General features: G+C 51.9%; 1 protein-coding gene across 2 annotated transcripts; it reads right to left on the bottom strand.

Annotated features, from left to right (window-relative positions):
* Nucleotides 1-26,215: 26,215 nt before the first annotated feature.
* LOC140197901 (polyamine-transporting ATPase 13A3-like) lies at nt 26,216-93,592 on the bottom strand. Of its 2 annotated transcripts, XM_072258487.1 has the most exons (22): nt 93,465-93,592; nt 92,971-93,144; nt 91,660-91,817; nt 86,416-86,604; nt 73,569-73,630; nt 72,960-73,119; nt 71,870-71,971; nt 71,202-71,364; nt 69,573-69,693; nt 65,218-65,342; nt 61,570-61,721; nt 59,185-59,298; nt 58,537-58,620; nt 50,458-50,505; nt 48,252-48,361; nt 46,926-47,022; nt 39,838-39,910; nt 39,265-39,442; nt 36,902-37,101; nt 34,782-34,870; nt 34,021-34,101; nt 26,216-27,653 (listed from the first exon to the last, which is right to left on the bottom strand). In XM_072258487.1, exons 1-22 carry the CDS (start codon nt 93,586-93,588, stop codon nt 27,513-27,515), a joined length of 2,745 nt encoding a protein of 914 aa, XP_072114588.1. In that variant the 5' UTR covers nt 93,589-93,592; the 3' UTR covers nt 26,216-27,512. The 2 variants fall into 2 exon arrangements, with proteins under 2 accessions (XP_072114588.1, XP_072114589.1); XM_072258488.1 differs by lacking the exons at nt 91,660-91,817; nt 92,971-93,144 and having other exon boundaries at nt 26,217-27,653; nt 93,465-93,516.
* Nucleotides 93,593-116,575: the final 22,983 nt, after the last annotated feature.

Raw genomic sequence — 116,575 nt, 5'->3', positions numbered from 1 at the left:
TATTATAGGTAATTTGTTACATGGGTTGGGGCACGGTAGAAGTGAAGAGAATAGTTACGTATTCATTCTTTGTCTTGTGTTCAGTTTTCAGTCTTGCTACAGTTACAAGCAGCTGGGAATGATATTGTTTCGGTGACCACTACTTTGTTTATTGTTTAAATACGTTTAAGAATGCTTGGTTTAAGTACGTTTACATGTGCTCAGACTCTTTATTTTGTTATATCACTAGTTCAGTTTCATTAGGTTTGTCATTACAAGTTCCTTTTTTGTTGGTTTCTCAATAAAGGATTGACTTCTGGAACTTGGTTATTGTAGGAAGTTGACTGTTCCCAGCATTTTCTGTTTTTGTTTTGGTTGTGTTGATGTGGATATTTTTACCTGCATCAAATACTTTTTAGGATTTTAGACAAAATAAATTGCAAAGTTTTGATTGCTGTGGATACAGCTGGCGGCCATTTTGTGCTCAGAAATGTCCCCAAGCAGCAACGTCAATGTAGTACAAGGAAAAAGCAACAACAGAATGTAAAATAAGGTTCAAAGTTCAAATGTTCAAAGTAAATTTATTATCCAAGTACATGTATGTCACCATATACAACCCTGAGATTCATTTTCTTGCAGACATACTCAATAGATCTATAGAATAATAACCACTATATGCCCTACTATAGGAAGGATGGCGAGGCTCTGGAGAGGGCGCAGAAGAGGTTTACCAGGATGCTGCCTGGTTTAGAGGGCATGTGTTATCATGAAAGGCTGGATAAACTTGGGTTTGTTTTCCTGGAGCAACAGAGGCGTAGGTGAGATCTGATAGAGGTTTACAAGATTATGAGAGGCAGAGATAGAGCAGGCAGAGAGTATCTGTTCCCCAGGGTTGAAATGTCTAATACCAGAGGCCATGCATTGAAGGTGAGAGGGAGGGGTAGGTTAAGGAGGATAAGAGGGGTAAGTTCTTTACTTAGAGAGTGGTGGATGTCTGGAATGGGTTGCCTGGTGTGGTGGCAGAGGCAAATATATTAGAAACTTTTAAGGGATGTTTGGATAGACACATTTTATTTTAACTGGGTTCTTTGTGTTTCTTTAAAAACGCAAACATGAGGAAATCTGCAGATGCTGGAAATTCGGGCAACACACATCGAAGTTGCTGGTGGACGCAGCAGGCCAGGCAGCATCTCTAGGAGAGAGAGAAAAAAGATGGCATGAACATTGACTTCTCAAACTTCCGCTAATGCCCCACTCCCCCGTACCCCATCCGTTATTTATTTATATACACACATTCTTTCTCTCTCTCTCTTTTTTCTCCCTCTGTCCCTCTGACTATACCCCTTGCCCATCCTCTGGGGTTCCCCCCCCCCTTTTCCTTCTCCCTGGGCCTCCTGGGCCTCCTGTCCCATGATCCTCTCATACCCCTTTTGCCAATCACCTGTCCAGCTCTTGGCTCCATCCCTCCCCCTCCTGTCTTCTCCTATCATTTTGGATCTCCCCCTCCCCCTCCAACTTTCAAATCCCTTACTCACTCTTCCTTCAGTTAGTCCTGACGAAGGGTCTCGGCCTGAAACGTTGACTGAACCTCTTCCTACAGATGCTGCCTGGCCTGCTGCGTTCACCAGCAACTTTGATGTGTGTTCTTTGTGTTTCTTGCTTTGTGGCTATCTGTAAGCAAACAAATCTTAAAGTTGTATAATTTATTCATTCTTTGATAATAAATGTACTTTAATACCTTGATGCTTTGGATGTAAGGAAGATGGAGGAATAGTTCCATTTTCCTTACATTTTGGTTTTGATTTGCTTTTTATCTGGCTCAGCAGGACATTGTGGGCCGAATGTCCTGTTCCTGTGCTGTACTACATTCTACGTTCTATTTCCCCGTGCTTGGCTCTAAGCTGTTTTGCTTTGTTTGAAAGTAACCACTACATGTACAATTTGTCTTCATTTGCACATTGGTTGTTTGTCAGTGTTTTAGTATCGTTTTTCATAAATTCAGCTGAATTTGTTTATTTCCCTGTAAATGCCTGCAAGGAAATGAATCTGGAGGCAGTAAGTGGTAACATATACATATTTTGAACTTTCAGAAAGGCCCTAGACTCTCACACAGGAAACTTGGACATAGCAGGATTACAACACCAGAGGGAACCACATACCAGTGCTCCAGGTCGCTGAGAATCGAGGGCAGACTCAGAGCCTCTGCAGTAGGCACTGAGTGCTCCTAGATCAAAGTGTGAACGTGGTACTGCAGCAAACAGGTGATGGGGCAAAGCTGTTCCACCAGCACGAATGATTGGAAAAAGGCTTGTGTTTCTATGACAGGAGATTCTGCAGATGCTGAAAATCCTGAGCAAGACACACAATGCCGGAGGAACTCCGGTAGCATCTATGCAGAAAATAAACAGTTGATGTTTGGGGCCGAGACCCTTCATCAGGACTGGGAAGGAGGGGGAAGAAGCCAGAATAAGAAGGTGGGGTGGGGAGGAGCACAAGCTGGCAGGTGCCTCACCTCCCTCTGGTTGCCCTCCTTCTGCCAAGGTCCACTCCCCTATCGAATTCCTCCCTGTTCCATGCTTTACCTCTTCCACCTATCACCTCCCAGCTTCTGACTTCATTCCCACCCCCCGACCCTGGCCTCATCTATCACCTATCAGCTTGTACACTTTCCCCTCCCCCCACATTCCAGCTTCTGCCCCCTTCCTTTCCAGTCCCGATGAAGGGTCTCAGTCTGAAACAGTTATTCCTCTTCATAGATGCTGAGTTCCTCCAGCATGTTGTTTTATATATTGATTGGGATGCAGTGCAGAATAGGCCGTCCTGGCCCTTTCAGCTACGCTGCCCAGCGATCCCTGTTATCCTAATCATGGGACAATTCACAATGACCAATTAACCCACCGGCCAGTACAGCTTTGGACTGTAGGAGGAAACCGTAGCACCCGGAGGGGTGACAGGAGAGAATTTCGGAGTGAGGGAATTTTTGGTTGTGTTTGCCGCTTCACTGAGGCAGCAGGAAATCTAGAGAGCCCCATGAAAGGAAGACTGGTTTCTGCCATGTGCTGAGCTGCCATTTCCATGCCAAGCTGCGAAACATCCATAAAACTGGTGAAGAGCAGCTGCCCCAGAGGGTGCAATAGGAGCCCTGTGGCAGGAGGCAGGAGGTGAGCGGGGATTGCTGGTGGGGATAATTATTAAAAATGTAGAAGGGTACAGCATGGGAACAGAGCCTTTGGCCCACAATGTGCCGAACCAGCTAAGAGTAAATCAAAACTGCCCCCCCCCCCCAGAACTAATCCCTCCTACTTATACTATGTCTATATCTCTCCATCTTCCTCACATCCATGTGTCTATCTAAATGTCTCTTAACAGCCTCTAATGTATTTGCCTCTATCACCATACCAGGCATCCATCACTGTCTGAGTAAAAAAAAAACTTACCCCTCACATCCCCTTTGAACCTACCCTCTCTCACCTTCAATGCATGCCCTCTGGTATTAGACATTTCAACCCTGGGAAACAGATACTCCCTGTCTACTCTATCTATACCTCTCATAAGGTATAGTGTGGACATGGTGGAGGGTTACAAATACCTGGGGATACGAATTGACAATAAACTGGACTTGTCAAAGAACACTGAGGCTGTCTACAAGAAGGGTCAGAGCCATCTCTACTTCCTGAGGAGACTGAGGTCCTTTAACATCTGCCGGACGATGCTGAGGATGTTCTACGAGTCTGTGGTGGCCAGTGCTATCATGTTTGCTGTTGTGTGCTGGGGCAGCAGGCTGAGGGTAGCAGACACCAACAGAATCAATAACTTATTCGTAAGGCCAGTGATGTTGTGGGGATGGAACTGGACTCTCTCACGGTGGTGTCTGAAAAGAGGATGCTGTGTAAGTTGCATGCCATCTTGGACAATGTCTCCCATCCACCACATAATGTACTGGGTGGGCACAGGAGTACATTCAGCCAGAGACTCATTCCACCGAGATGCAGCACAGAGCATCATAGGAAGTCATTCCTGCCTGTGGCTATCAAACTTCACAACTCCTCCCTTGGAGGGTCAGACACCCTGTGCCAATAGCCTGGTCCTGGACTTATTTCATAATTTACTGGCATAATTTACATATTACTATTTAACTATTTATGGTTCTATGACTACTTATTATTTATGGTGCAACTGTAACGAAAACCAATTTCCCCCGGGATCAATAAAGTATGACTATGACTATGACTGTAATCTTATAAACCTCTATCAGATCTCCTCAGCCTCTGCCACTCTAGTTTATCCAGCCTCTCGTGATCGCACGTTCCCTCTAAACCAGGCAGCATCCTGGTGAACCTCTTCTGCTCCCTCTCCAAAGCCTCAGCATCCTTCCTGTAGTAGGGAATTGTTACTGATTGACATTGCTACAAAATATCCCAGCAGCAAAGTAAAAACAGAGCGAGGCTCTGCTCCTTTCTCACAGTTCAAGGATCAAAAATCACTGACGTCGATTCCAGTTCTCTCAACAGCAGGCGGAAAGATGATCTCATTCTTGATCTCTCTACAGTGTGGGGAAATCGGTCATCAAGTAGAATGGATTACTGCTGCTGATGATGCAGAAAAGTTGGGGGGTGGCAGCACTGTAATGTAGGGGTTAGCGTAATGCCAGCAACATGGGTTTATTTCCCACTGCTTTTTTTAACCCCATAACTGTGCGGGTTTCCCTTCCGTATCCCAACTGAGTAGGTTGCTTGTTCAGATGGGTGTAATTGGACGGCGTGACGACAGGCCTAGGCGAGGATGGTAAGATCCCAAGTGCTGGGGTATCCGAGACCAGAATCAGGACACGATTTAAGAGACTGAGATGAGAACAGGGTGAGAATCCAAGCGAAACAGAAATCCTAAACACAGTCACAGACCGAACTAAGGGTGAGCCGACAATTGAGCCCTGAGCCTGTGTTCAGATGCTCTTTAAATGTCCAAATCTTGGAGCCAAAGCATGGCCGCCAATTACGAAGCGGGCCAGGATCTCTAAAGGCACCACACCAGTTATCCATACTCCAGAGAATCTAGAAGCGGGTGTGGTCAATTGTGTACCTTACAAGGTGACACAGGCTTGTTGGTCCAAGTGGACCTGTTACTGTACTGTATCTCTAAATAAAATAAGTGAAAAGAACAATAATGTAATCAGGACACTGCCCAAAGCCTCCTCTGTTTGACAGAATGGGTGGTTACCCACAACTAGAACTGATGTTGAGGAACGACTGCACAGGCACATGGATGTCAGCGAGTTAGACTGGCGGGAAGAGTTTAAAAAGAAGACAGCTTTATAGAGCAGGTGTCAGAAAAGAGGGAGACAGAATAGGAGGGCTGTGGCTCAATGGGACTTCGGCGATAACAGGTTGAGGCGAGGTAAGTTACTTGTGAAGAATAGGAAGTATGTCTGTGAGGCCAGAATTCTGTACTGGGTGTCAGATGTGGGATGTCTGGGAGAAGGTTCAGGAGCTTGAAGACTCGTACGGCCAAATTTGGGAACAGCTTCTTTCCAACTGTGATAAGACTGCTGAACAGATCCTGACCTGGATCTGGGCCGTACCCTCCAAATATCCGGACCTGCCTCTCGATTTTTTTGCACTACCTTACTTCCCGTTTTTCTATTTTCTATTTATGATTTATAATTTAAATTTTTAATATTTACTAATTTTAACTATTTTAAATATTTATAATATTTAATATTTGTAATCCAGGGAGTGTGAAGTGCAGAATCAAATATCTCTGTGATGATTGTATGTTCTAGTACCAATTGTTTGGCAACAATAAAGTATAAAGACTCCGAGTCTCCCGGACAGCCACCTCTGTGTCAGGTGTATCCAGCTGCAGCTCCTTAGGGACTGGGTTAGGGAACTGGAGATGCAGCACGATGACCTTCATCTGGTCAAGGAAAGTGTGGAGGTGAGAGAGAGGAGCTATAAGCAGGTAGTCACACTGGGGCCTCGGAGACAGATAAGTGGGTAACCGTCAGGAGAGGGAAGGGCAGGAGTCAGATACTAGAGAGCACCCCTGTGGCTGTACCCTTTAACAATAAGTACTCTTGCTTGAGTATTGTTGGGGGGAGGGAGCGACCTACCTGGGGGAAGCAACAGTGGCTCAGAAGGATAGGGAAAGGAAGAGGATGGCAGCAGTGATAGGGGACTCTATAGTTAGGGGGTGAGACAGGCGATTCTGTGGACGCAGGAAAGAAGCAAAGATGGTAGTTTGCCTCCCAGGTGCCAGGGTCTGGAATGTTTCTGTTCACATCCACGATAATCTGAAGAGGGAAGGAGAACAGCCAGAGGTTGTGGGACATATTGGTACCAATGACATAGATAGGAAAAGAGAGGAGGTCCTGAAAGCAGACTACAGGGAATTATGATGGAAGTTGGGAAGCAGGACCTCAAAGGTAGTAATCTCGGAATTACTGCCTGTGCCGCACAACAGTGAGTTTAAGAATAGAATGAGGTGGAGGATAAATGCGTGGCTGAGGGATTGGAGCAGGGGGCAGGGATTCAGATTTCTGGATCATTGGGATCTCTTTTGGGGCAGGTGTGACCTGTACAAAAAGGACGGGTGGCACTTGAATCCAAGGGAGACCAATATCCTGGCGGGGAGGTTTGCTACAGCTATTGGGGAGAGTTTAAACTAGAATTGCTAGGGGGTGGGAACCGAACTGAAGAGACAAAGGAAGAGGCAGTTAGCTCACAAATAGAGAAAGCTTGTAGACAGTGCGAGAGGGAGGATAGGCAGGTGATAGAGAAGGGATGCGCTCAGACTGATGGTTTGAGATGCAAAGAGTATCAACAAAGTGGATGAGCTTAGAGCGTGGATCAATACTTGGAGCTATGATGTTGTGGCCATTACAGAGACTTGGATGGCTCAGGGGCAGGAATAGCTACTTATAGAGTGCCAGGCTTCAGATGTTTCAGAAAGGTCAGGGAGGGAGGCAAAAGAGGTGGGGGTGTGGCACTGTTGATCAGAGATAGTGTCACGACTGCAGAAAAGGAGGAAGTCATGGAGGGATTGTCTACTGAGTCTCTGTGGGTGGAAGTTAGGAACAGGAAGGGGTCAATAACTCTACTGAGTGTTTTTTATAGACCACCCAATGGTAACAGGGCCATCGAGGAGCAGATAGGGAAACAGATTCTGGAAAGATGCAGTAATAACAGGATTGTCGTGGTGGGAGATTTTAATTTCCCTAATATTGATTGGCATCTCCCTGGACCGAGGGGTTTAGATGGGGTGGAGTTTGTTAGGTGTGTTCAGGAAGGTTTCCTGACACAATATGTAGATAAGCTTACAAGAGAAGAGGCTGTACTTGATCTGGTATTGGGAAATGAACCTGGTCAGGTGTCAGGTCTCTCAGTGGCAGAACATTTTGGAGATAGTGACCACAATTCTATCTCCTTTACCATAGCATTGGAGAGGGATAGGAACAGGCAAGTTAGGAAAGTGTTTAATTGGAGTAAGGGGAAATATGAAGCTATCAGGCAGGAACTTGGAAGTATAAATTGGGAATAGGTGTTCTCAGGAAATATATGGCAAATGTTCAGGGGTATTTGCATGGGATTCTGCATAGGTACATTCCAATCAGACAGGGAAAGGATGGTACGGTACAGGAACCATGATGTACAAAGGCTGTTGGAAATTTAGTCAAGAAGAAAAGAAAAGCTTACGAAAGGTTCAAAAAACTAGGTCATAATAGAGTTCTAGAAAATTATAAGGCTAGCACGAAGGAGCTTTAGAATAAAATTAGGAAAGCCAGAAGGGGCCATGAGAAAGCCTTGGTGGACAGGATTAAGGAAAACTCCAGGGCATTCTACAAGTATGTGAAGAGCAAGAGGATAAGATATGAGAGAATAGGACCAATCAAGTGTGACAGTGGGAAGGTGTGTATGGAACTGGAGAAAATAGCAAAGATATTTAATGAATACTTTGCTTCAGTATTCACTATGGAAAAGGATCTTGGCGATAGTAGGGATGACTTACAGCGGACTGAAAAGCTTGAGCATATAGACATTAAGAGGATGTTCTGGAGCTTTTGGAAAGCATTAAGTTGAGTAAGTCATCGGGACCGGACGAGATACACCCCAGGCTACTGTGGGAGGCGAGGGAGGAGATTGCTAAGCATCTTGCAATGATCTTTGCATGATCAATGGGGACGGTAGATGTTCCGGAGGATTGGAGGGTTGCAGATGTTGTTCCATTATTCAAGAAAGGGAGTAGAGATAGCTCAAGAAATTATAGACCAGTGAGTCTTACTTCAGTGGTTGGTAAGTTGTTGGAGAAGATCCTGAGAGGCAGGATTTATGAACATTTGGAGAGGCATAATATGATTAAGAATAGTCAGCATGGCTTTGTCAAAGGCAGGTTGTGCCTTACTACCCTGATTGAATTTTTTGAGGATGTGACTAAACATGTTGATGAAGGTAGAGCAGTAGATGTATATAGATTTCAGCAAGGCAGTTGATAAGGTACCCCATGCAAGGGTTATTGAGAAAGTAAGGAGGCATGGGATCCAAGGAGACCTTGCTTTGTTGATCCAGAATTGGCTTGCCCACAGAAGGCAAAGAGTGGTTGTATATGGGTCATATTCTGCATGGAGGCTGGTGACCAGTTAGTGTGCCTCAGGGATCTGTTCTGGGACATCTTCTCTTCATGGTTTTTATAAACGACCTGGATGAGGAAATGGAAGGATGGGTTAGTAAATTTGCTGATGACACAAAGTTTGGGGGTTTTGTGGATAGTGTGGAGGGCTATCAGAGGTTACAGCTGGACATTGATAGGATGCAAAACTGGGCTGAGAAGTGGCAGATGGAGTTCAACCCAGATAAATGTGAGGTGGTTCAGTTTGGTAGGTCAAATATGATGGCAGAAAATAGAATTAATGGTAAGACTCTTGACAGTGTGGAGGATCATGGGGTCCGTGTCCATAGGACACTCAAAGCTGCTGCATGGGTTGTCTGGTTAAGAGCGCATTGGCCTTCATCAACTGTGGGACTGAGTTCAAGAACCGAGAAGTGTTGTTACAGCTGTATAGAACCCTGGTCAGACCCCACTTGTAGTACTGTGCTCAGTTCTGGTCACCTCACTACAGGAAGAATGTGGAAACCATAGAAAGGGTGCAGAGGAGATTTACAAAGAGGTTGCCTGGATTGGGGAGCATGCCTTATGAGAATAGGCTGAGTGAACTTGGCCTTTTCTCCTTGGAGTGACAGAGGATGAGAGGTGATCTGATAGAGGTGTATAAGATGATGAGAGGCATTGATTGTGTGGATAGTCAGAGGCTTTTTTTCCCGGGCTGAAATGGCTAGCACGAGAGGGTACAGTTTTAAGGTAAACACAAAATACTCTGCAGACGCTGGGGTCAAAGCAACACCCACAACATGCTGGAAGAACTCAGCAGGTCGGGCAGCATCTGTGGAAACGATCAGTCGATGTTTCGGGCCGGAACCCTTCGTCAGGACTGAAGAGGGAAGGGGCAGAGGCCCTATAAAGAAGGTGGGTGGAGGGTGGGAAGGAGAAGGCTGGTGGGTTCCAGGTGAAAAACCAGTAAGGGGAAAGATCAAGGGGTGGGGAAGGGGAAGCAGGGAGATGATAGGCAGGAAAGGTGAAGAAGGAATAGGGGAAAACACAATGAGTAGTAGAAGGAGGCAGAACCATGAGGGAGGTGATAGGCAGCTGGGGGAGGGGGCAGAGTGAAATAGGGATAGGGGAAGGGAGGGGAAGGGAATTACTGGAAGTTGGAGAATTCTGTGTTCATACCAAGGGGCTGGAGACTACCTAGACAGTATATGAGGTGATGCTCCTCCAACCTGAGTTTAGCCTCATCATGGCAGTAGAGGAGGCCATGTATGGACATATCTGAATGGGAGTGGGAAGCAGAGTTGAAGTGGGTGGCAACCGGGAGATCCTGTCTGTTGTAGCGGACGGAGCAGAGGTGCTTGATGAAGCAGTCCCCCAATCTGTGTCGGGTTTCACCGATGTAGAGGAGGCCGCACCAGGAGCACCGGATGCAATAGATGACTCCAACAGACTCATAAGTGAAGTGTTGCCTCACCTGGAAGGACTGTTTGGGGCCCTGAATGGTGGCAAGAGAGGAGGTGTAGGGACAGGTGTAGCACTTATGCTTACAGGGATAAGTGCCGGGTGGGAGATCCGTGGGGAGGGACATGTGGATCAGGGAGTCACGGAGGGACCGATCCTTGCGGAAAGCCGGGAGGGGTGGAGAGGGAAAGATGTGCTTAGTGGTGGGGGTCCTGTTGAAGGTGGCAGAAGTTGCGGAGGATAATGTGCTGGATCCAGAGGCTGGTGGGGTGGTAGGTGAGGACAAGGGGAACTCTGTCCCTGTTGTGGTGACGGGAGAATGGGGTGAGGACTGAAGTGTGGGAAATGGAGGAAATGCGGGTGAGGGCACCACTGATGACGGCAGAAGGGAAACCACGATCCTGAAAGAAAGAGGGCATTTGAGGTGTCCTGGAATGGAAAGCCTCATCCCGGGAGCAGATGTGGCGGAGACGAAGGAATTGGGAATAGGGAATGGCATTTTTGCACGTGGCAGGGTGGGAAGAGGTATAGTCGAGGTAGTTATGAGAGTCAGTGGGCTTGTAGAAGATGTCAGTGGACAGTCTGTCTCCAAAGATGGAGACCGAGAAAGGGGAGAGAAGTGTCCGAGATAGACCAAGTGTTGAGCACCTCCGCAAGATCTCTGCAAACTCCTCAGGAAGTAGAGGTACTGCCGTGCTTTCTTTGTAATTGTATTTGTGTGCTGGGCCCAGGATGGGTCCTCTGAAATAATACCACCTCGCAATTTAAAGTTGCTAACACTTTCCACCTCTGATCCTCCGATGATTACCGGCTCATGGACCTCTGCTTTCCTTCTCCTGAAGTCTATAATCAGCTTCTTGGTCTTGCTGACATTGGGAGGTTGTTGTTATGACACTACTCGGTCAGATTTCCAATCTCCCTGCTGTATGCTGATTCATCAGCATCTTTGATTTGGACTACAACAGTGGTGTCATCAGCAAACTTGAAGATGCCATTGGAGCTGTGCTTAGCCACATATTCATAGGTATCAAGTGAGTGGAGCAGGGGCCAAGCACACAGCCTTGTGGTGCTCCTGTGCTGATGGAGATCGTGGAGGAGATGTTATTGCCAATCCAAACTGACTGGGGTTTACAAGTGAGGAAACCTTACATCATTCTCACTCTCGTCCCTCCCTCAACTGGATCCACTGCCCAACTCTTGCTCCATGATGTTCCCACCTTTTCATATTAGCTATCTCCCCTTCTTTTCAGTCCCAAGCAAGAGCCTTGACTCAAAACATTTCCCTCCCTATATGGTATCTGACCCACTTAGTTCCTCCAGCTTTATGTCTGAGTTGCTCCAAATCTCCAGCATCTTGTGTCTCTGAGTTACTGAGGAATAGTATTGTTTCAAAAACCATATTCCCTTGTGGAGTACGTAGTAATGTCACTGAGAAGTGTATGGGGTAGATCTGGCTATTTCAGGCAATTTCTGTTGTGAGATACGTGTCATATATTTACACAATGTTAGGATATTAGGTTTCCTGTCCACAGATCCCTCAAAGTTGCACAAGTTGATCGGGTGGGAAGAAGGTGGATGGTGTGTTGGCCCTCATTAGTTGGTGGATTGAGTTCAAGAGCCGTGAGATAATGTTGCAGCTCTATAAAACTTTGATAAGACCACACTTGGAATATTGTGTTCAGTTCTGGTCGCCTCATTATAGGAAGGATATGGAAGTTTCAGAGAGGGCGCAGAGGAGATTTACCAGGATGCTGCCTGGATTAGAGAGCGTGTCTTGTGAGGGAACGTTGAGCGAGCTAGGTCTTTTCTCTTTGATGCGAAGGAGGATGAGAGGTGTACACGATAGGCATAGACAGAGTGAACAGCAAGCGTTTTGTTTTTCCAGTGCAGTAATGGCCAATATAAGGGGGCATAATTTCAAGGTGATTGGAGGAAAATATAGGGGGATGTCAGAAGTAGTGTTGTTTTACACAGAGTGATAGGTGCGTGGAACACGCTGCCAGGGATAGTGGTAGAGGCAAATACATTACAACCATTAAAGGAGCTCTTAAATAGGCACATGGATGAAAGAAAAATGGAGGGCTGTGTGGAAGGGAAGAGTTGGATTGATCTTAGAGCAGGGTAAAAGGTGGGTATACACTATGGGCCCAAGGGTCTGTACTGTGCTGTGCTTTTCAAAGTTCTATGATATAACTTTGGCATGGGTGTATTAGGAGATTATTATCATGACAAATATGGGATATTTCATGATAATGTCACTAATTGGGTATGGTAAGAATGATTGCGCACAGTAGCATAAAGGTTAGCATTATGCATCTCAGTGTATGATCGGGGTTCAATTCTTGCCACTTTCTGCACGTTCTCCCTGTGACCACGTGGGTTTCCTCCCACATTCCAAAGATGAATGGGTTAGCATTGGTAAATTGTGGCCATGTTACATTGGTGTTGGAAGCATTGCAACACTTGCAATCTGCCCCAGTGTATCAGTGATGCAAACGATGCATTTCATTGTACGTACGACATCGAGTTCAAAAGTCAGGAGGTTATATTGCAACTTTATAAAACTGGAAGCTGTGGTTGTCCCACTATAGGAAGGATAGTGAGACTTTGGAGAGGGTGCAGAAGAGGTTTATCAGGATGTTGCCTAGTTTAGGGGGCATTCTCTATCCCAAGAGGCTGGATAAACTTGGGTTGTTTTCTCTGGAGCATCGGAGGATGAGGGGCAGTGCCGGACTTTAGGCAGGGCTAGGCTGGGCTGCAGCCCAGGAGCCTGAGCTGCAGAGGGGCCCAAAATAGGTAGCTATCATCATGGCGGACAAAAAAAAAATAGGAGAGTGGAGCACAGAAAAGAAAATAGGAACAAGAAAAAGAGGACCGTGAGAAAGAAGCATTAAAAAAGACATTGAAATGGACAGAATTTTTTAAACCTGTTCTCGATGATGCAGCAGTACCATTGCTCTTGTCACAGTCTGAGACCGGTGGACAAATGGAAACTTGTTCAGCAGCCAGCGCTAGCACCAGCGTTAGCACAGGACCACCGTCCTTGCCACAGTCAGCAGCTAACGTTGAAGAGGCAGAGAGCATGACTTTGGGATTCCCGACCACAGAGACCTCCGAACAACCAAGTCGGGTCGCCATTAACGTCAACGTTACCGCTACTGAGGATCCTTACAGCTCTGATCCTGCTCGCTGGGGAAAGGAAACGTTAGATGATTCAGTCCGAGTGTACTAGGCTAAGAAAGGGCCAGAGTCCTGCCAGAATAAGGATGTAGTTATCAAAGCTTCAGAACGAGTATACAAACAGCAGAGACGTTTTTTCACTTCAGACTCAAGCTGGTAAATGGTGAGTACAATATCAAGGCAATGGCTCTTTATTCCCCTTCCACTGGCTGTGTGTTTTGTTTTCCATGCTGCATCTTCAGTAACTGTCAGTCCATCTTCGAAACTGGCTTTAGCGACTGGAAACATGCCGCTGAGCGCTTAGGAGAGCAAAGCGAACACCACAGGAAAATGATACTGACCTACGTTGCACTAGCGTCTGACAGTGGAAGAATAGATACAGAACTGTAAAAACAGTTCGAGTCAGAGTGTGTCTACTGGACCGACGTATTGAGAAGGGTGCTGTGAAGTTTTGGTCGAGAGGGGACTGGCTATCCGAGGCTCCAGTGACATATTTGGCAGGCCTGATAACAACAAATACACAGGCTTAGATCCACAATGGGACAGGACAGGCTGAATCATCTCACCCTGATGTCACTTGAAAGTGATCTTGTTCGGAAACTGTATTTTAGTGATCTGATCAAGGACTTTGCTGTGAAGAAATCCAGAAGAACTAAGCTTTAATTTTGAAAAACAGGCATCTGACTTTGTAAATATCTAGGCGTGTGTGTCAGTGCTGCTCCTGTTTTTGTGGCAATAGGCTAACAGTTGACTATTTACAAAATCAGTAAGTAATAAGTGGTCTTTACTCTGCAAGCCACACAGTACAGCATTAGGTTAGTATGTAATAGATCTCATTTTTCAAAAAGATTGTTGGAGTATTGTCAAGTTTCCTAGTTTACCATAGTGATTGAGGTTTATAAGGTTATGGGAGATGTGTAGATAGGGTAGATGGGGAGTATTTTTTCCCGGGGTAGAAATGTCTAATACCAGAGGGTATGCATTGAAGGTGAGAGGAGGATGTGAGGGGTAAGGCTTTACTCAGAGAGCAGTGGATTCTTGGAATGCGCTGCCTGGTGTGGTGCTGGAGGCAAATACATTTGAGGCTTTTAAGAGGTATTTGGATAGGCACATGAATGTAAGGAAGGTGGAGGGATATGGACATAGTGTAGGTTGGAAGTATTAGTGTTTGGGTGTTTTTGCTTTGCTTTTTAGCTGGTTTGGCACAGCACTGTGGACCAGAGGGACTATTCCTGTTTGAGGTTTTGATGTCCATGTGACAAATAAAGCTAATCTTTATCTTTATCACTGAGGTATGCTGTATACCAAGGTAAGGTTACTGTGAGGTAAAGGAATTACATCGAGGTATATTTCTGTGAGGAACCAGAAATGTTCAGGCTGTGTAACAAAGCAGGGAAGAGAAGTGAGTGCAATTACTATTACAAGGGAGAAGGTGCTCAAAAGGCTGAAAGATCTCAAGGTGCTTAAGTCATCTGAACCAGGTGAACTGCACCCTAGGTTTCTGAAAGGGGTAGCGGTAGATTGTGGAGGCATTAGTAATGATGAGGGGGGAATCTCACTGAAACCTTTCAAATGTTGAAAGGCCTAGACAGAGTAGATGTGGTAAGGATGTTTCCCATGGTGGGGGAGTCTAGGACAAGAGGGCACAGCCTCAGGATAGAGGGGCGTCCATTTAAAACAGAGATGCAGAGAAATTTCTTTCGCGAGAGGGTGGTGAATTTGTGGGATTTGTTAGCACAGCAGCAGTGGAGGGCAGGTCGTTGGGTGTATTTAAGGCATAGCTTGATAGGTTCTTGATTGGACACGGCATCAAAGGTTATGGGGAAGAGGCCAGGGAGTGGGGCTGAAAAGGGTAAAAAAGGGTCAGCCATGATTAAATGGCAGGGCAGACTCAATGGGCCAGATGGCCTAATTCTGCTCCTATGGTCTTGTGGTCTAAACCAGTTCTGTTTTTACAGGAGTCCATATCTCAAAATATAAAAAACGTTTGATATAGTAGCAATATCTCCACAGTGTAATAATGACTGGCATCAAAGAAATAGGAAACAGATGAGTAGAACAATTACTTAAAGTGCAGGGAAAGGGTGTGGGGGAGAGTGAATAGCTGGTTCTGCCGTTTGTAGAAACAAACACACACACTCTATGTACCTGAGGCTTGTGAGTTGAATAATATTACAGGAGCTCGTTCATATGTAGGTGGGAGTCCATAAGTCAATTGTTCCTAACATGGGGATGGCAGCTTTTTACTGAGCGCAGTTGGGTGAAAAGCAAGGTGTGGGAAGAGCAGTATAACACTGAGAGGAATTTTACAATGAGGAGTGCAAGGGTACAGTGCTGCTACTGTGAGGAGTGTGGGTGTAATGTACGGTAGTAAGGCAGGGGTTTCCAACCTGGGGTCCGCAGATCCCTTGTTTAATGGTATTGGTTCATGGCATAAAAAGATTGAGAACCCCTGCTGTGTGGGGGTATTGTTACCCCTCTGATTCCCGGGATGGAGGGACGGGTGTACAAAGGCAGACTGGCTTAATCAGGCTTATATTCACAAAAGTTCTGAAGACTGAGAAACTGCACAATTGTAGTCGGACTGGATGCAGGAAACATGTTCCTTTCTCATGGGAAGTCGAGGACCAAGGCCACACTCGGTACAAGAGAAAAGCCATTCAAGTATGGGAGAGGGAGACGCTACCGTTCTAAAACAACATCATTAATTATATTCAAGAAGTCCATCTAGAGCAGAGGAGAGGAGGGATTTCTTCAGCCAGAGTAAATGTGTGGAATTCGTTGCCACAGGTGGCTGTGGAGACCAGGTCATTGGTGTATTTAAGGCGAAGGTTGATAGGTTCTTGATTAGTCAGGGCCTGAAAGCTTATAGGGAGATGGCAGGGTAATGGAGGGGTAAGAGGGAAATGGATCAGCCATGATGAAATGGCAGAGCAGACTGGATGGGCTGAATGGCTCAATTCTCTCCTATGTCTTATTGTTAAGTACCAGTAGCGTATTTTTCCAGAGGCTAAATGCGTCACGGGATATGGGAAGAAAGGTGGACCACGGTATGAATCTGAATGCAATCATGTTGAATGGCCCACTGCTATTGTCTGACAGTTTCTATATATACCAGAGTAATGTTAAAGGTGAAAGGTGCAGATAACAGTGGTGTATAACTGGGTAAAGTTACTATGAGGAGTATTGGGTTTATCAGGGTGATATTACTATGAGAAATGTGAGGACAAGAGTATCACTATGTAGCCTATCAGAATGATGTTACCATGAGGTACGTGGTGTATATCAAGTTACTGTGAGGGGGTATATGTGGGGTATATTAGGGTAAAGTTACTGCCAGATGAGTGGTGTATAGAGGTGATACCATTGTGAGGTCTATCAGGATGATGATACAATGAGGTATTTGGGAGTATATCAGAGTAAAGTTAGTGAGGGGGTGTATCAGAATGACGTTTCTATCAGGAGTGTGGTGAAAAGGGGTAACATCACCGTGAGGTCTATCAGGGTGATGTTGCAGGGAGGAGTATGGCGTACAAGAGTGTCATAGAGATAGATTGAAAAGCACAGAAAATGGCCCTTTGTCCCGTCCGTGTCTGTGCCTACCAAGGTTTATATTCAACTAATCCACTTCCCCAGAAATCTCTTTGTCTTCTATATACTGTAGTTTGTTTTACATTCTTAGACTGGCCACAATCATCTTATATGGAGCTTGTAAACTCAGTGGCCACTTTATTCGGTACAGCTGCTCATTTATGCAAGTATCTAATCAGCCAATCATGTGGTGGCAACTGAGTGCCTTAGCGCATGCAGACATGGTCAGGAGGTTCAGTTGTTGTTCAGACCAAACATCAAAATGGGGAAGAAATGTGATCTCGGTGACTCGACCATGGAATAATTGCTGTTGCCAGACAGGGTGGTTTATCTCAAAAACTGCTGATCTCCTTGGATTTTCATGCACAAGTCTCTAGAACCCCTACCATTAATCAAGGGATCCATGGACCCCACATTGGGAACCACTGCTCTAGAGTTTTCAGAGAACGGTCCAAAGAACAAAAAAAACATCCAGTGAGTGGCAGTTCTGTGGGTGAAAATGCCTTGTTAATGAGAGAGGTCAGGGGAGAATGGTCAAACTAATTCAAGCTGACAGGAAGGTGGCAGTAACGCAAATAACTGCACGTTACAACGGTGGTGTGCAGCATCTCTGAATGCACAGCATGTTGAACCTTGAAGTGGATGGGCTACAGCAGAAGACCATGAACATACCTAATGAAGTACCTCCTTACCCAATAATGAAGTGTGGCGCGTGGCCAAGTGGTTAAGGCGTCGGTCTAGTGATCTGAAGGTCGCTAGTTTGAGCCTCAGCTGAAGCAGCATGTTGTGTCCTTGAGCAAGGCACTTAACAACACATTGCCCTGCGACGACACCGGTGCCAAGCTATATTGGCCCTAGTGCCCTTCCATTGGACAACATTGGTAGCGTGGAGAGGGGAGACTTGCAGCATGGGCAACTGCCGGTCTTCCATACAATCTTGCCCAGGCCTCAGTCGACATCGAAAATCGATGGACAGCCAAAGAAGAAGAAGACCTAATGAGCGTTTATCTGCTTACTGCATGCCCCAGTCAATACATCCCAAAGAAGAAGTATGCTAAAGGCAGGATGGTGCAACAGTGGCTGACAAGGGAAGTCAAAAACAACATAAAAGCAAAAGAGAAGCAAAAAGTAGTGGGAAGTTAGAGGATTAGGAAGCTTTTATATAAAGAATGGTGAGAGTAGATATTGGACCACTGGAAAAAGATTTGGAGTGTCAGTAATGGGGGACAAGGAAAGGGCAGAAGAGCTAAATAAGTACATTGCATCAGTCTTCACTGTGGAAAACACATCCAGTATGCCAAAAATTTGAGTATGACGGGGGGCAGAAGTGAATGTGGTTACTGCATGGCTGAGGGATTGGAGCAGGGGGCAGGGATTCAAGTTTTTGGATCACTGGGACCTCTTTTGGCGCAGGCGTGACCTGTACAAAAAGGACGGGTTACACTTGAATCCTAGGGGGACCAATATCCTGGCAGGAAGATTGGCGAGGGCTACTGAGGTGACTTTAAACTAGAATGGTTGGGGGGTGGGAATCAAATTAAAGAGGCTAGGCGTGAGGAGGTTAGTTCACAACAGGGGGATGGGAACCAGTGCAGAGAAACAGAGGGGTGTAAAGTGAGGGTAGAAGCAAAAAGTACTAAGGAGAAAAGTAAGAGTGGCAGGCCGACAAATTCAGGGCAAGAATTAAAAAGGGCCACTTTTCAACATAGTTGTATAAGGGCTAAGAGAGTTGTAAAAGAGCGCCTGAAGGCTTTGTGTGTCAATGCAAGGAGCATTCGTAATAAGGTGGATGAATTGAAAGTGCAGATTGTTATTAATGATTATGATATAGTTGGGATCACAGAGACATGGCTCCAGGGTGACCAAGGATGGGAGCTCAACGTTCAGGGATATTCAATATTCAGGAGGGATAGACATGAAGGAAGGGGAGGTGGGGTGGCGTTGCTGGTTAAAGAAGAGATTAACGCAATAGAAAGGAAGGACATAAGCCGGGAAGATGTGGAATCGATATGGGTAGAGCTGCGTAACACTAAGGGGCAGAGGACGCTGGTGGGAGTTGTGTACAGGCCACCTAACAGTAGTAGTGAGGTCGGAGATGGTATTAAACAGGAAATTAGAAATGTGTGCAATAAAGGAACAGCAGTTATAATGGGTGACTTCAATCTACATGTAGATTGGGTGAACCAAATTGGTAAAGGTGCTGAGGAAGAGGATTTCTTGGAATGTATGCGGGATGGTTTTTTGAACCAACATGTCGAGGAACCAACTAGAGAGCAGGCTATTCTGGACTGGGTTTTGAGCAATGAGGAAGGGTTAATTAGCAATCTTGTTGTGAGAGGCCCCTTGGGTAAGAGTGACCATAATATGGTGGAATTCTTCATTAAGATGGAGAGTGACATAGTTAATTCAGAAACAAAGGTTCTGAACTTAAAGAGGGGTAACTTTGAAGGTATGAGACGTGAATTAGCTAAGATAGACTGGCAAATGACACTTAAAGGATTGACGGTGGATATGCAATGGCAAGCATTTAAAGATTGCATGGATGAACTACAACAATTGTTCATCCCAGTTTGGCAAAAGAATAAATCAAGGAAGGTAGTGCACCCGTGGCTGACAAGAGAAATTAGGGATAGTATCAATTCCAAAGAAGAAGCATACAAATTAGCCAGAGAAAGTGGCTTACCTGAGGACTGGGAGAAATTCAGAGTTCAGCAGAGGAGGACAAAGGGCTTAATTAGGAAGGGGAAAAAAGATTATGAGAGAAAACTGGCAGGGAACATAAAAACTGACTGTAAAAGCTTTTATAGATATGTAAAAAGGAAAAGACTGGTAAAGACAAATGTAGGTCCCCTACAGACAGAAACAGGTGAATTGATTATGGGGAGCAAGGACGTGGCAGACCAATTGAATAATTACTTTGGTTCTGTCTTCACTAAGGAGGACATAAATAATCTTCCAGAAATAGTAGGGGACAGAGGGTCCAGTGAGATGGAGGAACTGAGCGAAATACATGTTAGTAGGGAAGTGGTGTTAGGTAAATTGAAGGGATTAAAGGCAGATAAATCCCCAGGGCCAGATGGTCTGCATCCTAGAGTGTTTAAGGAAGTAGCCCAAGAAATAGTGGATGCATTAGTGATAATTTTTCAAAACTCGTTAGATTTTGTATTAGTTCCTGAGGATTGGAGGGTGGCTAATGTAACCCCACTTTTTAAAAAAGGAGGGAGAGAAAAACCGGGGAATTATAGACCGGTTAGCCTAACGTCAGTGGTGGGGAAACTACTGGAGTCAGTTATCAAAGATGTGATAACAGCACATTTGGAAAGCGGTGAAATCATCGGACAAAGTCAGCATGGATTTGTGAAAGGAAAGTCATGTCTGACGAATCTCATAGAATTTTTTGAGGATGTAACTAGTTGAGTGGATAGGGGAGAACCAGAGGATGTGGTATATTTGGATTTTCAAAAGGCTTTTGACAAGGTCCCACACAGGAGATTAGTGTGCAAACTTAAAGCACACGGTATTGGGGGTAAGGTATTGATGTGGATGGAGAATTGGTTAGCAGACAGGAAGCAAAGAGTGGGAATAAATGGGACCTTTTCAGAATGGCAGGCAGTGACTAGTGGGGTACCGCAAGGCTCAGTGCTGGGACCCCAGTTGTTTACAATATATATTAATGACTTGGATGAGGGAATTAAATGCAGCATCTCCAAGTTTGCGGATGACACGAAGCTGGGTGGCAGTGTTAGCTGTGAGGAGGATGCTAAGAGGATGCAGAGTGACTTGGATAGGTTGGGTGAGTGGGCAAATTCATGGCAGATGCAATTTAATGTGGATAAATGTGAAGTTATCTACTTTGGTGGCAAAAATAGGAAAACAGATTATTATCTGAATGGTGGCCGATTAGGAAAAGGGGAGGTGCAACGAGACCTGGGTGTCATTATACACCAGTCATTGAAAGTGGGCATGCAGGTACAGCAGGCGGTGAAAAAGGCGAATGGTATGCTGGCATTTATAGCGAGAGGATTCGAGTACAGGAGCAGGGAGGTACTACTGCAGTTGTACAAGGCCTTGGTGAGACCACACCTGGAGTATTGTGTGCAGTTTTGGTCCCCTAATCTGAGGAAAGACATCCTTGCCATAGAAGGAGTACAAAGAAGGTTCACCAGGTTGATTCCTGGGATGGCAGGACTTTCATATGAAGAAAGACTGGATGAACTGGGCTTGTACTCGTTGGAATTTAGAAGATTGAGGGGGGATCTGATTGAAACGTATAAAATCCTAAAGGGATTGGACAGGCTAGATGCAGGAAGATTGTTCCCGATGTTGGGGAAGTCCAGAACAGAGGGTCACAGTTTGAGGATAAAGGGGAAGCCTTTTAGGACCGAGATTAGGAAAAACTTCTTCACACAGAGAGTGGTGAATCTGTGGAATTCTCTGCCACAGGAAGCAGTTGAGGCCAGTTCATTGGCTATATTTAAGAGGGAGTTAGATATGGCCCTTGTGGCTACGGGGATCAGGGGGTATGGAGGGAAGGCTGGGGCGGGGTTCTGAGTTGGATGATCAGCCATGATCATAATAAATGGCGGTGCAGGCTCGAAGGGCCGAATGGCCTACTCCTGCACCTATTTTCTATGTTTCTATGTTTCTATTACTAAGGAGAAGGTGCTTAGGAAGCTGTAACGTCTGAAGGTAGATAAGTCACCTAGCCCAGATGGTGTACACCCAAGGGTTCTGAAAGAAATGGCTGAAGAGATTGTGAAGGCATTAATAATGATCTTTCAATAATCACTAGATTGTGTTATGGTTCCGGAGGGCTGAAAAATTGCAAATGTCACTCCACTCTTTAAGAAGGGAGAGAGACAGAAGAAAGGATATTATTGGCTAGTTACCCTGACCTCAGTGGTTGGGAAGATGTTGGTGTTAATCATTAAGGAGGTGGTTTGGGGTACTTGGAGGCACATGATAAAACAGGCCATAGTCAGCATGGTTTCCTCAAGAGAAAATTTTGCCTGATAAATCTGTTGGAATTCTTTGAACAAATAGCAAGCAGGATAGACAAAGGAGAACCGGTGGATGTTGTGTACAAGGATTTTCAGAAGGTCTTTGACCAGGTGCCACATGTGAGACTGCTAAACAAGCTACGAGCCCATGATATTACAGGAAAGATACTAACATTGATAGAGGATTGGCTGATTGGCAGGAGATAAAGGGAACCTTTTCTGGTTGGCTGCCAGTAACTTGTGGTGTTCTACAGGGATCTGTGTTGGGATCGCTTCTTTTTACATTATATTTTAATGACCTGGATGACAGAATTGATGGCTTTTGGCCACATTTGCAGAGGATACAAGATAGGTGGAGGGGCAGGTAGTGTTGAGGAAGCAAGGAGACTGCAGAAGGACTTAGATAGGTTCTGAAGAGTGGGCATATGGAATACAGTGTCATGAAATATATGCCTTGCACTTTGGTAGAAGGAATAAAACCATAGGCTATGTTCTAAATGGGCAGAGCATTCAAAAATATGAGGTGCAAATGGACTTGGGAGTCCTTGTGCAGGATTCCTTGAAGGTTAACTTGCAGGTTGAGTCGGTGGTAAGGGTGGCAAATGAAATGTTAACATTCATTTTGAGAGGACTAGAATAGGAAAGCAAGGATGTAATGTTGAGGCTGTATAAAGCACCGGTGAGGCCTCACGGAGCAGTTTTGGGTCCCTTGTCTAAGATGTTGGAGAGGGTTCAAAGGGAGTTCGGAATGATTCAAGAATTAAAGGCTTGTCATAGGAGGAGCATTTGATGGCTCTGGGCCTCTACTACAGGAATTTAGAAGAATCGGGGTGGGGGTGGGAGGGGGGAGATCCCATTGAAACCTATCGAATGTTGAAAGGGCCAGATAGAGTGGCTGTGGATGGGATGTTTCCATTGGTGGGTGTGCCTAGGACCAGAGAACACAGCCTCAGAATGGAGATGCGGAATTTCTTTAGCCAGGGGGTGTGAATCTCTGGAATTTGTTGCCACAGGTGGCTGTGGAGATCAGGTCATTGAGTGTATTGAAGGCAGAGGTTGATAGGTTCAGGGTGTAAAAGGTTACAGGGGGAAGGCAGGAGAATGGTGATGAGAAGGAAATGCATCAACTATGATCCGACTCAATGGGCCAAGTGGCCTAATTCTCCTATCTCTTAATGTCTCTTGATCTATACGGTCTTTTGCAGATTGCAGTGATGTTGGTGTTATCTTGAAGATTATCGACTGTTAAAACGTTAGTCTCTGGAGTTATGCAGAAAGATGCAGCGTAAAAATGTTCTGATCTGTACTATGATGTTAGGCGCCTCCTTCCCAGAAAGATGTCAGGGCCAGATGAAGCAACACTCTGCCCCCTCTAAACATGCGTGTTCACACAACTGTATGCCTCAACATTGCGTGTATGTGATCAATTGTGGTGATGGGTACGACAGAGGGGCAGATTTACCTGTGAATTTCATGCTCCCACCTCGGAGCAGGATGTCTATGGTAGTGAGTGATGTAGGGGCTGTCTCACCAACCCCACCAACAACCAGAGTAACAGGGCAAGCCTTTTTCTGTGAGGTGACCCCCTGCCAGGAGTTACCCTCTTCCTCCCTCAATACAACTGTGTTCGCCTACTTTGACCTCAGGATAAGTGTATCTTCCTTTAAGATTACATGGTATAATTCCAATTCTTAAGCACCATTTTCTGACCGATTTTAAAAACTGGCCTATGACCTAATTTTTGACATCTGCCGCAAAGTTTGACTGGAATGTTAGTTGTGTGATATGAGTGGCGCTGTTGTGAAATTCACATTGAACAATGTGGCAAAGTTCAAAACGTTATGAAGGGCCTCGGCCCTAAACATCTGCTGTTTATTCCTCTATAGATGCTGCCCGACCTGTCGAGTTCCGCCATAATCTTGTGTATACTGCTGAAGATTTCCAGAATCTCGTGTTTATAGATTTCAAAACGTCACACTCAGTTTCAGTGTGTTTGTAGTTTTGGACCATTTGTAGACCAGTGGTATCGATAGGAGTGGCCAGAGCTTGTCAGCCATTGTTCAAGGAACATAGAAACATAGAAAATAGGTGCAGGAGTAGGCCTAAGCTCTGTTTACCTCATCAATCACATACGTTTAATCTGTTTGTAACATGGATGAAGGTGAGTTCATGCCCTCCTCAAGATCAATTCTCATTCAACTGCACGTGTATATAGAATCAGAATCAGGTTTATTATCACTGGCATGTGTTGTGAAATTTGTTAACTTAGCCACAGCAGTACAAAGCAATACATGATAATATAGAACGGAAAAATAATTAAGTAAATAAATTACAGTAAGTATATATATTTATATTGAATAGATTAAAAATAGTGCAAAAACAAAAATAATATATATATGAAAATGTGAGGTAGTTTTCATGGGTTAAATGTCCACACAGAAATCAGATGGCAGAGGGGAAGAAGCTGTTCCTGAATCACTGAGTGTGTGCCTTCAGGCTCCTGTACCTCCTTCCTGATGGTAACAGAGAGAAAAGGGCATGTCCTGGGTGATGGGGGTCCTTAATGATGGACACCACCCTTTTGAGGCACTGCTCCTTGGAGATATTTTGGGTACTATGGGGGCTAGTACCCAAGATGGAGCTGACTAAGTTTACAACTTTCCGTAGCTTCTTTCAGCCCTGCGCAGTAGCACCAACCCATAACCAGACATTGATGCAGCCTGTCAGAATGCACTCCACAGAATATCGCCAAATGAAACAGCGTTACTCCATGGCCAAGGTGTAAAGCACATTATCAGCAGGGCATAGCACATATAGTTATGATTTTAGAAAAACATACAGAAACAAAGAACAAATTAATGTCGTCCAAGTCCCTGATCAGAAGTTGCCCTGGTCTAGCTTGTTCTTCTGCTGAGCAAACACTAGAGGGCAGCAAACGCTAATGCTTCCTGAGTTGCTGAGATCCAATAGAATGCCCCCTCCCACTTTCAAATCTCTTACTAGCTCTTCTTTCAGTTAGTCCTGACAAAGGGTCTCGGCCCGAAACATCGACTGTACCTTTTCCTGGAGATGCTGCCTGGCCTGCTGCGTTCACCAGCAACTTTGATGTGTGTTGCTTGAAATTCCAGCATCTGCAGATTTCCTCGTGCTCCAGAATTTTGTGCATGTGGAAGATCAGCCCGGTCTCGAAGTTTGTGTGTTTCTTCTAGGCACTCCTGTCTCTTCCATGTGCTCCAGTATCCTCCCACTATCCTAAGGCATACGGGTTAGTTGTGGGCATGCCATGTTGGCATCAGGTGTGGTGACACGTGCAGGCTGCCCCCAGCACATCCTCAGGCTGTCTAAGTCTTTGGAGGGGGGAAAGGGGTAGGGGGAAGGAGAAGGGCAAAATGGGTGGGGGAAGGCTTTAGAGGGTGGGATGGTGGGAGAAGGGAGGGGGGCTGGGGGAAGGGGTTAGTGGTGAGAGGGAGGGGGAGGGTGAAAGGGGTCAAGGGGGGAAGGGATTTCTAGACTCCTCCACTATATGATGTGTTTCTGGTTACTCTTTTTTTAATTGCTATTTTGGAGTGATTTTGATTGGGGTGGACTGGCTCTGCGACCTGTAATCAACAAATGACCCTGCATGAAATTGAACTGAGCTACACTATGGTTTGATGTTTTATATTATGCGTTTTTCACTCGTTTTTTGCCCTTCGCAAGATTTGGTTTGTTTTTGCGTGTTGTGTGTTTGAAGTTTCTCTGTTTCGTGGCTGTTTGTGGGGAAGACGACTCTCAGGGTTGTATACTATCTACACTGATAATAAACATACTTTGAATCTTTGGATCTTCAGAGGAAATATCCACTCTGTCTAGGCTTTCAGTACGTTTCAATGTGATCTCCTCCCATTTTTCTAAACTCCAGCGAACACAGGTTCAGAGCCAAACACTCCAATGTTAACCCTTACATTCCCAGAATCATTCTTGTGAACCTCCTGTGGACCCTCTCCAATGCCAGCACATCTTTTCTTAGAAACAAGGTCCAAAACTGTTCACAATAAACCATATAACAATTACAGCATGGAAACAGGCCATCTCGACCCTTCTAGTCCGTGCTGAACTCTTACTCTCATCTAGTCCCACTGACCTGCACTCAGCCCATAACCCTCCATTCCTTTCCTGTCCATATAGCTGTCCGATTTAACTTTAAATGACAACATCGAACCTGCCTCAACCACTTCTGCTGGAAGCTCTTTCAATACTCCAAATGTGGTCTGACCAATGCTTTAAACATCCTGAGCATCACATCTTCAGCACACAGGTTCTCCAGTTCTGACTTTAGTTATTCATCAGCGAACAAAACTGCAGGTGCCAGATGCTGAAAATACTTAGCAGGTGTGGAGACTGACACAGGCGCCATTTTAGTTTGATGACCTTTCATCAGGACCTGGTGAAACATTAACCCTGTTTCTCTCTCCACAGGCACTGTCTGACCTGCTGAGTACTTTGTGAACTTTTTTCTTAATTTTAATCTTGCTCAGATCCAAAATGTAACAGGTCTTCAATAAGAACACTTCACATTGCTCTAGGCTGGTTACGTCAGGACCAAAGCTGAATTAGTTGTAGGGCTGTGATGTAACACAGCCCATCAGAGAGTACTGGTTGCAGGCAGAAGCAAGACAAGAAACTTGACACGTGGAGAAGATGCTTGAGAAAGGACTTCAATCTGGAAAGGTACAAGGTGATTCACTTTGGAAGGGCAAACTTGAAGGCAGAGTACAAGGTTAACAGCAGAGTTCTTACAAAGTGGAGGAACAGAAGGATTTTGGGGTTCACATGTGTAGACCCCTCAAGATTGCCGTGCGTTGAGAGGGTGGTTTAGATGATGTATGGTGTGTTGGGGTTCATTAGTCAGACTGAATTCAGGAGCCATGAGGTAGTGTTGCAGCTCTTTAAAACTGTAGTCAGACCACACTTGGAGTATCGTGTTCAGTTCTGCTCACTTCATTACAGGAAGGATGTGGAAGCTTTAGAGAGGGTGCAGAGGAGATTTACCAGAATGCTGCCTGGATTAGAGAGTGTGTCTTGTGAGGGTAGGTTGAGTGAGCTAGGGCTTTTCTCTTTGGAGCAAAGGAGGACGAGACGTGACCCGATAGAGGTGTACAAGATGATAAGATGCATAGATAGAGTGGACAACTAGAAACTTTCTCCAAGGGCAGAAATGCCTAATATCAGGGGGTGTAATTTTAAAGTGATTGGAGGAGAGGTAGGAGGGATATCAGAGGAAGTTGTTCTTTAAACAGAGAGCAGTGGGTGTGTGGAATGCCCTGCCAGGAGTGGTGGTACAGGCAGATACATTGGGAGCAGTTAAGTAGACACATGGGTAATAGAAAAGTAGAGGCTATGTGGGAGGCAAGGGTTAGATTGATCTCAGAATAGATTAAATGCTCGGCACAACATTGTGGGTTAAGGGGCCTGTACTGTACAGTACAGTATTGCTCTATGTTCTAAAAATCGGGACCAGTTGAGAACGGGGATCCAGAGAGAGAGAACAGCCCTGGTAACGCATAGATCACTCACCACACGCAGCTGAAGTATCTGTAATTTATTTACAACAATACTTGCATCCCTAAAGGAACCTCAGACACTGAGCGGGAATCTGTATAACCATTTAATTGTGAATCAATAATGTCAGCGACCGTTGCCGTTCGTTGCCCCTGCGTGTCATTCAGAGACGGAGAACGGAGGCCAGGAAGGGTCATTCTGCAGCTCCAGGTGCAGTTTCCTGTGCTTCAGCAGCGAGGCAGACGAACAGTACACATGGCTCAGCCAGTCCCACAGGCGGTGGTTGTTGGTCACCATCTCCTACAACAGACCAGACCATCCTCAGCGGGAAGCACGCCCTTCGAGAGGGGTCATCCCCAGTCCCCCGTCCAGAGCAGGGACAGGTCTTACACTCAGAGAGTGAGGCTGGATTGGGGAAAGTGGATGGTGGGAGGGGGGGGAGAGGGGCAGACTGGGGAACAGGAATAGAGAGAATGGAGGAGGGACAGTGGGAGAGGGGGACAGAGTACAGACTATGGAAGAGGGATTAGAGCAGGGGTTGCCAACCTTGAGTCCATAGACCCCTTGTTAAATGTTATAGGTCCATGGGATAAAAAAAGGTTGGGAACCCCTGGGTAGAGAAAGGGGAATTCACTCAAGAGGAGGGGATAGAGAAAGGGGGACACAGACTGGAGAACTGGTGGATGGACTGGGGAGTAGGGGCATGGGCTGTGGAGTAGTGGGAAGGAGAGGAGATTGACAAGGGAACAAGGAATATAGGGAGAGGGGGACAAACTTGGGATTGGAATAGGGAAAGGGGGTCAAACTTGGGATTGGAATAGAGAGGGATTGGAGGGAGTCATCCTGGGGGGGGGAGGGAATGGACTGAAGAGTGGAATAGAATAGAGAGGGATTGGAGGGAGTCATACTGGGGAAGGGGGGAGGGAATGGACTGAGGAATGGAATAGAATAGAGAGGGATTGGAGGGAGTCATCCTGGGGAAGGGGGGAGGGAATGGACTGAGGAATGGAATAGAATAGAGAGGGATTGGAGGGAGTCATACTGGGCAAGGGGGGAGGGAATGGACTGAGGAATGGAATAGAATAGAGAGGGATTGGAGGGAGTCATCCTGGGGAAGGGGGGAGGGAATGGACTGAGGAATGGAATAGAATAGAGAAGGATTGGAGGGAGTCATACTGGGCAAGGGGGGGAGAGAATGGACTGAGGAATGGAATAGAGAGAGAGAGAATGGTAAGGACCAAACTGGTGAACAGAATGGAGAAGGGAGACAGACAAGAGAACAAGGTGCGTCAAGAGGGACTATTGATTGGGGGATGGCAGAGAGAGGGGGGGATGGAAGATAGGGAAGGGGTGGATGGACTGGAAAATAGTAGGGGAGGGGGGAGGGGATGGACTGGGCAATGGTAGGGTAGGGGAGGGGACGGACTGGGCAATGGGAGGGGAGGGGACGGACTGGGCAATGGGAGGGTAGGGGAGGGGAGGGGACGGACTGAGCAATGGCAGGGTAGGGTAGGGAGGGACTGTGGAATGGTAGGGTAGGGGAGGGTAGAGACAGACTGGGCAATGGGAGGGTAGGGTGGAGAGGGGATGGACTGGGCAATGGTAGGGGAGGGGAGGGGACGGACTGGGCAATGGTAGGGTAGGGTGGAGAGGGGACGGACTGGGCAATGGTAGGGGATGGGAGGAGAGGGGACAGACTGGGCAATGGGAGGGGAGGGGACGGAGGGTAGAGACGGACTGGGCAATGGGATGGGAGGGGAGGGGACAGACTGGGCAATGGTAGGGTAGGGTGGAGAGGGGATGGACTGGGCAATGGTAGGGGATGGGAGGGGAGGGGACAGACTGGGCAATGGGAGGGGAGGGGACGGAGGGTAGAGACGGACTGGGCAATGGGATGGGAGGGGAGGGGACAGACTGGGCAATGGTAGGGTAGGGTGGAGAGGGGATGGACTGGGCAATGGGAGGGGAGGGGAGGGGACGGACTGGGCAATGGGATGGGAGGGGAGGGGACAGACTGGGCAATGGGAGGGTAGGGGAGGGTAGAGACGGACTGGGCAATGGTAGGGGATGGGAGGGGAGGGGACAGACTGGGCAATGGTAGGAGATGGGAGGGGACAGACTGGGCAATGGTAGGGTAGGGGAGGGTAGAGACGGACTGGGCAATGGTAGGGGATGGGAGGGGAGGGGACAGACTGGGCAATGGGATGGGAGGGGAGGGGACAGACTGGGCAATGGTAGGGTAGGGGAGGGGACGGACTGGGCAATGGTAGGGTAGGGTGGAGAGGGGATGGACTGGGCAATGGTAGGGGATGGGAGGGGAGGGGACAGACTGGGCAATGGGAGGGGAGGGGACGGAGGGTAGAGACGGACTGGGCAATGGGATGGAGGGGAGGGGACAGACTGGGCAATGGTAGGGTAGGGTGGAGAGGGGATGGACTGGGCAATGGGAGGGGAGGGGAGGGGACGGACTGGGCAATGGGATGGGAGGGGAGGGGATAGACTGGGCAATGGTAGGGGATGGGAGGGGACAGACTGGGCAATGGTAGGGTAGGGGAGGGTAGAGACGGACTGGGCAATGGTAGGGGAGGGGAGGGGACAGACTGGGCAATGGTAGGGTAGGGGAGGGTAGAGACGGACTGGGCAATGGTAGGGGATGGGAGGGGAGGGGACAGACTGGGCAATGGGATGGGAGGGGAGGGGACAGACTGGGCAATGGGAGGGGAGGGGACGGAGGGTAGAGACGGACTGGGCAATAGGATGGGAGGGGAGGGGACAGACTGGGCAATGGTAGGGAAGGGTGGAGAGGGGATGGACTGGGCAATGGTAGGGGATGGGAGGGGAGGGGACAGACTGGGCAATGGGAGGGGAGGGGACGGAGGGTAGAGACAGACTGGGCAATGGGATGGGAGGGGAGGGGACGGACTGGGCAATGGGATGGGAGGGGAGGGGAGGGGACAGACTGGGCAATGGGAGGGTAGGGGAGGGTAGAGACGGACTGGGCAATGGTAGGGGATGGGAGGGGAGGGGACAGACTGGGCAATAGTAGGGGATGGGAGGGGACAGACTGGGCAATGGTAGGGTAGGGGAGGGTAGAGACGGACTGGGCAATGGTAGGGGAGGGGAGGGGACAGACTGGGCAATGGTAGGGTAGGGGAGGGGACGGACTGGGCAATGGGAGGGGAGGGGACGGACTGGGCAATGGGAGGGGAGGGGAGGGGAGGGGACGGACTGAGCAATGGCAGGGTAGGGTAGGGAGGGACTGTGGAATGGTAGGGTAGGGGAGGGTAGAGACGGACTGGGCAATGGGAGGGTAAGGGAGGGGAGGGGACAGACTGGGCAATGGGATGGGAGGGGAGGGGACAGACTGGGCAATGGTAGGGTAGGGTGGAGAGGGGATGGACTGGGCAATGGTAGGGGAGGGGAGGGGACAGACTGGGCAATGGTAGGGTAGGGTGGAGAGGGGACGGACTGGGCAATGGTAGGGGATGGGAGGGGAGGGGACAGACTGGGCAATGGGAGGGGAGGGGACGGAGGGTAGAGACGGACTGGGCAATGGGATGGGAGGGGAGGGGACAGACTGGGCAATGGTAGGGTAGGGTGGAGAGGGGATGGACTGGGCAATGGTAGGGGATGGGAGGGGAGAGGACAGACTGGGCAATGGGAGGGGAGGGGACGGAGGGTAGAGACGGACTGGGCAATGGGATGGGAGGGGAGGGGACAGACTGGGCAATGGTAGGGTAGGGTGGAGAGGGGATGGACTGGGCAATGGGAGGGGAGGGGAGGGGACGGACTGGGCAATGGGATGGGAGGGGAGGGGACAGACTGGGCAATGGGAGGGTAGGGGAGGGTAGAGACGGACTGGGCAATGGTAGGGGATGGGAGGGGAGGGGACAGACTGGGCAATGGTAGGGGATGGGAGGGGACAGACTGGGCAATGGTAGGGTAGGGGAGGGTAGAGACGGACTGGGCAATGGTAGGGGAGGGGAGGGGACAGACTGGGCAATGGGATGGGAGGGGAGGGGACAGACTGGGCAATGGTAGGGTAGGGGAGGGGACGGACTGGGCAATGGGAGGGGAGGGGACGGACTGGGCAATGGGAGGGTAGGGGAGGGGAGGGGACGGACTGAGCAATGGTAGGGTAGGGTAGGGAGGGACTGTGGAATGGTAGGGTAGGGGAGGGTAGAGACGGACTGGGCAATGGGAGGGTAAGGGAGGGGAGGGGACAGACTGGGCAATGGTAGGGTAGGGTGGAGAGGGGATGGACTGGGCAATGGTAGGGGAGGGGAGGGGACGGACTGGGCAATGGTAGGGGATGGGAGGGGAGGGGACAGACTGGGCAATGGGAGGGGAGGGGACGGAGGGTAGAGACGGACTGGGCAATGGGATGGGAGGGGAGGGGACAGACTGGGCAATGGTAGGGTAGGGTGGAGAGGGGACGGACTGGGCAATGGTAGGGGATGGGAGGGGAGGGGACAGACTGGGCAATGGGAGGGGAGGGGACGGAGGGTAGAGACGGACTGGGCAATGGGATGGGAGGGGAGGGGACAGACTGGGTAATGGTAGGGTAGGGTGGAGAGGGGATGGACTGGGCAATGGTAGGGGATGGGAGGGGAGGGGACAGACTGGGCAATGGGAGGGGAGGGGACGGAGGGTAGAGACGGACTGGGCAATGGGATGGGAGGGGAGGGGACAGACTGGGCAATGGTAGGGTAGGGTGGAGAGGGGATGGACTGGGCAATGGGAGGGGAGGGGAGGGAACGGACTGGGCAATGGGATGGGAGGGGAGGGGACAGACTGGGCAATGGGAGGGTAGGGGAGGGTAGAGACGGACTGGGCAATGGGATGGGAGGGGAGGGGACAGACTGGGCAATGGTAGGGTAGGGTGGAGAGGGGATGGACTGGGCAATGGGAGGGGAGGGGAGGGGACGGACTGGGCAATGGGATGGGAGGGGAGGGGACAGACTGGGCAATGGGAGGGTAGGGGAGGGTAGAGACGGACTGGGCAATGGTAGGGGATGGGAGGGGAGGGGACAGACTGGGCAATGGTAGGGGAGGGGAGGGGACAGACTGGGCAATGGTAGGGTAGGGGAGGGTAGCGACGGACTGGGCAATGGGAGGGTAGGGGAGGGGACGGACTGGGCAATGGTAGGGGATGGGAGGGGAGGGGACAGACTGGGCAATGGTAGGGGAGGGGAGGGGACAGACTGGGCAATGGTAGGGTAGGGGAGGGTAGAGACGGACTGGGCAATGGTAGGGGAGGGGAGGGGACAGACTGGGCAATGGTAGGGTAGGGGAGGGTAGCGACGGACTGGGCAATGGGAGGGTAGCGGAGGGGACGGACTGGGCAATGGTAGGGTAGGGGAGGGTAGAGACGGACTGGGCAATGGGAGGGTAGGGGAGGGGAGGGGACGGACTGGGCAATGGGAGGGTAGGGGAGGGGAGGGGACGGACTGGGCAATGGGAGGGTAGGGGAGGGGAGGGGACGGACTGGGCAATGGTAGGGGATGGGAGGGGAGGGGACAGACTGGGCAATGGTAGGGTAGGGTAGGGAGGGTAGAGATGGACTGGGCAATGGGAGGGGAGGGTACGGACTGGGCAATGGTAGGGGAGGGGAGGGGACGGACTGGGCAATGGGAGGGTAGGGGAGGGGAGGGGACGGACTGGGCAATGGGAGGGTAAGGGAGGGGAGGGGACAGACTGAGCAATGGGATGGGAGGGGAGGGGACGGACTGGGCAATGGGAGGGTAGGGGAGGGGACGGACTGGGCAATGGGAGGGTAGAGGAGGGGAGGGGACGGACTGGGCAATGGGAGGGTAAGGGAGGGGAGGGGACAGACTGGGCAATGGGATGGGAGGGGAGGGGACAGACTGGGCAATGGGAGGGTAGGGGAGGGGACGGACTGGGTAATGGGAGGGTAGGGTAGGGGAGGGGAGGGGACGGACTGGGCAATGGGAGGGTAGGGGAGGGGAGGGGACGGACTGGGCAATGGGAAGGTAAGGGAGGGGAGGGGACAGACTGGGCAATGGGATGGGAGGGGAGGGGACAGACTGGGCAATGGGAGGGTAGGGTAGGGGAGGGGACGGACTGGGCAATGGGAGGGTAGGGGAGGGGACGGACTGGGCAATGGGAGGGTAGGGTAGGGGAGGGGACGGACTGGGCAATGGGAGGGTAGGGGAGGGGAGGGGACAGACTGGGCAATGGGAGGGGAGGGGAGGGGAGGGGACGGACTGGGCAATGGTAGGGGAGGGGAGGGGAGGGGACGGACTGGGCAATGGTAGGGTAGGGAGGGACTGTGGAATGGTAGGGTAGGGGAGGGTAGAGACGGACTGGGCAATGGGAGGGTAGGGGAGGGTAGAGACGGACTGGGCAATGGGAGGGTAGGGGAGGGGAGGGGACGGACTGGGCAATGGGACGGGAGGGGACGGACTGGGCAATGGTAGGGGAGGGGAGGGGGCGGAGTGGGCAATGAGAGGGTAGGGGAGGGTCAGAGCAATGGTGGGGTAGGGTAGGGTAGGGGGCAGATTGTGGAATGGGAGGATTGTGGAGCAGATAACGTAACTTGTGGAGAACACAGCAGAGATCTCTGTGGAGTCGGAGGAGGGGTGTTGCACCACAATTTCGGAATGTACAGCCCCACCCTTACGTGTAAATAGCAATTCTGCGTTACCTCCAGCAGGACGGACAATGCAAAATGAGCGATGACCATGAGCAAGATGTAGATTCTCCAGATGTAGGGTATGCACACAAACTGGGAGAGAGAGAGGGAGAACAATTAGCAATGGCCTCAGACCAGGACCTGACTGTGGGTCACAGCACCACCCTTCACACAGCGACACCACCCACATGGCATCTCACATCCAGGTCTGTGCAGAGACCACAGTCCCTCCTGTACCTGACTCCCACCGACCCCCACATCTCTGCGATTCCTACTCCATGAATACGGACACTGGATCACTGGGCCAAAAGAAGCAATTAGTCACAGACAGAAATTAGCTGTCTGTTCTGACCAACAAATCTCCTTTTCTAACTCGTGGGCCATGTCCCTCTGAAGCCCTGTCATACAGATACTTGTCCGCCCGTAACTGCCTCAACCACTCCCTCTGGGAGCTGGTTCCTCACATCCACTGCCTGCTGCGTTAAAAAAATGTTGTCCCTCAGGTTTTTATTAAAGCTTTCACTTCTAAGCTTAGAATTATCCCCTCATATACTCCCTCAGTACCGGCCGTCCTTCAGTACCACCCCTCCCACAGTGTGGCCCTCCCTCAGTACCACCCCTCCCAGTGTGACCCTCCCTCAGTACCACCCCTCCCAGTGTGACCCTCCCTCAGTACCACCCCTCACTGCTCCGTATTTTACGGTGATTATAACCTTGACCTTTGTTTCAGTAGTATCTATTTCCTCCAAGGAACCTGAAATTTGGGAGATTACCTCAAAAAAACTGTCGAGGCTCCTGCTCGGAAAGAGCATCAGGAAGAGGGTAAAAAGGTAAAGGGTGGCAAGAGCAGCCAGGAACAAATCTGTGGAGGAAATCACAGCAGAGTCACCCTGTGCTTCTTCCAAATCTCAGCACAATCAGTTGAAGGCAGCACACTCCGGACAATTACTCTTTGGAGTGAAGAAGGTTGAGAGGTGTCTCAATAGAGGTGTGTAAATGGCACGGCGGGGGGGGGGGGGCAGCCAGTGCCTTCTTTCGTGGGGTGGAAATGGCTAATACTGGGGGGGGCATAATTTCAAGGTAATTGGAGGAAATTACACGGGGGATGTCAGAAGTATGTGTTTTCACACACACAGTGTGGGGTGCATGGAACGCACTGCCTGTGGTGGTGGTAGAGGAAGATAACAGTGGGGCATTTAAGAGACTGTCAGATAGACATATAGTTGGGAAAACATGGAGGAGAGAAGGTATATTGACTTTGGAGTAGGTTCAAATGTTAGCACAACATTGAGGGCTGGAGGGCCTGTGCAGTTCTATGTTCTATAATCAGGGGTGACCTGACAGAGAGATTGACAGTAAAGTCAGATGGTTAAACTGGGATGGTTCCCTGGACCAAAGCAATGAAGACAATCATCTTCCCAGACTGGGTATTGTGTAACAAAATGGTTAATTTGCCAATTCACTGTGTGGAGGCGTCCTCAGGTAGAGTGAGGAAGAGAGGAGGGAAGGAAGGAAGGTGGGAGGAGAAAGAGAATGGTGAGAAAAGGGAGTTTTCCCCAGTGTGGAAGTGGGAAAGTGGGGTTCGTTAATCCAGAGTGCTTGGAAATCTGACAAACCAATGGATCTAGACAAGGAATAGCTTGTTTGGTAACTCTACTGGAACCAGTGGGGGGTGGGATCTCATTGAAACCTCCTGAATATTGAAAGGCCTAGAGAGAGTGGCCATGGAGAGGATGTGTCCAATTGTGGGAAAGCTTAGGACCAGAGGGCACAGTCTCAGAATAGAAGTCCCTTTAGAAAAGGGATGAGAAGGGATTTCTTTAGCCAGAGGGTGGTGAATCTTTGAAACTCATTGCCACTGATATAACCACATAACAATTACAACACAGAAGCAGACCATCTCGGCCCTTCTGGTCCGTGCCGAACTCTTACTCTCACGTAGTCCCACCGACCTGCACTCAGCCCATAACCCTCCATTCCTTTCCTGTCCATATAGTTGTCCAATTTAATTTTAAATGATGACTTCGAACCTGCCTCAACCACTCCTGCTGGAAGCTCGTTCCACACAGATACCACTCTCTGAGTAAAGAAGTTCCCCCTCATGTTACCCCTAAACTTTTGCCCTTTAACTCTCAACTCATGCCCTCTTGTTTGAATCTCCCCTACTCTCAATGGAAAAAGCCTATCCACGTCAACTCTATCTATCCCCCCCATAATTTTAAATACCTCTATCAAGTCCCCCCTCAACCTTCTATGCTCCAAAGAATAAAGACCCAACTTGTTCAACCTTTCTCTGTAACTTAGGAGATGAAACCCAGGTAACATTCTAGTAAATCTACTCTGTACTCTCTCAATTTTGTTGACATCTTTCCTATAATTCGGTGACCAGAACTGTACACAATACTCCAAATTTGGCCTTACCAATGCCTCATACAATTTCAACATTACATCCCAACTCCTATACTCAATTCTCTGATTAATAAAGGCCAGCATACCAAAAGCTTTCTTCACCACCCCATCCACATGAGATTCCACCTTCGGTGAACTATGCACAATTATTCCTAGATCCCTCTGTTCTACTGCATTCTTCAATGCCCTACCATTTACCATGTATGTCCTATTTTGATTAGTCCTACCAAAATGTAGCACCTCACACTTATCAGATGGCTACAGAAGCCAAGTCATTGGGTATACTTAAACCGGAAGTTGATAAGTTCTTGACTAGTGAGGGCATCAATGGTTATAGAGAGAAGGCAGGGGAATGGGATTGAGAGGGAAAATAAATCAGCCATAATGAATGGCAGAGCAGACTTGATGTGCTGAATGACCTAATTCTGCTCCAATGTCTGATGGAGAAGCAGTGGACTGCCTGTGATGGATGTGAGGCACTCACAGTTGGTGGAAATGGGTTGGCGAAAGGGTTTGCCGATGGAGAAGACGAAGGCGATGGTGATGTACTGGAAAACAGACACGAAGAAAATGGTGGTGTTAATGTAGTTGCTGATTTTCCACTGAATGTTGAAGAAAACTCCACTGCTGTTTTGTCTCTGTAGGGCCGGAGCTCCATAAAACGTATCATTGGACATGCAGGCCCTGTCGGAACAAACAACTTCATTATAGATTAGCTTTATTTGTCACATATGAATCAAAACATACAGTGATAAACATGAGAAATTCTATAGATGATGGAAGTCCAAAGCAAGAAACACAAAATGCTAGAGGAACTCAGCAGGTCAGGCAGCACCAATGGAAAAAAGCGAACGGTCGATGTTTGGGACTGATAAGGAAGCGGGAAGATGCCAGAATTAAAAGGTGGAGGAGGGGAAGAGGCTATTTGGAAGATGATTGGTGAAACCAGGTGGGTGGGAAAGTTCAAGGGCTGGAGAAGAAAGAAACTGACAGGAGAAAGGGAAGGAGGAGGGGACCCGGGGGGCAGTAATAGGCAGGTGAGAAGATGTGAAAGGTCAGAGTGGGAAATAATGGAAGGGAGGGGGGGGGTAATTTTTTTACCGGAAGGAGAAATCAATATTCATTGCCATCAGGTTTGGAGGGTACCCACATGGAATACAAGGTGTTGATCCTCCACCCTGAGGGTAGCCTCACCTTGGCACAAGAAGAGGCCATGGATCGACACTTTGGAATGGGAATGGGAAATAAGATGTTTGGCTAGAGTGAAGTCCTGCTTGTGGCAGATGGAGCAGAGGTGTTCGATGAAGTGGCCCCCCAAATTACATTGGGTCTCACCAATGTAGAGGAGGCCACATCAGGAGCACCAGACACAATAGATAACCCCGGCAGATTCACAGGTGAAGTGTTGCCTCACCTGGAAGGACTGTTTGGAGCCTGAATGGAGGTGAGTGAGGAGGTGTAGGGGCAGGTTTAGCATTTAGGCTGCTTGTAGGGAAAAGTGCCTGGAGGGAGAGATGAATGGGCAAGGGAAAATGGAGAGGGAGTAATCCTTGTACAAAGTGAAGGGGGAGGACGTAAAGATATGTTTAGAGATGTTCAGAGATGGCAGAAGTTACAGAGATAATGTGTTGGATGTGGGGGCTGATGGGGTGGTAGGTAAGGACAAGAGGAACTCCATCGGTATTACGATGGCGAGGAGATGGAGTGAGCATGGATGTACAGGATATGGAGGCGATGCGGGTGAGGGCAGCTTCAATAGTAGTGGGAGGGAAACCACGATCTTTAAAGGAGGATCTTTAAAGATCTTTAAACCACGATCTTTCCCCTCCTTCTTCCATCTCTCCCATGCTCCACTCCCCTCTCCTATCAGGTTCCTTCTTCAGCCCTTTACCTCTTCCACCCATTCTCTCCCAGCTTCTTACTTCATCGCCCCATCCCACCCACCCACCTTCCCCCCTCAGCTGGTCTCACCCGCCAGCTGGTGCTCCTCCCCTTTCCCTCACCTTCTTACTCTGGCTTCTGCCCTCTTCCTTTCCCCCTGTCTGTTGCTCTGGATTTCCACCATCTGCAGAATTTCCTGTCTGTCTCCTCCTCTCTCCCTCTCTGTTTCTCACACACAGACACACAAACAAGAGAAAGTCTCCAGATGCCGGAAATCCAGAGCACACAAACTGCTGGAGGAACTCAGCAGGTCAGGCAGCATCTATGGAAAAAAGTACAGTCGAGGTTTCGAGGACTGGAAAATAAAAGCTGAGGGGAAGATTTGAAAGGTGAGGGAAGGACAGAGAGAAACGGCAGGTGATAAGTGAAACAAGAATGATGCAAAGAGCGAGGAAGTTGATTGGTGAAAGAGACAGAAAGCCACGAGAAAGAAGAAAGTTGGTGGGGGGGAGGAGCACCAGAGGGAGGCGATGGGCAGGCAAGGCGATAACATGAGAGAGGGAAAGGGGATGGGAAACAGATCCATCCATGGCCTCCTCCACTGTTGGGATTAGGACCACACTTAGGCTGGAGGAACAACACCTTATATTCTGCTTGGGTAGCCTCTGACCTGATGGTATGAACATTGATTTCTCAAACTTCCAGTAATGCCTCCCCTCCCCCCCTTCACCATTTCCCATCCCCTTTCCCTCTCTCATGTTATCTCCTTGCCCACCTCAGATTTCTTTCTCCAGTCCTGCAGAAGGGTCTCAGCCCGAAATGTTGACCGTTCACTCTTTTCCACAGATGCTACCTGGCCTGCTGAGTTCCTCCAGTATTTTGTGTGTGTCTTACACACACACACACACACACACACACACACACACACACACAGATACACACTCTCACACTCTCTCAGCCACGTACTGTGCTCCCTGGTCCCAGGAGTTATACCAAGGCTGGACCTGGACGAGATGGAAGCCCGTCAGCTGGAAGGCAGCGCAGACTCCGATGTGCATCAGGACGGACACGAGGATCTGTGGTGATACAAGCCTGGCGTTGGGACGCTGTGGAACCAGGTGCTCGTAAGCCTGGTTCCTGCTCACTGAGGGCAGAAGGGAAGACCAAGTGAGAGCGTGTCCAGGCCCAAGGCCAATTGTCCCATCACATCTGTGCTTGAGCTAGTCCACCTCAGGACCAGCAGCCCCTTTCTTTCGTTACCCTCCTCTCCCCACCCCACCCTCACTGTGTCCTTTATCTTTCTACCACTAATTTTGCCTTTGAATATGGCATTTGACACATTTTAATGTAAAAAGATGCTCAGAAAGGGGAAGTACATGAGGAACAAATAGAACATTTCTTTTTTGTGGTGGCACGGTAGCCTAGCGGTAGTGTAACCCTTTACAGTGCCAGCATCCCGTGTTCAATTCCCACCACTGTCTGTAAGGAGGCAGTACCTTCTCCCTGTGATCGTCTGCAATTCCCCTGGGTGGGACTTACTAGAGATGGCAATGGCACTTGTGATGAAGAGGTCCTCGTACAAGAATTCCCAGTTACCCAGGTTACTGGAGATCTGAAAATGAGGAACGGGGAGAGAGTGAGAAGTAGGAGCAACTGATCCACCCCCCATCAGAAAAACAGACTGATCCCTCCCACTGATCAGCAGACAACATGCAACAGGCAGAGAGCTCTGACCTCCCACTTCAGTAAGGCCTCAGCTGGGCTCAGGACCACTGTGGGAGGGGCCTTTCTGAGGGACAGTCACACTGTGGGAGGGGTCACACTGTGGGAGGGTCACACTGTGGGAGGGGTCACACTGTGGGAGGGGCCTTTCTGAGGGACAGTCACACTGTGGGAGGGTCACACTGTGGAAGGGACCTTTCTGAGGGACAGTCACACACTGTGGGAGGGGCCTTTCTGAGGGACAGTCACACTATGAGAGGGGTGGTACTGAGGGAGGGTCACACTGTGGGAGGGGTGGTACTGAGGGAGGGTCACACTGTGGGAGGGGTGGTACTGAGGGAGGGTCACACTGTGGGAGGGGTGATACTGAGGGAGGGTCACACTGTGGGAGGGGTGGTACTGAGGGAGGGTCACACTGTGGGAGGGGTGGTACTGAGGGAGGGTCACACTGTGGGAAGAGTGGAACTGAGGAAGGGTCACGCTGTGGGAGGGGTGGTACTGAGGGAGGGTCGCACTGTGGGAGGGGTGGTACTGAGGGAGGGTCGCACTGTGGAGGGGCGGTACTGAGGGAGGGTCGCACTGTGGGAGGGGTGGTACTGAGCGAGGGTCACACTGTGGGAAGAGTGGAACTGAGGAAGGGTCACGCTGTGGGAGGGGTGGTACCGAGGGAGGGTCACTCTGTGGGAGGGGTGGTACCGAGGGAGGGTCACTCTGTGGGAGGGGTGGTACCGAGGGAGGGTCGCACTGTGGGAGGGGTGGTACCGAGGGAGGGTCGCACTGTGGGAGGGGTGGTACCGAGGGAGGGTCACACTGGGAGGGGTGATACTGAGGGAGGGTCACACTGTGGGAGGGGTGGTACCGAGGGAGGGTCACACTGTGGGAGGGGTGGTACTGAGGGAGGGTCACACTGTGGGAGGGGTGGTACTGAGGGAGGGTCACATTGTGGGAGGGGTGGTACTGAGGGAAGGTCACACTGTGGAGGGGTGGTACTGAGGGAGGGTCACACTGTGGGAGGTGTGGTACTGAGGGAGGGTCACACTGTGGGTGAGATGAATCGGAGGGAGGGTCACACTGTGGGAGGGGTGGTACTGGAGGGTCACACTGTGGGAGGGGTGGTACTGAGGGAGGGTCACACTGTGGGTGACATGAATCGGAGGGAGGGTCACACTGTGGGAAGGGTGGTACTGAGGGAGGGTCACACTGTGGGAGGGGTGGTGCTGAGGGAGGGTCACACTGTGGGAGGGGTGGTACTGAGGGAGGGTCACACTGTGGGAGGGGTGGTACTGGAGGGTCACACTGTGGGAGGGGTGGTACTGAGGGAGGGTCACACTGTGGGAGGGGTGGTACTGAGGGAGGGTCACACTGTGGGTGAGATGAATCGGAGGGAGGGTCACACTGTGGGAGGGGTGGTACTGGAGGGTCACACTGTGGGAGGGGTGGTACTGAGGGAGGGTCACACTGTGGGTGAGATGAATCGGAGGGAGGGTCACACTGTGGGAGGGGTGGTACTGGAGGGTCACACTGTGGGTGAGATGAATCGGAGGGAGGGTCACACTGTGGGAGGGGTGGTACTGGAGGGTCACACTGTGGGTGAGATGAATCGGAGGGAGGGTCACACTGTGGGAGGGGTGGTACTGGAGGGTCACACTGTGGGTGAGATGAATTGGAGGGAGGGTCACACTGTGGGAGGGGTGGTACTGGAGGGTCACACTGTGGGAGGAGTGGTACTGGAGGGTCACACTGTGGGTGAGATGAATCGGAGGGAGGGTCACACTGTGGGAGGGGTGGTACTGGAGGGTCACACTGTGGGTGAGATGAATCGGAGGGAGTGTCACACTGTGGGAGGGGTGGTACTGAGGGAGGGTCATACTGTGGGAGGGGTGGTACTGAGGGAGGGTCACACTGGGAGGGGTGATACTGAGGGAGGGTCACACTGTGGGAGGGGTGGTACTGAGGGAGGGTCACACTGTGGGAGGGGTGGTACCGAGGGAGGGTCACACTGTGGGAGGGGTGGTACTGAGGGAGGGTCACACTGTGGGAGGGGTGGTACTGGAGGGTCACACTGTGGGAGGGGTGGTACTGAGGGAGGGTCACACTGTGGGAGGGGTGGTACTGAGGGAGGGTCACACTGTGGGAGGGATGGTACTGAGGGAGGGTCACACACTGGGAGGTGTGGTACTGAGGGAGGGTCACACTGTGGGAGGGGTGGTACTGAGGGAGGGTCACACACTGGGAGGTGTGGTACTGAGGGAGGGTCACACTGTGGGAGGGGTGGTACTGAGGGAGGGTCACACTGTGGGAGGGGTGGTACTGGAGGGTCACACTGGGAGGGGTGGTACTGAGGGAGGGTCACACTGTGGGAGGGGTGGTACTGGAGGGTCACACTGTGGGAGGGGTGGTACCGAGGGAGGGTCACACTGTGGGAGGGGTGGTACTGAGCGAGGGTCACACTGTGGGAGGGGTGGTACTGAGGGAGGGTCACACTGTGGGAGGGGTGGTACTGAGGGAGGGTCACACTGGGAGGGGTGATACTGAGGGAGGGTCACACTGTGGGTGAGATGAATCGGAGGGAGGGTCACACTGTGGGAGGGGTGGTACTGGAGGGTCACACTGTGGGAGGGGTGGTACTGAGGGAGGGTCACACTGTGGGAGGGGTTGGACTGGAGGGTCACACTGTGGGAGCGGTGGTACCGAGGGAGGGTCACACTGTGGGAGGGGTGGTACTGAGCAAGGGTCACACTGTGGGAGGGGTGGTACTGAGGGAGGGTCACACTGTGGGAGGGGTGGTACTGAGGGAGGGTCACACTGGGAGGGGTGATACTGAGGGAGGGTCACACTGTGGGTGAGATGAATCAGAGGGAGGGTCACACTGTGGGAGGGGTGGTACTGGAGGGTCACACTGTGGGTGAGATGAATCGGAGGGAGTGTCACACTGTGGGAGGGGTGGTACCGAGGGAGGGTCACACTGTGGGAGGGGTGGAACTGAGGGAGAGTCACACTGTGGGAGGGGTGGTACTGAGGGAGGGTCACACTGTGGGAGGGGTGGTGCTGAGGGAGGGTCACACTGTGGGAGGTGTGGTACTGTGGGAGGGTCACACTGTGGGAGGGGTGGTACCGAGGGAGGGTCACACTCTGGGAGGGGTGGTACCGAGGGAGGGTCACACTGTGGGAGGGGTGGTATTGGAGGGTCACACTGTGGGAGGGGTGGTACTGAGGGAGGGTCACACTGTGGGAGGTGTGGTACCGAGGGAGGGTCATACTCTGGGAGGGGTGGTACCGAGGGAGGGTCACACTGTGGGAGGGGTGGTACTGAGGGAGGGTCACACTGTGGGAGGGGTGGTACTGAGGGAGGGTCACACTGTGGGAGGGGTGGTACTGGAGGGTCACACTGTGGGAGGGGTGGTACTGAGGGAGGGTCACACTGTGGGAGGGGTGGTACTGAGGGAGGGTCACACTGTGGGAGGGGTGGTACTGGAGGGTCACACTGTGGGAGGGGTGGTACTGAGGGAGGGTCACACTGTGGGAGGGGTGGTACTGGAGGGTCACACTGTGGGAGGGGTGGTACTGAGGGAGGGTCACACTGTGGGAGGGGTGGTACTGAGGGAGGGTCACACTGTGGGAGGGATGGTACTGAGGGAGGGTCACACACTGAGAGGTGTGGTACTGAGGGAGGGTCACACTGTGGGAGGGGTGGTACTGAGGGAGGGTCACACTGTGGGAGGTGTGGTACTGAGGGAGGGTCACACTGTGGGAGGGGTGGTACTGAGGGAGGGTCACACTGTGGGAGGGGTGGTACTGAGGGAGGGTCACACTGGGAGGGGTGATACTGAGGGAGGGTCACACTGTGGGTGAGATGAATCGGAGGGAGGGTCACACTGTGGGAGGGGTGGTACTGGAGGGTCACACTGTGGGTGAGATGAATCGGAGGGAGTGTCACACTGTGGGAGGGGTGGTACCGAGGGAGGGTCACACTGTGGGAGGGGTGGAACTGAGGGAGAGTCACACTGTGGGAGGGGTGGTACTGAGGGAGGGTCACACTGTGGGAGGGGTGGTGCTGAGGGAGGGTCACACTGTGGGAGGTGTGGTACTGTGGGAGGGTCACACTGTGGGAGGGGTGGTACCGAGGGAGGGTCACACTCTGGGAGGGGTGGTACCGAGGGAGGGTCACACTGTGGGAGGGGTGGTACTGGAGGGTCACACTGTGGGAGGGGTGGTACTGAGGGAGGGTCACACTGTGGGAGGTGTGGTACCGAGGGAGGGTCACACTCTGGGAGGGGTGGTACCGAGGGAGGGTCACACTGTGGGAGGGGTGGTACTGAGGGAGGGTCACACTGTGGGAGGGGTGGTACTGGAGGGTCACACTGTGGGAGGGGTGGTACTGAGGGAGGGTCACACTGTGGGAGGTGTGGTACTGAGGGAGGGTCACACTGTGGGAGGGGTGGTACTGGAGGGTCACACTGTGGGAGGGGTGGTACTGAGGGAGGGTCACACTGTGGGAGGGGTGGTACTGGAGGGTCACACTGTGGGAGGGGTGGTACTGAGGGAGGGTCACGCTGTGGGAGGGGTGGTACTGGAGGGTCACACTGTGGGAGGGGTGGTACTGAGGGAGGGTCACGCTGTGGGAGGGGTGGTACTGGAGGGTCACACTGTGGGAGGGGTGGTACTGAGGGAGGGTCACACTGTGGGAGGGGTGGTACTGAGGGAGGGTCACACTGTGGGAGGGGTGGTACTGAGGGAAGGTCACACTGTGGGAGGGGTGGTACTGAGGGAAGGTCACGCTGTGGGAGGGGTGGTACTGGAGGGTCACACTGTGGGAGGGGTGGTACTGAGGGAGGGTCACGCTGTGGGAGGGGTGGTACTGGAGGGTCACACTGTGGGAGGGGTGGTACTGAGGGAGGGTCACACTGTGGGAGGGGTGGTACTGGAGGGTCACACTGTGGGAGGGGTGGTACTGAGGGAGGGTCACACTGTGGGAGGGGTGGTACTGAGGGAGGGTCACACTGTGGGAGGGGTGGTACTGAGGGAAGGTCACACTGTGGGAGGGGTGGTACTGAGGGAAGGTCACACTGTGGGAGGGGTGGTACTGGAGGGTCACACTGTGGGGGCGGTGGTGCTGAGGGTCACACTGTGGGAGGGGTGGTACTGAGGGAGGGTCACACTGTGGGAGGGGTGGTACTGGAGGGTCACACTGTGGGGGCGGTGGTGCTGAGGGTCACACTGTGGGAGGGGTGGTACTGAGGGAGGGTCACACTGTGGGAGGGGTGGTACTGGAGGGTCAGACTGTGGGAGGGGTGGTACCGAGGGAGGGTCGCACTGTGGGAGGGGTGGTACCGAGGGAGAGTCACACTGTGGGAGGGGTGGTACTGAGGGTCACACTGTGGGAGGGGTGGTACTGAGGGAGGGTCACACTGTGGGAGGGGTGGTACTGGAGGGTCACACTGTGGGAGGGGTGGTACTGAGGGTCACATTGTGGGAGGGGTGGTACCGAGGGAGGGTCACACTGTGGGAGGGTCACACTGTGGGAGGGGTGGTACCGAGGGAGGGTCACACTGTGGGAGGGGTGGTACTGGAGGGTCACACTGTGGGAGGGGTGGTACTGAGGGAGGGTCACACTGTGGGAGGGGTGGTACTGGAGGGTCACACTGGGAGGGGTGGTACTGGAGGGTCACACTGTGGGAGGGGTGGTACTGAGGGAGGGTCACGCTGTGGGAGGGGTGGTACTGGAGGGTCACACTGTGGGAGGGGTGGTACTGGAGGGTCACACTGTGGGAGGGGTGGTACTGAGGGAGGGTCACACTGTGGGAGGGGTGGTACTGGAGGGTCACACTGGGAGGGGTGGTACTGGAGGGTCACACTGTGGGAGGGGTGGTACTGAGGGAAGGTCACACTGTGGGAGGGGTGGTACTGGAGGGTCACACTGTGGGAGGGGTGGTACTGAGGGAGGGTCACACTGTGGGAGGGGTGGTACTGGAGGGTCACACTGTGGGAGGGGTGGTACTGGAGGGTCACACTGTGGGAGGGTCACACTGTGGGAAGGGTGGTACTGGAGGGTCACACTGTGGGAGGGGTGGTACTGAGGGAGGGTCACACTGTGGGAGGGGTGGTACTGGAGGGTCACACTGGGAGGGGTGGTACTGGAAGGTCACACTGTGGGAGGGGTGGTACTGAGGGAGGGTCACGCTGTGGGAGGGGTGGTACTGGAGGGTCACACTGTGGGAGGGGTGGTACTGGAGGGTCACACTGTGGGAGGGGTGGTACTGAGGGAGGGTCACGCTGTGGGAGGGGTGGTACTGGAGGGTCACACTGTGGGAGGGGTGGTACTGGAGGGTCACACTGTGGGAGGGGTGGTACTGAGGGAGGGTCACACTGTGGGAGGGGTGGTACTGGAGGGTCACACTGGGAGGGGTGGTACTGGAGGGTCACACTGTGGGAGGGGTGGTACTGAGGGAAGGTCACACTGTGGGAGGGGTGGTACTGAGGGAGGGTCACACTGTGGGAGGGGTGGTACTGAGGGAGGGGTGGTACTGAGGGAGGGTCACACTGTGGGAGGGGTGGTACCGAGGGAGGGTCACACTGTGGGAGGGGTGGTACTGGAGGGTCACACTGTGGGAGGCAATGGGATCTACCTGTACCTTCCTGCAGTCCTGCGCTCACCTGACTGGGGGAGACACCCTTAGACTGAGCAGACAGCTGGGGCTCCCCCGTCTCACTCCGCCTGGTCACTTGGGCTGTTGGGAGCCACAGGTTAACTGAGAGGGTGTGGCCACCCGATGGTGACTGCAACTCCCTGACACTCACACCTCAACCTCGAACAAGGGGAGAGCAGATGGTCAGCGCAGGCAGTTCTTCCCCAATACACACACTCACCCAGGCACCATCCGGATGCGCGGACCCCGGTTACTTACATAGTACAGGATGAGCACACTGACGTACTGGATCATACTGTACAGGGCCATGTACTTGAAGGCACAGAAAGAGGTCACGAGAGCTGCACGGCCTTCCCTGTAATAAGAGCAATCACTGGCTGGTGGCTCACTCACACACCCCCCATCACGTACCCCTGGGGTCAGGCACAGAGTGACCCTCCCTCCACACAGTCCCATCACACACTCCCGGAGTCAGACACAGAGTGACCCTCTCCACACTGTCCCATCACACACTCCCAGGGTCAGACACACAGTGAATCTCCCTCCACACTGTCCCATCACACACTCCCGGGGTCAAACACAGAGTGACCCTCCCTCCACACTGTCCCATCACACACTCCCGGGGTCAGAAACAGAGTGAAACTCCCTCCACACTGTCCCATCACACACTCCCGGGGTCAGACACAGAGTGAAACTCCCTCCACACCGTCCCATCACACACTCCCGGGGTCAGACACAGAGTGACCCTCCCTCCACACTGTCCCATCACACACTCCCGGGGTCAGAAACTCCCTCCACACCGTCCCATCACACACTCCCGGGGTCAGACACAGAGTGACCCTCCCTCCACACTGTCCCATCACACACCCCTGGGGTCAGGCACAGAGTGACCCTCCCTCCACACAGTCCCATCACAGACTCCCGGGGTCAGACACAGAGTGACCCTCCCTCCACACTGTCCCATCACACACTCCCGGGGTCAGAAACTCCCTCCACACCGTCCCATCACACACTCCCGGGGTCAGACACAGAGTGACCCTCCCTCCACACTGTCCCATCACACACCCCTGGGGTCAGGCACAGAGTGACCCTCCCTCCACACTGTCCCATCACACACTCCCGGGGTCAGACACAGAGTGACTCTCCCTCCACACTGTCCCATCACACACTCCCGGGGTCAGACACAGAGTGAAGCTCCCTCCACACCGTCCCATCACACACTCCCAGGGTCAGACAGAGTGAAACTCCCTCACTGCCCCTGGGTAACTGTGGCCTGTCAGTGAGGACCATCCTCTGTCATCCCCCTCCTGGACTGCAAAAACAGGAATCCAACCCCAAGTCCGGGGTGTCTGGTCCTTCCTTTGTATCCAAAGGGGAATCGAGTCCTGCCCCACCCTGATCACTCCCAGCACCTCAGAGGCTGCGGGTGTTGAAGAACAAGAATCCAACCCCAAGTCCGGAGCATTTGGTCCCTCCTTGGTGGGATATCTGATGGATTGAGTATCCAGGGGAATCAAGCCCTACCCCACCCAGATCCCTCGCAACACCTCAGAGGCTGCGGGTGTTGAAGTTTCCTCCACTTACTTTATCAGGATGGGCACACATTCGATCGTGGGCAGCTTGGAGGTGAACGGAGAGGCCACAGATGCTTCCAGCTGGGACAGCGATATTCCAACGTGGGCTGTCTTCAGCGCCTGTGGAGAACAAGAAGGTTCAACATAGAGAGAAAGATCTGGACTCCGACAAGTCCCCATCCCCAAATTCCACATGGCTGGTGATGCTGTGTCCCATGGACTTGCATCAAAGTTCAAAGTAAATTTATTGTCAAAGTACCTATAAGTCACCACATACAACCCTGAGATTCATTATCTTGTGGGCATTTACAGCAATGAAAGCAGTACAATAGAATTTTCGATAAACTTCACATAAAGACTGATAAATAACCAACGCACTAAAACAAAAATAACCAGGTACAGAGGAACGCACACAAAATGCAGGAGGAACAACTTGGTGCGAAACATGGGCTGTTCATTCCCCTCTGTAGATGCTGAGTTCCTCAGGCATTTTGTGTGTGTTGCTCTGGATGTCCAGCATCTGCAGAATCCCTTGTGTTACTGAGAACACGAGTTGTAAAGAGTCCTCGAAAGTGACCCTGTCGGTCAGAGAATCCTACAGTGGTGGTGAGTGAAGTTATCCACTCCACCTCAGGAGCCTGATGTTTGTGGGGTAGGATATCAGGAGCAGCTTTCGACCCCCATACCTAAGAAAGGATGTGCTGGCATTGAGAGAGGGTTCAGAGGAGGTTTTTGAGAATGATCCCAGGAATGAAAGGGTTAACATAAGAAGTGGTTATATGGCTCTGGCCCTATACTCACTGGAGTTTAGAAGCATACAAATATTGTAAGGCCTCAACAGAATGGACATGGAGAGGATGTTTACTATTGTGGAGGAGAGTCTAGTTCAGAGGACACAGCCTCAGAATAGAGGGCGTCACTGTAGAATAGAGATGAGGAGGAATTCCTTTACCCAGAGGCTGGTGAATCTGTGGAATTCACAGTGGAGGCCTGGAACAGACTCAATGGGCCAAATAGCCTAATTGTGCTCTATATCTTGTGGTCTAATAGACTTAAAAATAGTGCCCTCTTTTTGTACTACTGATATATTCTGAATATATATTTCTTATTGTAATCTATAGTATATTTTATGTTTTACACTGTCCTGTTGTTGTAAACAACAAATTTCACAACGATAATAAACCGGATTCTGATTCTCCTATAGATCTACTACCTCAACGTACAGAACAGCACAGGCCCTTTGGCCCAAAATGATATGCTAACCCTTTTAACCTACTCCAAGATCAATCAATCTAACCCTTCCCTCTCACACAGCCCTTCATTTTTCTTTCATCCATGTGCCAATCTAAGGGTTTCTTAAATGGCTCTAAAGTACCTCCTCTGGATCCTCTCCCAATGCCAACCCCAGGCAGGGTGCTCCAGGCACCCACCATTCCTGTGTCAAAAAATATCCCCCCATACTTTCCTCCAATCACCATCAAATTATGTCCTCTTGTCCTACCCATTGTCACCCTGGGAAAAGTCTCGGCTGATCACTCTTATACCTTGTACACTTCTACAAAGTCATCTCCCATCTTCTTTCGTTCCAGAGAGAAAAGTCCTCGCTTGCTCCTTCTCTAATTCAGGCAGTATCCTGGCAAATCCCCTCTGCATCCACATCCTTCCCATAACAAGGCAACCGGAACTGAACACCATACTCCAAGTTTGATCGAACCAGAGTTTTACAAAGCTGCAACATTACTTCACAGCTCTTGAACTTAATCCACTGACTAAAGATGGCCAACATAACTTCTTAACCAAACTATCAACTTGTGCAGCAACTTTGAGAGACCTGTGGACCTGAACCTCAGGATCTCTCTGTTCTTCCATGTGGTTAATAATCCCGCTTTTACGTTTAACCTTCCAAAGTGAATCACCTCACACTTTTCCAATTGAAATCCATACGGAATAGATGGCAGCCTCCTTGTGACAATAGTAAGCCAATATCAGATTAAAATATTTAAATGATTGTGACGTAACATCCCCAGGGTGGGGGCGGGATTTGAACTCTTGACTCCAGTGGTTCAGCCTACCTGAAGCCTCTTGGGGAGTTTGTTAGGCCCGAATTCATCCCCCTTTCAAGGCCAAAGCCATTGATAGTGTGGGAGAGGCTGATGCTTTCACTGTCAAAGTGCTGGGGGCGGGGAGGAGGGAGAGCGAGAGGGAAATAAACTCACCCCACAGTCATTGGCCCCGTCTCCACACATTCCCACGATGTAGCTGTGCTGACAGGAAGCAGAGCAAAGGATTAGCAGTCAGTGATGAAGCGCACCATTACCTGGAATGTCAAGTCCAGAGGTCGAGGCCCGAAGGTCAAAGGCTATGGGTTGGGCCAGAGGTCAGAGACCTGATTTCTGCGAGTCCAGGCCAGGGAATGAAGGTTAGAGGTCTTGCATCAGTGAGTCTGAGAGTTTGGGGCCACGGACTGGAGACCCAGAGGCAGCCTGGCCTGGGGTTGGTGGCCCATCTGTTTGTGTGGGTGGGTGGGAAAGGGACAAGGGGCTTGCTCTGTTGTTATTGTCTGTGGACCCGCTATGTTGGTGCCAGAATATGTAGCGACACTCACAGGCTGCCCTGACTCATCGTAAGTTGTGTTGGTTGTTAATGCAAACCATGTAATTTACCCCATATATTTCCATGGACACGTGACAGACAAACCTTCTTCATGGATTGTCACCTTGTCGTGGTGGAGAGGCTTGTGTGGTCCTGTGATCCCGAGAGCAATGCCGTCTGGAGCTATGCTCCTGGTAGGGTCACCCATGGCGGTAAGGTGAAGGGTGAGGTCCCTGACAAAGAACAATCCAACCAAGATCTCAACGGTGGAACAGGTGGGCAAAGTTACTTCGAACTCAACGGCTGTGAAGGCGGATGAAGGCTGCAACAAATCCATCAGCAATCGTTGTGGTTTCCATGCCATTGGAATCGGTTGATTTATGAAGTATCATGTGCTTCTTGGAGTGCAACATCAAGTACACATTAAACAAATACACACACAGGCATCTTCGCTCTGTGGGCCACTTCTTCAGAACGAAGACCATCATCCTCGACCTTGAGGGATAGCCACAACAACGATGACGACGATAGAAAAATCTTAGCTCATTCTCCCCAAGTCTTGATATCCAGTACATCATTGGCCATAAATTCCTTCAACTCCAATGGGATATTACCACCAAGCACACCTTTCATGCCCCCCTCCGATTTCCATAGGGATTGCTCTCCAAGTGACTCCCGTGACTTCTGACATCCCTACGAGCTGGGAAAGTGCGTGACCTGCCACTTTTCCTCCCCCCTCACTACCATTCAGGGCCCAATTCAGTTTGGCAAAACAATTATCAATTAGCATTAAAATGAACTTTGATCTTATAAAAACTATTGAATTTACATATTTCTTGTGAAATCAGCTTATCTGACACAGTGTCTGTAACGTGTATCTGACACACTGTGTCTGTGACATGTATCTGACAGACTGTGCCTGTGATGTGTATCTGACACTCTCTGTGATATTTATCTGACACACTGTGTAACGTGTATCTGACACACTGTCTGTGACATGTATCTGACAGACTGTGTCTGTGATGTTTATCTGACACTCTGTGTTTGTGACGTGTATCTGACACTGTGTCTGTGATGTGTATCTGACACTCTCTGTATGTGATGTATAGCTGACTCTCTGTGTCTGTGACGTTTACCTGACTCTCTGGGTCTGTGACGTGTATCTGACACACTGTGTATGTGACGTATCTCTGACACACTGTGTCTGTGACGTGTATCTGACATTGTGTCTGTGACGTTTATCTGATTCTCTGTGACGTGTATCTGACACTGTGTCTGTGACGTTTATCTGACTGTCTGTGACATGTATCTGACACTGTGTCTGTGACGTTTCTCTGACACTCTGTGTCTGTGACGTTTATCTGACTGTGTCTGTGACGTGTATGACAGTGTCTGTGACGTGTATCTGACACTCTGTGTCATTTATCTGACACTGTATGTGACGTTTCTCTGACACTGTGTCTGTGACGTCTGACTGTGTCTGTGACGTTTATCTGACACTGTGTCTGTGACGTTTATCTGACACTCTGTGTCTGTGATGTGTATCTGACACTCTCTGTTACATTTATCTGACATACTGTGTCTATATTTATCTGACACACTGTGTAACGTGTATCTGACACACTGTGATGTTTATCTGACTGTGTCTGAGTTTCTCTGACACTGTCTGTGACGTATCTGACACTGTGTCTGTGACGTTTCTCTGACACTCTCTGTCTGTGACGTTTCTCTGACACTGTGTCTGTGACGTCTGACTGTGTCTGTGACGTGTATCTGACAGTGTCTGTGATGTGTATCTGACACTCTCTGTATGTGACGTGTATCTGACCCTCCGTGTCTGTGACGTTTATGACACTCTCTGTCTATGATGTTTCTCTGACACCGTGTCTGTGATGTTTATCTGACACTCTGTGTCTGTGACTTATCTCTGACTGTGTCTGTGACGTGTATCTGACAGTGTCTGTGACGTGTATCTGACACTCTGTGTCTGTGACGTGTATCTGACACTGTGTCTGTGACGTTTATCTGACACTGTGTCTGTGACGTGTATCTGACTCTCTGTCTGTGACGTTTCTCTGACTCTCTGTCTGTGACGTGTACCTGACACAGTGTCTGTGACATTTCTCTGACAGTGTCTGTGATGTTTCTCTGACACTCTGTGTCTGTGACTTATCTCTGACTGTGTCTGTGACGTGTATCTGACAGTGTCTGTGACGTGTATCTGACACTCTGTGTCTGTGACGTGTATCTGACACTGTGTCTGTGACGTTTATCTGACACTGTGTCTGTGACGTGTATCTGACTCTCTGTCTGTGACGTTTCTCTGACTCTCTGTCTGTGACGTGTACCTGACACAGTGTCTGTGACATTTCTCTGACAGTGTCTGTGATGTTTCTCTGACTCTCTGGCTGTGATGTGTATCTGACACTGTGTCTGTGACATTTATCTGACACTGTATGTGACATTTCTCTGACACTCTGTGTCTGTGACGTGTATCTGTGACGTTTATCTCTGTGACGTGTATCTGACTGTGTGACGTTTATCTGACACTCTTTGTATGTGACGTGTGTCTGACACTCTGTGTCTGTGACGTTTATCTGACACGCTCTGTCTGTGATGTTTATCTGACACTCTGTGTCTGTGACGTTTCTCTGACACTGTGTCTGTGATGTTTCTCTGACACTCTGTGTCTGTGACGTTTCTCTGACTGTGTCTGTGACGTGTATCTGACACTGTGTCTGTGACGTTTATCTGACACTCTGTGTCTGTGACGTGTATCTGACACTCTCTGTCACATTTATCTGACACACTGTATCTATGATATTTATCTGACACACTGTGTAACGTGTATCTGACACACTGTGACGTTTATCTGTGTCTGTGAGTTACACTGTCTGTGACGTATCTGACACAGTGTCTGTGTCGTTTCTCTGACACTGTGTCTGTGACGTGTATCTGACACTGTGACGTTTATCTGACTGTGTCTGTGACGTGTATCTGACAGTGTCTGTGACATGTATCTGACACTGTGTCTGTGACGTTTATCTGACACCATGTCTGTGACATGTATCTGACAGACTGTGTCTGTGACATGTATCTGACTGTGTCTGTGACATGTATCTGACACTGTCTGCGACATGTATCTGACACTGTCTGTGACGTGTATCTGACACTCTGTGACATTTATCTGACACACTGTGTAACGTGTATCTGACACTGTGTCTGTGAGTTTCTCTGACACTGTGTCTGAGACGTGTATCTGACAGTGTCTGTGACGTGTATCTGATAGACTGTGTCTGTGACATGTATCTGACGCTCTGTCTGTGACGTGTATCTTGTGTCTGTGATGTGTATCTGACACCCTCTGTATGTGACGTATATCTGACGCTCTTGTGTCTGTGACATGTATCTGACAGACTGTGTCTGTGACGTGTAGCTGACACTGTCTGTGATATTTATCTGACTGTCTGTAACATGTATCTGATACACTGTGTCTGTGACGTGTATCTGTGTCATTTATCTGTGTGTCTGTGACATTTATCTGACTGTGTCTGTGACGTTTAACTGACTGTGATGTGTATCTGACACTGTCTGTGACGTCTCTCTGACACTCTCTGTCTGTGACGTGTATCTGTGTGTCTGTGACGTGTATCTGACACTCCCTGTGACGTGTATCTGTCTGTGTCTGATATTTATCTGTGTGTTTATCTGACACTAACATGTATCTGACACCGTGTGTCTGTAACGTGTAGCTGATACACTGTGTGACGTGTATCTGATACTGTGTCTGTGATGTTTATCTGACACTGTGTGTGACGTATCTGACACTGTGACATGTATCTGACACTCTCTGTATGTGACGTGTATCTGACCCTCTGTCTGTGACATCTGACACTCCCTGACATTTATCTGACACTCTCTGTTTGTGATGTTTATCTGACACTGTGTCTGTGATGTTTATCTGACTGTGTGTGACATTTCTCTGACACTCTGTGTCGTTTCTCTGACACTGTGTCTGTGACGTGTATCTGACACTGTATGTTAATTTTCTCTGACACAGTGTCTGTGACGTGTACCTGACACTGTGACGTTTATCTGACTGTGTCTGTGACGTGTATCTGACAGTGTCTGTGACATGTATCTGACACTGTGTCTGTGACGTTTATCTGACACCGTGTCTGTGACATGTATCTGACACTGTCTGTGACGTGTATCTGACACTCTGTGACATTTATCTGACACACTGTGTAACGTGTATCTGACACACTCTGTCTGTGACGTTTATCTGACACTGTCTGTGACGTGTATCTGACACTGTGTCTGTGACGTTTATCTGACACCGTGTCTGTGAAGTGTATCTGACACTCTCTTTGTGAGGTATATCTGACGCTCTGTGTCTGTGACGTGTATCTGACACTCTCTGTGATATTTATCTGACTGTGTTTATCTGACAGTGTCTGTGACGTGTATCTGATAGACTGTGTCTGTGACATGTATCTGACGCTCTGTCTGTGACGTGTATCTTGTGTCTGTGATGTGTATCTGACAGACTGTGTCTGTGACGTGTATCTGACACTGTCTGTGATATTTATCTGACTGTCTGTAACATGTATCTGATACACTGTGTCTGTGACGTGTATCTGTGTCGTTTATCTGTGTGTCTGTGACGTTTATCTGACTGTCTGTGACGTGTATCTGACACTCTATGTGACGTGTATCTGACACTGTCTGTGATGTCTCTCTGACACTCTCTGTCTGTGACGTGTATCTGACACTGTCTGTGACGTTTATCTGACTGTGTCTGTGACATGTATCTGACTGTCTGTGACATGTATCTGACTGTGACGTGTATCTGACACTGTGACATGTATCTGTGTCTGTGACGTTTATCTGACTGTGTCTGTGACGTGTAACTGACACTGTGTCTGTGATGTTTATCTGACACTGTGTCTGTGACGTTTATCTGACACTCTGTTTGTGATGTGTCTGACACTCTGTGACGTGTATCTGACACTCTGTCTGTGTCGTCTCTCTGACACTGTGTCTGTGACATATATCTGACTGTGTCTGTGATGTTTATCTGACACTCTCTGTATGTGACGTGTATCTGACACTCTCTGTGTCTGTGACATGTATCTGACAATCTGTGTCTGTGATGTCTCTCTGACACTCTCTGTGACGTGTATCTGACACTGTGTCTGTGACGTTTATCTGACACTCTGACATGTATCTGACACTGTGTCTGCGACGTTTATCTGACACTCTGTGTCTGTGACGTGTATCTGACACTCTCTGTGACGTTTCTCTGACACTGTGTCTGTGATTACCTGACACTGTGTCTGTGACGTTTCTCTGACACTGTCTGTGATGTGTATCTGACACTCTCTGTCTGTGATGTGTATCTGACACTGTGTCTGTGACGTTTATCTGACACTGTGTCTCTGATGTTTCTCTGACACTGTGTCTGTGACGTGTATCTGACAGTGTCTGTGACGTTTCTCTGACACCCTCTGTCTGTGACGTGTATCTGACACTGTCTGTGACGCTTATCTGACACTGTGTCCGTGACGTGTATCTGACACTCTGTGTCTGTGACGTTTATCTGACACTCTCTGTATGTGACGTGTATCTGACACGCTCTGCATGTGACATTTATCTGACACTGTGTCTGTGACGTGTATCTGACACTCTGTGCCTGTGACGTTTATCTGACACTCTCTGTCTGTGACGTGTATCTGACACTCTCTGTGACGTTTATCTGACACTCTCTGTGACGTGTATCTGACACTTTCTGTCTGTGACATGAATCTGACACTCTCTGTGACGTTTATCTGACACTCTGTGTATGTGACGTGTATCTGACACGCTCTGTATGTGACGTTTATCTGACACTGTGTCTGTGACGTGTATCTGACACTGTGTCTGTGACGTGTATCTGACACTCTGTGCTTGTGACGTTTATCTGACACTCTCTGTGACGTGTATCTGACACTCCCTGTGATGTTTATCTGACACTCTCTGTGACGTGTATCTGAAACTCCCTGTCTGTGATGTTTATCTGACACTCTTTGCCTGTGACGTGTTTCTGACACTCTGTGCCTGTGATGTGTTTCTGACACTCTGTGTCTGTGACGTTTATCTGACACTCTGTGTCTGTGACACTGCTTGAAATAAGTTTTTCAATGCCGATGTAGATATGACAATAAACTTGACTTTGTTAGTGGTGGTCTTATCTCCTGCTCTCTTCTGGTTCCCTGATCAAGCTTTCCTTGCTCCCCTCTCCCAGGCCCAGCAGTGATCCCACCTCTATGGTCATCCTCGGCAGAGGTTCTCCCCTCCCTCGGTGATGAAACTTTCCCACGCGCCTCAGAATGCAAGTTATAATCGCATCAGGTGCAATCATCCCCTCAACAGACTTCTTCCTGCCTCTCACGCAGTTTGTGTTTGGGGCAGCAATGAAGGCCTTCATTTCTGGTGTAGAGGGCTCCTGTCATTGTGTCAGTAGCTCGGTTTGTACTGCTGGCTGTTTTGTGAGTCCCGGGTGGGGACTCAACAACTGAAGAATACCACCCTGCCCAGATGTAGAAGGAATCTTCATTGCTGTTTCTGTAACAATTTTGTTTTATCAGTCAGGGTTGTTAGCCCTGAACTGAACCCTCAAACGTGGATGGACCAGTCTTTTCTCTACACTTTGACCTGTTTGGCATGGGTGATCCTACCAAGAGCTAAAGCCCCTGAAAAACGGGGAGAAATAATTGCAACAGTGATGTGGTGTTTCCCTCATTGAGAGCATTTACTAAGTCATCACAAATATATACAAATTACAAAAAACATATCTTCACAACAAATTGGTCTTTTTAATCTTCTTATCCTTCCTTGGTTCCTTTTCTTCTTTTTTGGACTCCTCCAAAGGTTTGGTTTCTTTCTCTTCTTCCTCCATTTTCTTCAGCTTCCTTTTTTTCCTCCTCTTGATCTGTGGTGTAATTTTCTGGTTCCTCCTCTGCTGAGACAGATTCTTCAGAAGTCCCATCTGCATCTGTAGTAGGCTTGTTTCTCACTGGGCTCTCCTGTGCTGAGGGACTAGCATTCCGCCCAGTAGGCATGTTTACACTGATAGAATGAATGACTATAGCAGTTGCCCTATACTTTGTCTCTTGCCGCTGTGACTGCAACCCAAGCTCTCGCGCTTCTCCGCCGTACCTGCCTCGGCTGGAACTTTGGCCCTGATTCCAGTCAACAGAACTCTCCGGGTCACTGAGGCACACAAGCTTCCACACCACGACAAGGTCCTCTTGGAGGATCAAAAGACAATTGATTTCTTTAATCAAGGCCAGCATCTTGGCTTGCACGGACTAAATAGGCAAAAGGCCACTTTTCCCACTCTACGACTCCGACGTCTGTCTGAAATGACAGCTCTCTATCCCTGTAACCCTGTGCCCTCGTTCCAGACTCTCCCAATGGTGAGATTGCAGGAGATGGCACTGCACTGTAGTGACTAGCATCGTAACGGAGCAGAGGGGAGGGGGGAAGAGCTTCCTGATCTTGGAGACAGGATGCTGAAGAGCAGATGGTATGTAGGGCAGGGTCCCATGTTATAAACTCAGCCGTCAGGACGCAGGAGCAGCTGGGGAGGGGCAGGGTGCTAGGGGGTGTGAAAGGGAATGTGAAGTGTGCGGGGCGGGGGAAGAGAATGGGAGACTCACGCACTCGAGACTTTGCAGAGATTTGATCAGCTTGGTCTTCATGTCAGGGGACATCCTTGCAAATACAGTCCCACACAGAGTGACCTGTAAGATAAAGCGAGGGGGAAGGAGGGAGGGAGGGAGAGAGAGGGAGAGAGGGAGAGAGAGAAAGAGAGAGAGAGAGAGAGAGAGATTTGAGAAAGTGAGTGAGGGGGTTGGGTGAGGGACAGAGGAAGAGAACGAACAAGGAGGTAGGGAGAAAGTAGGGAGAAAGAACGAATGAGGAGGTAGGGAGAGAGAACGAACGAGGAGGGAGGGAGAGAGGAAGATCGAAGAGGGAGGGAGAGAAGAAGAACAAGGAGGGAGGGAGAGAGAAAGATCGAGAAGGGAGGGAGAGAGGAAGATCGAGGAGGGAGGGAGAGAGGAAGATCGAGGGGGGATGGAGAGAGGAAGATCAGGGAGGGAGAGAGGAAGAATGAGGGGGTAGGGAGAGAGGAAGAATGAGGGATGAATATAAAAAGGAACAAACGGGGGGTGGAAGGAAGTAGGAAGGGAATGAGGGGGGAGTGAGAAGGGTTCATGACTTGAATCTACAGACACTAAACACTGATTGTCCCCAAACATGGACAGAACATTCACCTCTGGGTTACAACCTCCACCAGGACCCACCTTGGGCAGCAACTCAGGGAATTGGTCTTCGATCACAGCCAATGATGGGCCATCGATAACTAGATGGATCCTGGGTTTGTCTTCCTCCCGCTCATTGTCAGAGAGACGGACTTCCTGCAACACCAGAAACATCCATTAACAACCCTTCACCCAGACACCCTGTCCCATCACACAGTCCCAGGGTCAGACATAGAGTGAGGCTCCCTCCACACCATCCCATCACACACTCCCAGGGTCAGACACAGAGTGAAACTCCCCCACACCGTTCCATCACACACTCCCAGGGTCAGACAGAGTGAGGCTCCCTCCACACTGTCCCATCACACACTTCAGGGGTCAGACACAGAGTGAAGCTCCCTTCACACCATCCCATCACACACTCCTGGGCCAAGGCAACGCGGGTTGATATGGAATACAATTCTCTCCCCACTGATTTGAATTAGCACCCTCTCAACACTCCAATATGATATTAAACAAGTTGGTATAAAGAGCCCAGGACAATGTTGTCCAACTTGTTTTATCTGTCAGAGCGGAGAGGGTCAAGCCCTCCTTTTAGAGGTGGGGGAACATTTGAAACTGGTGTCTAGACCCAACACATTCAGATATTGCTCTAGTCTCGACCCAAACCATTCACTAACTCTGTCACGTCCTTGGAGTGTGACCCCGCCAAGTTTTAATCACTCCCAAGTCTGGACCTCCTGGCTGACTGGGGGGCAGGTGGAGGGAGAATGGAGAAGATCTTGCTCCGTCCTGTCACAGCCATCTGTGGGAGCCTGCTGTACACACAGTGACTGGTTTTCCCTGAGAAAGGGCTGTAGGGCAGTGACCCAGTCTGTGTGTGTGGGGAGGGGGCCGGGGAACAATTGCTTGAGAATGAAAGGGAAAGGTGTCTTTCACAGAGTAGATATGTTACAAAAAATCTTTAACCCCCCCCACCAAGCCCACTGCAGCGCTGTGAGCAGTTCTGAGTCACATGTTTGTTTATTTATTTTTTGGCATACAATGCAGAGTAGTCCCTGCCTCCCTCCGAGCCACGCCGTCCAGCAATCCCCTAATTTAATCCCAGGACAATTTGCAATGTCCAGTTAACCTTACCAATAGGTCGATCTTTACCAGCAATCCCCTAATTTAATCACAGGACAATTTGCAACGTCCAATTAACCTTACGAGAATGAAGGATATACTGACCAATACTAAACTAGGCATGACAACCCACCTCAGAGTACTGAAATGTTACATTTATCCAGTTATGTTATATGGCTCAGAATGTTGGACAATATCTAGTAACATGAGGAAACAAATTGTAGCAGCAGAGATGTGTTTTTTGAGGAGATGCAAAGAATATCATGGACGAAATGAATATCTAACGAGGATGTCATGAACAGAGAAAACACAAAAAGAGAATTAATGTATGAGATCATGAAAAGGCAATGTAAAACTTCATTGGACATGTGATTAGGAAAGAGGAATTAGAATGCACGGTAATTATGGGAAAGATTGAAGGGAAGAAAGCAAGAGGAAAGCAAAGACAAGTGATGATGGAGGCAGCAGCCAGAGAACTGGAAGTGAATACCAATGAACTGATCCACTTGATCCGAAACAGGAGTGTGTGGGCCATGGCAGTCAAAGCTCAAACTGGGCACGGCACCTGATGATGATGATGATGATGATGATGAATTAACCTTACCAACTGGTCGATCTTTTGTCTGTGGTAGGAAACCAGAGCACCCGGAGGAAACCTACACGGTCTTGGGGAGAATGTACAAACTCCTTACAGACGGTGGCGAGAATTGAACCTAGAACGCCTGTACTGTAAACCACTAACCACTTCGCTATCATGTGGCCCATAGCTAAGGGAGGATGTGCTGGCATTGGAGAGGGTCCAGAGGAGGTTCATGAGAATGGTCCTGGGCATGAAAGGGTTAATGTATGAGGAGTGTTTGGTGGCTCTGGGCTTGTACTCGCTGTGGTGGGTGGGGGGGAATCTTGATGACACCTATCGAGTGTTGAAAGTCCTAGATAGAGTGGACGTGGAGAGGACGTTTCCTATAGTGGGTGTGTCTAGGACCAGAGGGCACAGCCTCAGAACAGAGGGACGTTCATTTAAAATGAAGATGAGGAGGAATTTCTTTAGCCAGAGGGTGGTGAATCTGTGGAATTCACTGCCACAGACGACTGTGAAGGCCAGGTTATTGGGTATACTTAAAGTGGAGTTTGATCGGTTCCTGATTAGTCAGGATGTGAAGTGCTACGGGGAGAAGTTAGGAGAGTGGGGTTAAGAGGGAGAATGAACCAGCCATGAGCCATCAGAGGAGCAGTCTCGATGGGCTGAATGGCCCAATCCTACTCCCGTGTCTGATGTGCTCCTTGGCTCAGGGCTCTCACCTGTTCGGACTGCCGATCCCTCATGCTGCTCCAGCTGACGGAGGCCCGGGAGGTGGCCGTGGGTGATTTTGCCTTCACTCGGATCACCTTCTCCGCATTCCCAATCATCCCGGACTCCTTGGCTGCCTGGACGGCGGTCAATGTGCTGTCTCCTGGGGAAAGGGAGCAGGATAAATCCTGATCAGTTTATTGTTGTCACATGTACAGAGATACAGTGAACAGCTGATCTTGCGTACTGTTCGTACATATCAGACACTGTTCACACAGGGCACTGGGGCAGAACAAGGTAAAACAATGACAATGCAGAACAGAGTGTCACAGCCACAGAGAGAGTGCGGTGCAGCTCATCAATAAAGTGTAAGATCATAACAAGATAGATTGTGAAGTCAAGACTCCATCTTATCGTACAAGAGATCCATCCAATAGTCTGATAAAACTGGACAACAAACTTTTTCCTCACAATTTTATTGATTATGACAGATGCTTGAAGCTGAACACAAATATAATTTTACATTACCTGTATCATGTAGGAATTTGGAGAAACAAGAATATAATGCATTTAATTCCATAACAGTGCTGACGATTTGCAAAAGTTCAACTAAGCTAAAAATGTTTTACTGATGATTTTCATTTGTGCTCATTGTCTGAGTGTCTCACTTGTGTCCAATAATAATCAGCCAGCATTGATGGATTCCAGTTGCCCTGATACCATTTCTCCATGACGACAATGTCCTGGTGAAACCTTTCACCATGCTCATAGAACCATAGAACACTACAGCACAGAAAACAGGCCATTCGGCCCTTCTAGTCTGTGCCAAAACTTTATTCCACTAGTCTCATTGACCTGCACCCAGTCCATAACCCTACAGACCTCTCCCATCCATGTACCTATCCAATTTATTCTTAAAACTTAAGGGTGATCCCGCATTTACCACGTCAGATGGCAGCTCGTTCCACACTCCCACCACTCTCTGAGTGAAGAAGTTCCCCCTAAACCTTTCCCCTTTCACCCTAAAGCCATGTCCTCCCGTATTTATCTCTCCTAATCTAAGTGGAAAGAGCCTATTCACATTTACTCTGTCGAAACCCCTCATAATTTTGTAAACCTCTTATCAAATCTCCCCTCATTTTTCTACGCTCCAAGGAATAAAGTCCTAACCTGTTCAATCTTTCCCTGTAACTCAACTCCTGAAGACCTGGCAACATCCTCTCTGCACTCTTTCAATCTTGCCAATATCCTTCCTATAGTTAGGTGACAAGAACTATACACAATACTCCAAATTTGGCCTCATCAATGTCTTATACAACCTTCCCATAACATCCCAACTCTGACAATGCCAAGATTTGCAGGGAAGAAGTCTAAATGGGAATGCAGAAAGTGAATTTTTAGTGACATGTTGCATTTCATGGTTTTCTATTCTTGAAGCATGTTGCCAACAGGCTGCATGTCGTTTGGTGCTCTGTAGTTGCCAAGAAAATCTTCAACAACATCTTTGAGTGCCTTCCATGCGATTTTCTCCAGTTCCAGTCTAAGTTCTTTGATGACGCGTTTGATATGTAAACCAACAAGAATGCCTTCCCTAATTTTGGCATCAGTTATTCTGACTTGAATTATGAATTGAAATAACAAACATAGACAATTTCAAAATAATGGTGCCTGATACAGAAATTTCATGGTGATTTTCATTATCAGTGGTCCAAAATCCATAAGGTTGCCCAAGAAGTTTTCAGGAAGCCAAATCTTTGTTGTCCAGTGTAACAGTGGGATAGACACACTATAATTTTACAAAGCCCTGACAGGTTCTCCTCAGCCAGATAAAACAATTTGGAACTGGAATTAGATTATTATTATCGCATGCACCGAGTGAGATACAGTGAAAAACCTCTCTTGCATTCTGTTCATGCAGATCAGATCAATAGACAGAGCCCTGAGGTAGGACAAGGGAAAACATTAACAGAGCGCAGAACCACGTGTAACTGCAGTGCAGATGCTGGAATCCGGAGCCACAAACAATCTGCAGATTGAGAGCATCTTTGGGGGGGGAGGGGGGGAATCTCCCCACAGACGCAGCTTGACCTGCTCAGTTCCTCCAGCAGGTTGTCTGTAACCGGGAGCAGATCAGACAAGCGGAGAGGTAGTTTGCATTCTAATGTTTGAAGGTGGTTGGAGTCTGAGGCTGTGAACTGTACACAGGATATCCTGCAGGAACTCAGCAGGCCAGGCGGTATCTATGGAAAAGAGTAAACAGTTGATGTTTCAGGCCGAGACCCTTCAGCAGGACTGGAAAAAAAGATGAGAAGTCAGAGTAAGAAGATGGGGGGGGGGGAAGGAAAGGAACAAATACAAGTTAGTAGGTGATAGGTGAAACTGTAACGGGGAGGGAAGGGAGTGAAGTAAAGAGCTGGGAAGTTGGTTGGTGAAAGAGATCAGGAGGAGGAGAACCAGGGGGAGGTGATGAGTTAGTAAGAAGGTAAGGGAGGGAAATGGGAATGGCGAAGGGGGGCACAATTACTGGAAGTTCGAGAAATTGACGTTCAGGCCATCAGGTTGGAAGCTACCCAGACGGAGGATGGGTGTTGAACCCTGAACGTAGCCTCATCGTGACAGCAGAGGAGGTCATGGACTGACATGTCGAAGTGGAATGGGAAGTAGAATTAAAATGAGTGGCCACCGGGAGATCACGCTTTTTCTGGCAGACGAAACATAGGTGCTCAGTGAAGCAGTCTCCAGACTTATGTCAGGTCTCATAGTTTTCTCGAACTTCTGGTAATTGCTTCCCACCTCACCATTCCTATTTCCCTTCTCATTCACCATTCCCATTCCCCTCTCCCACCTATCTCCTTACCTGCCCATCACCTCCCTCTGGTGCTCCTAACCCCTTCCGTTTCTTCCATGGCCTTCTGTCCTCTCCTATCAGATTCCCCTTCTCCAGCCCTTTATCTTTCACCAATTGACTTCCCAGCTCTTTATTTCACCCTTCCCCCGTCTCCCAGTTTCACCTCTCACCTACTACCTTGTACTTCTTCCTCCCCTCCCCCACCTTCTTACTCTTTTTCCCAGTCCTGATGAAGGATCTCAGCCCGAAACTTCGACTGTTTACACTTTTCTGTAGATGTGCCTGGCCTGCTAAGTTCCTCCAGCATTCCATGTGGTTGAATGAGGTAGCTGCTCCTGAAGCTGGTGGTGTGGGACTTCCTGCCCGATAGTAGCAGCGAGAAGATGGCCTGGCCCGGATGGCAGACGTCTTTGATGATGGGCGTTGACTTTGAGGCAGCAGCTCCTGTAGATGTGACCGATGGTGGGGAGGGATGTGCTCGTGGGGTACTGTGCAGAGTCCAGAACTCTCTGCAGCTTATGTACCTACGCAGTCGAGTTCCCACACCATACCGTGATGCAACCAGTCAGGATAGTTTCAACAGCTCACGTTCAGAAGTTTGTTAGAGTGTTTTGTAACAAGCCAAACCTCCTTGATCTCCTAAGAAAGTAAAGACACTGGCATACTTTGCTTGAGATTGCGCCCACATGCTGGAGCTAGGATAGGTCACCCAAGCTGTTAACGCCCAGGGATCTACAGCTGCTGATTCTCTAGATCATCGATGGAGACTGTAATGTTTTTGCCCTTCCCCACCACCCCCTGAGCCCCGTACCTGTAACCATGACGAGCCGGATTTCGGCCTCGAGGAGCTCCCTGAAGACGGATGAGGTGACCTTCTTCAGCCGGTTTTCCAGGACCACCAGCCCAGCGAAGGTCATGTCTTGCTCCACAAACATCCTGAAACACGGGGCAGAGTCATCATCAGCCAGACTGGGATCACAACGCGGTGCAGGGTGGAGCAAGGAAACCCCAGCGTAGAATGGATGCACAGCCCCAAAGTACAGGAGCAGGGACACCACAGGCACAAATTACGAGACAGTGATGAGTCAAGGAATGGTGTCACCCAGACAGAGGAAGGATGTCATGAAACTGGGAAGAGTGCAGGAACTATTAACTCAGATGTTAGAACATATACTCGGGGGCCACTTTATTAGGTACGCTCGTACACTTGTACGTAAATGCAAATACCCAATCAGCCAATCATGTGGCAGCAACTCAATGCATAAAAGCATGCAGACGTGGTCAAGAGGTTCAGTTGTTGTTCAGACCAAATATCTGAACGGGGAAGTAATGTGATCTCAGTGACTTTGACTGCAGAATAATTGTTGGTGCCAGACGGGGTGGTTTGAGTATCTCAGAAACTGCTGATTGCCTGGGACTTTCACTCCCAACAATCTCTAGAGTTTACAGAGAGTGGTGTGAAAACAAAAACATCCAGTGAGAGTTAGCTCTGTGGGTGAAAATGCCTTGTCAATGAGAGAAGTCAGAGGAGAATGGTCAGACTGGTTCAAGCTGACAGGAAGGTGACAGTAACTCAAATAACCACACCTTACATCAGTGGTGTGCAGAAGAGCATCTGTGAACACACAATACGTTGAACATTGAAGTGGATGGGCTACAACAGCAGACCATGAACATACAGGAGTACAGGAAGTGGCCGCTTTATCCTGTATCACCTGTAGCTAATAGGGTTGCCACTGAGAGCACAACAGTAGAGCACAGTGCTGGCCCTTCAGCCCACAATGTTGTGCTGTTCTATAACCTACTCCACAATCAACCTAACCCTTCCTGCCCACATAGCTCGATTCTTCTTTCATCCATGTGTCAAACTAAGTCTCTTAAATGTCCCAAATGCCTCTATCACCATCCCTGGCAGAGCGTTCCACTCACCCAGCACCCTGTAAAAAGGAATTACCTCTGACATCACCCCCCACCCCCGCACTTTCCTCCAATGACTTTAAAATGATGTCCCCCATATTAGTCATTTCAGCCCTGGGAACGTTTCTGGCCGCCCACTCTATCACCTTGTACATTTATGTTTGCTACCTAAAACTTCCTAGACTTGAGGGCTTGAGTGATGAGGAAAGGCTGGGCAGGCTGAGGCCACTTTCCCAGGGACCACAAGTAGGAGTTATGAGGGGTGACTTTACTGAAGTTTATTAAGTCATGAGGGTTGCAGAGATGGAGAACGGTCACAGACATCTTCCCCTGGGTAGGACAGAGGGGACCTGAGGGGCAACGTTTTCACCCAGAAAATGGCCCATATATGGAACAAGCTGCCAGAGGAAGTGGATGGAGCAAGTATATTAACTTGGACATACACAGGCACACACACTCCTAAAGTCAAACACCCACCTGTCTCTCTCCATCCCTCACACACACACTTGTCTCTCCGTCCCTCACACACATACACCTGTCTCTCTCCCTCACACACACCCCACCCATGTCTCTCTCTCTTTCTCTCACACACACACACACACACAGAGTCTGCCCTCCTCTCTTTCTCATTGTGTATAATCCTGCCAAACCGGGCTACTGTGCTCCATCCGTTGAACTTACTACTACAGATCGTGAAATGAGAATGGGCAAAGCAGTGTGAGGTACCTTTGAAGGAGGTAAAGGAAATAGTGACATCAGACACAGTACTGACACATTATGATCCACACTGTCCAGTGAGGCTTGCCTGTGATGCCACACCTTATGGTCTAGGTACAGTCACGTTCCATGTTACGAGTGATGGACGTGAACACCCCATAGCATTTGCATCACGTTCCCTCATCGCTGGAGAGAAAAATTATGCACAGGTTGACAGAGAGGCTCGAGTCTGGTTTGGGGTGTAAAATGCTTCAACCAGTACTTGTATGAGAGGGAGTTTACCCTCATTACTGATCATCGGCCACCAGTGTCCATTCTCAATCCACGGAGGGTGCGCTACAAATGTCAGCAGCCATGGGCTCTGTTTCTTGGAGGACACAACTACAGGATCGAATTCAGGAGGACAAGTAATCATGGAAATGCTGATGGATTGTTCTGTTTACCCTTGGATGAGGAAATACCTGAAAAATTTACAAAAAAGAACACTCCACTTGATGTATTCTCCGTAATGCAAATCAGAAGTCTCCTTTTTACGACAGAGATGATCCAAAGGGAAACCAGAGAAGATCACACACTGTCTCAGGTTTACATGACAAACCAAATGGCTGGACTGTGCAGCAGAAATTCCTGTTCCCCCATTTATACCAGTGCTGGATGAACTTGCCCTTGACAGGGGTTGCCTTATGTGGGGATTGAGAGGAGTTGTACCATCCAAGCTGAGAGCTAAGTGTTGGAGGAGCTGCATGCTGGTCATCTAGCCACGGTGAAATGACAGTGTTGGATCTAAGCTTTTCTCTCGTGGCCTGGGAGAGATCAGCAGAATGAGAAGCTTGCCACACACTGTTCTGGATGCCAACATGTCTAGATATTGCCAAGAGCAGTGCCTCTCCATCTCTGGGAATGACAGACGATTCACATGGATTTTGCCAGACCATTCATGGCCACAAATTTCTTGGTGGATGCAGCTACAAAGAGGCCAAAAGTGTTCCCAATAGCGTCCACTACAGCCTTGCAGAATGTTAATGTACTGAGAAGCCTCTTCTCAAGGACCGATGTTCCAGAACACTTAGTCAGTGACAAAGGAGCACAGTTTGTTGTGTCATTGCTGAAAATGAATGAAAAAAGACACACTTTATCTGCACCATACCACCCAGCTACAAATGACTTGGCAGAAAGGTTTGTCCAGTCTAAAGAACACGGTGTGAGCAATGTCAGTGGAACACACTACACTGACACTGTTGTGCCAAAAGTTAAGAACGGTTTGCAGATCCAATTGAAATGACCCTTACACACTTTATCGTTAAGTTACAACAAGTGGTGCTTATCTCGGAAACGCACCTGGGCCCGTTTACCTGCAGCGCCCCGTTCCAATCAGTCCATAGCATCAGTCGTGACCTAACCTGTGGCAAGCCCAAATCCAAGAGACCTCACCACCGGTGAGCTCGTTCTTTTATACCCTGGTCACTTCTCTCCAGCCCTACTTCCACCCATCACATGACCACTGCTTCGGGCAGTGCAGACTCAGGTGGGCAGAGACAATACCTTGGTCACCCAGCACCCGGGTGATCCTTCCCCCGCACATCACACACTCGATCCCAACAATCGTTTCCTCGTGCTCCGGCCAACGTCGTAGGATTCTTACTGCAGACACCGAATCAGAAGCTCGCCAATTTCCTCCTCGCAATAACCTCCACAGCCAGCAACTCACCAGCTCATCTCCTGCACTCGTGCTTGCAAACCTAGTCTCAGAAGGATTATGCAGAACAGAGTCAGTTGTTGGAGAAGAAAGTCGGCTCCTACAACCAGCGTGGAGGAGGTCCCAGAGCCTGAGAGTGTTTCACAGCCACCAGTCTCACCTGCCAGCTGAGTGATCCCCCCCTTGTCAGCAAAGACGTTATCCCACAGCAGTAAGAGATCCTCAAAAGCAATGAAATCCTTAGGCCTGAATGGGACAATTTACTGTGCTGTGGATGTCTGTATAGTACAGTATACTGTGAATGTGTGTTTATGTATGCACATATATAGTTGTTTAGTATAGTATACAGTGAATGTGTGTTTATGTATGCACATATATAGTTGTTTAGTATAGTATACAGTGAATGTGTGTTTATGTATGCATGTATATATTTGTATAATATAGTATACAGTGAATATATGTATGCGTGTTTACATATGCACATGTATAGTTGAATTACATTCTCCTTTGAGCTGGTGTTTACAGCTAAGCAGGAGGGAGTGTTGTGTATTTAATATGCGAGTAATATTGTAAATGTATTGTTTGAATAAGCATTCTTTGTTATTTACATAATTCATTGTGGTTTATCATCGTTTCACTCTGTTTGCATCCGCGCTACACCCAAAGCAGGGTTCCCAGCCTTTTTTGTGCCATGGGCCAATACCATTAGGGAAGGGTCCATGAACCCCAGGTTGGGAACTTCTGGCTTATCACTGGGCTCCCTGTGTACAACACATAACATCTCTCTGTCTCACGCACACACACCCCACCCGTCACTCCCTACACCCCTCACTCACCTCTTTACATTTTTGATGTCAGCTTCTTGGAAAGAGCTGGTGAAATTGCGGAAGGCCAGGCCGATAACCCGGTAACCACGCTGCGTGAAGCTCTCCATCACCACCTGGAAATCGCTGGGAACTGCTCCAGGAAACGGAATGAGTTACCATGGAAATCAGCACAGGGAACGGCCAGTGGGGAGAGCACAGGAGGGGAAGGGTTAACGAAGGGGAAAATAACGGAGAGAGCATGGGGGAGGGAGGGACGGTGGGGAGAGGAGGGGGGAGGGAGATGGAGGGCAGGGAAAGGACAGGGGGTTGGGGGAGAGGCGAGGAGGGGAGGGGAGAGGGAGATGAGGGAGGGAAGACAGAGGATGGGTTGGGGAGAAGGAGGTCAGGAGGGGTGGGGGGAGATGGGAGGGCAGGGAGAGGAGGGAGGGAAGGTGGGGGATGGGTTGGGGAGAGGGAGGTCAGGAGGGTGTAGTTGGGGGAGGTGGGGAAGAGGGAAGCCAGTCTGACAGACAGGACTAGTGCTAACATCCCATCCCCCATCCCCATGTCTGACCTTCGCTCCCGCCTCCTCCCACCCCCCAGTCCCCACCCCAAGCTCCAATGTCCTGAGAAGGGAGGGGAGGGAATGGGTATTTCCAGACACCACCTGCCCTGTGCTGGGGTGATGGGTCTTTGATTTTGCCGGCTGTTTTACTGAGGTAGTGGGGTGTAGACAGAGTCCTTGGAGGGGAGGCTGGTTTTCGTGATGTATGGAGCTGTCTGCGGTTTCTTACGGGGAGAACTCCTGCCATACCAAGCTGTGACGGGATTTTGTCTGGTGCCTCATTAGTAATTGTTGAGGGTTGAAGGGGACTAGCTGAATTTCTTTAACCTCCCAAAGAAGTAAGCTTTCTCGGCCACGATGTCTAGACGGATGGCCACGGACAGGCAACTGGTGACGTTCTCACCTGGGAGCATGGAGCTCTCAACCTCAGCAACGTGGATGTGGGAGCGGCTTGTGCACCCCCCACCCCACCCCGCTGAAATTCGTCACCAGATCTATCGTCTGACCGTGAGACTCAGATGGGACAGTGAAGTGCTCGAGTTGCAGACGTTTGTCGATCATTAGGCGGTGCGTTGAGGTAGAACGAGATAAAACATTATGAAAGGTGTACAAGCCCACAGGGACTGCAGCACGGGCAGTAAGACCTGAAGCAGATGATACTGGTAACAACGGGGTAGAAGCTGGCCTAGGGCCAGGCAGTGCGTGCTTTTCTTCTGGGGTGGGCAAGAAGAGGAAACATCCAGGCTGGGAGGGGTGGTCTTCAATTCTGTTTTGCTGAGGCTGTGGGAAGTGTAGACTGAGCCCATGGAGGGGAGGCTGGATTCCTGGGAATGGGAACCTCATGGAATGTGGGAAAAATCAGACTTTGAAAGATTTTTATGCGGCACTGGGTAGAGACCCGGGTTCAGCTCTAAACTCTGCCACGATGTGTATGTGGGATTTGCAATCTGCCCCGCTGTGAGGACACATGAACCCCCGAGAAGGCCGGTGTCGGGGCGGGAGGGGTAAATGACTCCTACTAAACTGCAATTAATTCCTTCCCTTGACCAGCAGGGAGGAGCTCAGGCTGGTCTCCCCCAACCCCAGGACTGTACCCGAGTCCGGGCTGCACAGATTCACCACCGTCTCCGGGGCCCCCTTGCAATAGGCCACCAGCCGCTGTTGGTCCAGGTCCTTGGCGATGACAGTCATCCGCTGCAGTGACGAGGAGAAGGGGAACTGCCGAAGAATGCCGATGCCTGAGCGCAAACGGCAGACCTGCAATGGGGGGGGGGGGGGAGGGGAGGGGAGGGGAGAAGGGGAGGAGGAGGGGAGAAGGGGAGGAGGAGGGGAGAAGGGGAGGGGGAACGGGAGGGGAGGGGAGAAGGGGAAAGAGAGGGGGAAGGGGAAGTGAAGGGGAGAAAGTTAGACAGGGAATCAGGGGAACAATGGGGAGGAGAGAAGGAAGTGAGAAGGAGGAGGTGAGGAAAGAACTCGGCCAAGGGGAAGGAAGTAGAGGGGAGAGGGGACAAAGGGTCCAGAGATGGGGAGTGGGGGCCTGGCTTGAGGGTCAGCCGTGGGGGAGAGGAGGAGGACAAGACCGAGACAGCACGGGGAGGATGAGACCGAGAAGGCGGGGGGGTGGTGGTGGTGGGGTTGATGATAGACGGGGGGGGGGGGCGGGGGAGGGCTGCTGGAACGAGACGGGTGCCATTCTGAACGGGTTGGGCCGGTCCAGTCATCGGCTGGGGTAGTGGACCCCCCCTCGACAACCCACACTCACCAGCCGAGTGGAGCTGCCCTGGGGCTGGGGGAGCCGGGTGGGCCTGACGACGAGCAGCGGCTGGGGTGGGTCCAGACATCCGGAGACTATCTCCTCCAGGATCTGCAGGCAGAGGGAATCCCCCAAGTGAGCCAATACAGTGAACAGGGGAAGGTCATTTTACCCAACCATGGGACCACAACCCCTTCCCTTTCCATCCCATCAGTAACCCCCCCACTGACATTCCTCACCCTCTTCCCCCTGGGACCCCACCTCATCACTCAGGATTCCTCCACCACTGTCCCCTCCACCCTCCAATTCTCCTCCCTCCCCTAGAACCCTTTCACCTTTCACCTCCCCCTCCACAGGATCCAGCCACCCCAGGACTCCGCACCGCCCCTTACAAGCTGGGGAGCTCCCTCCTCACTGTCCCTCCTGTGGTGGGGAGCTCCCTCCTCGCTGTCCCTCCTGACTCTCTCCTGAGGTGGGAAGCTCCCTCCTCACTGTGCCTCCTGCGGTGGGGAGCTCCCTCCTCACTGTCTCCTGCGGTGGGAAGTTCCCTCCTCACTGTCCCTCCTGCGGTGGGGAGCTCCCTCCTCACCACCTCTCCCACGCCCCTTCCAAGGTGGGGAGCTCCCTCCTCACTGTGCCTCCTGTGGTGGGGAGCTCCCTCCTCACTGTCCCTCCTGTGGTGGAGAGCTCCCTCCTCACTGTCCCTCCTGCGGTGGGGAGCTCCCTCCTCACTGTCCCTCCTGTGGTGGAGAGCTCCCTCCTCACTGTCTCTCCTGCGGTGGGAACTCCTCCTCACTGTCCCTCCTGCGGTGGGGAGCTCCCTCCTCACTGCCCCTCCTGCGGTGGGGAGCTCCCTCCTCATTCTCTCCTGCGGTGGGAAGTTCCCTCCTCACTGTCCCTCCTGCGGTGGGGAACTCCTCCTCACTGTCTCTCCTGCGGTGGGGAGCTCCCTCCTCACTGTCCCTCCTGCGGTGGGGAGCTCCCTCCTCACCACCTCTCCAGCGTGGGGAACTCCTCATCACTGCCCCGCCCATAGTGGGGAGCAACCTTGCTAGGCCAGAACTTTCTCAGGTTGGGGTGGGTTGGATGTTGTACTCACCCAGTTGGTGGCCCGGAAGAGGGCGAGATCGAGGGGCTCTCCCTGGAGGGAGGTGTGGGACGAAGTGAGGGTCAGCGAGTGACAGGTCGCCATGGCAGCCAACACCTCCTCTTCCTCCTTCAGTGCCTGTGCCATCAGCTCACTGTCGCTGTACAGGAAGCTGCCAATCACAGGGTGGGTTGTCAGGCAGACCGGTGACAGGGGTAGTTTGGGAAAAATCCATGGAGATGGGATTGTCTGGAATTGTAGGCTGGGGACGACTCCAAACAGGCTCTGTCCAAATTGTGTCTGTCAACTAGCAAAGCGGGGCTCGAGGGTGTTTACACATAGGGAGTGTGCTGGGGCTGTAGGGCTACTGGAATCCATTTGTGGCTAGTCTGGATGAGAAACTGGGGTATCTGCCTGTTGTGCGACGTGGGGACAGGGTGTGTCGACAGAGCGTGCAGCGCTGGGGAATAAGGGGTCCTTTTGTAAGGGGGGGGGGGTCGGACCGGCAGGGCATCTGCCTGTATGGGGAGGGTATCAAAAGAGGGGTTCCACCTGTCGAGAGCAGGTCAACTGGCAGCAGGGGAACAGTCTCCCAGGAACGGCATTTACCCATCCACTCACCTCTTATTTTTAGCTGGGACCACGGTGTACAGATCCATCCCACTCTCCGTCAGGGTTCCTGTCTGCAGTATGGAAAAAACAACGTTAAATTCCGATGCCTCACCCTAGAGGGACAGCTGAGGAAACACCAGAATGGGAGTGGTGGCACCGAGAAGGGGTCCCCTTGTGGGAGGGGCGGCACTGAGGGAGGAATCCCGCTGTAGGAGGGGCGGTGCTGAGGGTTGATCTGCCCCTGGAGGGGTGGCACTGAGGGGGGGTCTGACTGTGTGAAGGGCAGTCGCACGTGGGAGGGCAGTGCAGAGGGGAGGTTCTGATGTGGGTGGGGAGGCACAGTGGGAGGGGGAGGGTCCACCCTGGGAGGGGCAGTCCCACCACGGAAGGAGAGGTGCTGAGGAAGAGTCCCATCGTGGGGGCATAGTGAGGGGGGGGGGGGGTCCTGCCTTGGGATAGAGGCACTGAGGGAGGGGCAGTACTGAGGGAGGTGTTATGTTTTGCAACTTCAAAACATTAAACTAATTCCAAGAAAACACGGAAGTCCAAAAATACGAGTGTAACTTTATCTTTACTTTAAATGACTTTTTTATATTACATATATAAAAAATAAATAAGTATCTGTGTGTGTGTGTATGTGTATATGTGTGTGTTTGTGTGTGTGTATGTGTGTGTGTGTGTGTGTGTATGTGTGTGTGTGTGTGAGTATGTGTGTGTGTGTGTGTGTGTGTGTGTATCTGTGTGTGTGTGTGTATATATATATATAGTAGAGGCTCCAGGTCTCGCTGCCGTAAAGCAGTGTGCTGAGGACACAGGCCCTGTAGACTGCAACCTTGGTGTGTGTCGTCAGCTTTCTATTCTCCCAGACTCTCTTTGTCAGCCTGGCAAATGCTGAGGCTGCTCGTCCGATCCGTCTGTTGATCTCGGGCTCTAGGGAGAGACTGCCCGTGATGGTGGAGCCAAAGTACGTAAACTCGTGAACTACCTCCAGCTCGCAGTTGTTGATGGTAATGGCAGTGGGGTGCTTGAAGCACCTTCAATTACTCCAAAAGACTGAGGTTTGGTAAAATACTGAAAGGCTTTTATTTGCTGTACAATACGACCTCCACAGTGAGTGTCTGCCCCCGGACTGAGGGGGAGGGGCAAAGTGAACACCTTTATACAGGACTCTGTGGGAGGAGCCACAGGGGCAGTCAGCAGAGGGGCGTGTCCAGACAGGTAACCCAGTTACAACATATATACATGGTTTACCACATTCACCCCTCCTTTTTTTAAAAAGAGTCCCGCGGGGTGAAGTGACTGACAATATTTACAAGAAGTATATTTACAGGTTAAGTCTATCAGGTGGTCGAGTCCGTCGCTGTGATCTAAGTAGCACCGGCGATGGCGGTTGTGCTGGCTCCGGCCTGACTTCAGGTGCCAGCACGCTAGGCGTCGGTAATCCCTCGTGCGTGTGTGTCGCGCCCGGTATAGGAGTGTCGTGTGGTGTCTGTATAGGGTTTGGGGTGCACGGTGTCTCGTAGGTACATACATCGGTGGGTACGGGGTCAATAGTCACCATGGAGTGTTCAGGGTGGGGGCCCGGAGCTCCTGCGGGCGCCAGGTCGCGGATGGAGACCGTGTCCTCCCGCCCATCAGATAAAACCATATAGGCATAGTGGGGGTTCACATGAAGTAAGTGAACCCTCTCGACCATTGGGAAGTATTTATTGCTCCTCGCATGTTTCCGGAGCAGCACTGGCCCTGGGGACGTCAGCCAAGATGGTAGGGTGGTCCCAGTGGTCGATTTTCTGGGAAAAGAAAAGAGCCGCTCATGAGGGGTGGCGTTGGTGGCTGTGCATAACAGGAAGCGGATGGAGTGGAGTGCCTCGGGAAGGACCTCCTGCCAGCGGGAGACTGGCTGTCCCTTTGACCTGAGGGCTAAGAGTGTGGCTTTCCACACTGTGCCATTCTCCTTCTCCACCTGTCCATTCCCCCGGGGATTATAGCTCGTGGTCCTACTGGTTGCAATTCCCCTAGCCAGTAGATATTGGCGCAACTCGTCACTCATAAACGAGGACCCTCTGTCACTGTGGATATAACATGGGTATCCGAACAGAGTGAAGAGCTTGCGCAGGGCTTTTATAACTGACGTGGTAGTGGTGTCGGGGCAGGGGATGGCGAAGGGGAACCGCGAGTACTCGTCAATTACGTTAAGAAAGTACACATTGCGGTTGGTGGAGGGAAGGGGGCTCTTAAAGTCAACACTCAGTCGCTCAAAGGGGCGGGTGGCCTTGATGAGTGGTGCCTTTTCGGGTCAGTAGAAGTGCGGTTTGCACTCCGCGCAGACTTGGCAGTCCCTGGTCATCATCCTGATCTCCTCAAGGGAGTAAGGCAGGTTCCGGGCTTTCACGAAGTGGAAAAGCCGGGTGACTCCTGCGTGGCAAAGGTCTACATGTAGGGCGTATAGCTGGTCGATCTGCGCGCTGGCGCACGTTCCCCGGGATAGGGCATCGGAGGGCTCGCTGAGCTTCCCAGGCCTGTACATGATGTCATAGTTGTAGGTGGAGAGTTCGATTCTCCACCTCAGAATTTTATCATTTTTGATTTTGCTCAGCTGCTGATTATTAAACATGAATGCGACTGAGCGCTGGTCAGTTAGCAGGGTGAACCTTTTGCCGGCAAGATAGTGCCTCCAGTGCCTTATAGCTTCCACTATGGCCTGGGCCTCTTTCTCTACCGCAGAGTGCCGAATTTCAGGGCCTTGAAGGGTACGGGAGAAGAACGCCACTGGTCTTCCTGCCTGGTTGAGGGTAGCAGCCAGCGCAAAGTCAGAGGCGTCACTCTCTACTTGGAAGGGAATGGCCTCATCCACCGCATACATTGCTGCTTTGGCAATCTCCCCTTTTATGCGGTTGAAGGCCGCGCGGGCCTTGGCAGAGAGGGGGAATGTGGCGGACTTGACCAGGGGGTGGGCCTTGTCTGTGTAGTTAGAGACCCATTGGGCGTAATATGAAAAGAAGCCCAGGCACCTTTTGAGGGCTCTGAGGGTATTGGGAAGAGGGAGTTCCAACAAGGGGCGCATACCGTCGGGGTCAGGGCCAATGACTCCATTCTCCACGACACACCCAAGGATAGCAAGTTGGGTGGTCCCAAATACACACTTGTCCTTGTTATAGGTGAGGTTGAAAGATTTGGCCGCTTGGAGAAATTTTTGGAGGTTGTTGTCGTGATCCTGCTGGTCGTGACCGCAGATGGTGATGTTATCCAGATATGGGAACGTGGCCTTCAGTTGGCACTGGTCCACCATCCGGTCCATTGCCCTCTGGAAGACAGATACACCATTCGTGACACCGAAGGGGACGCGCAGGAATTGATAAAGCCTGCCATCTGCCTCGAAGGCGGGGTAAGGGCGGTCCTCCCGGCAGATGGGGAGCTGATGGTAAGCGGATTTTAGGTCTATGGTCGAGTACACCTTGTACTGTGCTATCTGATTGACCATATCCGCGATGCGGGGTAGAGGGTACGCGTCGAGCTGCGTGAATCTATTGATGGTCTGGCTATAGTCCATGACCATCCTATTCTTCTCCCTGTTCCGAACATCGACCACCTGCGCCCTCCAAGGACTTGTGCTTGCCTCAATGACCCCCTCCCTGAGCAGCCGCTGCACCTCCGACTTAATGAAGGCTCTGTCCCCCGCGCTGTACCTCCTGCTTTTAGTTGTCACAGGTTTACAGTCGGGGGTCAGGTTGGCGAACAGCGGTGGGAGCAGGATCCTGAGGGTGGAGAGGCTGCAAGTGGTGTCGGTAGTGTAGCAGTTGGCATGGTGTTGGGTGGGATGTTCGGGTTGGTGTCTGTGTGTGGTCAGTAGCAGGGTACGTGACATATCTCTACAAAACAGGGGATTTATGACAGTAATTGGCGGGAGGGGCCCATCATACTTCATTGTCACGCTTTTCAGGTGGCTCTGGAAGTCGAGCCCCGATAGCACAGGGGCACACAGTTGAGGCAAGACCAGTAACGTAAAGTCCCGATATTCTGTGCCCTGCACCACTAGTGTCGCTGTACAACCCCCCCGGATGTCTGTTGTATGCGACCCGGAGGCCATGGTGACCCTCCGACTTACCGGCCGTATCACGAGTCCGCAATGCTGCACCGTGGCCGGGTGGATAAAACTCTCCGTGCTGCCTGTGTCAGACAGGCAGCTTGTCCTGCGCCCCTCCTCCAGGATGTCCATCATTGACCTTGCGAGCTGGTGGGAAGCGCTTTGGTCGAGAGTCACGGAAGCCAGGGTGGGGTCGCTGTCTTGGTCCAGCACAGTGGGGTGCCCCGTGAGCACTCGTTGGTCGTAGGCGGTGGGAGGTGGCGCCGACCAAGATGGTCGCCCCCATATCTCGCACGTGGTGGTGGCGTGCAGGGAAGATGGCGGCAGGCAAGATGGCGACCCTCACGTCTCGCACGTGGTGGCAGTGTGCAGGGAAGATGGCGGCCCCCATGTCTCGCACGTGGTGGCAGTGTGCAGGGAAGATGGCGGCCCCCATGTCTCGCACGTGGTGGCAGTGTGCAGGGAAGATGGCGACCCTCACGTCTCGCATGCGGCGCTGCTCAATCCCGCTCGCGGTTTTGACTTACAGACCTTGGCGAAGTGGCCCTTCTTTCCGCAGCTGGAGCAGGTAGCTTGTCGGGCCAGGCAGCGTTTCCGGGGGTGCTTCTCCAGTCCGCAGAAGTAGCACTTCGCGGACTCACGACTGGCGGCAGCCGAGGTCGATTCGCCGGCGGGTTGCGGGGTCTGCGGCACCCACGAGGCCATCGGGGGATCGCGTGCCTGGAAAGCCTTGGAGTTATGCAGAGCGGCCTCCAACGTATCAGCCAGCTCGATGGCCGAACTTAGGGTAAGATCGGCTTTTTCCAGCAGCCGCTGGCGCACGTACACTGACCTGGTCCCCGTGACGAAGGCGTCTCTCACTAGGAGTTATGCATGCTGTGCCGCCATCAGCTCCTGGCAATTGCAGGCCCGCACGAGCGTCCGTAGGGCCTGGACAAACTCAGCACTCGATTCCCCGGGGCATTGTTGCCGTGTCGCTAAGCGATGCCGAGCATAGACGCTGTTTATCAGCCGCAGGTATTGTCTTTTGAGTGCGTTCATCGTGCCGTCATAGTTCGGCTGGTCTCTGATCAGCGAATAAACCCGTGGACTGACCCTGGAGAGTAGAACTCTACGCTTCACTACGGGGTCGGTCACTTTAATCTCCTCTAGATACACTTCAAAGCAGGCCAGCCAGAGTTTGAAAGCGTTTCCAGCTTTAAGTGTTTGCGGATTGAGGTCTAATTTTTCTGGTCTCAGGGCCTGTTCCATGTTTTAAAACATACAGCGAATAAAATTGAAGCACCTTCAATTACTCCAAAAGACTGAGGTTTGGTAAAATACTGAAAGGCTTTTATTTGCTGTACAGTACGACCTCCACAGTGAGTGTCTGCCCCCGACTGAGGGGGAGGGGCAAGGCGAACACCTTTATACAGGACACTGTGGGAGGAGCCACAGGGGCAGTCAGCAGAGGGGTGTGTCCAGACAGGTAACGCAGTTACAACATATATACATGGTTTACCACAGTGATCAACGCCTTGGCCCAACACGTTGGTTTTCTTCAGGCTGGTGGTCAAGCTGAAGCCCTGACAGGCTCTTGAGAAGCTGTCTGTGAGGCGTTGCAGTTGCTCTTCAGAGTGTGTTGCTAGTGCCGCGTCATCTGCAAACAACTATCCCTGATGAGTACTTCACGAACCTTGGTTTTCGCCCTCAGCCGGGACAGACTGAACAGCCTCCCATCCAATCTGGTGTGGAGGTAGATACCATCAGCTGATGTTCCAAAGGCGTGCTTCAGCATGACTGTGAAGAAGATGCCAAACAGGGTGGGAGCAAGCACACAGCCCTGCCTCACACTGCTGCGGATGTTGAAGGCCTCCGAAGAAGAGCCGTCGAACTGAACGCCTGTGTGGAATGACTGAACTATCCTGAGGAGCCTCGGGGGACAACCAATCCTGGTGAGGATTTTGAACAGGCCGTCTCTGCTCACAAGGTCGAATGTCTTCGTAGGGTCAATGAAAGCGACGTAGAGTGGTTGTCTTTGCTCTCTGCATTTCTCTTGTAGCTGTCAAAGGGAGAAGATCATGGCGATTGTGGAATGTTCTGACCTGAAACCGCACTGAGACTCGGGATATACCCTTTTCGATATTTTCTGCAGTCCGTTCAGGACCACGCGGGCGAAGACCTTCCCAACGGTGCTCAGCAAGGAGATTCCCCTGTAGCTGTTACAGTCGCTTCTGTCCCCTTTGTTCTTATATATGGTGACAATGTTGCAGTCCCTCATGTCTTGCGGCACTGCTCCCTCTGTCCAGCACTGGCACAGTAGTTCATGCAGGTGGTTTAGCAGGACGCCCTTTGCACATTTGATGGCCTCTGGTGAATGCCATCCAATCCTGGTGCCTTCCCAGTGGGCAGGCTGTCGATGGCTTTACTCATCTCTTCGGCAGTCAGCAATGCATCAAGTTCCTCCATGATAGGCAGGCATTCCATGGCATCTAGCACACTGTCCAAGATGCTGTTTTCTCTGGAGAAGAGTTCGGAGTAATGCTCCACCCATCTCTCCATCTGCTTGCCTTTGTCATTGATGGTCTCGTCTGTTATGGTTTTCAATGGTGCTGTCTTGCTCTGGGTTGGCCCGATGGCTTTCTTGATCCCCTCGTACACTCCACGGATGTTGTCTGTGTCAAGTGATGACTGAATGCTTTCAACGCCTCAACGCCTTCCACCTTCACAGCCTGAGACGCATCCTGGACATCACGTGGACTGACCGAGTCACCAACAATGAGGTCCTGGCCCACGCCCAGATACCCAGCCTCTTCACTCTGCTCCAACAATGCCGTCTCCGCTGACTGGGCCACGTACACCGCATGTCAGATGGGAGGATCCCGAAAGACCTGCTGTACGGGGAACTGGCCTCTGGCAAGAGAGCACAAGGGTGGCCCCATCTTCGTTTCAAAGCTGTCTGCAAGAGAGACATGAAGTCACTGAAAATAAACGTCGAGAGGTGGGAGGACATCGCAAGCGATTGCTCTCACTGGAGGCTGGAACTACGCAGAGGTGTAAAAAGATGAGAAGAGAAGCTGAGGCTTGCTGCTGAAGTAAAGTGCACTCATCGGAAAAAAGAGCACCAAGACAACACTGGAGGACAGTGCCTTCAAGTGCAGTCGCTGCAGCCGAGACTGTCACTCCCGTGATGGACTCTACAGCCACAACAGACGCTGCTCTAACACAGACTGAAGCAAGAGTTTCCAGGAGCAGATCCATGGTCTTGCGAGACTGACGGATGCCACCACCATACGTGTGTGTGTATATATATATACACACATATTTGGAGATTAAGCATTCTCACACATACAGACACAAGATTGCACAAATATTACTGATATATTAAATACACAACACCCTTCCCTGCTCAGCTATAAACTCCAACAATATAGAACGCATATCAAATTAGATAAATTATATGTCAATATATGTATACACTGTATACTGTATAATACAACTACTATACGGACATCCACAGCATAGTAAATTTTAAATTGTCCATTCGGGCTTAAGGATTTCATTGCTGTGGAGGATTTCTTACTCTTGTAGTATAACGTCTTTCCTGACAAGGGGGTGGGGGTCACTCTGCTTGACAAGTGAGAATTGTGGCTGTGAAACTATCTCAGGGTCTGAGGTGGCTGTAGCTGACTCTGAGGCTGCAGGAGGTGGTTCTGACATCTCTGGACATACTTCTTTTTTTCTTCTTCTAGTTTGTGCATCTTGGTGTTGGGAAGGTACATTTAGTGCACGAGTATTCTCTAATTACTCCCTCTGTTGTTGCTCTACGATCTGATCCCTCCTGGTGGTTTCCTCAGCCACAACATTATGTGATGAATCCTCTATTTCGTGTCTCCATTGACTCCTTTCTTTTGGACCTCCCATTCATCCAGCTGGGCTTTGTATCTACCCTTACAAGTAACTTTTTGAATTGACTTTATTTCTTACGTCCCTCACATACATGAGGAGTAAATATCTTTATGTTACATCTCAATAAAGATGCAATGTGCAATTCATAGTAATTTATACTAAATAGTAGGTACAACAGTCAATATAACACAGAAATACAGTTGTGTCAGCATGAATTAATCAGTCTGATGGCCTGGTGGAAGAAGCTGTCCTGGAGCCTGTTGGTCCTGGCTTTTATGCTGCAGTACCGTTTCCCAGATGGCAGCAGCTGAAACAGTTTGTGGCTGGGGTAACTCGGGTCTCCAATGATCTTTCAGGCCCTTGTTACACACCTGTCTCTGTAAATGTCCTGAATAGTGGGAAGTTCACATCTACAGATGCGCTGGGCTGTCCGCACCACTCTCTGCAGTTCCCATACCAGACAGTGATGCAGCCAGTCAGGATGCTCTCAATTGTGCCCCTGTAGAAAGTTCTTAGGATTTGGGGACCCATTCCAAACTTCCTCAACCATCTGAGGTGGAAGAGGTGCTGTTGTGCCTTTTTCACCACACAGCTGGTGTGTACAGACCACGCGAGGTCCTCGGTGATGCGGATGCCGAGGAATTTAAAGCTGTTTACCCTCTCAACCCCAGATCCATTGATGTCAACAGGGGTTAGACTGTCTCCATTCCTCCTGTAATCCACAACCAGAGGGAGAGGTTGTTTTCTTGACACCACTGTGTTAGGGTTGCTGTTGTTGTTGTTTGTCCTTCGTAGTCGAAGATGACCAGGGCTTCAAAGTCAAATGGGAGATTGGTGGCTGTGGGTCCGGAGGTGACTGATGAGGCCAATCCGGGCCCTGAAGTCTGGCCCACATGTGGGACACAAGTGGGTGGGTGCTGTCGTGGCAGTGGATGCTGCTCGGGCCTTGCGCACAGCACGCTTTCGTTGCGCCTCGATGATGCGCCTGACTTCAGCTGCACGGGCTCCTGTGGTGATCTCGCTGCGCCAAGCTGGACGGTCCAGGGCAAGCGTCTCCCACGTGTTGATGTCGACACCCAGGCCTTTGAGGGACGCTTTGAGGCAGTCTTTGTAACGTTTCTTCTGCCCCCCGACTGAGCGCTTGCCCTGACACCGTTCTCCGTACAGCAGCTGCTTAGGCAATCGGCTGTCTGGCATTCTGACCACATGTCCAGCCCACCAGGCTTGGGCTTTCAGCAGGAGGGTGTAGACGCTGCAGAGCCCAGCTCGTTCCAGGATTTCCGTGTCGGGGACTTTGTCCTGCCACCTGATGTGGAGGAGTCTGCGGAGACAGCTCGGGTGAAAGTGGTTGAGCTGTTTGGCGTGTCTGCTGTAGACAGTCCAGGTCTCGCTGGCGTAAAGGAGGGTGGTAAGGACCACTGCACAGTAGACCTTCAGCTTGGTGGTAAGGCTGAGTCCTCTCCGCTCCCAGACGTTCTCACGGAGTCTCCCAAAGTCGGCGCTGGCTTTGGCAATCCTGTTGTTGACTTCAGCGTCTATGTTCACTGCGCGAGAGAGTATGCTGCCCAGGTAGGTGAAGTTGTCGACTGCCTGGAGGTTCTGGCCCTTCACCGTGATGCGCGGCTCCTGGTATGGCTTTCCTGGGGCAGGCTGGTACATAACTTCGGTCTTTTTGGTGCTGGTAGTGAGACCGAAGTTGTCGCAGGCTTGTCAGAAGCAGTCCATTTCACGCTGCATCTCCTGCTCTGTGCTGGCGTTGAGTGTGCAGTCACCAGCAAACAACAAGTCTCTGATGACAGTCTCTCGCACCTTTGTAACTGCCTGCTGGCACCTAAGGTTGAACAACCTGCCGTCAGTCCTGTACCTGACGTGGATTCCTTCTTCGTAGTTACGGAAGGCATCTGTCAGCATGGCAGAGAATACCATACTGAACAGAGTCGGGGCAAGAACACAGTCTTGTTTGACGCCATTTGTCACTGGGAAGGCCTCCGACTCGTCGCCATCATCCAGAACTGAGTGAGGGCCATTTTGTTGAAGTGGAAGGATACATCAGCTCCCACTTTGTCACAATGGTTCTCTCAAGTGATGCTATGTCTTAGTTTAGAGAAAATTAAAAGACGAACCTTTGAACCTTTATTTGATTTTGAGAAAAGATGGGGCACACTTGCTCGTTTTTATCATTTGAGTTAATCGATATAATTTTTCCACGATCTAATTGTAAATTCTTTTAGTATATTTTCTTGCTGGTGGTTTGATGTTTATTTTTAGAAGCTTTTTGTATGACACATGGCTCCGGTGTTGTACACCTAATGGGTTCTTTTTTTTTCTCACTTTTCTGCTTAGTAGGTTTTTGTTATCACAAAATTTGTTTTTAATCTTTAAGATAATGGTTTTTTTTTGAGGCATTGTAAGTTTTGTTACTTCGATGTACTCATGTCATTTTTCCTGTATATACAATAAAAAGATTTGAAAAGAAAGACTTTGCGCAGATCATAGCTGCATTTCTCGAGTTGCTGCTGATTACCAGCAATATCAGTTCTGTGCCGAGTGGTAAGTGCTGTTCGCACGGAACTGTTGATCCAAGGTTTCTGATGCACTTCCGGATGAAACTTGATCTCATCCGTGAATTCAGAGACATCCTTATCATGGAGGACATCCCAGTCGATGTCATCAAAGCAGTCTAGCAGCATGGAGGACGATTAGTTGGACCAACAGTGAATGGTTTTAACAATGGCCTTTTTATCTCCCACTTGAAATTCATGCAATAACCCTAATGCATGCAGAGTAGATTCTGGTTTTTTAAGCTCACAAAAGCCGAATGCTTGCAACTTTCCTTAAGCTGCTTGAACTCTGTTCCAGCTTAAAACCAAGCCACATTTCACAAATAACTGCCTGATTAACACATCAGAAGTGTTCTCCGATAGGTTGCCGACAAAAGCTGCTGCAGTCAGACCACTGCTTTCATCACTTTCACAATTCCTCTGAGCAGCTTGGTCCTTCCTTGGTCCAATATGCTTTCCGACCAGAGGCACAGAGGATGACCCCAGCACATGTTTGTCCTCAGATGGCATAGGTTTGTGGTGCTCAGAGTGGAGACATTAGTAGCATCACCCAGTGCCTTTCTTAAATCACTTTCATTTGACTCTGTTGCAGGTGATGAGGCAGGAAAATGGCAGGTGGATCTCCAATCAATTTGTAGTTGTCTCAGCCAATCACAGCCCTACAATGCTGGTCCTCCTGCTTTTACCACATTCAACCCCAAAGTGGCTTGTTGGTTGTTGTATTTTGCTGTTACAATTGCCATTCCCACAGGAGTTGTCTTTTCTCCAGTATAATTTCTTAGTGGATATCTGCAGACTTCAGTTCAGTATATTTGAAATGCCATTCAAACTCATTTTGTGGAATGACTGAAACAGCTGAGCCAGTGTCCAATTCCATTTTAATTAATTTGCTGCTGACTTCTGGTATAAGCCGTATCACTTGTCTCCTGTTACGTTGTAAATCTCAAGGTGAGCCAGTCCTGTGTCACTCTCATAATTAGTAGGTTTTTCATCAACAGTGTCCAGATTAGTGCTTTTTTAAAACTGCAACTTAACTTTTTTTTATCTTTTTCTCTTCCCTGAGCAGTCCATTTATGTTTGCCCAGCATGCACTTTCGATATGTCCTTTTTTTTTGCCTTTTCTGCAAGTTTTGCCTTTAAACCTGCACTTGTTTGGTACCTGAGCCCCATCACGATGCTCAATCCGGCCAGGTTTTGTTTAGAAGTTGCAATTTTGTTCACGCTCACTTTCATTCCTGATTGCAACTCAATGGAGTCTCCGTCTGCTGTTTCCATTGATACAGCAATTTTAACTGCTCTTTTAACTGTAATTTGTGCTTCAGTTAGGAACTGTTTTTGAATGCTTTCTTGTAAGATTCTCTTAGTGTATCATTAAGACCATCAGCGAGATGACAAATCTTAGACTTTCTCTTCAGTTCAGCCACATACACTGAAATAGCCTCCCCTTCTACCCTCCACTTATGAAAGCTAAAGCATTCTGCAATCAACAATGCTTTCAGTTCAATGTGTTCCTGCATCACTATTACAACAGCAGCAAAGCTCATTTCTGATGGTTTGGCTGGAGCAATCAAACTTCAAAGCAAATTGTGTGACTTTAAACCTAATGCACTCAGCAAAATTGTCACTCGCCTCTCATTGGCTATTTCATTTACTTCAAATAGTTCAGTATTACCTGCTCTGTAATCAAATTCGTCCATCTTTCCGATGTAGCCCATCATTTCTACTCTTTTTAAATGATGATTATTCACCTCTTTATGAACCCTGAATTCTTCCATTTACGGCCTTATTTTTAAACTAATTCCCTTCCAAAGAACGCCCGCTACTCTGTTTCACCACTGCTCTCGAACGTCTCGCTGTGCTCTAACAGGTTGGTGGCCGGGTCGGGTTCAATTTAAAAATACCTCATCACCAATGTTATGTTTTGTAACTTCAAAATGTTAAACTAATTCAAAGAAAACACAGGAGTCCAAAAACTCCGACTTTACTCTCAGCAAGGCGTGCGAGGATCATGTGACTGCGCGATGACATATGTAATTAACTTTTTTTTGCACATAACCCATAATTATTTAAACAAGCAAGAATGCTTGTATATACAAAATTACTCAAACAGTAGTGAAATATTAAATATTAAAAAGGAGGGTCATCACTGTGGATGGGGAGCATGGAGGGGAGGGGAGCATGGTGGGAGGCTTCATAACATAGAAGTGCGATCAGTGAAGTCTTGCTGTGTGCTGAGGCCCCAGGGGGTGTGAAGTTAATCCCCACGTGCCACCAACAGGGATGTGGGGGAGTCCGATGTGGTGGTGTCAGGACTCAGACTCACCTTGTCGAAGCAGACGAGGTCAAGCTGACCACACAGGTTGATGCGATGGGGGCTGATGCAGTGGACTCCTCGTCTCCGAAGGCGTCGCTGGGCATAGACAACGCCCACCATCACCACGGCCGGCAGCGCTGGTGGGACCACAATGGTCACCACGTCCAGAGCCTTCAGCACGATCTCCACGATGGGCTCCTGGGGTTGGGGGCGGTAGAGCAGGAGCCATCAGCAGGCAGAACCAACTGTCTCCCTCTCTGACATAAACACTTACACGTTCTCACACACATGCACTTCCCTCTCTCAAACACCATGACTCTGTCTTGCTTTCAATCTCTCCTCACCCTCCCATCTATGTACCTCTCAAAACCCCTCTGACAGTTACAATCAAATTCACATCAACCATTTCTGCTGGCAGCTCTTTCCACACTTGACCCTCAATTCCCCTTAATCTTTGGCCCTAAACCTATGACCTCTAGTTCTCATCTCACTCAGTCTGGGGGAAAAGCCTGTTTGCATTTACCCTCATCATTTGTATCCCTCTGTCAAATCTCCTCTCAGTCTGCTACCCTCGGGAATCAGGTCCTATCCTATTCAACCTTTCTCTATAACTCTGGTCCTCGAGTCCCAACAACATCCTTGTAAATTTTCTCTGAACTCTTTCAACATTGCTGATATCTCTCCTGTAGGTAGCTGACCAGAACTGCACACAACACTCCAAATTCAGTCTAACATCATAACTCCTGGATCAATGCTCAACCTTATGAAGACCAATTTGCTAAGAGCTCTCTTTACGAACCTAACCACTTTCAAGGAATTATGAATCAGTATTCCCAGATCTTTCTATTTCACTGCACTTCGCACTCCTCATTTACTCCTCAGGGTAAGTCCTACCCTGGTTGGTCCTACCAAAGTACAGCTCCTCACACTGGTCTGCATTAAATTCCATCTGCCATTTTTTTCAGCCCCCTTTTCCAGCTGGTCCAGATCCCGTTACAAGCTCTGATGGTCTTCATTGCTGTCCACTACAGCCCTGATCTTGGGGTGATCCACAAATTTGCTGATCCAGTTAACCACATTATCATCCAGATCATTGATATAGATAATGAAGAACAAGAGACCCAGCACCAAACCCTGTGACACACCACTAGTCACAGACCTCTGGTCAGAGAGGCAACCCTCTACTACCACCCTCTGGGTTCTCATACAAAGCCAATGTCTGATCCAATTTACTACCTCATTCTGAATGCGGAGCAACTGAACCTTCTTGACCAGCCTTGTCAAAGGTCTTGCTAAAGTCCATGTAGACAATGTCCACTGCCTTTCATTCCTGGTAATCTCCTCAAAAACTCTCTAAGATTGATGAGACACGACCTACCACACAACAGAGCCATGCTGACAGTCCCTGATCAGTCCCTGTCTATCCAAATATTATGTATCCAGTCCTTTAGAATACCTTCCAATAATTTGAGTGAGTTCAGGCTCATTGGCCTCAAATTTCCCAGATTATTCTTAGAGCCGTTCTTAAACAACAGAACAACATTAGCTATCCTCCAGTCCTCCGGCACCCTACTCATGGCTAAGGATGTTTTAAATCTCTCCGCCAGGGCCCCTGAAATTTCTGCACCAGAGTCATAGAACCTACAGCACAGAAACAGGCCTTTTGGCCCACCTAGTCCATGCCGAGCTGTTGTTCTGGCTAGACCCATCAATCTGCACAGGACCATACCCACCAATCCGTCTGTTTACCCAATCTTCTGTCACAGCCGTATCCACTGCTTCTGCTGGCAGCTTGATCCACACTCTGAGCTCCCCTTGAACATTTCACCTTTCACCCTAAACCCATGATCTCAGGTTCTAGTCTCACCCAATCTCAGTGGAAAAATCCTGTTTGCATTTACCCTATCTATACTCCTCAAAATTTTGTCTACTAACCTCTGTCAAATCTCCCCTCATTCTCCTGTTCTCCAGGGAATAAAGTCTGAACCGATTCAACCTCTCCCCATGACTCTGGTCCTCAAAGCCTGGCAACATCCTTGTAAGTTTTCTCTGCACCTTATCGATCTTATTGATATCTTTGGTGAAGGGTCTCGGTCCAAAACATCTGCCGTTGATTCCTCTCCGAAGATGCTGCCTGACCTGCGATTTTCCTCTGCGATTTTGCATTGGGTGCTCAAGATGTTGTGTTATTGATGTTTTTCTTGTAGACTGTCGAGGGCTTGTTGGTAACCTGGGCTGATGTTGCCAGCTGAAGATCACTTCAGCCCAACATGCCTATGCTTACCAAGGTCTCCATCCAAGCCCGGAGAAAGAGACTGTACATTCATCCTAACTATGCCCTCTGTGATTCTATACACCTTTATAAGAGCACTCCTCAAAGTCTGCTACACGCCAAGGAATAAAGTCCCAACTGCTCTCCCTAACTCGGTGCCCAGAGTCCCACTGACATCCTCATAAATCTCCTCTGTGCTCTCTTCCCAGCTTGCTGGCATCTTTCCTCTAGCCAGCATGGTTAGCATGACTGTTGCCCAGGGGTCATGGCTCGCATGACTCTCCCAGGGGTCAGTTCCCACCGCTGTCTGTACATTCGCCTCATGACCGTGGGGCTTTCCTCTGGGTGCTCCCGTTTTCTCCCACGCCCCCAAAGGGTCGGAAACATGGTCACACTTGCGGGCAGCTCCCGGTACACCTTCAGGCAAAGGACACATTTCAGATTCAGAATCAGGTTTAATCTCACCGGCATATGTTGTGAAATTTGTGGTCTTTGTGGCAGCAGTACGATGCAATACATGATCATAGACTGAAATAGATAGATAGAGAGAGAGATATATAGATAGAGAGAATAAGTAGTGCAAATATGGAAATAAAAATAGTGAGGTAGTGTTCATGGGTTGAATATCCATTCAGAAATCAGATGGCAGAGGGGAAGAAGCTGTTCTTGAAGCACTGAGTGTGTGTCTTCAGGCTCCCTGATATTAGCAATGAGAAGAGGGCTTGTCCTGGGTGGTGGGGGTCCTTAACGATGGATGCTGCCTTTCTGAGGCACCGTTCTTTGAAGGTGTCCTGGATACAACAGAGTCTGGTGCCCATGATGGAGCTGAGTTCACAACTCTGCAGCTTATTTCGATCCTGTGCAGTGTCGGGGATGGGGAGGTGGGGGAGGTGTGGTGAGGATCCGTAACAGACAGCGATGGAGCCAGTTAGAATGCTCTCCGTGGGGGTACATCTGTAGAAATGGGTGACAAACCAAATCTCCTCAAACTCCTATTGAAATATAGCCACTTTGTAGCTGTGTTGATAGGTTGGGTCCAGGTATTGACATCCAGGATGCTGCAGTTGCTGACTTGATATGTTGTAACTGATCACCATCATCATCAGGTGTCGTGCCCAGTCTGAGCTTTGACTGCCATGGCCCACACACTCCTGTTTCGGGTCAAGTGGATCAACTCACTGGTATTCATTCCCAGTTCTCTGGCTGCTGTCTCCATCATCACTAGTCTTTGCCTTCCTCTTGCCTTCTTCCCTTCAATCTTTCCCATAATTACCGTGCCTTCTAACTCCTCTTTCCTGATCACATGTCCAATGAAGTCACGTTGCCTTTTCATGATCTCATACATTATTTCTCTATTTTTGCTTGGTCTGTTCATGACATCTTCATTAGATATTCATTGCATCCATGATATTCTTTGCATCCTCCTCAAAAACCACATCTTTGCTGCTACAATTTGTTTCCTCATGTTACGAGATATTGTCCAGCATTCTGAGCCATATAACATAACTGGATAAATGTAACATTTCAGTGCTCTGAGGTGGGTTGTCATGCCTAGTTTAGTATTGGTCAGTATACTCTTCATTCTCGTAAAGGTGTCTTTTGCCATCCCTATTCTTCTTTTGATGTCCATGTCGCACCTGCCATCTGATGTCACCCAGCTTCCTAAGTAGCAAAAGTTCTTTACTTGTTTTATGTCTTTCCCATTTATTCTCAGCCTGCAGATAGGATTCTCCTTCTTTTTGGATATCACCATACATTCTGTCTTTTTGCAATTGATAGATAGACCCATTTTTGCACTTTCTTCAACAATTATATCAATTAAGTTTTGTAGTTCTTCCTCCGTACTTGCAATTAACACAGTGTCATCTGCATATGATGCAGTTACAATATTTTGTAACTTTTCACTGTGTATTGAGGTACATGTGACAAAAAATAATAGTCTTTGCCTTTAATAGCAGGGTTTCCAAAACTGAACGCAGTACTCCAAATGCGACCTCAACAAGCCTTGTACAACGGCAGTGTGATGTCCCAGCTCCTGCGTACAACGTCCTGACCGATGAGGGCCATTGTCCCAAACGCCTCCTTCACCGGCCTGTCTACCTGTGATGTCGTTCACGGTCACCCAGGGAAGGGTTTCTCTGTCAGACCGCACCTCATCATTATCATCTTGTGCTGTGTCGTGTGACGTGGGTGATTATGGTGGTTTTCCATTGTTTTCCTCTGGGCAGTGTCTTTATAAGATGGGTGATCCCAGCCATTATCAATACTCTTCAGAGATTGTCTGCCTGGTGTCAGTGGTCACATAAGCAGGACGTGTGATGTACACCGGCTGCTCGTACGACCATCCACCACCTGCTCCCACGGTTTCACCTGACCCTGATCGGGGTGTTGGGGGGGGGGTGTAGATAAGCAGGTGCTACACCTCGCCCAAGGGTGACTACAGGCTTGCGGAGGGAAGGAGCACCTTACACCTCCTTTGGTAGAGACATACAGTATCTCTACCCCACCACCTCATGATCTTATAGAGGTGTATAAAATCACAGGGGGCGTTCAGACATAGAGTGAAATGTGGTGTTCACTTCGTTGGTTTTTCTGCAGTGTGCTGGGGCATCCCACAAGCGCGGCATGCTTCAGACACCAGCGTAGTACACTCACACCTTCCTAACCCTGACCCGTACGTCTTTGGGCTGTGGAAGGGAACCGGGGCACCCAGAGAAAATCCACCCACTCACCGGTGAGGAAACCCACGCGCTCACCGGGGAATGTTACAGACAGCAGCGGGAACTGAGCTGAACCTTCTGAGTGCTTGCACTATGTAATGGTAAGCTAACTGCTTCGCGAACGTGCCACCCTGCGGGTGAATGCCCACAAGGGCATCGAGCGGTGCTTGAGCTGGAAAGGTTGACTGGGACCCACCTCACACAGCCGTCTCCAGAGAGGCCAGGGCCCACAGGCGCAGGGAGGAGGGGGTCTGCACTCACCCTGCGGATGGAGCTGATGACTACGGTGTAGATGGAGCCCAACACAGCAGCAAGCACCAGGCAGGCTACAAAACGCCTGGCGTCCCGGAACAGCTTGAAGTCAACAGGTTTGGGGTACAGGATAGACCTGACCAGCTGCCCCTTGGTGGTGAGGAAGCCTGGCAGGGGAAGAGATAGAGAAGAATGTGAGAACCCAGGGCAAGGGGGGGATCGGAGGGGAGTCCCGGGGCAAGGGGAGATCAGAGGAGAAACTGTGGGTCGAGAGAGGGGATCAGAGGGGAGACCCTTGGGTGAGGGGGGGGATCACAGGGGAGACCCTGGAGTGAGGGGGGATCGGAAGGGAGACCCGGGGTGAGGGGGGGGATCGGAGGGGAGTCCCGGGGTGAGGGGGGGGTCATAGAGGGGTCCCGGGGTGAAGGGGGGGTCATAGGGGAGTCCCGGGGTGAGGGGGGGTCAGAGGGGAGACCCTGGGGTGAGGGGGGATCAGAAGGGACTACTGCAGTAAGAGGGGGAGGAAGCAGAGGAGAAACCCCAAGGTGAGGGGGTGGGGGGGATCGGAGGGGAGTCCCGGGGCGAGGGGGACGTCAGAGGGGAGTCCCAGAGCAAGGGGGGGATTGCAGGGGAGTCCCGGGGCAGGGGGTATCGGAGGGGAGTCCTGGGGCGAGGGGGGGTCAGAGGGGAGTCTCGGGGTGAGGGGGGGTCAGAGGGGAGACCCTGGGGTGAGGGGGGATCAGAAGGGACTACTGCAGTAAGAGGGGGAGGAAGCAGAGGAGAAACCCCAAGGTGAGGGGGTGGGGGGGATCGGAGGGGAGTCCCGGGGCGAGGGGGACGTCAGAGGGGAGTCCCAGAGCAAGGGGGGGATTGCAGGGGAGTCCCGGGGCAGGGGGTATCGGAGGGGAGTCCTGGGGCGAGGGGGGGTCAGAGGGGAGTCTCGGGGTGAGGGGGGGTCAGAGGGGAGACCCTGGGGTGAGGGGGGATCAGAAGGGACTACTGCAGTAAGAGGGGGAGAAATCAGAGGAGAAATCCCAGGGTGAGGGGGTGGGGATTGAAGGGGAGTCCCAGGGCGAGGGGGAATCAGAAGGGAGTCCTGGGGCGAGGGGGAATCAAAAGGGAGTCCTGGGGCGAGGGGGAATCGGAGGGGAGACCCGGGGCGAGGGGGGATCGGAGGGGAGACCCAGGGCGAGGGGGGAGATCCTGGGTTGAGGGGGGATTGGAGGGGAGCTCAGGATTGTGGGGCAGGGGGAGATTGGAGGGTTGTTCTGGGGCGTGGTGGAGAACGGTGCTACTCCCCTTACCGCAGCCGGGCCTCACCAGTGCGGATGATGACTGCGCGGACCTGCCCCTGGTCAGGCCGGACTCGGAGGGTGCGGGTCCCGCAGAACAGGACGTGGCGCCGATAATCCTGCAGGCGGAAGATGGGGGTGCGAAGAGTGTCTTCATCGCAGAGCTCAGGGAGGGGGGCTTTAGTCACTGGGACGCTCTCCCCTGGGGACACAGAAACACAGTCGGGGCTCCTGAATGTGGCCCCCCTATTGAGATATCCCTAAACCCCTCCCACCCGTCCCCTCTTCATACCCACGTCACCAGCTCCGTCCCACTGCATCCGCCATCGGCTCACAGACTCACCCCCATCCGGGGGGGTGACCACTGATACCATATCTGCCCGCCTCCTACCCCCACCTTCCTTCCATTCCCCCCACTCCCTCACACCCTTCCACAGACCCTCCCTCCCTCCCTTCCCACAACCTCCTCCAGTGTGACACACTTCGCCCCCACCACAGCCCCAGGACAGGGCCCCCACCCACCTGTCAGCATGCTCTCGTTGACCACCACATTGCCAGTGAGAAGCACGGCATCACAGGGCAGGACCACCTCCTGCTCGGGGAGAAGGATCACGTCACCAGGTACCAACTCGGCCGAGCTCACCATCTGTGCAGCTGAGGGTGGGACGGGAGACAGGCCCAGTTAGCCAAACTGAGTTTAACTGGAGTAAGGGGAAATATGAGGCTATCAGGCAGGGACTAGGAAACATAAATTGGGAACAGATGTTCTCAGGGAAATGTACAGCAGAAATGTGGCAAAAGTTCAGGGGATATTTGTGTGGAGTTCTGCATAGGTACTTTCCAATGAGACAGGGAAGTTATGGTAGGGTACAGGAACTGTGGTGTACAAAGGCTGTTGGAAAATCTAGTCAAGAAGAAAAGAAAGGCTTATGAAAGGTTCAAAAAACTAGGTAATGATAGAGATCTAGAAGACTACAAGCCTAGCAGGAAAAAGCTTAAGAAAGAAATTAGGAGAGACAGAAGGGGCCATGAGAAGGCCTTGGTAGACAGGATTAAGGAACCCCAAGGCATTCTATAAGAATGTGAAGAGGAAGAGGATAAGACGTGAGAGAATAGGACCAATCAACTGTGACAGTGGAAAAGTGTGTATGGAACTGAAGGAGGTAGCAGAGGTACTTAATGAATACTTTACTTCAGTATTCACTCTGGAAAGGATCTTGGTGATTGTAGTGATGACTTACAGCGGACTGAAAAGCTTGAGCATGTAGATATTAAGAAAGAGGATGTGCTGCAGCTTTCGGAAAGCATCAAATTGGATAAGTCTCTGGGACCAGTCAAGATATACCCCAGGCTACCATAGTTGGCGAGGGAGGAGATTGCTGAGCCTCTGGCGATGATCTTTGCATCATCAATGGGGACGAGAGAGGTTCCAGAGGATTGGAGGGTTGCAGATGTTTTTCCCTTATTTAAGAAAAGGAGTAGAGATAGCCCAGGAAATTATAGACCGGTGAGTCTTACCTCAGTGGTTGGTAAATTGATGGAAAAGATCCTGAGAGGCAGGATTTATGAACATTTGGAGAGGCATAATATGATTAGGAATAGTCAGCATGGCTTTGTCAAAGGCAAGTCGTGCCTTATGAGCCTGACTGATTTGTGACTAAACACATTGATAAAGGTAGAACTGTAAATGCAGAGTATATGGATTTCAGCAAGGCATTTGACAAGGTACCCCACGCAAGACTAATTGAGAAAGTAAGGGGGCATGGGATCCAAGGGGACATTGCTTTGTGGATCCAGAACTGGCTTGCCCACAGAAAGCAAAGAGTGTTTGTAGATGGGTCATATTCTGCATGGAGGTCAGTGATGTGTCTCAGGGATCTGTTCTGGGACCCCTTCTCTTCATGATTTTTATAAATGAGGAAGTGGAGGGATGGGTTTGTAAATTTGCTGATGACACAAAGGTTGGGGGTTTTGTGGATAGTGTGGAGGGCTGTCAGAGGTTACAGCCGGACATTGATAGGATGCAAAACTGGGCTGAGAAGTGGCAGATGGAGTTCAACCCGGATAAGTGTGAAGTGGTTCATTTTGGTAGGTCAAATATGATGACAGAATATAGTATTAATGGTAAGACTCTTGGCAGTGTGGAGGATGAGAAGGATCTTGGGGTCCGTGTCCATAGGACACTCAAAGCTGCTACGCAGGTTGACTCTGTGGTTAAGAAGGTGCATTGGCCTTCATCAACTATGGGAATGAGTTTAAGAGCTGAGAGATAATGTTACAGAGCATTATCTAGAGAGCAGGCCATTCTAGACTGGGTATTGAGCAATGAGGAAGGGTTAGTTAGCAATCTTGTCGTGCGAGGCCCCTTGGGTAAGAGTGACCATAATATGGTGGAATTCTTCATTAAGATAGAGAGTGACATAGTTAATTCAGAAACAAAGGTTCTGAACTTAAAGAAGGGTAACTTTGAAGGTATGAAACGTGAATTAGCTAAGATAGACTGTCAAATGATGCTTAAAGGGTTGACAGTGGATATGCAATGGCAAGCATTTAAAGATCACATGGATGAAATACAACAATTGTTCATCCCAGTTTGGCAAAAGAATAAACCAGGGAAGGTAGTGCACCCGTGGCTGACAAGGGAAAATAGGGATAGTATCAATTCCAAAGAAGAAACATACAAATTAGCAGAAAAAGCGGCTCACCTGAGGACTGGGAGAAATTCAGAGTCCAGCAGAGGAGGACAAAGGGCTTAATTAGGAAAGGGAAAAAAGATTATGGGAGAAAGCTGGCAGGGAACATAAAAACTGACTGTAAAAGCTTTTATAGATATGTGAAAAGAAAAAGATTGGTTAAGACAAATGTAGGTCCCTTACAGGCAGAAACAGGTGAATTGATCATGGGGAACAAGGACATGGCAGACCAATTGAATAACTACTTTGCAAACAACAGGAATTCTGCAGATGCTGGAAATTGAAGCAACACACATCAAAGTTGCTGGTGAACGCAGCAGGCCAGGTAGCATCTCTAGGAAGAGGTGCAGTCGACGTTTCAGGTTAGTCCTGACGAAGGGTCTCGGCCTGAAACGTCAACTGCACCTCTTCCTAGAGATGTTGCCTGGGCTGCTGCGTTCACCAGCAACTTTGATGTGAATAACTACTTTGGTTCTGTCTTCACTAAGGAGGACATAAATAATCTTCCGGAAATAGTAGGGGACAGAGGGTCTAGTGAGATGGAGGAACTGAGGGAAATACATGTTAGTAGGGAAGTGGTGTTGGGTAAATTGAAGGGATTAAAGGCAGATAAATCCCCAGGGCCAGATGGTCTGCATCCCAGAGTGCTTAAGGAAGTAGCCCAAGAAATAGTGGATGCATTAGTGATAATTTTTCAAAACTCTTTAGGTTCTGGATTAGTTCCTGAGGATTGGAGGGTGGCTAATGTAATCCCACTTTTTAAAAAAGGAGTGAGAGAGAAACTGGGGAATTATAGACCGGTTAACCTGACATCGGTGGTGGGGAAAATGCTAGAGTCAGTTATCAAAGATGTGATAACAGCACATTTGGAAAGTGGCGAAATCATCGGACAAAGTCAGCATGGATTTGTGAAAGGAAAATCATGTCTGACAAATCTTATAGAATTTTTTGAGGATGTAACTAGTAGAGTGGATAGGGGAGAACCAGTGGATGTGGTATATTTGGATTTTCAAAAGGCGTGAGGAGGATGCTAAGAGGATGCAGGGTGACTTGGATAGGTTAGGTGAGTGGGCAAATTCATGGCAGATGCAATTTAATGTGGATAAATGTGAGGTTATCCACTTTGGTGGCAAGAACAGGAAAACAGATTACTATCTGAATGGTGGCCCATTAGGAAAAGGGGAGGTGCGACGAGACCTGGGTGTCATTGTACACCAGTCATTGAAAGTGGGCATGCAGGTACAGCAGGCGGTGAAAAAGGCAAATGGTATGCTGGCATTCAAGAGGATTCAAGTACAGGACCAGGAAGGTACTACTGCAGTTGTACAAGGCCTTGGTGAGACCACACCTGGAGTATTGCGTGCAGTTTGGTCCCCTAATCTGAGGAAAGACATTCTTGCCATAGAGGGAGTACAAGGGTTCACCAGATTGATTCCTGGGATGGCAGGACTTTCATATGAAGAAAGACTGGATTGACTAGGCTTATACTCACTGGAATTTAGAAGATTGAGGGGAGATCTTATTGAAACGTATAAAATTCTAAAGGGATTGGACGGGCTAGACGCAGGAAGATTGTTCCTGATGTTGGGGAAGTCCAGAACAAGGGGTCACAGTTTAAGGATGTAGGGGAAGCCTTTTAGGACCGAGGTGAGGAAAAACTTCTTCACACAGAGAGTGGTGAATCTGTGGAATTCTCTGCCACAGGAAACAGTTGAGGCCAGTTCATTGGCTATATTTCAGAGGGAGTTAGATATGGCCCTTGTGGCTAAAGGGATCAGGGGGTATGGAGAAAAGGCAGGTATGGGGTTCTGAGTTGGATGATCAGCCATGATCATACTGAATGGCAGTGCAGGCTCGAAGGGCTGAATGGCCTACTCCTGCACCTATTTTCTATGTTTCTATGTTTCTACAGCTATATAGGACCCTGGTCAGACCCCACATGGAGTACTGTGCTCATTTCTGGTCACCTCACTACAGGAAGGAAGTGAAAAACATAGAAAGGGTGCAGAGGAGATTTACAAGGATGTTGCCTGGATTGGGGAGCATGCCTTATGAAAATAGGTTGAGTGAACTCGGCCTTTTCTCCTTGGAGCGACGGAGGATGAGAGGTGACCTACCTGATAGAGGTGTATAAGATGATGAGAGGCATTGATCGTGTGGATAGTCAGAGGCTTTTTCCCAGGGCTGAAATGGCTAACATGAGAGGGCATATTTTTAAGGTGCTTGGAAGTAGGTACAGAGGAGATGTCAGGGGTAAGTTTTTTACGCAGAGGGTGGTGAGTGTGTGGAATGGGCTGCCGGCGACGGTGGTGGAGGTGGATACGATAGGGTCTTTTAAGAGACTCCTGGATGGATACATGGAGCTCAGAAAAACAGAGAGCTTTGGGTAACCCTAGGTAATTTCTAAATGAAGTACATTATTGGCACGGCATTGTGGGCCAAAGGGCCGGTACTGTACTGTAGTTTTTCTATGTGGCTATGAAAGGTTGTTAGGGAACCTCTCTCTACACCTCCCAGCCGCAGAGTGGCCAACATGCGCAGAGCAAGATTCAACTGAAAGAGGGTGGAGTCCATGCTTGGAGTTCAACGTTCAAAAGTAAATTTTATTATCAGGTACACAAATGTCACCATATATAACCCTGAGTTTCATTTTCTTGTGGGCATGCTCAGTAAATCTGTAGTAGCATATAACAAAAAATAGAATCAATGAGACCGCAGCAACTTGAGCGTTCAGACGGTGTGCAAAAGACAGAAACTGTGCAAATACATCAAGAAAGAAATAATAATAACAATATATAAGCAATAAGGATCGAGAGCATGAGATGAAGAGTTCTTGAAAGTGACTCGACAGGTTCAAGAAGCTGGTGATGTGAGTCCTGAGGCTCCTGATGGCAGCAGCAAGAGAGCAAGATCTGGGTGGTGGGGGTCCCTGACGATAGAGCCTAAGGAGATGTGCTCAATGGTGGGGAGGGCTTTACCCATGATGGCTGGGCTGTATCTACTACATTGTGTAGGATTTTCCGTTCAAGGAATTTGGTGTTTCCATACCAGGCTGTGATGCGGCCAGTTAATATACGCTCCACTGCACATCTACAGTATTTGTCAAAGCTTTAGATGTCTTTGTCAACGGTGTTGGGGTTGAGAGGGCTCAGAGCTTCGGGTTCCGAGGATTAAGCAGCATTAAGAGCCTGTCCTGGTCCAAATTTGGCCAAGAGCCATCAACACTGCTACTTGCTTAGCAGGCTAAAAAAATTCCTGTCAAGCCTAGAGAATTTTTATAGCTGCACCAGAAAGTGCTGGAGGAACTCAGTCGGTCAGGCAGCGTCCATGGAGGTGAATAAACAGTCGATCTTTCAGGCCGAGAACCTTCATCAGGGCTGGAAAGCAAGGGGAGAAGAAGCCAGAAAGAGAAGATGCGGGGAGGGGGGGGAGAGATGGGTGTTGGGGAAGGTGGGAGGGTGGGGGAGATGGGTGAGACCAGGTGAAAGGGAAGGTGGGTGGGGGGGGAGATGGGAGAGACCAGCTGAAGGGAAGGTGGGAGGGTGGGGGAGATGGGTGAGACCAGATGAAGGGGACGGTGGGTGGGGGAGACGGGTGAGACCAGGTGAAGGAGAAGGTGGGTGGGTGGGGGAGATGGGTGAGACCAGGTGAAGGGAAGGTGGGTGGGGGGGGGAGATGGGTGAGACCAGGTGAAGGGGAAGGTGGGAGGGGGGGAAGGAGAACGTGGGTGGGTGGGGGAGATGGGTGAGACCAGGTGAAGGGGAAGGTGGGTGGTGGGGGGGAGATGTGTGAGACCAGGTGAAGGGGAAGGTGGGTGGGTGGGGGAGATGGGTGAGACCAGGTAAAGGGGAAGGTGGGTGGGGGGGAGATGGGTGAGACCAGGTGAAAGGGAAGGTGGGTGGGGGGGGAGATGGGTGAGACCAGGTGAAGGGAAGGTGGGAGGGTGGGGGAGATGGGTGAGACCAGGTGAAGGGGAAGGTGGGTGGTGGGGGGGAGATGTGTGAGACCAGGTGAAGGTGAAGGTGGGTGGGTGGGGGAGATGGGTGAGACCAGGTAAAGGGGAAGGTGCGTGGGTGGGGGAGATGGGTGAGACCAGGTGAAGGGGAAGGTGGGTGGGGGAGATGGGTGAGACCAGGTGTAGGGGAAGGTGGGTGGGTGGGTGGCGGAAATGGGTGAGACCAGGTGAAAGGGAAGGTGGGTGTGGGAGGGGAGATGGGTGAGACCAGGTGAAAGGGAAGGGGGGTGGGGGAGGAGAAGGTTGAGACCAGGTGAAGGAGAAGGTGGATGGGGGCTAGGTGAAGGGAAGGTGGGTGGTGGGGAGATGAGTGAGACCAGGTGTAGGGGAAGGTGGGTGGGTGGGTGGCGGAGATGGGTGAGACCAGGTGAAGGGAAAGGTATGTGGGTGGGGGAGATGGGTGAGACCAGGTGTAGGGGAAGGTGGGTGGGTGGGTGGCGGAGATGGGTGAGACCAGGTGAAGGAGAAGGTGGGTGAGGGGGAAGATGGGTGAGACCTGGTGAAGGGAAGGTGGGTGGGGGGGAAGATGGGTGAGACCAGGTGAAGGGAAGGTGGGTGGGGGGAAAGATGGGTGAGACCAGGTGAACGGAAGGTGGGTGGAGGGGAAGATGGGTGAGACCAGGTGAAGGGAAGGTGGGTTGGGGGAAAGATGGGTGAGACCAGGTGTAGGGGAAGGTGGGTTGGTGGGTGGGGGAGATGGGTGAGACCTGGTGAAGGGGAAGGGAGTGGGTGGGAGAGATGAGTGAGACCAGGTGAAGGGGAAGGTGGGTGGGAGAGATGGGTGAGACCAGGTGTCGGGGAAGGTGGTTGGGGGAGACGGGTGAGACCAGGTGTAGGGGAAGGTGGGTGGGTGGGGGAGATGGGTGAGACCAGGTGTAGGGGAAGGTGGGTGGGTGGGTGGCGGAAATGGGTGAGACCAGGTGAAGGAGAAGGTGGGTGGGGGGGGAAGATGGGTGAGACCAGGTGAAGGGAAGGTGGGTGGCAGGGAAGATGGGTGAGACCAGGTGAAGGGAAGGTGGGTGTGGGAGGGGAGATGGGTGAGACCAGGTGAAGGGGAAGGTGGGTGGGGAAGATGGGTGAGACCAGGTGTAGGGGAAGGTGGGTGGGTGGGGGAGATGGGTGAGACCAGGTGTAGGGGAAGGTGGGTGGCTGGGTGGCAGAGATGGGTGAGACCAGGTGAATGAGAAGGTGGGTGTGGGGGAAGATGGGTGAGACCAGGTGAAGGGAAGGTGGGTGGGGGGGAAGATGGGTGAGACCAGGTGAAGGGAAGCTGGGTGTGCGAGGGGAGATGGGTTAGACCAGGTGAAGGAGAAGGTGGGTGGGGGAGATGGGTGAGACCAGGTGTAGGGGAAGGTGGGTGGGTGGGTGGCGGAGATGGGTGAGACGAGGTGAAAGGGAAGGTGGGTGTGGGAGGGAAGATGGGTGAGACCAGGTGAAAGGGAAGGTGGGTGGGGGGGGGGAGATGGGTGAGACCAGGTGAAGGGAAGGTGGGAGGGTGGGGGAGATGGGTGAGACCAGGTGAAGTGGAAGGTGGGTGGGGGAGATGGGTGAGACCAGGTGAAGAGGAAGGTGGGTGGGTGGGGTAGATGGGTGAGACCAGGTGATGGTAAGGTGGGTGGGGGGGGGAGATGGGTGAGACCAGGTGAAGGGGAAGGTGGGTGGTGGAGGGGAGATTTGTGAGACCAGGTGAAGGGGAAGGTGGGCGGGTGGGGGAGATGGGTGAGACCAGGAAAAGGGGAAGGTGGGTGGGGGGTGGAGATGGGTGAGACCAGGTGAAGGGAAGGTGGGTGTGGGAGGGGAGATGGGTGAGACCAGGTGAAGGGGAAGGTGGGTGGGGGTGAAGATGGGTGAGACCAGGTGAAGGGAAGGTGGGTTGGGGGAAAGATGGGTGAGACCAGGTGTAGGGGAAGGTGGGTTGGTGGGTGGGGGAGATGGGTGAGACCTGGTGTCGGGGAAGGTGGTTGGGGGAGATGGGTGAGACCAGGTGTAGGGGAAGGTGGGTGGGTGGGGGAGATGGGTGAGACCAGGTGTAGGGGAAGGTGGGTGGGTGGGTGGCGGAGATGGGTGAGACCAGGTGAAGGAGAAGGTGGGTGGGGGGGGAAGATGGGTGAGACCAGGTGAAGGGAAGGTGGGTGGCAGGGAAGATCGGTGAGACCAGGTGAAGGGAAGGTGGGTGTGGGAGGGGAGATGGGTGAGACCAGGTGAAGGGGAAGGTGGGTGGGGAAGATGGGTGAGACCAGGTGTAGGGGAAGGTGGGTGGGTGGGGGAGATGGGTGAGACCAGGTGTAGGGGAAGGTGGGTGGGTGGGTGGCAGAGATGGGTGAGACCAGGTGAAGGGAAGCTGGGTGTGCGAGGGGAGATGGGTGAGACCAGGTGAAGGAGAAGGTGGGTGGGGGAGATGGGTGAGACCAGGTGTAGGGGAAGGTGGGTGGGTGGGTGGCGGAGATGGGTGAGACGAGGTGAAAGGGAAGGTGGGTGTGGGAGGGAAGATGGGTGAGACCAGGTGAAAGGGAAGGTGGGTGGGGGGGGGAGATGGGTGAGACCAGGTGAAGGGAAGGTGGGAGGGTGGGGGAGATGGGTGAGACCAGGTGAAGTGGAAGGTGGGTGGGGGAGATGGGTGAGACCAGGTGAAGAGGAAGGTGGGTGGGTGGGGTAGATGGGTGAGACCAGGTGAAGGGGAAGGTGGGTGGTGGAGGGGAGATGTGTGAGACCAGGTGAAGGGGAAGGTGGGTGGGTGGGGGAGATGGGTGAGACCAGGTAAAGGGGAAGGTGGGTGGGTGGGGAAGATGGGTGAGGCAAGGTGAAGGGAAGGTGGATGGGGGGGAGATGGGTGAGACCAGGTGTAGGAGAAGGTGGGTGGGTGGGGAAGATGGGTGAGACCAGGTGAACGGAAGGTGGGTGGGGGGAAAGATGGGTGAGACCAGGTGAACGGAAGGTGGGTGTGGGAGGGGAGATGGGTGAGACCAGGTGAAGGGGAAGGTGGGTGGGGGAGATGGGTGAGACCAGGTGTAGGGGAAGGTGGGTGGGGGAGATGGGTGAGACCAGGTGAAAGGGAAGGTGGGTGTGGGAGGGGAGATGGGTGAGACCAGGTGAAAGGGAAGGGGGTTGGGGGAGAAGGTGAGACAAGGTGAAGGAGAAGGTGGATGGGGGCTAGGTGAAGGGAAGGTGGGTGGTGGGGAGATGAGTGAGACCAGGTGAAGGGAAAGTGGGTGAGTGGGGGAGATGGGTGAGACCAGGTGAAGGGAAGGTCGGTGGGGGGGAGATGGGTGAGACCAGGTGTAGGGGAAGGTGGGTGGGTGGGGGAGATGGGTGAGACCTGGTGAAGGGGAAGGGGGTGGGTGGGAGAGATGAGTGCGACCGGGTGAAGGGGAAGGTGGGTGGGAGAGATGGGTGAGAGCAGGTGTAGGGGAAAGTGGGTGGGGGAGATGGGTGAGACCAGGTGGGAAGGGGGGTGGGTGGGGGAGATGGGTGAGACCAGGTGAAGGGAAGGTGGGTGTGGGAGGGGAGATGGGTGAGACCAGGTGAAGGGGAAGGTGGGTGGGGGAGATGGGTGAGACCAGGTGAAAGGGAAGGTGGGTGTGGGAGGGGAGATGGGTGAGACCAGGTGAAAGGGAAGGGGGGTGGGGGAGGAGAAGGGTGAGACCAGGTGAAGGAGAAGGTGGATGGGGGCTAGCTGAAGGGAAGGTGGGTGGCGGTGAGATGAGTGAGACCAGGTGAAGGGAAAGTCGGTGAGTGGGGGAGATGGGTGAGTCCAGGTGACGGGAAGGTCGGTGGGTGGGAGATGGGTGCGACCAGGTGAAGGGGAAGGTGGGTGGGTGGGGGAGATGGGTGAGACCAGGTGTGGGGGAAGGTGGGTGGGTGGGGGAGATGGGTGAGACCTCGTGAAGGGGAAGGGGGTGGGTGGGAGAGATGAGTGAGACCAGGTGAAGGGGAAGGTGGGTGGGGGAGATGGGTGAGACCAGGTGTCGGGGAAAGTGGGTTGGGGAGATGGGTGAGACCAGGTGTATGGGAAGGTGGGTGGGTGGGGGAGATGGGTGAGACCTGGTGAAGGGGAAGGGGGTGGGTGGGAGAAATGAGTGAGACCAGGTGAAGGGGAAGGTGGGTGGGGGAGATGGGTGAGACCAGGTGTCGGGGAAGGTGGGTGGGGGAGATGGGTGAGACCAGGTGTATGGGAAGGTGAGTGGGTGGGAGAAATGGGTGAGACCAGGTGTAGGGGAAGGTGGGTGGGTGGGGGAGATGGGTGAGACCAGGTGTAGGGGAAGGTGGGTGGGTGGGTGGCGGAGATGGGTGAGACCAGGTGAATGAGAAGGTGGGTGGGGGGGAAGATGGGTGAGACCAGGTGAAGGGAAGGTGGGTGGGGGGGAATATGTGTGGGACCAGGTGAAGGGAAGGTGGGTGTGGGAGGGGAGATGGGTGAGACCAGGTGAAGGAGAAGGTTGGTGGGGGAGATTGGTGAGACCAGGTGTAGGGGAAGGTGGGTGGGTGGGTGGCGGAGATGGGTGAGACCAGGTGAAAGGGAAGGTGGGTGTGGGAGGGGAGATGGGTGAGACCAGGTGAAAGGGAAGGTGGGTGGGGGGGGAGATGGGTGAGACCAGGTGAAGGAAAGGTGGGAGGGTGGGGGAGATGGGTGACACCAGGTGAAGGGGAAGGTGGCTGGGGGAGATGGGTGAGACCAGGTGAAGGGGAAGGTGGGTGGGTGGGGTAAATGGGTGAGACCAGGTGAAGGGAAGGTGGGTGGGGGGGGGAGATGGGTGAGACCAGGTGAAGAGGAAGGTGGGAGGGGGGTGAGATGGGTGAGAGCAGGTGAAGGAGAAGGTGGGTGGGTGGGGGAGATGGGTGGGACCAGATGAAGGGGAAGGTGGGTGGTGGGGGGGAGATGAGTGAGACCAGGCGAAGGGGAAGGTGGGTGGGTGGGGGAGATGGGTGAGACCAGGTAAAGGGGAAGGTGGGTGGGTGGGGGAGATGGGTGAGACCAGTAGAAGGGAAAGGTGGGTGGGTGGGGGAGATGGGTGAGACCAGGTGAAGGGAAGGTGGGTGGGGGGGAGATGGGTGAGAACAGGTGTAGGGGAAGGTGGGTGGGTGGGGGAGATGGGTGAGACCTGGTGAAGGGGAAGGGGGTGTGTGGGAGAGATGAGTGAGACCAGGTGAAGGGGAAGGTGGGTGGGGGAGATGGGTGAGACCAGGTGTCGGGGAAGGTGTTTGGGGGAGATGGGTGAGATCAGGTGTAGGGGAAGGTGGGTGGATAGGGGAGATGGATGAGACCAGGTGTAGGGGAAGGTGGGTGGGTGGGTGGCGGAGATGGGTGAGACCAGGTGAAGGAGAAGGTGGGTGGGGGGGAAGATGGGTGAGACCAGGTGAAGGGAAGGTGTGTGGCAGGGAAGATGGGTGAGACCAGGTGAAGGGAAGGTGGCTGTGGGAGGGGAGATGGGTGAGACCAGGTGAAGGAGAAGGTGGGTGGGGGAGATGGGTGAGACCAGGTGTAGGGGAAGGTGGGTGGGTGGGTGGCGGAGATGGGTAACACCAGGGGAAGGGGAAGGTGGGTGGTCGGGAAGATGGGTGAGACCAGGTGAAGGGAAGGTGGGTGGGGGGAAAGATGGGTGAGACCAGGTGAACGGAAGGTGGGTGTGGGAGGGGAGATGGGTGAGACCAGGTGAAGGGGAAGGTGGGTGGGGGAGATGGGTGAGACCAGGTGCAGGGGAAGGTGGGTGGGGCAGATGGGTGAGACCAGGTGAAAGGGAAGGTGGGTGTGGGAGGGGAGATGGGTGAGACCAGGTGAAAGGGAAGGGGGTTGGGGGAGGAGAAGGTGAGACCAGGTGAAGGAGAAGGTGGATGGGGGCTAGGTGAAGGGAAGGTGGGTGGTGGGGAGATGAGTGAGACCAGGTGAAGGGAAAGTGGGTGAGTGGGGGAGATGGGTGAAACCAGGTGAAGGGAAGGTCGGTGGGGGGGAGATGGGTGAGACCAGGTGTAGGGGAAAGTGGGTGGGTGGGGGATATGGGTGAGACCTGGTGAAGGGGAAGGGGGTGGGTGGGAGAGATGAGTGAGACCGGGTGAAGGGGAAGGTGGGTGGGAGAGATGGGTGAGAGCAGGTGTAGGGGAAAGTGGGTGGGGGAGATGGGTGAGACCAGGTGAAGGGAAGGTGGGTGTGGGAGGGGAGATGGGTGAGACCAGGTGAAGGGGAAGGTGGGTGGGGGAGATGGGTGAGACCAGGTGAAAGGGAAGGTGGGTGTCGGAGGGGAGATGGGTGAGACCAGGTGAAAGGGAAGGGGGGTGGGGGAGAAGAAGGGTGAGACCAGGTGAAGGAGAAGGTGGATGGGGGCTAGCTGAAGGGAAGGTGGGTGGCGGGGAGATGAGTGAGACCAGGTGAAGGGAAAGTGGGTGAGTGGGGGAGATGGGTGAGTCCAGGTGAAGGGAAGGTCGGTGGGTGGGAGATGGGTGAGACCAGGTGAAGGGGAAGGTGGGTGGGTGGGGGAGATGGGTGAGACCAGGTGTGGGGGAAGGTGGGTGGGTGGGGGAGATGGGTGAGACCTGGTGAAGGGGAAGGGGGTCGGTGGGAGAGATGAGTGAGACCAGGTGAAGGGGAAGGTGGGTGGGGGAGATGGGTGAGACCAGGTGTCGGGGAAGATGGGTGGGGGAGATGGGTGAGACCAGGTGTATGGGAAGGTGGGTGGGTGGGAGAAATGGGTGAGACCAGGTGTAGGGGAAGGTGGGTGGGTGGGGTAGATGGGTGAGACCAGGTGTAGGGGAAGGTGGGTGGGTGGGTGGCGGAGATGGGTGAGACCAGGTGAAAGGGAAGGTGGGTGTGGGAGGGGAGATGGGTGAGACCAGGTGAAGGAAAGGTGGGAGGGTGGGGGAGATGGGTGAGACCAGGTGAAGGGGAAGGTGGGTGGGGGAGATGGGTGAGACCAGGTGAATGGGAAGGTGGGTGGGTGGGGTAGATGGGTGAGACCAGGTGAAGGGAAGGTGGGTGGGGGTGGAGATGGGTGAGACCAGGTGAAAGGGAAGGTGGGAGGAGGGCGAGATGGGTGAAAGCAGGTGAAGGAGAAGGTGGGTTGGTGGGGGAGATGGGTGGGACCAGATGAAGGGGAAGGTGGGTGGTGGAGGGGAGATGTGTGAGACCAGGTGAAGGGGAAGGTGGGTGGGTGGGGGAGATGGGTGAGACCAGGTAAAGGGGAAGGTGGGTGGGTGGGGAAGATGGGTGAGGCAAGGTGAAGGGAAGGTGGATGGGGGGGAGATGGGTGAGACCAGGTGTAGGAGAAGGTGGGTGGGTGGGGAAGATGGGTGAGACCAGGTGAACGGAAGGTGGGTGGGGGGAAAGATGGGTGAGACCAGGTGAACGGAAGGTGGGTGTGGGAGGGGAGATGGGTGAGACCAGGTGAAGGGGAAGGTGGGTGGGGGAGATGGGTGAGACCAGGTGTAGGGGAAGGTGGGTGGGGGAGATGGGTGAGACCAGGTGAAAGGGAAGGTGGGTGTGGGAGGGGAGATGGGTGAGACCAGGTGAAAGGGAAGGGGGTTGGGGGAGAAGGTGAGACAAGGTGAAGGAGAAGGTGGATGGGGGCTAGGTGAAGGGAAGGTGGGTGGTGGGGAGATGAGTGAGACCAGGTGAAGGGAAAGTGGGTGAGTGGGGGAGATGGGTGAGACCAGGTGAAGGGAAGGTCGGTGGGGGAACGATGGGTGAGACCAGGTGTAGGGGAAGGTGGGTGGGTGGGGGAGATGGGTGAGACCTGGTGAAGGGGAAGGGGGTGGGTGGGAGAGATGAGTGCGACCGGGTGAAGGGGAAGGTGGGTGGGAGAGATGGGTGAGAGCAGGTGTAGGGGAAAGTGGGTGGGGGAGATGGGTGAGACCAGGTGGGAAGGGGGGTGGGTGGGGGAGATGGGTGAGACCAGGTGAAGGGAAGGTGGGTGTGGGAGGGGAGATGGGTGAGACCAGGTGAAGGGGAAGGTGGGTGGGGGAGATGGGTGAGACCAGGTGAAAGGGAAGGTGGGTGTGGGAGGGGAGATGGGTGAGACCAGGTGAAAGGGAAGGGGGGTGGGGGAGGAGAAGGGTGAGACCAGGTGAAGGAGAAGGTGGATGGGGGCTAGCTGAAGGGAAGGTGGGTGGCGGGGAGATGAGTGAGACCAGGTGAAGGGAAAGTCGGTGAGTGGGGGAGATGGGTGAGTCCAGGTGACGGGAAGGTCGGTGGGTGGGAGATGGGTGCGACCAGGTGAAGGGGAAGGTGGGTGGGTGGGGGAGATGGGTGAGACCAGGTGTGGGGGAAGGTGGGTGGGTGGGGGAGATGGGTGAGACCTCGTGAAGGGGAAGGGGGTGGGTGGGAGAGATGAGTGAGACCAGGTGAAGGGGAAGGTGGGTGGGGGAGATGGGTGAGACCAGGTGTCGGGGAAAGTGGGTTGGGGAGATGGGTGAGACCAGGTGTATGGGAAGGTGGGTGGGTGGGGGAGATGGGTGAGACCTGGTGAAGGGGAAGGGGGTGGGTGGGAGAAATGAGTGAGACCAGGTGAAGGGGAAGGTGGGTGGGGGAGATGGGTGAGACCAGGTGTCGGGGAAGGTGGGTGGGGGAGATGGGTGAGACCAGGTGTATGGGAAGGTGAGTGGGTGGGAGAAATGGGTGAGACCAGGTGTAGGGGAAGGTGGGTGGGTGGGGGAGATGGGTGAGACCAGGTGTAGGGGAAGGTGGGTGGGTGGGTGGCGGAGATGGGTGAGACCAGGTGAATGAGAAGGTGGGTGGGGGGGAAGATGGGTGAGACCAGGTGAAGGGAAGGTGGGTGGGGGGGAATATGTGTGAGACCAGGTGAAGGGAAGGTGGGTGTGGGAGGGGAGATGGGTGAGACCAGGTGAAGGAGAAGGTTGGTGGGGGAGATTGGTGAGACCAGGTGTAGGGGAAGGTGGGTGGGTGGGTGGCGGAGATGGGTGAGACCAGGTGAAAGGGAAGGTGGGTGTGGGAGGGGAGATGGGTGAGACCAGGTGAAAGGGAAGGTGGGTGGGGGGGGAGATGGGTGAGACCAGGTGAAGGAAAGGTGGGAGGGTGGGGGAGATGGGTGACACCAGGTGAAGGGGAAGGTGGCTGGGGGAGATGGGTGAGACCAGGTGAAGGGGAAGGTGGGTGGGTGGGGTAAATGGGTGAGACCAGGTGAAGGGAAGGTGGGTGGGGGGGGGAGATGGGTGAGACCAGGTGAAGAGGAAGGTGGGAGGGGGGTGAAATGGGTGAGAGCAGGTGAAGGAGAAGGTGGGTGGGTGGGGGAGATGGGTGGGACCAGATGAAGGGGAAGGTGGGTGGTGGGGGGGAGATGAGTGAGACCAGGCGAAGGGGAAGGTGGGTGGGTGGGGGAGATGGGTGAGACCAGGTAAAGGGGAAGGTGGGTGGGTGGGGGAGATGGGTGAGACCAGTAGAAGGGAAGGTGGGTGGGGGGGAGATGGGTGAGAACAGGTGTAGGGGAAGGTGGGTGGGTGGGGGAGATGGGTGAGACCTGGTGAAGGGGAAGGGGGTGTGTGGGAGAGATGAGTGAGACCAGGTGAAGGGGAAGGTGGGTGGGGGAGATGGGTGAGACCAGGTGTCGGGGAAGGTGTTTGGGGGAGATGGGTGAGACCAGGTGTAGGGGAAGGTGGGTGGATAGGGGAGATGGATGAGACCAGGTGTAGGGGAAGGTGGGTGGGTGGGTGGCGGAGATGGGTGAGACCAGGTGAAGGAGAAGGTGGGTGGGGGGGAAGATGGGTGAGACCAGGTGAAGGGAAGGTGTGTGGCAGGGAAGATGGGTGAGACCAGGTGAAGGGAAGGTGGCTGTGGGAGGGGAGATGGGTGAGACCAGGTGAAGGAGAAGGTGGGTGGGGGAGATGGGTGAGACCAGGTGTAGGGGAAGGTGGGTGGGTGGGTGGCGGAGATGGGTAACACCAGGGGAAGGGGAAGGTGGGTGGTCGGGAAGATGGGTGAGACCAGGTGAAGGGAAGGTGGGTGGGGGGAAAGATGGGTGAGACCAGGTGAACGGAAGGTGGGTGTGGGAGGGGAGATGGGTGAGACCAGGTGAAGGGGAAGGTGGGTGGGGGAGATGGGTGAGACCAGGTGCAGGGGAAGGTGGGTGGGGCAGATGGGTGAGACCAGGTGAAAGGGAAGGTGGGTGTGGGAGGGGAGATGGGTGAGACCAGGTGAAAGGGAAGGGGGTTGGGGGAGGAGAAGGTGAGACCAGGTGAAGGAGAAGGTGGATGGGGGCTAGGTGAAGGGAAGGTGGGTGGTGGGGAGATGAGTGAGACCAGGTGAAGGGAAAGTGGGTGAGTGGGGGAGATGGGTGAAACCAGGTGAAGGGAAGGTCGGTGGGGGGGAGATGGGTGAGACCAGGTGTAGGGGAAAGTGGGTGGGTGGGGGATATGGGTGAGACCTGGTGAAGGGGAAGGGGGTGGGTGGGAGAGATGAGTGAGACCGGGTGAAGGGGAAGGTGGGTGGGAGAGATGGGTGAGAGCAGGTGTAGGGGAAAGTGGGTGGGGGAGATGGGTGAGACCAGGTGAAGGGAAGGTGGGTGTGGGAGGGGAGATGGGTGAGACCAGGTGAAGGGGAAGGTGGGTGGGGGAGATGGGTGAGACCAGGTGAAAGGGAAGGTGGGTGTCGGAGGGGAGATGGGTAAGACCAGGTGAAAGGGAAGGGGGGTGGGGGAGAAGAAGGGTGAGACCAGGTGAAGGAGAAGGTGGATGGGGGCTAGCTGAAGGGAAGGTGGGTGGCGGGGAGATGAGTGAGACCAGGTGAAGGGAAAGTGGGTGAGTGGGGGAGATGGGTGAGTCCAGGTGAAGGGAAGGTCGGTGGGTGGGAGATGGGTGAGACCAGGTGAAGGGGAAGGTGGGTGGGTGGGGGAGATGGGTGAGACCAGGTGTGGGGGAAGGTGGGTGGGTGGGGGAGATGGGTGAGACCTGGTGAAGGGGAAGGGGGTCGGTGGGAGAGATGAGTGAGACCAGGTGAAGGGGAAGGTGGGTGGGGGAGATGGGTGAGACCAGGTGTCGGGGAAGATGGGTGGGGGAGATGGGTGAGACCAGGTGTATGGGAAGGTGGGTGGGTGGGAGAAATGGGTGAGACCAGGTGTAGGGGAAGGTGGGTGGGTGGGGTAGATGGGTGAGACCAGGTGTAGGGGAAGGTGGGTGGGTGGGTGGCGGAGATGGGTGAGACCAGGTGAAAGGGAAGGTGGGTGTGGGAGGGGAGATGGGTGAGACCAAGTGAAGGAAAGGTGGGAGGGTGGGGGAGATGGGTGAGACCAGGTGAATGGGAAGGTGGGTGGGTGGGGTAGATGGGTGAGACCAGGTGAAGGGAAGGTGGGTGGGGGTGGAGATGGGTGAGACCAGGTGAAAGGGAAGGTGGGAGGGGGGCGAGATGGGTGAGAGCAGGTGAAGGAGAAGGTGGGTTGGTGGGGGAGATGGGTGGGACCAGATGAAGGGGAAGGTGGGTGGTGGGGGGGAGATGTGTGAGACCAGGCGAAGGGGAAGGTGGGTGGGTGGGGGAGATGGGTGAGACCAGGTAAAGGGGAAGGTGGGTGGGTGGGGGAGATGGGTGAGACCAGGTGAAGGGAAAGGTGGGTGGGTGGGGGAGATGGGTGAGACCAGGTGAAGGGAAGGTGGGTGGGGGGAGATTGGTGAGACCAGGTGTAGGGGAAGTTGGGTGGGTGGGGGAGATGGGTGAGACAAGGTGAAGCTGAAGGTGGGTGGAGGGGAAGATGGGTGAGACCAGGTGAAGGGAAGGTGGGTGGGGGGAAAGATGGGTGAGACCAGGTAAAGGGAAGGTTGGTGGGGGGGAAGATGGGTGAGACCAGGTGAAGGGAAGGTGGGTGTGGGAGGGGAGATGGGTGAGACCAGGAGAAGGGGAAGGTGGGTGGGGGAGATGGGTGAGACCAGGTGAAGGTGGGTGGGTGGGTGGCGGAGATGGGTGAGACCAGGTGAAAGGGAAGGTGCGTGTGGGAGGGGAGATGGGTAAGACCAGGTGAAAGGGAAGGGGGGTGGGGGAGAAGAAGGTTGAGACCAGGTGAAGGAGGAGGTGGATGGGGGCTAGGTGAAGGGAAGGTGGGTGGTGGGGAGATGAGTGAGATCAGGTGAAGGGAAAGTGGGTGAGTGGGGGAGATGGGTGAGACCAGGTGAAGGGAAGGTCGGTGGGGGGGAGATGGGTGAGACCAGGTGTCGGGGAAGGTGGGTGGGTGGGGAAGATGGGTGAGACCTGGTGAAGGGGAAGGTGGGTGGGGGAGATGGGTGAGACCAGGTGAAGGGGAAGGTGGGTGGGGGAGATGGGTGAGCCCAGGTGTATGGGAAGGTGGGTGGGTGTGGGAGATGGGTGAGACCAGGTGAAGGGGAAAGTGGGTGGGGGGGAAGATGGGTGAGACCAGGTGAAGGGAAGGTGGGTTGGGGGAAAGATGGCTGAGACCAGGTGTAGGGGAAGGTGGGTTGGTGGGTGGGGGAGATGGGTGAGACATGGTGAAGGGGAAGGGGGTGGGTGGGAGAGATGAGTGAGACCTGGTGAAGGGGAAGGTGGGTGGGGGAGATGGGTGAGACCAGGTGTCGGGGAAGGTGGTTGGGGGAGATGGGTGAGACCAGGTGTAGGGGAAGGTGGGTGGGTGGGGGAGATGGGTGAGACCAGGTGTGGGGGAAGGTGGGTGGGTGGGGGAGATGGGTGAGACCTGGTGAAGGGGAAGGGGGTCGGTGGGAGAGATGAGTGAGACCAGGTGAAGGGGAAGGTGGGTGGGGGAGATGGGTGAGACCAGGTGTCGGGGAAGATGGGTGGGGGAGATGGGTGAGACCAGGTGTATGGGAAGGTGGGTGGGTGGGAGAAATGGGTGAGACCAGGTGTAGGGGAAGGTGGGTGGGTGGGGTAGATGGGTGAGACCAGGTGTAGGGGAAGGTGGGTGGGTGGGTGGCGGAGATGGGTGAGACCAGGTGAAAGGGAAGGTGGGTGTGGGAGGGGAGATGGGTGAGACCAGGTGAAGGAAAGGTGGGAGGGTGGGGGAGATGGGTGAGACCAGGTGAAGGGGAAGGTGGGTGGGGGAGATGGGTGAGACCAGGTGAATGGGAAGGTGGGTGGGTGGGGTAGATGGGTGAGACCAGGTGAAGGGAAGGTGGGTGGGGGTGGAGATGGGTGAGACCAGGTGAAAGGGAAGGTGGGAGGGGGGCGAGATGGGTGAGAGCAGGTGAAGGAGAAGGTGGGTTGGTGGGGGAGATGGGTGGGACCAGATGAAGGGGAAGGTGGGTGGTGGGGGGGAGATGTGTGAGACCAGGCGAAGGGGAAGGTGGGTGGGTGGGGGAGATGGGTGAGACCAGGTAAAGGGGAAGGTGGGTGGGTGGGGGAGATGGGTGAGACCAGGTGAAGGGAAAGGTGGGTGGGTGGGGGAGATGGGTGAGACCAGGTGAAGGGAAGGTGGGTGGGGGGAGATTGGTGAGACCAGGTGTAGGGGAAGTTGGGTGGGTGGGGGAGATGGGTGAGACAAGGTGAAGCTGAAGGTGGGTGGAGGGGAAGATGGGTGAGACCAGGTGAAGGGAAGGTGGGTGGGGGGAAAGATGGGTGAGACCAGGTAAAGGGAAGGTTGGTGGGGGGGAAGATGGGTGAGACCAGGTGAAGGGAAGGTGGGTGTGGGAGGGGAGATGGGTGAGACCAGGAGAAGGGGAAGGTGGGTGGGGGAGATGGGTGAGACCAGGTGAAGGTGGGTGGGTGGGTGGCGGAGATGGGTGAGACCAGGTGAAAGGGAAGGTGCGTGTGGGAGGGGAGATGGGTAAGACCAGGTGAAAGGGAAGGGGGGTGGGGGAGAAGAAGGTTGAGACCAGGTGAAGGAGGAGGTGGATGGGGGCTAGGTGAAGGGAAGGTCGGTGGGGGGGAGATGGGTGAGACCAGGTGTCGGGGAAGGTGGGTGGGTGGGGAAGATGGGTGAGACCTGGTGAAGGGGAAGGTGGGTGGGGGAGATGGGTGAGACCAGGTGAAGGGGAAGGTGGGTGGGGGAGATGGGTGAGCCCAGGTGTATGGGAAGGTGGGTGGGTGTGGGAGATGGGTGAGACCAGGTGAAGGGGAAAGTGGGTGGGGGGGAAGATGGGTGAGACCAGGTGAAGGGAAGGTGGGTTGGGGGAAAGATGGCTGAGACCAGGTGTAGGGGAAGGTGGGTTGGTGGGTGGGGGAGATGGGTGAGACATGGTGAAGGGGAAGGGGGTGGGTGGGAGAGATGAGTGAGACCTGGTGAAGGGGAAGGTGGGTGGGGGAGATGGGTGAGACCAGGTGTCGGGGAAGGTGGTTGGGGGAGATGGGTGAGACCAGGTGTAGGGGAAGGTGGGTGGGTGGGGGAGATGGGTGAGACCAGGTGTAGGGGAAGGTGGGTGGGTGGGTGGCGGAGATGGGTGAGACCAGGTGAAGGAGAAGGTGGGTGGGGGGGAAGATGGGTGAGACCAGGTGAAGGGAAGGTGGGTGGCGGGGAAGATGGGTGAGACCAGGTGAAGGGAAGGTGGGTGTGGGAGGGGAGATGGGTGAGACCAGGTGAAGGGAAGGTGCGTGGGGGGGAAGATGGGTGAGACCAGGTGAAGGGAAGGTGGGTGTGGGAGGGGAGATGGGTGAGACCAGGTGAAGGAGAAGGTGGGTGGGGGAGATGGGTGAGACCAGGTGTAGGGGAAGGTGGGTGGGTGGGTGGCGGACATGGTTGAGACGAGGTGAAAGGGAAGGTGGGTGTGGGAGGGAAGATGGGTGAGACCAGGTGAAAGGGAAGGTGGGTGGGGGGGGAGATGGGTGAGACCAGGTGAAGGGAAGGTGGGAGGGTGGGGGAGATGGGTGAGACCAGGTGAAGTGGAAGGTGGGTGGGGGAGATGGGTGAGACCAGGTGAAGGGGAAGGTGGGTGCGTGGGGTAGAAGGGTGAGACCAGGTGAAGGGAAGGTGGGTGGGGGGGGGTAGATAGGTGAGATCAGGTGAAGGGGAAGGTGGGAGGGGGGGGAGATGGGTGAGAGCAGGTGACGGAGAAGGTGGGTGGGTGGGGGAGATGGGTGAGACCAGGTGAAGGGGAAGGTGGGTGGTGGAGGGCAGATGTGTGAGACCAGGTGAAGGGGAAGGTGGGTGGGGCAGATGGGTGAGACCAGGTGTAGGGGATGGTGGGTGGAGGGGGTGGGGGAGATGGGTGAGACCAGGTGAAAGGGAAGGTGGGTGTGGGAGGGGAGATGGGTGAGACCAGGTGAAAGGGAAGGGGGTTGGGGGAGGAGAAGGTGAGACCAGGTGAAGGAGAAGGTGGATGGGGGCTAGGTGAAGGGAAGGTGGGTGGTGGGGAGATGAGTGAGACCAGGTGAAGGGAAAGTGGGTGAGTGGGGGAGATGGGTGAGACCTGGTGAAGGGGAAGGGGGTGGGTGGGAGAGATGAGTGAGACCAGGTGAAGGGGAAGGTGGGTGGGAGAGATGGGTGAGAGCAGGTGTAGGGGAAAGTGGGTGGGGGAGATGGGTGAGACCAGGTGTATGGGAAGGTGGGTGGGTGGGGGAGATGGGTGAGACCAGGTGAAGGGAAGGTGCGTGTGGGAGGGGAGATGGGTGAGTCCAGGTGAAGGGAAGGTCGCTGGGTGGGAGATAGGTGAGAACAGGTGAAGGAGAAGGTGGATGGGGGCTAGCTGAAGGGAAGATGGGTGGCGGGGAGATGAGTGAGACCAGGTGAAGGGAAAGTGGGTGAGTGGGGGAGATGGGTGAGTCCAGGTGAAGGGAAGGTCGGTGGGTGGGAGATGGGTGAGACCAGGTGAAGGGGAAGGTGGGTGGGTGGGGGAGATGGGTGAGACCAGGTGTGGGGGAAGGTGGGTGGGTGGGGAAGATGGGTGAGACCTGGTGAAGGGGAAGGGGGTGGGTGGGTGGGAGAGATGAGTGAGACCAGGTGAAGGGGAAGGTGGGTGGGGGAGATGGGTGAGACCAGGTGTATGGGAAGGTGGGTGGGTGGGAGAAATGGGTGAGACCAGGTGTAGGGGAATGTGGGTGGGTGGGGGAGATGGGTGAGACCAGGTGTAGGGGAAGGTGGGTGGGTGGGTGGCGGAGATGGGTGAGACCAGGTGAATGAGAAGGTGGGTGGGGGGGAAGATGGGTGAGACCAGGTGAAGGGAAGGTGGGTGGGGGGGAAGATGTGTGAGACCAGGTGAAGGGAAGGTGGGTGTGGGAGGGGAGATGGGTGAGACCAGGTGAAGGAGAAGGTGGGTGGGGGAGATTGGTGAGACCAGGTGTAGGGGAAGGTGGGTGGGTGGGTGGCGGAGATGGGTGAGACCAGGTGAAAGGGAAGGTGGGTGTGGGAGGGGAGATGGGTGAGACCAGGTGAAAGGGAAGGTGGGTGGGGGGGGAGATGGGTGAGACCAGGTGAAGGAAAGGTGGGAGGGTGGGGGAGATGAGTGAGACCAGGTGAAGGGAAGGTGGGTGGGGGGGGGGAGATGGGTGAGACCAGGTGAAGGGGAAGGTGGGAGGGGGCCGAGATGGGTGAGAGCAGGTGAAGGAGAAGGTGGGTGGGTGGGGGAGATGGGTGGGACCAGATGAAGGGGAAGGTGGGTGGTGGGGGGGATATGTGTGAGACCAGCAAAGGGGAAGGTGGGTGGGTGGGGGAGATGGGTGAGACCAGGTGAAGGGAAGGTGGGTGGGGGGGAGATGGGTGAGACCAGGTGTAGGGGAAGGTGGGTGGGTGGGGGAGATGGGTGAGACCAGGTGTAGGGGAAGGTGGGTGGGTGGGTGGCGGAGATGGGTGAGACCAGGTGAAGGGAAGGTGGGTGGGGGGGGGAGATGGGTGAGACCAGGTGAAGGGGAAGGTGGGAGGGGGCCGAGATGGGTGAGAGCAGGTGAAGGAGAAGGTGGGTGGGTGGGGGAGATGGGTGGGACCAGATGAAGGGGAAGGTGGGTGGTGGGGGGGATATGTGTGAGACCAGCAAAGGGGAAGGTGGGTGGGTGGGGGAGATGGGTGAGACCAGGTGAAGGGAAGGTGGGTGGGGGGGAGATG

This window comes from Mobula birostris, chromosome 5 (genome assembly GCF_030028105.1).
Source record: "Mobula birostris isolate sMobBir1 chromosome 5, sMobBir1.hap1, whole genome shotgun sequence".
Classification (NCBI taxonomy): Eukaryota; Metazoa; Chordata; class Chondrichthyes; order Myliobatiformes; family Myliobatidae; genus Mobula; species Mobula birostris.
This window is presented reverse-complemented; position numbering and strand designations above follow the sequence as displayed.

What these genes read in the sequence shown, in the direction of transcription:
- LOC140197901 (XM_072258487.1), bottom strand. Translation starts at nt 93,588, where the DNA reads ATGGTGAGCTCGGCCGAGTTGGTACCTGGTGACGTGATCCTTCTCCCC. An exon ending in TCATCAGCTCCATCCGCAGG is followed by an intron (nt 86,605 to 91,659) that starts GTGAGTGCAGAC and finishes CCCCAACCCCAG; the next exon opens with GAGCCCATCGTGGAGATCGT. An exon ending in TGTGTGCCCATCCTGATAAA is followed by an intron (nt 47,023 to 48,251) that starts GTAAGTGGAGGA and finishes CTCTTATTACAG; the next exon opens with GGAAGGCCGTGCAGCTCTCG.